Consider the following 144,179-nt stretch of genomic DNA (forward strand, 5'->3'; position numbering starts at 1 on the left):
CAACAATATATTAGAATTACAGTAATAGTCTGATTTAGGGATGCACATGATTAACTGTTAACCATAACAAGAACTTTGACCTATCATTATTTTTTTATTAGCTCCTTATGTCGTCAACTCATGGGGGGTGTCAACACTGGCAGACTTCCACGTGCCTTCATTCATATTTCCCAGCAAAACGTTACACAGGAGGACTGACAGTATGTGCAGCAGCCCCCGTGAAGGAAGATCAGACAATAAATGTAGCCTACACGGGCATAAATGTGCATCACCAGTAACAGCGGCCCAGAGTTATATCTCTATGGCCCTGCAAAAAAAAAAAAGGACGTCGCTGTGCTCTCCAGCCTGTTCACCTGCAGCTCTCCTGCTGTCAGTGGAGCTCTGCTGTCCCTCTCTCTTCAGTCTGGTGTTTGGCTGCACTTTGTATAAAAACAGTTCAACTGTGGAAGATCTAACCTCCATATGAGCGCAACCAGCTGAGACAGCGCTACGGTTATGTGGCGCTGATCAGCTGATCGCTGTGTTGAACGGCAAAAAAAAAAGAAAGAAAAGCCATCGCCCCAGCGGTAATCTTATCGGTTAACGAGCGTCGGTTATAGGTCAGAAAAAAAATCTAAATGTTCATCCCTAGTCTGATTACATGGTGCTAAATAGGTACTGTAGCCATGAGTAACTGTAGCCTACGAATAAGTTACACATACCGGTTTCTCTTTCGCGGCTGTGATTTCCTGCCATGAGCCGCTATAGAGAGCTGTGGAGGCACAGTGTCATCATCATCTTCCTCCTCATCAAAGCTGAGAAAAATAATAAATAATACTGACATTAGCTAACGTTATAGTCAACAACAGTGAAACATATCCTGGAATACAACCAAAGCACCCACGTTTAGCTGATGAGATTTCATCATAAAATACAGCACACAACATTCCGATATACAGGACATTCTAATAAAATATGAATACTATGATGAACTCACTTGTCAATGTCCGGATCGATCCCGTGTTGAAAAAGTTCCTCCTCTAAAGAGATATAATCCTCATCGCTGTCAGATGAATCTTCAAATATCTTTTGTAAAGCTTCTTCTCTCGAGAAACGTTTTCCATTGTCTTTTGCCATTGTGATGTTCGACAAAGCCGCGGTGTTTTCGCGCCCTTACGTTTACTCTTCTTCTTCTTCTTCTTCATTGACATCTTGTAACATATCTAGGCTAAATCTTTATTCACACGGCCCTCCATTATCATAATATCAACACACAGACCCCCCGCCCCCACCTTTCCGGAAGCTGGCAACATCAACATCCGTGTCTTCCTGTAATTTCAAAATAAAACCGAAGGACCGTCTCACTCGGTTGAAACGAAGAAAGAGAGAGAGAGAAAAACGATTTATAACGACGATTATGCGTTTGGACTGTGGATATTTCGTATTTTCTTGTACAAAATAAATGAGAAATAAAATAAATAGATACTTAATTTAAAAAAAATAAACTAATGAAGCTACAGATGCCAAAAACGCCATGTTTAGTGTTGTAGTAAGCCTGGGCAAGCTGAGACTGCAGAAGGGGAGGGGCTTGGGGACGCCGGCGTCCCCCGGGAGTTGAAGAGGTTAAACCACTGGATCATGTTTCACACTTCACACGCTGCTTGACTTCCTGTCTGAGTCCTGACGTGACCTCTGCCAGCTTCTGTTAGCTACTGATGCTGTCACCAGCTACACACATACTGTCATTTATGGGTGTAATGAAATCCAGCTAAGTTGTTGTTTTCATTGATTTATTTTTTTTGCAAGCAACCAAAAGTAATTTTAATAATCTGACGATGTGTGGCTGGTTGCTAGTTTGCTGGTAGGAGGTGAAGCTAGAGGAGGACGCCACAAAATAAATGTGCTGGTAGGATTTATCTGATCTGAAAACTGATCTCAGTCACATTTGGTCTTTACATTGATAAAAGGAAAAGGTTCATCTACCTCTTTATTTTGGCATTCACACATAGGCTGTATGAACATATCACACCATCGCTTGTCACTAATCCAAAGTTAATGATTTTGTTCTCTCCCCCTGACAGAGGCTTTTACAGGTGATTTTAAGATAAAGGTGTGAACTCGACGACATTGAAAATGAGGGCAACCTCAATGTCTCTCGAGAATAAATAAAGGTTATAATAATAATAATAATAATAATAATAATAATAATAATAATAATAATAATAATAATAATAATAATAATAACCTGCAGTCCCTCCACCAAGTTGTGTGTTTTCCCCGTGGATGCTTTATAGGAACTTTTTTTAAGCAATGAAAATGATTTTATTTTGCCCACAACATGCTTTTAGACAAAAACAGGGCACAAGAAAACAGCAGTGACCTTGTACAATATAATCATACCAAAAACATGAGGCAGCTCATTACTGCTGCTGACCCTATAATGCAGCCATCTGGTACAACATAGAAACATGAGTCTGTACTTCAGACTTAACCCTAACCCTGCTGCAGTGGATCAGTGTCGCCCCCTGCTGACGGCCCTGACAACATAACAACAACACACAGGGGAAATACACACATGCTCTTCTGACAAGCGGCGGCCTGAGATCAATAATGTAATTAATATTTTAAACTGGTTCAGTGGTAGAAATAAACAGCAGTAAAAACAGCAGTCTCTCATCATCATGTGACAACCCCCCTCCCCCACTTTCACTTCTGACCCAGTGGTTGTTCCCTGGAATGGGGAACAAACTGCCAGAAAACACAAAAGAAGAAGAAAAAACAGCAGTTGTGTTGCAGTTTATATTCTCCTGTGAAGGTAAGGTGAACAGTCTGAATGTTTTCCTCCTTAACACCTGTCGTTACCTCAGTTCTCTGTCCTTCAACTTGTCATTGTGTTGTTGTGTTGTTATAATGTTACTGTAGCTCAGTCAGAGCTGTAACTGTAAAGTCTGGACCGACAGAACCTGTTGTTGGTAGAAGAGCAGAAGCAGAGTTGGTGGATGGTCAGTAGTTGGTTATTTGTGTGAAGCTGGTTTTTTCATGTGCTTATAGCTGAGCTCTTTTTAAGAACTTTTAAATTTATCTATTTTATTTTACTTTTTTATTCTTCTTTGCTCCTGCTTTTAACTGTGTTTTTATGCTGTTCTTTAAAAAAAAAAAAAAAGTTTTGTCTTTATGTAAAGCACATTGAGTTGCCTTGGTATGAAATGCGCTATATAAATAAAGATGCCTTGCCTTGGAGGCAGCTTTACCGCCTGAATCAGCCTGTGGAGGAGGTGGAGATAAGCCGCTGCTCTCCTGCTGTCTGACAGCCGCTGGAGAACAGCTGGGACTTTGTCTGTGGTGAGTGGTCTGTCATTAGATTTACACTACAGGACTGATGTGGACTCAGTGTGGCGGGCTGGGGGGCTCACAGGGTTTTTAAGGCTCTACATGATGTTCAGAAAGACAGTGAACACCGCAGAGGCTCCTGCTTCAACAGCTACTACAGTCTATTGATCAATACTGTTACTGCCTATCACTGATCAATTCTGAACACCTCATGTTGTTATCACGGTTTTCCTGAGACTTGACTGATTATCGATTTTCCAGTGTTGATCAATGTCCAGTATCAGGTTCTTCACAGTAACTGAGTACATTTAGTGCAGTACAGTTGTGAGGTACTTGTACTTTCCTCCTATTTCCTCATGTAACTTCCTGTCACTGCAGACCAAAGAGGAACCACAGCATGTTTGTCCTGTGACTCTGTAGGTTACATCAGTTCACTGACTCATTAGAATGAATGAGAAGAGGACTGTCAGTGGCAGCTGGAGAGTGTTTTTTCTCTCTTTGAATTTCCAGTGTGAGTGAAATGAGTGAATGTTGTGATAGTGGAGCTGTGAGGTGAAATAAGTCTTGGCCCAGTTGTTGTGTGTGTAATAATCAGCTGTAGCTTGTTTGATCCAGTGGTTTTCTACAGGGACGCTGTCCACACAGAGACTGTGTCACATCAACTCAGTGGATCTCAGTCCTTGTGTGTGTCAGTGGATGGAAACAGTGGTCCATGGATCATGTTGCTGGGCTGCAGCTTCCTCTTCCTCACTGCTGTGTGACTGCATTCAACTGACACTGATATGAAGCAGAGGAGAAGAGCCAATCAGTGGAGGAGCAGCTGGAGACATGATGGACATGTGAGCTGCTGTGCAGATGAATGATGTGTGTGTTTCCTCTGCAGGTGAAGCTACAAAGTGTGTGTGAGCTGATGTGGATGTGAGCTCAGCAGCATGGATCAGTGTGAGGACAGAGAGGAGGGAGCCCCTCCCTCTAAGACCACTCTGTGTGGTCAAAGGTCAGAATATAAAACAGTCAGAAAGACTTTTCTCTATAAAAGTCAGTTGTTGTGTTTATTAAAAGATTGAAGATATTTTTCATCAGTTTTTCTCCAACATGTACATTTATCAGTTGTTGTTGTTGTTGTTTCAGGATCCAGCAGCAGAGACAAGACTCTCCTGAACCCAGCTGTCTGTCTTTAAAGAGCGATGTGTCAAAAGGCTTGATCATGACGTTTAAAGGAGGACGTGGATCAGCTGATCAGATGTAAGAGACAAAACTCTTCCTGTGGAGTCACATTTCAATGATTCTCATTAAAAACTGAGTTATAACCAGTGTTGTTTTTGGCAGGCATTTTAGATTTAGTCTTAGTCTTAGTCTTAGTCTTTTTGACGAAAATACTTATTAGTTTTAGTCAATTTTAGTCATTCCTATATGTGATAGTTTTAGTCTAGTTTTAGTCGACGAAAACTCAACAAGGTTTTCGTCTAGTTTTAGTCAGTTTCAGTAAAAAAAAAAAAAAAAAAAGTCTTTCAACAAATTAATTCAATAAAGGAATGGTTTTACACATAATGTTTCCACCCAATGCCAAATACTTTATGGTCTAAGGATTATCCATTAGCCTACACACAGATAAAGTGGTAACAGTAGTGCATTCAGTTTTTTTTCTGATGGAGTGACGGCAGGTGTGTTGAGCAGAATGTGCGCTGCATGCCAGGTGGTGGACATGACCACACAAGGATGCAGCAGTGTTGCAGACACTTGTTGATTTTAATGGACAGATTACACGCACAATAAGCAGAAATGTCATGCATTTGAACGTCTGACCACCCGTCAGCGCCGCGGAGCGGCTGCACCGCACTGACCGAGGTCACCAGAGCAGCGGATCACTGCCTGCTGCTCTCTGCCGCTCTGATCACAAGCACCGGGCGGCGGCGCACCGCGGCTCGTCTCAGCAGCGTTGTTCTGTTGTTGACGGAGCCGTTGCTAAATCGTATGAAGCTTAGAGTAATGACAATCCATAATATGGAATGTAGAGGCGATCACAGCCCGACCACTAACATTTACGTCCGTTCTCGTCTCGTCAACGAAAACTCACACACGTCTCGTCATGTTTTCGTCATCAGAGAGCCATGTTCGTCTCGTCACCGTCTCGTTATCGTCATGAAAAAAAGGGGCGTCAACGAAAATATTTCGTCATCGTCATCGTTAACGAAAACAACACTGGTTATAACTCAGACACACATTGACTTTGTCCAGCTGCAGTAAAGAGTCCCTGTCTAAACATCCACATGTTATGCTCACAGTGCAGCCCAGTAGCAACAGGAAATATGCCAGCACCATCTACTTAAAGAGGAAGTAACCAATGGACGGGGCAAGTGCACTGGGCACTGGCCCCTACAGCTATGAAATAGCTGCAGTGACCAGTGCCCGATGAAAAACTGCGCAAAAATGTGCATTGAAGTCAATGGGACGGGCTGAAAAAAAAAGTGCGAAAAAGAACAATCACTGGAGTTTTACAAATGTCTACTGCTCAGGTATACTTTCACCTAGAGACTTCATTTGAACTTTAAACAGTAGACACAAGTCTTGTGTATTGGTCAGAGTGCGTGACATCATCGGTTAGAGTGGGAGAAAGCCCAGAAAAATTCCAGATTTTTTTTCTTTCCACACTCGGCCCGGCCACAATTTACACTCTACACTCATCATTTTTTCCTAATTTGTAGACAAACTTGTTCTGTCTCTCACCATGTGCTCAAAATATCAGAGAGACTTACAGAATTTGAATTATTAGCCTCTGAACGCGGCCACATCTGTCTCTGCTCCTCATTGACTCCAATACAAGATTTTATGAGAGAAGCAGAACGGACCGATGTTTTAAAGCAGAACTATGCAGGATTTCGGCTGTAATTATTGTGGCTCAGAGACACTGTGATGGTTGAGTGACCTATTATGAGGTGAATGGGGTCTAGGCCAATGCGCCAACCCCCCCACTGGCTGAAAACCGCACTTGCAAGATCAGTCCTCCGTCTCGGTGTTACAAATCTCGTCAATGGATAGAACTATCGCGAGAAACTGCCTTACGGCAGTACGAGATAAGAACGCAGATGACGTCATGCATGTCAGGAATCGTGATTGGTTTGAGTTGGGAAAGTCGGAGGAAACCATGGAAACACAGAATGCCTACTGTACTGATGAAGTTCGACTTGTGGCTACTCGGAGCTAATGCTAACACAGACACACACACACACACCATGGATCTTTTATAAGATAATGTAATACATCATGACACACACACACACACCTTCGCGTTTTGGAACCTTTATTCCTGTGAGTGTATGTCTGTGTCTTTGTGTCTGTGTGTGGCCGTGTTAACGTTAGCTACGTGTTAGCATAGCTCTGTGTTAGCGTTAGCTCCGTGTTAGCGTTAGCGCCGTGTTAGCATTAGCTCCGTGTTAGCAGGGCTTAGCAAACACCGCTCTCTACCTTCAGCAGCTTCCAATGTAAACATAAGCACGTGTAGGGGGTGGCGGGGGAGGAGGTGGTGGCAGCGAGTTTTTTTTTTTTTTTTTTACGACAGTGACATGTGCCTCCCAGAACTGTGGGGGAGCTCCGGAGAGGGAAAAAAAGAGAAACCAGCGAAGGAGCGAGCTATTTCCGGCCGACTTGCGTAGTTCTGCTTTAAAATTGCCAGTGTCTCCAAAATATTTACTGTAGAAACACCAAATCGTACCAAATTTTTCAGGAAGTCCTTAGAGCAACGTGATCTGTGTTTTGTTCTGATAGGAGTTACCGTTTTGTCACGCTAAGCCTTTTGTGAGACCAGTGCAGAGGCAGAAAATTGCTCTTTTTCTCCACGTTTCTGTCTGCCCCAGCCTGGGGGGGCCCCTATCGCCGTGGTAACCACCTCGAGTTGCCGTGGTAATGTCTGATTCTCAGGCCAGAGCTCGTTAACTTCATGAACAATCCACCTGGCGCTCGTTTAAATGTTTATAAACACAGACACAGCTAAATCAGACTGACACAGGATGCAGCTCATAACATGTGTCAAGTCAGTCACACACACACACACACACACACACACACACACACACACACACACACACAGACTCTAGAACCAGCTTCATGTGATTACAGTTACAGACACACACACACATCAAAACACACAGGTAACATACAAATGCGCGCAGAAGCGCGCACTCCTCTCCCACACTCTAACACACACAGGTAACTTCATGTGATTACACACACACACACACACACACACACACACACACACACACAGTTAACCTAATGTGATTACAGCTCCTCCATATCAGTGCTTATAGAAAGATGATCATGTGTCTGTCTGATCAGCTCTGTCTTGACCTTAAGATCGTGGGTTTGATTCCCATGTTGACAAAGATGGCAAAACCGGCAGTAGCCCCGTGGGCCTTTCAAAATTTCCCCAGAGGAAATTTTTTAGTTATACATACTGTAACAAAACTGTCGAGCCATCAGGAGGGTTGAAATTGAAATATCAATGCAGAATCAGTGTCAACCATGGAGCATAAAAAGACATGACATCACTGAGCCTCCTCCTGTCTATAATATAATTATCTCATGGGTCTTTTCCTTTCTCCTTCTCCTTCTTCTCCTCCTCCTCCTTCTGCTTCTTCTTCTTCTTCTTTTGAATTTCCGGTCCGGCAGGCAAAGTCTGGCTCACTGCTGCCTCCCCTGGGTGACTAAAATGAAACGGCCAACTACACTACACGTCATGTTACGCGGAGTGGTGCGCACGGTGCAGAACAACTTGCTGCTGTGCAGCAACAAAATATGCGACCGCATGTGTGTGTGAACGCGTAACATAATTTGTCAAACAGTGACTGACAGACGTGCACACGCTGCTTCATACGTACGCAGCTTTTGTCACGCGTGAAATACAACCTGCGCGTAACAACGCACGCACGCACACGTAACAAAGTGACCATGCGTGCACACACACGTCGCTGCGCGTCTTTCCGGTTGTTTTGACTTCGATTTCACCACACACACACACACACACACAGACTCTAGAACCAGCTCTGGAAACTGTTCTCAGATCAGATTGAGCCACATTTACACAAACAGGTCTCGTACAGTTCTCAGGTCAGACTTTATTCCTCCTGTTGCTCCCATTTGTACTTAATTGACCTCTCTCTCAAAGCTCTGTGCTTATTATGGGCTCCTTTTTTTTTTTTCTTTTTTTTTTTTAACTTTTATACCATTGCTTCAGGCACCTTAGTTCAAGTCACTGTCAAACAGAACCACACACACCAACACACACAGGTAGCTTCATGTGATTACAGTTACAGACACACACACACACACACACACACACACACACACACACACACACACACACACACACACACACACACACACACACACACACACAAACACACAGGTAACTTCATGTGATTACAGTTACAGACACACACACCTCCCATGACCTTAAGGTTGTGGGTTTGATTCCCATGTTGACAGAGATGGTAAAACCGGCTGTAGCTTCCATGGCCCTCTCAAAATCTCCCAGAGGAAATTTTCTAGTTTACATTGCAACATTTAGGTTCATGGTCTTGTTTCCACCTGGTAGAAGGAACATGGTGATGTTGGCTGCATCAAGTCGCCTCCTGGTGGCAGCTTTGAGGTGTGCAACAGGGCGAGGGGCCGATCAGTGATTTCTAGTGAGTTCAGAGTGATGTCCGGTCCCAGCGTCAAGGGGGGGCATTGCCCCCTCACGAGGCCTGTCCCGCCCCCTCAGTCAGAACGTAGTGGCCTATTTTCTTTTTTATCATTATTGATTTCAATCTATGATGTGTACAAATTAAACAACCCAAAACTCGGAAAAGACTCCACTGTCCTGTTTAACAAAAAAGAACAGTTGTGCAAGTCCAAAGCAGCAGAGCGGCCGCACCGTGACCGCGGTCCGCTCCAACTGCCTGCTGTCCCCATTGCGCACCACGCATCTCTTCAGTCACTTGTCCAAGTTCTCCTTTACTTTTTCTTTCGAGACAACACTCATTCTCTCTCTCTCTCTCTCTCTCTCTCTCTTTTTTTGTCCTGTTGATGTGCAAGTCTGCAGCAACCCAAACAAATGCACGTGTTGACTGGCTCTATTCCAACCACATGATTGGTTCGGCGCGGCAGAAATGTCAGTATCATTGGCTATTTGTATTGTTTGCCAAAACATGGATGAAAGAAACCATGTCGACCACGTCTCATATTTCTATTGAAGAAAAGTTATTTCACAATTTATACAGTTTTATCACCCAGCCCTAGTGGGCTATTGTCCCCCTCCTACCTGGGAAACAGGAGGGAGACACAGCCCTAACTGCACCACACCGACAAGCACTGAGAGCCGTATGTTGCAGTGACTTATAAGATTTAAAAAAAAACCGCAAATAATAAGCCGACCAAAAGGTGCAACTTGCCACTTAACTTCTTGTCAATGTATTATTTGCGGGGACTTTCTGGGGATCTGGTGACGGTGAAGGATCTGGGACTGATTCACTGTGGGCCACCGCCAGTCTGATCAGGTCCATCGCAGCACAGCAGCTGCAGCACTGCCCCGCTGTCTGTCACATTACTCATGCGTATCAGCTCAATCTTGTTTACATTACATTAAAGCAGAAGTAAGTGGTCCGGTCGTTTTCGCTAATGCTGCATTCCAGGCAGGCTTTTGAAATCGTAAATTACAGCTTCAAGTCACAACTTACGACTTTGTAGCGTTTCAGGCAACCCACTCCGACCTGTTTTACCGGTGAAAGTCACTATAACGGCCACTCGTAACTTCCGACCGGTGAACTCGTACCAGATCGAACTGGTACGACTTCACGGTCGGAAAAATACGAGTTTCCTTGAACGCACCATAACAGTCCTCGTCCCTACGTCGCCACATTCACGGCGTTCCTTGGCTGCACACACAGCCCTGCATGCCGTTCTCTCTCCTCATTGGATAAAAACTGTAGGATACGATAAATGTTTTCTCCTCGACTCAGAGCAGAGCAGAGGGACTGAGAGACCCGTGTTTCAGACCAAACACTCTATGTAAGTGATTGCTGTCGGAAGATATAACTATTTAAGACTTATATTAACACAAATATATCACTTACTTCTGCTTTAAGCCAACATCAGGAGAATTATGAGAATTCTGATTTTTAAAAAAATATTTGTTTTGAAAACTTGGGGGCAATTATGGCCCCTGGATCATGATTTTTGGGCGCATTCTTGGTGTAAAAAAAAAAAAAAAATTCTTCTAATGTGCGTCACGTTATCCCACCCCCCCCCCACCCCGCCCCCCCCCCCCACCGCCTCGGTTTTCAGCCGACCCCCCTTCTGTACTGAGCTGGCGCCGGGACTGGTGATGTCAGACACAGAGAGCAGAGACAGAGGATCAGATCAGAATCTCAGCAGTTGCTTTTTACAGGAGCAGACCATACATACATTTTAAAGGGGAACTAAACCCCTCAGTTTTGGATGACGTGCTCTAAGCTTGAAATTCAAAAAATGCCTTGATTATGGGCGGGACTCAGGAGCACTCTCCGATCCCCCCTCCCCCCTGCGCCCCATTCACACCCGCGAAATCACACAAAAGAGAAAAAAAAGTAATAAACACACATCGACACTTCTGCTAGCGCTAACGAGCTACTAACGAGCGACTCTAACAGCACTAGTAGCACGGACACTACTAGGAGCCGTGACACAGCATACAGCTGATCCGCCGGCTCGTTAGCTCGTTAACGGCTCGTTAGCGCCAGCGGCGGCCGCACTAACGATTCCCGTTCAGGCAGCTGTTAGCAGCCGTTAGCCGCAGCAGAGCAGCTAGAGTGCCTAGCAACCGTTAGCCGCAGGCAGCAGCCTGTGCTGATTGGTCGGGGAGCTGGTGGCCGGTGACGAAAGCTGCCTCCAAAACGTCATCTGCCTCCATCTCAGCCAATAGAAAAATTCGATTGTAATAGCCGTGTTTCAACCCATAGAGGGCAGTCACTCTACATTTTTACTACAAAATACACCAAATTGAAATATTTTGACTAAAATGTCAAAAGTTGGACCAGAATCAACTGACAACACTACCTTATACCCAAATATATTTGTTTTCAGCAGAAAAAAGTGGTTTGGGGGTTTAGTTCCTCTTTAAATGAATAAAACAAATTTAAAATGTACATTAATACTGAGAGAGAGAACGAGCAAAACTCTGGTAAAGATAGAAACTTCAACTCATCAACAGTCCAAAACAAACAGATAAACAATGTTTTCTGAGGTGAAAAATCCTTCATTAGGATCAAGGTTATCAAGGTTCGTGTTTTTTTTTTTGAGTATTTTTGAAAACCTCAAACTATTTAACATCAGTTGTTTTGTTGTTTCAGGATCCAGCAGCAGAGACCAGACTCTCCTGAACCCAGCTGTCTATCTTTAAAGAGTGACCGGTCAAAGGGCTTGATCATGACGTTTAAAGGAGGACGTGGATCCGATGATCAGATGTAAGTTGTAACTGACAGTCAGACTCAGGTTATTGTAGAAATTAATCAGTTTGTACGACGTGTTGTTGGACCAGGTCTGAAACCAAAGTGTCTCTGTCTGTTGTGAACGTCCTCAGGGGACATATAAAGTCCATCTTGTATTATCTCTCTGTTCTGATGTTGACTTCACACCACAGAGTGGAGCAGGAGAGCTCAGAGGTTCCCAGTGGTCAGTCTGCCCAGCAGCATCAAACACACCTGGACTCCATATTTATGGTGAGGACATGTCCAACAGCTGCTGTTACATCTGTTGTGTTCACAATCATCTCCATGCTGCACTTTGACACCAGTGAATTGTCAGTCTGTCCAACATGGATCTGATGTTTGGCTCCATGGTTTTAGTTTGATGCTGTCACTTATGGCTGCAAGTTGGGGAGTGTTCAGCTTTTTCGGAACATCTCCCTCCTGACTGCCCCTACTTTAGCTCTCCTCGAACCACTGGTAAAGGTGGTGGAGGTCTGGAAGCTGTTTTTAAATCTGTCTTCCAGTGCAAATGGCTACAACTGTTAATTACTCTAGCTTTAGCTGCTACTCTGCGACTAAATGGCCCGTCCCTTGTCCTCTGTGCAGTGGTGTATCGACCACCAAAATTCAACAAGGATTTTATAAAGGAATTTTCCGAATTTTTATCTGGCATTTCATTAGACTATGGCCATCTTTTAATCTTTGGTGATTTTAATATTCACGTATGCTGTGAGGAGAAACCTATGGTTAAAGATTTAATTGATTTAATTAACTCCTTTAACCTCACTCTATACCCTCACTCCATGACAGGTCCCACCCATGAGAAGGGGCACACGTTGGACCTCGTACTGTCCCTTGGTGTCTCTGTCGTTGAATGAAATTTGTGACACATGTATATCAGATCATCTGTTCACTACAACTGTTGCCTGCTCTGTAAAACCCTCTTCTACGCTTCACCGCCGTGCTATAACCAGTAACACCCCATCTCAATTCTCTGCTGGCTCCTGTTGTCCTCCTGGGTCAAGGACGGAAGGACGAAAGAAGGAAGGAAAAATGAAAGAAAGATAGATGGAGGGAGGGAACAGATTGGGTCAAAAAGGAAGGAAGAAGTAAGGACAAAGGGAAGGAAGGACGGAAGGGGAAAAGGATTGTGGAAAGAAGGAAGGGAAAAGGAAAGAAAGAAAGATGAAGGGAGGGAACAGATCAGGTCAATTGGGTCAAAAAGGAACGAAGAAGTAAGGACGAAGGAAGGAAGGAAAAGGGAAGGGAAAAAGGAAGGAAGGAAAGAAAAATGGAGGGAGGGAACAGATTGGGTCAGGAAGCGGAAAGGGATTGTGGAAAGAAGGAAGGAAGAAAGGATGGAAAGAGGGAAGGCTGGAGAAAGGGAACAGATTAGGTCAATTTGACCGAGAAGGACAAGAGGAGGGTTAAAGACACTGTGCTCCCTAGCCTAGATGCACATGTTACGGAGGTCCGCAGGTTTGCCACAGTCACGCGGTACCAGTAAGGAGAAGTGACCGGTTGTGGCGGAAGTAAAAAGACGTGCTAACCAAGCTGCAAAGCGGTTAGCATCGTCGCCTCTGGAGCGGGAGGTCGCGGGTTCGATCCTCACTCAGGGCAGGTCGCAGGGTCAACATCCACACCGGTTACACACACACTGAAATCTTGTCTGCCGATACTCTTTTGGATCTTTTCATTTGTACCTGCACTAACATTTTAGATTTGGTTGCCCCTGTTGTTGGGATCAGGGTTAGCTCTTGCTCTAAAATGGTTTAACTCCTACCTGACGGACAGGACTTTTTCAATTTGCCTGGGAGATTATCCATCTGGACATGTGGTGTCCCCCAGGGTTCGGTTCTGGGCCCACCCTATTTTCATTATTTATGTTGCCCCTAGGTTCTATATTTGAAAAGCATAATGTCTCGTTCCACTGCTTTGCTGATGATGTTCAGATATACGTGCCCTAAAAAATTAAAAACAAAGGTGCAATGCAACCCCTGCTTGATTGTCTGAATGAAGTTAAGTTGTGGCTGTCATCAAACTTTTTAAAATTAAATGAGAGCAAGACAGAATTTATTATGTTTGGCTCCCCGCTGTCATTGGGGGATGAACCCATCCTCGGGCCAATCTCCTCAAATATGCTCAATTCCGTGAAAAGTCTGGGATGCACCTTGATAATTCTTTTAAATTTGGAAAAAAAAAATTCAGCTGTGGTCAGCTCAAGCTTCTTTCAATTGAGATTAATAAGCAAAATAAAAGCCTACATTCCCCTGGGTGACTTAGAGAAAGTGGTACATGCTTTTATTACAAACCGGCTGGACTACTGCAATGATCATTATGTGGGCCTAGACCAGTCCTCTATCCAATGTCTCCAGCTAGTCCAAAATGTGGCTGCTCGCCTTTTAACAGGCACCAGGAAAACTGAGCACATAACCCCAGTGTTGAGGTCTCTCCGCTGGTTTCCTGTTTGGCAGAGGATAAGTTTTAAAATGTTATTGTTGACTTTCAAGGCCATGAATGGCTTGGCTCCCCCTTATCTAGGTGACCTGCTTGTTGCCCACACTCCATGTAGAACATCACGGTCAGCAAGAGGTGATCGAGCCTTTGCAGTCGCCGCTCCTAAACTTTGGAAGAACTTGCCATTCTCCATTAGAAGAGCTCAAAATTTAGAACATTTTAAATCCCTGCTCAAAACCCACCTGTTCTACAGTGGGTACTAGTTTCATTTGGACGTTTCCCTCACGGAAAACGTGATTCACGCGTTGCGTGAAATTGTAGGTCACATTGTAGCCACTAGGTGGAAGCATCGTACTGAGATGCAGCTCAAAAGATTTTGGGATAATTCCACGTTTGACCACAACGTAGCTGCAATGGAGAGTGGTGCTGTTCATAGGCCATAGGCTACTTCATTTGCAGCTGTGGTCGAGAGAGCTAGAGAGTGAATGGAGAGAGGGACCGCTACGCCGGTCAGTCAGATCAGTGTTGTTGATTTTTATTGTATCACAGTGGTTACAGTAGCCTACGTTCAACAGGATCAGTGGTTCTCAACCTTTTGGGGGTCCTGGACCCCTCCATATTGTTGATCTCTCCTGTAGCCTGGCGGGTCTGGCTCCCAGTTTGAGCAAATTGTCTCATATCTATTTTCTGCAAATTCTGGTGAATGTAACAATACACTCAGCCGACGATCGCTCGTTTAAACAGTTTCTAAGCTGCTTCGTCCGTGCCAGCAGCCTGGACCCGATGCGGCTGGACTCACGAGCGGAGCATTAATACACATCTGTCAGCAGCTGCTCCAAACACACAATTTGAAGGGACAGATTTGATGCTGATTTTGTTAACAGCAGGGATGCAAACAGCACGCCGAAAAGCGAAACTCGCTTTTTTCATGACCAATTAGGTGACTTGTGTGAATCGTTCAGATACGAAGAGTTTTTTGGGGGGGGGTCTCAGCGTGTCAGCTGGGGTCAGTAAAATGTTTTTCTAACAGGCTGACAGTAACAATCACGTGAAACTAAGGCGAACTCATTCATGGTTGCCTCTGATTATACTGGTAACAGCCTACCTCCAATGTAGACGCGCAACATGCGCGCTCATTAAAGCGGCACGTAGCCGCGTGCAGTCGGTGCGACGGCGACGCCGTTTTTTCCCTCGTGCATGTCTGTGGAGCTGTGTGCCGCGGACATGCACGATTCTCTACGTTGCTGTGTCAGGCAGATGTTTCCACGGAGCTCTGCCCCGTTTCAGAGGTGAAGGAAGCCCTAATAAGTGGAAAGACGTCGCCTCCGCGATGTAGAATGTGTTCAATTCAAAGAGTGAAACTAACACATTATATAGGCCTATTTGTCCATTACACACTGAATGAAATATCCCATGCCTTTGTTTATTCAGTTATTTTAATAGTAATAATTATGACTAACATTCAGTGAAGACCTAAAAATCAGTATCTCCAAAATGGAAATATTGCAAAGGATTTTTTTTTTTAAGCATTTTTAATATAGAAATGTTGGCCTTCTGAAAACGGTGCTCTGGTTTTTAGGTGCTCTACAATCTCATAGTTTCAAAGAAAACGGATTGATTTTTACTTAACGAAATAAAACGAAAACAATGTAGGCCAGGCCTATATTATATTGTTGCAACTTTAGAAAAAATAATGCAGGGGGAAAAAGGCTTACAAACATGGACCAAAACGGCTCAGTAATACGCACAAAAATCCAAAAGAAATGAAAATGAACTAAAAAAAAAAGTAAACATCATGAAGTGGTCTCAATCTGTGTTTTACGCATGCCTCTGTGCGTCTGGCACATGTGTCTTGGAGTTCTGAATGGAGGCAGTATGTTCAGCTCCCTTACATGTGAAATTTATTACATGAAACGACGAAATTTCTTCACTTAGGCCCCGTCCAGACGAATCCGTTTTTTTCGAATCGGATTGGCCTCGCGTCCACACGAATCCGGCGTTTTCAGGGGGTGAAAACGGTATTTTTTGAAAACGGGTCCCAGAGTGGGAAAATTTGAAAACGCCGCCCCAGCGTATCCGTCTGGACGGCCAATACAGACTTTTTCAGAAACGATGATGTCATACCCCCCGCCACTCTACCTGTAACCTGAGACACACATGTCACACAGTAGTGTATGATTCTTTTCTACCAGCAAGTAACACCATTGAGAAAGACACAAGACAAGCGAATAGTAGTGTAGTGTTCTTTTACTTTCTGATTCTCTTTTAAAAAAGTAGTAACACAGCTGTTAAAAGGTGAATAAAATAGTTCAGTCTTTTAAAAAGGGAGGAGGGGGGCTACTTAAGTTCAAGGCCTCCCTCTGCCTCCTCTCACACCATTTTCCTTTGTCTGTGTGTCCTCTCCTCTGCTACTCACACCTGTGTTAATCAGTGCAGCTCTCTGCTGTGAGCTCCTCCCAATCCCAAGAGTAGTCTGTCACAGGTGTACCTGATAGTCTGATTGACTTGATCCAGCTATGAATTAGAAAAAGCAAAAAAAGCAAACACAAACCAGGCACCAACACATCATAAGCAATAAATATATGTACTGTAAATATAAAGTAAGGGCACATCAAACTCATAAACAAATAATGGATCAAGCTTAAAAAAACTACTTATTCCCACCTGTGACACACACACACACACCGCTGCAGCAGCAGCAGCACACTGACAGTCTGGACGTAACAACAACAACGGCCGACTGCCGTCGCGTCGCTCAGACGCTGCGGCTGAATCACGTCTGTTTAATCATCACTGATCGTAACTGACACGACTCCCTGTCAACATTTAATCCATGTTTGAGTTTGAATACAGCTGGGGACTTCTTCTATTGAATTACAGCGGGGACTTCCCGTCTTCTTCAGCTGTTTTATGTGGCAGGCAGCGCTGCAGCGCCACACACACACCTGCAGTATGTAGGTACTACAGCGTTTTGGGTCGTTTTCAGGTGATCGTGTGGACGCAGATATTTCTGAAAACGATGCCGTGTTTACGGAGATTTTTTTCAAAACGATTAAGAAAAAGATCGGATTCGGTGAAGCCGCGTATTCGTCTGGACGGGGCCTTAGACTATGAACTGAAAAGTGTGAGGAGAGCTACTGTAGGAACCGGTTTTTCTATTCAAAGCAAACAGCTGTGTGAAGTAGCCTACTGTGGGGGGCAGGACTTCTGTCTGACAATGTACTTGAGTGAAGTATCCACAAACGCACCCATTGGTCAGAGATAAAGAGGATGTTAATGTGTCGCTAATGTGTTACATTGTGTCCAGCTGTCGTCACAGCAATTATTACAAGCACACCTATTGGTCATTGCTAATATGTCTATTAAACTCATTACTTTCAATAGAACCGAGAAGGTGGAACATAGTAAAATATTTTTCATTCTAGTTTTAGAGGCTGCATTTAAAAAATATATATATACAGTACAGTCCAAAAGTCTATTACTAAAAAAGTCTAAGACTATTTACATTGTAGATTCTCTCTGAAATTCCACTAATGAACCCTGACAAGGCACACCTGTGAAGTTGAAAACCATTTTCAGTAGGGCTGGGTAAAAAAATCGATTTAATCGATTCTGGATCGATTTCATTTAAATTTTGTAATATCGATTCACAGCGCGTGAGATCGATTTTTTCCTCCGGTAGTCTCGTGCCTGATGAAGCAGCGGCGCGGTTACGTCTGACGGTCTGACTCAGCGAAGTTTCTTTCTTCCTCTTTGTAGCTGTGCAATGTAGCTATTGCTGCTGTGTTTGATATGAATAAAAACCAAACCAAACTACGAGCGGAGTTCACGTCAGCTGAGGTGATTGTTTCACTTGAGCGCTCCGACGCTGTGTGTGTGTGTGTGCGTGTGGCAGCGGTGCGCTGACACACACACACAGACATCTACAGGAACCGCATGTTCTTCACGCCGTAGGTGAGCCTACATACTGTATGATGCTATTACCGCAGAATAAAGGACACGAGCAGCCCCGTGTCTTCAGTGCGACTTTTCTCCTCCACTTAATGACCGTCGGATCATAACACATGACGCCCGGACTCCGGAGGGAGGCGACCTGACCGGGCCGGACTCGTCACAGGAACCACTCCACACATTCACCGTCACTTTATTTAGCCTACCATGGGCTCCGTTTCTACACATTTCCTCGAAAAGAGGGAGGGAGGGAGCTTTAGCTGCTGCAGACTTGACTTGAGGCAGTTTGAGTTTTTTTTTAACCATTAATATTATTTTTGCACTTAAAGAAACAATGCCTTAATTATAAATTAATTAATTAGGCTAATGCAATTTGCAGTGATGGAATGTTGCAGTTCAAGTTCACTTTCACCTGCAATTCCTTTCTAATTTCATAATTGCCCTTTTGAGACTTGGGACAGTTTTATTTACAGTTCAAGTTTAAACTGTCATATTTACAAGTTTGCACTTAAAAGCTGTTTATGGTGAAAAGAAAAAAATAAAGAACAGTGTATTTTGTAACACAGAGTTGAGCCATTTTCATTTCTCAAGAGGAGATTGAATCGATTCTAATGAAATCGAATCGAATCGAATCGAATCGTGATTAATCGATTTAGAACCTTAGGAATCGAAATCGAATCGATTCAGGAAATTGGCCACAATACCCAGCCCTAATTTTCAGGTCAGGTTCACTTCTTGAAGCTCATCAAGAGAATGCCAAGAGTGTGCAAAGCAGTAATCAGAGCAAAGGGTGGCTACTTTGAAGAAACTAGAATTGGTGGGGGCAGAGATAGAGGAGGAGGAGGAGGAGGAGGAGGAAGAAGGAGAGGAAGAAGAAAGAGAAGACAAAGAAGAAAAGACGTGTTTTCAGTTATTTCACACTTTTTTGTTAATTCCACATGTGTTCATTCATAGTTTTGGTGCCATCAGTGAGAATAAAGGAAACACATTGAATGAGAAGGTGTGTCCAAACTTTTGGCCTGTACTTATAAAATAAAGTTATTACTTTACATCACGTTCATAAAATGTGTAGTGCGTATCTGAGCCGTTTTGGTCCATGTTTGTAAGCCTTTTTTTCCCCTGGATTATATTTTCTAAAGTTACAACAATATATTAATATAATACTGTTTTCGTTTCATTTCGTTAAGTAAAAATCAATCAATCAATTTTCTTTGAGACAGAGATTGCAGAGCACCAGTTCATAGCGATTTTCACAACACTGTCACTCCGGATCAGCGGTACCACGACGCTGGTTATCAACTCGGTAACTCAACCCTGGTTTGTCTTATTGTGAATCTGTGAATGCGCACGTATAAAGGGCGGATTCAAGGCAGCAGACAAATCACAAACAGAGCACCGATGCGTCAGAGAGAAGCGAGTTCAGCGCAGCGCAGCGCACACCTCATTTCTCCTGTGAGGAAGAAGAGAAAAAAAGAAGCTGACCCAGTTATTGAATGTTTACGTTTATTTAGAAGAAGTTTAATTGGTGCTGATTAAACTTGTAAATGAATGCTGCTCTGGATCGATCAGAACTATTTTTAAACAGTGGCCAAACAACAGAACCATTTTATTATATTAGACTATATATTTTCCATTTTTGCTGAGCATAAGGTTTGTTCTAAATTAAATAAAAGCCTGTCCCATACAGACGCGTGTCTCTCTAAACGGGTCCGCTCGGCACACACACACACACACACACACACACACACACACACACACACACACACACACACAGTCAAAACATGGATGAATGAAACCTATCAACTTTGTATCGGCCACGTCTTGTAGCCTATTTCTATCGAGGAAAAGTTATTTCAGGATATCCTATGTTTTATCGCCCAGCCCGAAAGTGACACAGGCTCTTGCCCGTTCATTCACGAGAAATCATCCAGCTACACTCTCAATCAAACAAGGTGGGGAGTGAGAAATCTGCGGCACTACTGTACAGTAGTTGGCTCATTTTAAAAACACAGACGGGTGTGTTTGGAGCTGACGAGACTGAGGATCGATAAAAGGGGAACTGCCCATTGGTCCGACCTCCCATTGGTCCGACCTCCCGTTACTCCGACAAAATCAACCACAAGTCGGACCAATAGGAGGTCGAACCAATGGGTGGTCCCGTTAGTTCGAACTGTCATCGCTACTTTCTGACAAGCTCTTCCATTGATAGGAGCATGTAGCTTTCTCTCTCTCAGAAACACACAGAAACGCACATCACACGCACACACGCGGCCCAGAAAGGAGCCAGATCATGTCAGATCGCGCACAACCATCATAAATGCTGATCAAGATGTGTAAACTGATAATCAAAGCCCCCCCTCCCAGAGTACAGAGTAAAAGAAATACCCCCCCCCCCCCCCCCCCCCCCGCCCCCCCCCCCCCCCCGAACCTGGCCGGCTTGAGCTCACTTCACGGGCGCGAGCCTGCTGCAGCCGTCGCTCCTGCTGACAGCAGACTGAGAGAGAAAAAAAAAGTAAATTTAGCTTTGGTTAGGTTCAGGCAATGAAGAAAGGAGTTGGTTAAGTTTTGTAAAAACACCAGGTAGAGGCTAGACAGGCTGGAAGCATAATGAGCGTTATATGTTATTACTGTAATATGAAGTGCTTGTTTTGCACATGATCCGTTTGATCCCAGAAAGGAAAAAAGGATCAATGTGCAGCCTCCGTTTCCTTTCTGATTGCGTCCGTCTGTCTGTTCGGAGTGGGAGAGAGAGACAGAGAACCCAATCCACCTGTCTGTATACCTGTCTGTAATGTAAGTTTGATTTGATATGAATGTCAAGGTTTAATTATGGACACTAATGAGCGTGCAGCAGTGCGTAAAAGTCGTGCGTAATGACAGCTCCTCGTTGGTGAAACACAATAAACTCCACCTCTTCTTCCACGTGTGTCTTATTGACTGGAGCCTATATGAATAATTATATAAATGCATGGTGAACGGTAAGAATGGAGAGTTGGACTAATGCTAATAACTAGTTCAGTTCGAACTAATGAGGACCTCCCATTAGTTCGAACTCTCATTACTCCGATTGTCGAACCAATGAGAGGTCGGACTAATGGGAGGTCGGACCAGTGCCATGGACCCGATAAAAGAGAGCGAGACGTAGCTGTCGTCGTCACATTTTTCTCATTGAAAAACTATACTGTACCTATTATTATTATATTGCATTCCCCCTTCGTGTTCACTGCTCTGTGCTGCTGTCTTATGGAGGCGTCCTGCTGCTCACAGATGCCACCTGGCGGTTGTTTGGGCACATTGCAGCTTCTTCTGAAATCACAATTACTTGGCCACAAAAAATCCGCGTGAGTCTCCCGTGAGTCACGCGTGAAATTGTCCAAATGAAACTAGTACCCACTGTACCTGGCTTTTAACACCCCTGACTGATTGTTTTATCGTTACAGTTCTTATTGTTTCCTATCTTTTATGTTTATTTTATTGTGCTTTTATCTGATGTATTTAACTGTAATTGTAATTGTTTCAATTGTAAAGGACCTTGACTAAAGGTGCTATGTAAATAAAACTTGATTTGACTCATAGAGTTTCTGTTCCAGCTGCTGGAGGAGAACATGGTCACTTTTGTCAAGAATGAACTGAAGAAGATCCACAAGGCTCTGAGTCCAGATTACCCAGAATGCTCAAGGAGTCAGAGGGAGGATGAGGAGGTGTTGGATGGTGAGGATGAAGAGCAGAGGAGGAGCAGCAGAGAGGCATTAGTGAAGATCACAGTGAACTTCCTGAGGAGGATGAAGCAGGAGGAGCTGGCTGAGCGTCTGCAGAGCAGTAAGAGGATTTCTCTAAAGATTCAACATGATGGACAAATGAGACGTTCACTGACATCAACACATGAAGGGAAACATGTTCATATAATCATTATTTAGAGGAATTAAAGTAGGGCTGGGTATCGATTCAAATTTCAAGAATCGATTCGATTCCGATTCTTAAGATTCAGAATTGATTATTTCAATTCGATCCGATCCGATTCGATATCGATTTGGGTTAGTGTTATTAAAACCCTTTTTTTGAGCTGTTACCTGATTGTCTAGTTATGGAACATATTAATACCTGATTGTCTAGTTATGCAACATATTAATAGTAGTGTTAAACTAGAAAATTTCCTCTGGGAATTTTTGAGAGGGCCACGGGAGCTACGGCCGGTTTTGCCATCTCTGCCAACCCGCATTTGTATGTTACCTGTGTGTTTTGATGTGTGTGTGTGTGTGTGTGTGTGTGTGTCTGTAACTGTAATCACATGAAGCTGGTTCTAGAGTGTGTGTGTGTGTGTGTGTGTGTGTGTGTGTGTGTGTGTGTGTGTGTGTGTGTGTGTGTGTGTGTGTGTGTGTGTGTGTGTGTGTGTGTGTGTGTGGGTGTGACTTGACACATGTTATGAGCTGCATCCTGTATCAGTCTGATTTATCGTGTGTGTGTGTTTACAAACATTTTAATGAGCGCCAGGGTGGATTGTTTATGAACCTTAACGAGCTCTGGCCTGAGAATCAGACGTTACCACGGCAACTTGAGGTGGTTGCCAATGACGATAGGGGCCCCCCAGGCTGAGACAGTCGGAAACGTCGAGAAAAAGAGCGAATTTCTGCATCTGCACTGGTCTTGCAAAAGGCTTACTGTGACAAAACGGTAACTCCTATCAGAAAAAAACACAGATCAACGGTGCTGTAAGGACTTCCTGAAAAATTTGTTATGATTTGGTGTTTCTACAGTAAATATTTTGGAGACACTGGCAATTTTAAAACATCGGTCCGTTCTGCTTCTCTCAGAAAATCTTTGTATTGGAGTCAATGAGGAGCAGAGACAGACGTGGCCGCACTTAGAGGCTGATAATTTAAATTATGTAAGTCTCTCTGATATTTTGAGCACATGGTGAGAGACAGAACAAGCTTGTATACAATTTTCTGAAAAAAATTAAGTGTGTAGATTGTAAATTGTAAATTGAGTTTTTCTGGGCTTTCTTCCACTCTAACTGATGATGTCACGCACTCTGACACGAACATTCCGTGCAATACACACCCATTATAATCTCATAATTTCTCCAAAAATGATCATGGTCATTGATCAGGGATTGATCAAACGCTATATGACCTATCAAAACATGGAGTAATACACCAATACACAAGACTTGTGTCTACTGTTTAAAGTTTAAATGAAGTCTCTAGGTGAAAGTATACCTCAGCAGTAGACACTTGTAAAACTCCAATGATTGTTGTTTTTTGCTCTTTTTTTTTACGCCCGTCCCATTGACTTCAATGCAAAATTTTGCGCAGTAAGTCGCGAAAAATTTGTAAACTGTTGAGAAAAGTAATAGCACACCGATCCTGATCGAACCGCTAGTTTTGATATCTAATTTGCGGGACGAAATTTGACACGGAGGAGGTAGGGCTGGGTATCAATCAAAATTTTTCGATACCGGTACCGATACCGATACCTTCACTTCGATACCGGTTCCTGAACGATACTTTTTTCGATACCAATTTTTATAACATCAGTTCTAAAAAAAATGAAAATTACATTACACATCACGGTACAAATCTTGAGTTGTATTTTTCTATTCCAACCAGCAGCTTTTCTAAGGCTCAACAGGTAGATCACCCTGGCATGTGTTACAACTTCATTGCAGTTAGATGAATTTTGCAACCTGAAAATATTAGGAAACCACTTTCATACATAATTTTTGTAGTTGACACATTAGGTTTTTAAATAGGCTAAGGGTTTCTGATTTGTTAAATGCAAAAAGTGTTACTATTGTCCCTGGTCTCCCCTAATCATGGCGGTCAGGTAGTCCCATTAAATAAAAAAAAATTAAATAAAATTAAAAAAAAGTGACTATGTGGTGGCCGCCGGCCGTGTTGTGACCCTCCAGGACACAGGTTGGTCCGCCCCTGTGAACAGCTACACTACTTGCGCTCCAGCATTTTGCAGGCAGAGGAAACGCTGCTCTGACGTCTGCTCCCTCATGTGCAGTTGCACGTCGCGGAGCCGCACATACACATACAGAGGTGACAGAAAGAGGCAGGAGGGGCTGATAACATGAAATAGCCGTGCGTCGCGGGGCCGCACGGAGAGGCAGTCTCTCGGGAATTACGTCAAACGCAAAACAAAATACCGGAGTTTTCTGTGCAAAGCGCCAGTCAATTTAAGCACATGAAAAACAATCAAAACCGGACGTTTTCATATTAAAAATCCGGACGACCCGAACAGGACGTGAAGAGGAACAGGTCACCCGATGCATGCAGCAACTACGTAATGTTACAGCTGATCACCGGCAGCGTTATCAGATCTTGATCACGTGATTAACCTCCGGGTACCGAAACTTGGCACCGAAAGACGAGGCATGTTTTGATACTCGGTACTACCGAAGCGTTTCGGTCGGTGCCACAAAAGAACCGAAGTTCGGTACGCAGCCCTAGGAGGAGGAATAATAAGAAAAAGAAAAATCCACACAATAACAGTAGTGCCCGGGCTTTGCCACTGGTCCCTGCTGCTATTTCATAGCTGTAGGGGCCAGTGCCCGGTGAGATGGCCCATGGCCCTAATTAATGAAGTAGCCTACTGGTAGTTAATGATGGCTATAAGACTGGTGACCAATCCCAGAATGTTGATAGACTAGAATTATACAAATAGTCAAAGTCAACTTTATTTGTCTCCCGTGGGAGAAATTTGATTAGGATAGAGAGCCGTGCTACTGGTACAAATACAGATATAAGAAACACAAACATAAAAACACATAGCATCAAAATCATCATCATAAAGTGCAGTGTGCCATCAGTTAAAAGTACACACTTGATGTGCACATACAATTATACACATTCATACACAATTGTTATCATCATGCCCTCCCCTTCCCCCCCCCCCCTAGCTGCTCATTAATTAGCCTTATGGATGTCAGTACATTGAGTGTTTAAGGCGGTTGTGCCTGTACAGAGGGACCCTGTACCTCCTACCAGAGTTCAGAAGTACATACTCTGAATAAAGTGCGTGCGTGCTGTCTGATATGATAGAATTAGCCTGCCTAATGGTGGCCAACTCAAACAGGTCTTGAGGAGTAAGTGGTGCGTTGGAACCCATGATTTTGCCAGCTGTCTTCACGAGACTGAGTATTTGAGATTTGGATTTGACAGTGAGGTTTCCGAACCAGGAAGTAATACCATAACTAAGGATGGATTCAATGGCTGCACAGTAGAAGATAGACATTATATTACTGCTAACACCAAACAGGCGTAGACGTCTGTCTATGCTAAACTATACTGCACGCTTCAGTCCGAATAGCAGCATTAGTGTGAAAAGCAGCATGACTGAACGCTCATTAGTCATGCTGCGTGGAGTGGTGCGGGTCTCCAACTGCAGCAGGGACCGTGACACTACTGTGAGACTGACCGCCTGTGAGTGCTTTGGGACGGGGACAGGGCTCATAGCAGCACCCGTGGCTCGTTGAAGACGGTGCTTGAGATGTGCTTTCACATCGGAGTCTACAATCCACGTCTATAATAGCACCGGAAAAAGTCGCTAGATTTGTTAGATTTGCTAGTCACTTGACAAAAAAAAGAAAGTCGTCAAGTTGGTAGGATGAGAGAGTGGGGGGGGGGGATGAGGAGGACCGAGCTTGCGTGTGTGCCTGTGTGTGTGGTGTGCGAGAGGTGCAGACATTTGTTAGCAGAGAAGTTGGTCGTTGTTGTTGTCGTTTTTCTTTTGGTGTGGTTACGGCCGACAGTAAGATGAAGGTTTGTTGAGCAACTCCTCCTCATCCTTTTAACACATCGCTAAAATATATATATTTTTATTTTTTATTTTTTCAAAAATCTATCTTTGGACGTACGAATCGATCTGTAGGAATTAAAATGAGAATCGATTTAAAATCGGTGGATCGATCTTTTCAACCCAGCACTAAATTAAAATGTTATATTTTCTTAATGATCTAATTTCTTGTGTTTTCATTCAGAATCTTTTGCTCCAGTTTGTGGACGTAAACTCAAATCTGTCCTGAAGAAGAAGTTCCAGTGTGTGTTTGAGGGGATCTCTAAAGCAGGAAACCAAACCCTTCTGAACCAGATCTACACAGAGCTCTACATCACAGAGGGAGGGGCTGGAGGGGTCAATGATGAACATGAGGTCAGACAGATTGAAACAGCGTCCAGGAAACCAGACAGACCAGAAACAACCTTCAGACAAGAAGACATCTTTAAAGCCCCACCTGGAAGAGACCGACCAATCAGAACAGTGATGACAAAGGGAGTGGCTGGCATTGGGAAAACAGTCTTAACACAGAAGTTCACTCTGGACTGGGCTGAAGACAAGGACAACCAGGACATACACTTCACATTTCCCTTCACCTTCAGAGAGCTGAATGTGCTGAAAGAGAAAAAGTTCAGCTTGGTGGAACTTGTTCATCACTTCTTCTCTGAAACCAAAGAAGCAGGAATCTGCAGGTTTGATCAGTTCCAGGTCGTCTTCATCTTTGACGGTCTGGACGAGTGTCGACTTCCTCTGGACTTCCACAACACTGAGATCCTGACTGATGTGACAGAGTCCACCTCAGTCAACGTGCTGCTGACCAACCTCATCAGGGGGAACCTGCTTCCCTCTGCTCGCCTCTGGATAACCACACGACCTGCAGCAGCCAATCAGATCCCTCCTCAGTGTGTTGACATGGTGACAGAGGTCAGAGGGTTCACTGACCCACAGAAGGAGGAGTACTTCAGGAAGAGGTTCAGAGATGAGGAACAAGCCAGAGAGATCATCTCCCACATCAAGACATCACGAAGCCTCCACATCATGTGCCACATCCCAGTCTTCTGCTGGATCACTGCTACAGTCCTGGAGGAGCTGTTGAAGACCAGAGAGAGAGGAGAGCTGCCCAAGACCCTGACTGAGATGTACATCCACTTCCTGGTGGTTCATCTAAAACTGAAGAAGGTCAAGTATGATGGAGGAGCCGAGACAGATCCACACTGGAGTCCAAAGAGCAGGAAAATGATTGAGTCTCTGGGAAAACTGGCTTTTGAGCAGCTGCAGAAAGGAAACCTGATCTTCTATGAATCAGACCTGACAGAGTGTGGCATTGATATCAGAGCAGCCTCGGTGTACTCAGGAGTGTTCACACAGATCTTTAAAGAGGAGAGAGGCCTGTACCAGGACCAGGTGTTCTGCTTCGTCCATCTGAGTGTTCAGGAGTTTCTGGCTGCTCTTCATGTCCATCTGACCTTCATCAACTCTGGAATCAACCTGATGTCACAACAACAAACAACCTCCAAAAAGAATGAAACAACAGGAGTCAAATATGCAGAGACAAACTTCTACCAGAGCGCTGTGGACGAGGCCTTACAGAGTCCAAATGGACATCTGGACCTGTTCCTCTGCTTCCTCCTGGGTCTTTCACTGGAGACCAATCAGAATCTCCTAAGAGGTCTGATGACACAGACAGCAAGTGACTCATGGTCCAATCAGGAAACAGTTCAGTACATCAAGGGGAAGATTGAAGAGACTCCGTCTGCAGAGAAAAGCATCAACCTGTTCCACTGTCTGAATGAACTGAATGATCGTTCTCTAGTGGAGGAGATCCAACAGTCCCTGAGGTCAGGACGTCTCTCCACAGATGAACTGTCTCCTGCTCAATGGTCGGCTCTGGTCTTCATCTTACTGTCATCAGAGGAAGATCTGGACGAGTTTGACCTGAAGAAATACTCTACTTCAGAGGAGACTCTTCTGAGGCTGCTGCCAGTGGTCAAAGCCTCTCATAAAGCTCTGTAAGTGTAGAGATAGTTGTATTTATTCATCATTACATAAAAAACCCTTCTGTCTTTTCAACAGTATGGATAATAAACTCCTTTCTTCTTTAATTCCTTATGATCATCTCTTCAGACTGAGCAGCTGTAACCTCTCAGAGAGAAGCTGTGAAGCTCTGTCCTCAGTCCTCAGCTCCCAGTCCTCTAGTCTGAGACACCTGGACCTGAGTAACAACAACCTGCAGGACTCAGGAGTGAAGCTGCTGTCTGGTGGACTGGGGAGTCCACACTGTAGACTGGAGACTCTCAGGTGAGGATCCATTCAGCTGTTTATCTGATGACACTTGAACACAGCAGCAGGTGTTGACAGAGGGTTCCTGTGTGCTGTTGTGTGTGTTCAGTCTGTCAGGATGTCTGATCACAGAGGAATGCTGTGCTTCATTGGACATGTTCATATTTTTAGTGAACGTTGAACTGAATTAATCAGTTTATAAATGATGAACCTGAGCAGCGTTCACTGTCACCAGAGTGAACACTGCTCAGGTTTTTTGACAGTTTTACATCACGTCTCATGACATCTCCATGGAGACGGCCCAGCAACAATAGTATGTCGTTGTGGTAGAGACGGTACAAACACATCTACTCCGGCTGAAGACAGTTTGCTTGAGTGTTTGAAGCAGTCTGATGAATAAACAAGTGGAAAAAAAAGAAAAAAAGCTCCTGGATATTTCCACATACAGTTTACCTTCATTGTAAAATGATCGAGGGTAGGCTTAATCCGTTTATATTTACTTTAATAACAGCGCAAACATCTAAACAAACCGGCATAAGAAGAGCGTCCTCGTAACCAAGGCAACAACACATTAACTGCTCTGCGTAACAATGTTCCAGTTGCTGTGGCAACATTAGTTCCGTTATAACTATAATATGACATCTCCCCCTTTTAAGTTATCATCAATAACAAAGTGCAATAAATACATACAGTAACAGCCAGAAAATATTTCATATTCAAACATGTATCCTTAGCATGTTGTAAATTCTATTTCTATAATAAACACATTTACCCTGAAAACATTCCCCTCTATATAAGGTAATCCCAACACAGTCTCACCCCTTTGCGTCAAACGGTTGACGCTTGGTCAAGGCCCCTTACGTCAATATACTGACGTGGAGGGGGTACCCTCGAGGTCGTTTCTCGACGAATAGGGCCACTCATAGACTTGAATGCAAATCCCTCATCCTCGGATTTTGACGCAGGGGGGCGGGACCGTTCGCGTTGTTTCCAGACGCTCAAGGTACCCCTCAGCGTGGGACCTGAACGCACAGGGATTTCAATTGATTTTAATGCAATCCCCTCCGCGGCGATATGTGACGCTCAGAGCAAGTGCTCCAGCCATCCATTCACTCCTATTCCGATCCGGCCGCGGTGCTGAAAGACGCCGTGAGCGCCCCTCCCATTGGATAACTGATCCTCGTACCATTTGCAGCTGAATTTGTATATTTATACAGCAATTTGGCCGCAAAAATAACATTTCAACATATTTTTATGACATTTCTAACGAGAAATGTGTGTTTTACTTTCAAAATCTATGTTGAACGAATTCAAATTATATTTTGTTTGGCAAATTGAATCTGTCAAAATGTGTACAATATGTTCATTCAGCTTTCTGGCCATAAAAACAACATTTCGGGATATATCTGGCATTGTTTGAGGACATTTCTAGCGAGAAATGTATGTTTTACTCTCTAAATATATGTTGAATGAAAGCAGATTGTGTTTTATTTGTCCTGTAACGATATCACAGCTTGTGCTTGTGACTGTCGAGCCGCTTTGGGCGTCATGTTGCCATAACAACGGCCCGCAGACCTATTTCTCCAGCCGACAGGCGGACATGCAGCTTCCGCGTTGTTGCCGAGGATGTGACGTCATTGCAACGGCGCCACCGGTCGCGACCATAGCCTGCGACACTGCCATCTACGGCGTCTGGACGGAACTACAACACCTTAACAGTGTGGAAATTAAGCCATGTTGATTTAATTCAACAACATGTGAATAAACAGTGAGGAATCAGAACAGTTAGACAGCTCTTTTTCAACAAAGTCCAAATAATTCAAGTAACTCAAGTCATATAGGCCTTTTTTTTTTAAATTCCAGAAAACAACATTTCTCCCCCCTTCTCCCTCCTCCCGCCCAGGAACCTTAGTTTATAATATAGTGTAGAATGAACCCGTCCACTGTAGTAATGTTTATGCACAACTGCACCACTTTAGCCAGCTCCTTTATTTCTGGTTTTACATTGGACAAACTGATTAAGGCTCCATTTTCAGGAGACACAGCTATTCTTTAATAACTTCCACATTCGTTGGGTTACGTTCAGAGGTTTATCAGGGCAGGGCCTAGGGTCATCCAGTGTTAGCAATTACAGACCCATCTGACCTTCACAGGGGTCACAGGTCAACTTTTCATGTGAAATTTGACGATTTTTGCTATCAATTCAGGCATAAAACACCAATACTTTGAGCTGAGAAGCTGAAATGTTAGCTTCTAGTCCAGACCTTTGAGCAGATTGAGCGTGCCAAATATCAGGGCTGTGTTCCACTCAGAAGTGTCCAAAATGGCCAAAAAGCAGTGTTCATTTCTAATCCTTCATTGTGTACAAGACTAAATTCAACAGATATTCTTTAATAACTTCCACATGCTTTGAGCTGGAAGCCTGAAAGTTTCGGGGTTTTATCAGGGGCCTAGGGCCATTCATCATCTGCAATTTCAGACCAATCCCACATTCAGAAGGGGTCAAAGGTCAAGGTTTAATGTGAAATTTGACGATTTTTGCTATTATTTCAGGCATAAAACACCAATACTTTGAGCTGGGAAGCTGAAATCTTTAGATTCTAGTCCAGACCTTGGAGCAGATTGACGGTGCCAAATATCAGAGCTGTGCTCCACTCAGAAGTGTCCAAAATGGCCATGGTAAGTGTCAAAGGTCGCAGGGGTCAAACATCAAAGTGAGTCCTAACAAAACACACACGCTTTAAGTAATCATCATGAAATTTAGATGAGTTGTATATCAGAGAGTCCTCTATCAAAATATTGCGTTCCCGTTGCGCTGGGGGCCCCTGGAGGCCCCTGGGGGCCACTTGGCTTTCCCATGCTCCCATAGAGTTGGGTGTCGGGGTGATGGATAAGGGCCTCACAATGAGTCCACAGGCCAAGTTTCAAGTGATTCGGTTGGTTTCTATGGAAACAGCGGCCTCCTGGAGACAGAGGAATGCGGCTGTTTGAAGCCCCGCCTCTCGAAAAGTAATGGCTCAATCAGGACCGAACGCACATCAACACGTTCGTCTTGGGCCCCCGGAACCACTGATATCAAATTCAGAACTGTACGACTTTTAGAAATATATTTCATCCATTTCAGCTTTTCTGACTCAGAAGGTCTCTCAGGCATTAAGTCTGAGAGGCTCTGAATATGTTGAAATGTTATTTTTGCGGCCAAATTGCTGTATAAATATACAAATTCAGCTGCAAATGGTACGAGGATCAGTTATCCAATGGGAGGGGAGCTCACGGCGTCTTTCAGCACCGCGGCCGGATCGGAATAGGAGTGAATGGATGGCTGGAGCACTTGCTCTGAGCGTCACATATCGCCGCGGAGGGGATTGCATTAAAATCAATTGAAATCCCTGTGCGTTCAGGTCCCACGCTGAGGGGTACCTTGAGCGCCTGGAAACAACGCGAACGGTCCCGCCCCCCTTCGTCAAAATCCGAGGATGAGGGATTCGCATTCAAGTCTATGAGTGGCCCTTTGCGTTCTGGAGCAACGTCGAGGGAGAAACGGTCCCGCCCCCCTGCGTCAAAATCCGAGGATGAGGGATTTGCATTCAAGTCTATGAGTGGCCCTATTCGTCGAGAAACGACCTCGAGGGTACCCCCTCCACGTCAGTATATTGACGTAAGGGGCCTTGACCAAGCGTCAACCGTTTGACGCAAAGGGGTGAGACTGTGTTGATCCACACAAGATGTCATAAATTGTAATAATAATAATAATCTATATCAAACTCAAAATGCTATTTACTTAACTCAACTTTAAATTACTCAATCAAATATTATTACATTAAACTTAACCAAGGCACTTTCACAATCACAAGATGATTTTCAGTTAACATACATATTATTTCATTCTTTTCTCTATCTCTCTCTTTTTTTTCAAAAAAATAATTGTCCTTCTGTTTCCCCAATCCCCCCAAAGGCCATATGGTTGACACATCAGTGTCTGTCTACAGGACTAGCCTGTTGACTGGTCTGCACAGTCGTCCAGCTCTGGTTCGATACTGCCCTGATGTCTGTGCAGGGGTGTGTGTGTGTGTCTTGTGAGTTCCTTCGGACTAGAAGAAACAGTCTCTGGAGTGATAACAGTTCCTGGCTGGGAAATCACTCCTGTACTCTCAGCTGATGAAAGTAGTGTGTCTTGGGCAGGTTGTGAAGAAAGATCTGCCCGGTGATGGTGGCGGTTCCGCCGCAACACTGCTCTTTGTGATGTGTTGATGGTGTATGACCTTGGAGTCACACACTCTTTTGAAACGACTGCCGGTGTCACCCAGGCCTTTTCCTGATCCAGCTTGGTGAGGACTGTGTCTCCAGCTCGTAGTGGTGGAAGAGGTCTGGCTCCATGTCTGCGGTTATAGTAGAAAGCTTGTTTTGCCTTCTCACCAGCATCTTTCTGTTTAATAGTCTTTCTGTTGGGCCATTTAGGTTGAAGATTCTTCTCTAATGTGGGGAGTGTTGTTCTGATCTTTCTCCCCATTAACAGTTCTGCTGGACTGACTCCTGTGGTGGCACAGGGAGTTGATCTGTAGCACATGAGGGCTATTACTGGGTCTTCTTGTCGGAGGATTCTCTTCGCAGTCTGTACTGCTCTCTCCGCATGACTGTTTCCTTGAGGATGGTGAGGACTAGACGTGATGTGTTTGAAGTAGAGGTCTTCACGGGTCCAATTTGACGGACCCGAACCCAAATGGACCCGTGAAAACTGGACCCGGAGCCGACTGGCCCCGAGCTTTTATTGTAAATATGAGCTCCAAGCCGAAATGGACCCGTGAAAATTGAACCCGGACCCGACTGGCCCCAAGCTATTATTGTAAATATGAGTTCCGAACCCGAGCCGAACCCTTAAAAACCCGTGGACCCGAAATGCCCGAGTTGCTTTATGATTTAATACAAGTTGTCTAGCGTTAAATAAGACTTGTTTTCACTTTCTGTTTCTTACCTAAACGTAGTCTTCTTCTACCTGCTCCGGCTGCGGCCGCTGCCAGCCCCCCCTGGCCATAACGTGATGTGAACAGAAATAAATCCACGTCTCCTTTTTCTTGTTTAGATGGTCATGTACTGTAATCCTTCTTCTTAGCCATTGCTAACGCCAATCCACCGGTCATTTCCTCTTGTTTAATTAACGTTATAATTTTGGAGTTTCCATGTGCTTTGCGGAGCATACCGCGGTAACAACACGCTACGGCAACTCGATTGTTTAACTATTTTGAACCATTAACCATAACGTTACGTTAATAAACAAACTTTTTAACTGCCCCGAGTCCTGACCTAGGCTCTAACTTTTGCTTGAACTGTCACCTTTGACGTCATCATAAGAGTCGTGTAGTTGTTTTGATCACGTGACATAAGTCACACAGGCAGCTCGCAGCCTCGCATTGGACGGAAGGGGGAGGGCGGGGGTGATTGACAGCTGTGACAGCCAATCGCCGGGTCCTCTCGGGTACTGTAGGACCCGGCCTTTCACAATAAGAGACCCGAGCCCCGAGACAAACTCTACCGGTTCCGACCCGGCCCCGGCGTCACTTCTTGTGAGTGGACCCAAACCCGAGCCGGGTCGGGTCGGAACCTCGGGTTTTCGTTTTTTTCCGAAGACCTCTAGTTTGAAGTCTAGCTGTCTTGCCAGCTGGAATTCTGCGCTGGAGAATTGAGGACCATTGTCACTCACCACCTCATCCGGGATTCCAAACCTTGCAAAGGTTGCTTTAAGTCTCTGAATGACTTGAATGCTTGTTGTGGAAGATAGGTGCAGCACCTTGAGGAACCACGAGTAATGATCTGATATTACCAGGTAGTTGTTTTTGTTGTGCTCACAGAGGTCAAGAGCAATTCTCTTCCATGGACGATCAGGCAGAGGTGTAGAGATGAGTGGCTCTTTTTGTTGGGCCCGCTTTTGCTCTTGGCATGAGTGGCATGACATCACTGTGTTCTTGAGTTCTGCAGAGAGTCCTGGCCACCAGACCAAAGATTTTGCTCTGTCTCTACACTTTGTTAGCCCCTGATGTCCATCATGTATTTTCTGAATGATGTCGGCTCTCTGTGACTGTGGAATGACGATCCTGCTTCCACGTATGAGCAAACCATCAGCCTCTGATAGCTCATTTTTCACCTTCATGTACGCTCTGATGTTTGGTGGTACATTTCCACTGTATTCTGGCCATCCGCTTCTCACAAATTTGATGACAGACTGCAGCTCGCTGTCAGCTGCAGTGGCCATTTTGATGCTTTCCATCCTGCTTGGAGATGCTGGGATGCCTTGTACCACCGAAGCTACATAACACTCCACCTCGCTGTGTGTGTCAGTCTCTTCTTTTGTGTAAGTCTGTGGGCTTCGGGACAAGGCATCAGCGATGAGGAGAGTTTTTCCTGGCACATATACAGCAACTGGTTTGTACCTCATCAGCCGCATGTAGCCTTGACATCTCAAGGGAACATTATCGATGCTCTGGCTGTTGATGAGTGGCACCAATGGCTTATGATCAGTCTCAAGCCTGAATTCATCTAGGCCACACAGATACTTGTCAAACTTTTCACAAGCCCACACACCAGCCAGACACTCCTTCTCTATCTGGGCATAGCGTGTTTCAGCTTCTGAGAGACATCTGGAGCAGTAGGCTACTGGCTTCCACTCTTCTCCGTGGAGCTGAAGCAGCACAGCTCCCAGTCCATAACTACTGGCGTCTGCAGATACAGCTGTAGGCCTTGTGACGTCATAAAAGGAAAGAACAGGTGCTTTTGTCAGCATTCTTTTAATGTCCTCAAAAGCTGCCTGCTGTGAGTGTCCCCAGGTCCAGATGTTCTTGCTCTTTAGCAGCTCATACAACGGCTGTCCCACCGCTGCAAGGGCTGGAACTAACCTCCCCAGGTAATTCACCATGCCGAGGACTCTTTTTAGCTCGTGCACATTTTCAGGCGGTGGCAGCTGGTGAATGGCCTCCACTTTGTCAGGGTTCGGTCTGACCCCTGACTGGTCGATGAGATGACCCAAGAAGCGTAGCTGGCTCTGTCTGAGGGAGCATTTCTCCTTGTTGAGTTTCAACCCTGCCAACTCAACACGCTGCAGCACCTTCTCAAGTCGGGCATCATGTTGCTCCATCGAGGTCCCATAGATGAGGATGTCATCCATGAAGACTGCCACGCCTTCCAGTCCTTCTAGAGTCTCCAGCATCTTCCGCTGGAAGATCTTCGGTGCACTTGTTATGCCAAAAGGTAGTCTTTTGAAACAGTATCTGCCAAATGGTGTTATAAAAGTTCAGCTTGCAGCTGTCTGGATGCAGAGGGATCTGCCAGAATCCGCTGGCAGCATCAAGGGAAGAAAACACAGTTGCGCCGCTCAGCTTGGCTGTTATCTCGTCTGAAGTTGGTAGAATGTAGCGTTCTCTTTTGACTGACCTGTTTAGTTTTGTCAGGTCAACGCAGATTCGGGCTGTGCCTGTGTTTGTAGAGATAAGTCCTGCTAGGTGACTTTAGAATGTTATAGTTGTCATGGTGACAATAAATCAGACCAATGTTTCCTGGACCTAACAGCTGGTGAGCGAGTGAGTACCACACAGTCAAAGAGAAGTTGGACGCTCACTTCGTCGCCCGCAGGAACGTCATATATGAACGGGCGATGTTTAATCAACGGCAGCAAGAGTCGGGCGAGTCAGCTGACTCGTTCATCACTGCGTTACATTGCCTGGCGGAGCACTGCGGATACGGCGCGTTACATGACGAGATGGTGAGAAACAGACTGGTCGTGGGTCTGAGAGACAAACGTCTATCAGAGAGATTACAGCTGGATCCTGAACTGACACTGCAGAAAGCTGTCACTTTAGTTAAACAGAGTGAACAGGTGAAGAATCAAAACGAACTGCTAAAAGCTAACTGCAAAGGAGACATGATGAACACACAGCTGGACAGCATGTATGCACAGCAGCGCGGTGGTGCAAAAACAAAACAGGCTCAGCCACGGTCCAAACCAGTGTTCAGTAAAGTCCAGAACAGACCATGCAGACGGTGTGGGGACACAAGAGGACACAGCCAAGACCAATGTCCAGCAAAAGATGCAACATGTAACCAGTGCAGAAAAAAAGGACATTATGCTCGAGTCTGCAGGTCAAAAAAGTTACATGAGGTAAACATGGCCACAATGTCACACACACAGGATAGTGATGATGAAGAATATGGAGTTTCTTTCCTGGGCTCAATGTCAACAGAGACAGGGGACAGTGCTGGTCACTGGATGACTGAGGTAAAATGGATGACCACAAAGCAGTGTTTAAAATTGACACTGGCGCAGATGTGACAGCCATACCCAAAAGACTGTACGACGAGGGCCAGTACGGTCAGCTATCAAAAGCTACAATGGTTCTGAAAGGGCCAGGAGGAAACCCTCTGAAAGTGATGGGCAAGTTCAAAGCCACTCTCAAAAAGAGAAATAAAACAAAGAAAGAGACTGTATATGTTGTGGATGGGCTGAGGACACCGCTGCTAAGCCGAGCAGCCGCCACAGAGCTGCAGCTGGTCGTCAGGCTGGACAACGTCAGCCTGGATACAAGCGAGGTGGTGAAGCAATAATTCCCAAAGCTCTTCTCTGGACTCGGAAAAATGGGGGGTGAGCACACCATCATACTCAAGGAAGATGCGGTCTCAACACCTAGGCGAGTCTCACTTCCCCTCCTTCCCAAAGTCAAAATTGAGCTAAATCGCATGGAGCAGCAAGGTGTCATCTCAAAAGTGGAGCAGCCCACAGCATGGTGTGCGCCCATGATGGTTGTTTCTAAACGCGCACGAGAACCTGTGAGGATCTGCACTGACCTCACAGAACTGAATAAGTCAGTAGAGAGAGAGAGACATCAACTTCCCTCGGTGGAGAACACTCTTGGACAGCTCACCGGGGCCAAAGTCTTCTCAAAGCTAGATGCTAAGTCAGGATTTTGGCAAATTCCACTCTCCAAGGAATCTTCTCTGCTGACCACGTTCATCACTCCATTCGGACGGTACTGCTACAATCGTCTATGTTTTGGCATCTCATCAGCACCAGAACATTTTCAGAAACGCATGCAGCAGATCCTAGAGGGCATAGATAGTACTGTGTGCCACATGGATGATGTGCTCATCTGGGGAGCCAGTCAGGCAGAACACGATGAGAGGCTGCGGAAGACACTCTCACGGCTGCGGAGTGACACTGAACGACAAATGTGGTGAGCGCTGTAAAATCCATGAAGGAGCCCAGAAATGTCAGTGAGGTGAGACGCTTCCTGGGGATGACTAATCACCTTGGTAAATTCATGCCTCACCTAGCTGAGAAAACTCACCCACTCAGAGAGCTGATCAAGAAATCAAATATGTGGATTTGGGGGCCGCAACAGCAGCAGGCTTTTGACAGCATAAAAGAGGACCTGACTACTCCTCCAGGTCTAGCTCTGTATAATCCAAACATTGACACGCTTGTCTCAGCAGATGCCTCATCATATGGCATGGGTGCTGTTCTCCTCCAGCGGCAAGACAGCACAGCAAAGTGGAAACCAGTGGCATATGCGTCAAGGGCACTCAGCAGCACTGAACAGAGGTATGCTCAGATCGAGAAGGAGGCTCTTGCTTCCACATGGGCCTGTGAGAGGTTTGCAGAGTTCCTCATCGGGAAAACCTTTCACATTATTTTCCTACACTATATCTCACACAGACAATGGCCCACAGTTTGCATCAGAGACTTTTCAGAAGTTTGCACAGGATTGGAGCTTCAGCCACATCACCTCCAGTCCACACTTCCCACAAAGCAATGGAGAGGCAGAGCGGGCTGTGAGGACGATTAAAAATCTCTTCAAGAAATCCAGTGACCCCTATGGATACAGTCCCACAGAGCTACTCATGGGGAGGAAGATCCGCACAACAGTTCCTGTCCTTCCCTCCCAGCTCAACCCCTCAAGTACAGATATGGAGGACTTGAAAAGAAAGGAGCAAAGCTACAGACAAAAACAGCAGCAGAACTACAACTGTCGCCACGCAGCACGTGACATGCCAGAACTGCAACCCGGCGACCATGTGTGGGTCAAGGACATGCAACAGAGAGGCACCGTGGTGTCCACTGCAGGAACACCCAGATCCTACATCGTGGAGACTTCAAGAGGCAGCCTGCGGAGGAACAGATTCCATCTCTCGCAGACTCCTGTGGCACCTGCCACACCCACCGAGATCCCTGACCTGTCATTGGAAAACAACACTCCAGCGACAGATCCTGCTAGATCTACTGATACACCCGTGACTCCTGAGAGGTGTGACTTAAGTCACAGACACACTTCAGTGAACAAGAGACGCTATCCAGCCAGAATCAGGACAGCTCCAGTTCGCTTGAACTATGAGAAGATGTGAACACCTACCCTGAGTGAATGCTGGGTAACAATAATTCCCTCACTCAGTGGAAGAGCCTGGGCTCTTAAGACAGAAATGTATATATTGTGTGTTTAAAAAAAAAAAGAAAGAAAGAAAAGAAATGAAGTGACTGTGATCGTATAATGTGTAAAATAGTGATAATAATAATACTTGTTTAATATCAGAGAAGACATTATTTAACTTTAGTATTTGTTATTTATTATCTGATGTTTACAGCAGTGATTTTTATGATAGTACTGTGTTTAGAAGAGACTTTAGAGAAGAATCGTTTGAACGACCTAAGTGAAAAGATTTTAGAGTTTGCTTGAATTTAAATATGAACTTTCAGTTATGAATGTATATGCAGTATGACTATTGGTTAATTGTTACAACTAGAAAAGTTGTGTTTATTGGATAGTTTCCTCATGTCTAGTCAGACGCTTTAAAATAAGGTCTCTCGGAAACTAACTGGAAAAGGGAGATGTAGAGATAAGTCCTGCTAGGTGACTTTAGAATGTTATAGTTGTCATGGTGACAATAAATCAGACCAACGTTTCCTGGACCTAACAGCTGGTGTGTCTCTGATATGCTCCTGCCTCCTTACGTCTTGACTTAGCTATAACGCTACAACAGTGTTCTTCTTCAGGACTGGTACTATGGGAGCCCACCATTCAGTAGGTTGTATCACTCGCTCGATGACACCATCCTTCTCCATCCTCTGTATTTCTTCTTTCACTTTCTCTAACATGGGAAAGGGCACACGACGTGCAGTGTGCACAGCATATGGTACAGCATCTTCTCTTAGCTGGATTTTGACTGGTTCAGTTTTTAGAGTAGCATGTGTGACAGTGGTGGTCCTGTCACTATGCCTCCAATTGATAATGTGCCCTGGCTACTTGGCCAAGGGGATGTCCCTTTGGGTGACTGGCAAGCGCGCATGACTATTACCCGGGAGGTGTGGGTTCAATCCCCGCCCGGGCCCTCTTCACCTTGCCACTGTGGGTTAGATGGCTGCTGATGCATTTTAACTCATCTACTCGCCTCACCAGGTTCATCCTCACTGACAGGGCCTGGCTGAGGAGATTGTTGACTCTACATCCACGTACTACGTAGGCTGTGAATAGATAGTCTTTACCTTTGTGGCTGGCTGTTGCATTAAAGCGGCCCAGACACAGCAGCTCACCTCCAGGGCTGTCCAGAGGAATGTCAGGTGGGTTCAGTGTTCTCTCAGGGGTGAGTGTGTGAAATGTGTCCTCACTTATGACAGTGACATCAGCTCCCGTGTCAATCTTGAATTCTACTGGACAGGAATCCACTTGAAGTTGCACAGTCCACTGTTCACTTTTTTCATTAGCATCACACACTGAACCCAGGAAATAAGAGGTCTGCCCAGCTCTCTCAGTCTCTGTGACCTCATTCACTGACCTGCTGCGACATACTCTGGCCCAGTGTCCCATTCTGTGACAGTTGTGGCAGGTAGCTCTTTCTGCAGGACACTTCTCATCTCTATTATGCTGTGTTTTCCCACATTTGCCACATTTCCCCCCATTTTCTGTCCTTTGACTTGCCTTGTTGATGCTGTTGTGGTTTCCTGTTCGTGCTTTTACGTTTAAACTGCACCTCCTATACTGATCCCACAGCGTCTCCTTGCAGACTCACTTGTGTCGCGACCTCCTCCGACTGTCTGATGGTCTGTATTGTGTGCGTCAGCGTCAGGTCCGACATCAGCTGCAGCCTGCGAGAGAGCTCTTCCCCTCCCGACGACGATGCGGTCGCGGATATTTTCCTCTCGAGTTACTCCAAACTCACAGTGCTCAGAGAGTTCATACAGGGCTCTGATGAAACATTCTGCCTTCTCACCCAGCCGTTGGACCCGTTGGTAAAAACATGCCCGTTCGTGGATAACATTCCTCCTCGGAAAAAAGTAGTCGTTAAACTTCCCCATGACGATGACAAAGTCATTACGGTCCTCCTCTTGAGCAAACGTGAATGACTTAAAAATGTTTTCTGCCTCATTGCCCATGGCGTAAATCAGGCAGCTCACTTGTACTTGTCCCTCGTCCTTGTGAAGTTTTGTTGCGACTCTGTATCGCTCGAACCGTTGCTTCCACTCAGGCCACCCCATCGGCTTGTCAAACGTAAAGTTTTTAGGAGGGTTAAACTTCGCCATTTCTTTCTTCTTGCCGTCTGTCTTCTTACTTTATCTCTTAATCATCCGTTTAATTACTTCTGACACCATGTAAAATGATCGAGGGTAGGCTTAATCCGTTTATATTTACTTTAATAACAGTGCAAACATCTAAACAAACCTGCATAAGAAGAGAGTCCTTGTAACCAAGGCAACAACACATTAACTGCTCTACAATGTTCCAGTTGCTGAGGCAACTATAACTATAATATGACATTCACTACACCTGGTTTTTCACTTTCAGCAGAATATGACTCATTGTTTAAGTGGTTAAATATTTTCTCAATCTCAACTTTGTTGTTTTTTTTAGTTCATTAAGTCATATAGTTTGTTAGTGGCAGTGATTAGAGGCTGGTGATGGAGGTAGAAGGAGGTTCTACTGAAAAACAACAACTGATTTTTATATATATATATATATATATATATATATATAACAACAAATGAACATGAATTAGTTAATTTTCATCTGTATGAACTGAGCTTATAAGGAGTTCTTTTTAAGTGTGAACTGACAGAAACACTGACTGAAGAAACTAAATTGCATTTGGTGGTGGTGGGTCACTGTACATCTGAAGTGGTGTGAACACTGATTCCAGGAATCTGTCCCAATATTTTACTGTTATAGAAAACAATATCGATGATGGTTGGTGTAGGTGGTGGATGATTTGTTCTGTACAATGAAATAATAAAGTAACATTACACATTATGACATCAAACAAATAATACAGATAAATTAAGTTATTTTTCTTCAACTTCATTAACACATCCACAGTTTTGGTGATTCACTTTAAGGTCAAACTCAGGTCTCCAGTATGAGATAAAAATCAATATGATAACATTCAAACAACATGAGCAACTTAAATCAATAAATGAAGGAAGTGAGGTCAGTACAGTCACATTGTCTTCAGGCAAATGTTTGGAGGGAAGGAGAGGGTCAAAGGTCGAAGGTCACATTAGGGGGTGTGGTTAGGTGTTACTGTGGTGATGCAGGCAGGGTGGAGTCTGTGATTTTAACACTGACTGTATGTATACAAACAACAAAACAAATATGAATATACAAAGATAAGTGAGAGATCACAGTATATAATCAAATCTATCTATTAATCTATTTATACAAGCTGGAACATGTTGAGTAAGAAACAATGTAAACTCTCAGGTTTGTGTTTAAATGTTGTGTATTTATGATTCTAACCTGTTATTTCCTTCATATTGAGTATGTGAGTGTTTTTCCTTTAATTCCTCTTCAGACTGAGCGGCTGTAACCTCTCAGAGAGAAGCTGTGAAGCTCTGTCCTCAGTCCTCAGCTCCCAGTCCTCTAGTCTGAGACACCTGGACCTGAGTAATAACAACCTGCAGGACTCAGGAGTGAAGCTGCTGTCTGGTGGACTGGAGAGTCCACACTGTGGACTGGAGACTCTCAGGTGAGGATCCATTCAGCTGTTTATCTGATGACACTTGAACACAGCAGCAGGTGTTGACAGAGGGTTCCTGTGTGTTTTTGTGTGTGTTCAGTCTGTCAGGATGTCTGATCACAGAGGAAGGCTGTTCTTCTCTGGCCTCAGCTCTGAGCTCCAACCCCTCCCATCTGAGAGAGCTGGACCTGAGCTACAATCATCCAGGAGCCTCAGGAGTGAAGCTGCTGTCTGCTGGACTGGAGGATCCAGACTGGAGACTGGACTCTCTCAGGTATGGAGAGGCTGCTGCAGCCACACACACTGTCTGATAGAGGAGGAGGAGCTGGAACATTTTCTATGGCCCCGTTCACACCTGGTCACACCTGGTACATCTGTCTCAGGTGATTGATGCATTGATGACATCAGATCCCATCACTCAGACCATATCCAGAGGTGGTGTAGGCCACAGTGAAGCTCCGCCCACTCCACTGACGTCCTCCGTCACAGTCTGACTCGTCCCAACACAGTTTATACTGAAGCCAAAATCTCAGAGTGTTTCAAACATGAGCTGTGCAGCTTTTATCAGGAACAGCGATGAACTACTGGGATCAGAAGTTTCTCCTCATGATGACTTAAGTGTCTCATTCACTGTGTCATATTCAGGAGAAGAGATGTCAGTGATGAAAGCAGCTGTTGGCAGCTGTGCTCTGAGTCTCTCCAGATGTTTGGATCAGACTTTATTTCAGAGTGTATCAGGAAACATTTCAGCTGCAGCTGGTTGAACTGCTCCTGAACCAACAGAGTGTTTGACCTGAACAGTCCCAGAGACTGTAGACACCTGTTGAGTGTGGACACACAGAAATCAGGCGGCACCATCAGGTCTCTGTCTGGTCAGATATTGATGATCAATTATCAGCTCAGTCTCTCTGAGATCCTGATGTTGTCCTGATGAGATGTGTTGTGTTGACAGTAAATCAAGTGTGACATCCAGATGTGAATAGTGAACAGTGTAATAATCAGTGTTTGTGGCTGAATGTGTGTGTGATCAAACAGCTGTTTTCAGACTCTGTGTGTGCTGCTCCAACACGTCTGACTCCAGATCAGATGAAGCCACTGGCTCCTTAAAGGTACATTGTGTAAGTTCTTATCTATTCACGAAAATCGATTATTTCGTTCAAAAGTACGTTTTTCATTCATCAATAATTACCCCCATCAACAAACTTAAGTGTTCCTTTCAGCTCTGAATGAGCCGTTCATATCATTCATATCTACATGGAGCGGGTAAGCTCGGTGCTGGCTGCCATGTCGTGTCGCCATGTTTTTACGTTCAGTGGCAGCGTGACGGTAGGAAACCACGGGAACTCACCGGAGACACCGCAGCTGTCGGCTCAGGTCGAGGTGGCATCTGTGAAAAGTCACCGCGGTGCAGTGAGGACTGCACGTGAATGCTGCATTCAGGTGCAGTCGGAAAAACGGCCGTCAGTAACAAACCAGATGTCATTTTAGTCACAGACGTCCAGAGAAAGCCGGTAAAACGTGGGTCAGGTCAACAATACGACATCGCCATGACAACATATTGTCACGTGTATTGTTTTGCCTCGTGCCGACGGGCCACTTGTTTACATAGAGGCTTGTTTAAAGACCCACTCCCGTGAAAATCGTGTTTTTTGAGCTTTTCACATGTTCCTGTGGCATTTTTCTTGTGTTAGAGCACATATCAGCAGAAAAGGAAGTGCACAATTGCATTTCTGAGTTTTTCTGCCTTCAAACTGCTGTGAACCAATGGCAGACTCAAACTGGCAGTTTCAGGGAGACTGGAGCTGATGTGTCACAGCTCCAAGGGAGGGCACTAGTGCTACAAGCTCCCGCCCCGCTCTGCATCTGGCTCAGAGGTGAAAGCCTTGCCAGCTCGGTGTAGCTGTCAAGGTATAACAGGTATAGCTCACCTGGTAGAGCAGCTTGCACCGTGAGCAAGGACTATGTTCCAGTCTGGGATCGAATCCCAGTGTGGAGTTTTACACTAAACGCGCTGAATCTGTAATTGTACAATGTCCATCTGTCAGCAAGCGGGGGGTGGGGTGTGAGGAGGTGGCTGGGCAGGTGCAGAGCAGCACAGTCTCCGCCCACCCTCCAGAGGTGCATTGCTAATGTGCATGGCTAATGAGCTGGTTTTAAAATGGCCGAAAAGGGTCGCAGGAGTGGGACTTTAAGCCGTTACCTGCAGCGGCTGTCGTCCGTCTGCCATCTAACCGATTTCACGTGAATGCAGCATGAAAAATACAACTGAGTTGCTTGCGATCTACAACAGCACCGCTAGATGGGAGTAATTGTTACACAATGTACCTTTAATGAAAGTCTCCAGCAGGTGGAGCTCCACTTCCTGTCTGAGTCCATGTGCTCTGAGCTGAGCCTGGTTCTCTCTGCTCTACAGTTTCTCTGCTTCCTCTGGACTCTGACTTCAAGTCCAGTAAAAATGTGTCAACAGGTTTGATACCGTTCGGGCGTCCGGGTGTAAGTCACCTCTGTTGAGACACATCGTGTCTCACCGCAGGCAGCTCGTTATGATTTTGAACAACAAAGCGGAGGAGTTCAGTTACTGCTTCATTGTGCGTGTAGACAATTTTGATTACTCACTGTTCGCTACTTCTTCTCTGGCTAAATGTTTCTGCTGTGGTGAGGAGTCACAACTCGTTAAAGCCTGCCTGAACGGTGCCGGTGAGTATGATTTCAGATTTGTCACAGTTCAGTTGAAGGAAGTTAGTTCGCAGCCATGATTTTAGTTCTGTCAGACAGTTGGTGAGGGTGGAGTGGGGGTGGCAGGGGTGATGGATTTTGTAGAAATGTAGATTTGGATGTCGTTGGCGTAGCAGTGGAAGTAGGTAGAGGATGAAGAGGAGAGGACCAAGCACCAAGCCCTGGGGGACGCCTTGAGGGAGGGGGACAGTGGAGGAGGTGCAGTTGTTGATGTGGATGAACTGATGTCTGTCGCTGAGGTATGATATGAGCCAGGAAAGAGCAGAGCCAGTGATGTTGAGTGATGTTTGTAGGCGGGACAGGAGAATGGAGTGGTTGATGGTGTCGAAGGCTGCAGTGAGGTCAAGGAGGATCAGTATGTTGAGGTGCCCAGAGTCTGCAGAGAGGAGGGGATTGTTCGTGATTTTCAGGAGAGCGGTTTCAGTGCTGTGTTGTGGGCGGAATCCAGATTGGAAGGGTTCATACAGTTGATAAGAGCGGAGGTGGGTTTTGATTTGTGCGGCGACAACGCATTCCAGAATTTTGGACAGAAAAGGGAGGTTTGAGATGGGACGAAAGTTTGAGATGGTGTCAGGATCCAGGCCGGGTTTTTTGAGTATGGGGGTGACAGCAGCCAGTTTCAGGGATTGGGGGACATAGGCAGAGGTGAGGGAGGAGTTGATGATGGTAGTGATGAGTGGGGAGATTGCTGAGAGACATTGTTTGATGATGGAGGATGGTATGGGGTCCAGGACGGATGTGGAGCTTTTCATGTTAGTGATGATGGGGAGGAGTTCCAGGGTGGAGACGGGAGTGAACTGTGAAAGGGGTGGAGTGGTTGGGTGGCCGGAGGTTGAGAGTCAGAGGTGGCAGGGGGGTTGCTGAGTTGACTGTAGATGGTGTCGATTTTGGACTGAAAGAATGACAGGAAGGAGTTGCATTTATCAACTGTGATGGAGGAGAGGGTGTTGTCACAGGGTTTGAGGAGTTTGTTGATGGTGGAAAATAGAGTCTTGGGGTTGTTGGAGCCGGAGTGGATGAGCTTTGAGTAGTAGGTGGACCGGGCAGTATTGAGGGCATTTTTGTAGTCTGAAACGGCTGACGTTTATGGGTTTTCATTTGACGGAGTTCGGAAGTGTACCAGGGAGCTGTGTGATGGAATGAGACAGTTTTAGTTTTTAGGGGAGCCAGTTTATCAAGACAGAGGGACAATGTGTTGTTGTAGTATGAGACCAGGACTGAGGACTGAGCGGGAGGGATGGAAATTGTGGAGATTTTTAAGTTTTTCCTAAAAATGGCAGCAGCGCCCCCTTTGTCGATGTAGGCGTAGCCAGTGGGTGTGGTTTGAATCAGGGAGAGATAGTCCAGAGGTCTGTGCCAGGTTTCAGTGAGGCAGAGGAAGTCCAGTTTATTGTCAGTGATGAGTTCATGTATGATGGCACTTTTATTAGTTAGTGAGCGGGTGTTGAATAGGGCAAGTTTCAGGTGTTTAGGGGTTGGAGTAGAGTGGGGAGTGGCAGGCATGCAGAAAATGGGGCACAGGTTTTTGATATTTACAGCCTTGGATGTACAGCGTGGGCGGGGTGGTCTGTGTGATGTGATGGACTGTATGGGGAAAGTCTCAGGTGGGAGGGTTAATGACTGATTGGGTCGGACGGGGGCGCTGGTGAGCGGAGGTGTGCTCTGTGCTGTTGTTTTGGACGGGGTGAAGAAGAGTGGCTGCGGAGGGGCTGTGTGGTGTAGATAGTCAGTCACGTGGGGCAGAATGAACAGTGTGCTGAATATTGGCTGCAAGCATGCGACTTCCAGTGGTGGTTGGGTGAATATTCCATTCACAAAACAGGGGCCTGTGCAGCTGCACCGGTTGCACCGTCGATAGTTACGCCTGTGGTTCTGTCTTGACCGAAGTGCTGCCGTCATGATCTCAGATTTGATTTACCCATCTACGCCAGCCCAAACTTTTCCAACTCTTTCTTAACTACAAATCTTCCTTATTATTAAACATTTTCTTTTACCATTTGTGTTTTTCCTGCTGTCTTTTTAAGGGTTTTTGTAGAGTTTTGTCTGATTTCTGCTCGACGCTCTGTTAAGCGTATTCTCCTGCGTCTGACTTCATTGGAAGTGTGTGTGTCGTGTTGGACCTGTTGTTGTCAAGTAGGGGTTGCACAGACTAATCGACTAGTCGACTTTACTGCTCCACAATGACGTTTTCAGCTTGACGTCGACTAGTCGCTGATCATGTAACAGTAGGCTACAAGAGTAGCGGCTTGAAACAACAGCTGAGTGCGCTGAATGAAAAAAATACGAGCGCAGTCAAGCTGGATGGAACGAGCGCGTACCAGACAGGAAGTCGGGCACAGAAAAGGCGAGAGAATCCGGTCGATTTTCAAAATAAAATAAATGATGATTAAGTTTGTCCGCCTAGATATTTGTCAGTTGCGTCTGCACACAAGACACACATCCATACACACAGCGCTAGAGACAGACCTGTAGCCTACAGACGGGTCGATGTTTGACCGGAGCGGAGAGAGCAGGAGAAGCTGCTGCCTGACACCAGCCAAGCGCCTCTGAGGCGCTGCGCTGCCGCGGCCAGTGTGTCGGGCTGTCGGCAATTAAAAAAAAAAAAAAAAAAAAAAACTCCGCTCATATCGACAGCTTTACGTCGCGCACAACGACAACCAACAACAGCAACAACCAACCAGACAAAAAATGTGAGTGAAACTGTGAGTGAGCAGGACTGTGACGGTGACGAGGCCTGTGTGTCGTTTTCCTCCCTAATTGTTACAGTTGCTACAGTGACTACAGTATTATCTTTTGCACTTGTATAGGAGTGCATGTTACAGAAAAACAAACTGATTTACAGCTTGTTGTTTATAGGCTAAAGCTGCTGTTTTGTGGACTAATTTCTGTGCATGAGCGTCTGTCAGTGAATAATCTACAGATTGTTGCCAAGCATTTCCCTCCTCCTGTAATTTATGATGGGAAAAATATGAATGACGTCATCAGCGACTAGTCGACGTCGACTCGACTTTCATAACATTAGAGTCGACTTTTAAAAATCTGAAGTCGTGCAACCCCTATTGTCAAGTAGTGGATTTCTTTTGTGATGGGTTGCACTGGGCGCCACAGGGGGTGCTGTTTCTACCGAGAGAGGAGGGGGGACAGAGCCATGGCCAGCAAATGGATCATCACTAGATAAAGACTCCAGCTCCTTCTTCTCTGTGCTCAATGTTCATCCATACATACAAGCCTCCCTGTGAACACAGTGATATAAAACAGTGTGTGTGTGTGTGTGTGTGTGTGTGTGTGAGAGCCATGTAATGTCCATGTGTGCATGCTGACAGAGAAGGTGCTGCTCTGACCCCCCTCCTCCTTTCAGGGTGGAGCCTGCTGGAGTCCCATGGTTGACACCAGGTCTGAGGAAGTGTAAGTGTGTTTTTACTTTGATTCATGGAAACAAAGCAGCACATTCAACCATCTTCACACTGTCACATCACTGACCTCATGAGTCTTCATCAAACTATCAATAACTGATCACTAGGGTTGTCACAAGAACATAATCATAGCTACATCATAGAACATTTTCAGAGCTACTTGTCTGACAGGCGTCAATGTGTTAAGCTTGGCCATACAAAATAAGATTTTCTGTCAGTGGAGGTGTACCTCAAGGGTCTGTCTTGGGTCCATTGCTTTTTACTGTTTATATTAATGAAATTATTCCTTCTTTAAATGGCTGTCATGCCCATTTTTATGCGGACAACACAGTTTTATATTGTATATCGGATTCTGTTCAGACAGCCATCAACAACTTGCAAACTGCTTTTAATTCTTTTCAGGAATCATTATACAAACATAAACTATTGCTTAATGCAAATAAGACAAAATACATGTTGTTTACCCGAGCAAAACATTTTGATAACAAAAGTGTGCATCTTTACACCAAAACTGGCTCAGAAATCGAGAGTCACAGAGTACAGATATCTTGGCATCTGGCTAGATGAGGATTTCTCATTCACATATCATATTAATGAACTTATCTTAAAGTTCAGACAGTACTTTGCAGTGCAGCTGTGTCTTGTTCTCTCCATCAGATTCCTGTCAATTCACAATCGACACCAACACAATGAACACAAAGATCAAACTGTCTGACAACAACAGGAAGGCGACACGTGTGGAGGAGGATCAGTCATATCCTGATCATCCAGACAGATTTGACCTTCGACCTCAGCTGCTGTGTTCAACTGGTCTGACTGGTCGCTGCTACTGGGAGGTCGAGTGGAGAGGACACATTGATATATCAGTGAGTTACAGAGGAATCAGAAGGAAAGGAAACAGTAGAGACTGTTGGTTTGGAGGGAACGAACAATCCTGGAGTCTGAGCTGCTATAGTGGTGATTACAGTGTCTGTCACAATTACAGAGTGACACCTATCACCTCCTCCTCCTCCTCCTCTGTCTCTGACAGAGTAGCAGTGTATGTGGACTGTCCTGCTGGCTCTCTGTCCTTCTACAGAGTCTCCTCTGACTCACTGATCCACATCTACACCTGCAACACCACCTTCACTCAACCTCTGTATCCTGGGTTTGGACTCCTCAGGTCTGATTCCTCAGTGAGTCTGTGTTGAGTGAATCTCTTACCCTCTCTCTCTCTTACCCCTTTTACCCCGCGTCTCATATCACGTACCAAAACCAGAGACTGACCAAAACAAAGCTCTGCTCGCATTCGAGACTGGGATTTGATCAAAAAACACTGACCAAAAAAGATTGAAAAAGAAAAAATTAGTGATAGTCTGTTTAACTGACGTGTTGTGTCGCGGACGTCCGACATAAGACGGCCACAGCAGACTCGCTGTCCTCCGCGGTCCTGGTGTTCCACAGGTCAGCCAGACGCCTCGTCTGCCTCGGCCTACGGACCTTACACTCCTGGGGCCTCATTTATCATTGTGGATACACCTTTTTTTACACCCTTTCCCCCCCATTTTGTGCGTACGCACTTTTCTCCGCCAAATTTGGGATCTATCAAGCCAAAACCTGACGGGGAAAAGTGCGGACATTTACACCCATTTTGACCCTGGCGTACCGTGATTTACACCTGTTTTGAGGAACAGGAGGAATTGGCGACACCGTTGCTGAGTCAGAGAACTGCAGTGTGAGAGGGAGAGAGGAGCGGAGTACATTTAGAAGAGCACAGTAGGATTTTTTGAAGTAATTGTGGTAGTGGTGGACCGTTGATGCTGGCAATCCAACCCGCTCTATAATAACACTAGGCTCTGTGTTAATTGATAAACAGAGCGGATTGTGGATTTTGCTTTTTTGATTAGGCTATATGTGACGTCTGACAAGGATCAAACCATCCAAGTTTAAAAACACACCGGCAGCAGCGCACACTGATGCAGCCTAGACTGTTATTAATCTGTCACCTGAGTTAACGAGGTGCACGTGTGTTTGGAGCTGACGAGAGGAGAGAATAAAGAGTGAGACAACGTAATGGAAAATGACCTAAACCGAGTCCAGTAGAGCTGTAACTGTGTAGTGGGAAGGCGTGCAAAGTAATGGTAACTATCGTCCTGCTTCCTACATTGTTTTAACATCTAGGTAAAAAAAAAGAAGAAGATTTTCTGGGATAAACGGGCAGATTACATAAGATTCTTCTTCTTTCTGCTCCCTTTTGTTGAGATTTGGGAGGTTTTTGTTTTTATTGTAGCTTATTAAAGTGCAAGATCATTTTTCTGACTGAGTTATTGCCCGTGTATCTGCTTTCGGAGAAGCGGAGAAGTTTCGCTTCTTTTCCCCGTCCTCCGCCCGTTGTCTCCGTTGTCACTTTGTTGTCACTTGTTGCTGCGCCACAGAGCGCACATGGCTAATTAAATATGCACGTGCTGACCATATATAGTTGTATATAGGCGTTCTGGGGGCGGAGTAAGAGGTGTGTTCACGTGTGCACCATTCTTGGGTCCGGTGTGATTTATTGCGGAGAGTTGTGTGTACGCACAGTTTGATTGATCTGAAAAAGGTGTAAATATTTAGGGTGTACGCCATTTTCGTCTTTTCGCCGTACGCAAATATTTAGTAGCAGTTTTACACCCTCTTTGATAAATGAGGCCCCTGGGCAGGCGGCTGTGGCATGACACGGTGTTTCTCACACCGCAGATGAGAGCGGGGCAGCTGGTTTAATGCTCTGTCTGATCCCCCAGCTCATTTTGGTCAATAGGAAAGGAGCAAAATGCCGATTGTTAGCAGGTCGACCCGCGTTTAAAAAACCAGCTAATTTTAGTGGGAAAGTGGGTAGAGTCTCCTCCTGTCACAGAAACCTTCTCACTGTTGAACAGACAGTTCAGTCTCTACATGTCTGTCTCTGTCTCTGTCTCTCACTCACGTTTTCACATTCATGGATTAAATCAGTTGATTTTTTAAACTCTTCTCAGTGATTCTTATAAACTTCTTCCTCTTCCTTTAAAGATGGAAGCGTCGATTATTACAGGACAAAAACCATGGTGACTTTTACTCAGCTGCCTAATATCACCAAGCTAAAAGTCTCTGAGCCGCCAGCGTCACTGAGGAGAAAAACACATTCATTGTTCATGTTCAACTTTACAGGCTGTTAGTGAGCTGGTCACAGGTAAACAGACACAACAAGAAACACAACTGGAAACAAACATCATGTTGTATGGACGCTGAATAGAATGAATTACATGGGATTTATTTTTCTTTGTGTTTTCACTGAATCAAATAAAACAATGTGAATCAGTTGTATGTGTGATGTGCATTTCCTACTGATGTAGAGCAGCACAAAAACCATCAGCTACTAATCCTACCAGACAATGATTTTTCCTGTTACCATTCAAGATTCAAGATACTTTATTGTCATTGTTCTTATGTGTACAACGAAATTCAAGGTGCACAGTCAGATACGGACTCGTTAAAAAAAAGAAAGGACAATAAAATAAACTAGAAAATTTCCTCTGGGGAAATTTTGAAAGGCCCACGGGGCTACTGCCGGTTTTGCCATCTCTGTCAACATGATTAATCCAGGTGTGTCTGACCATTGTGACTACTCAGACACACCTGGATTAATCAGTTTGTCCAATAATGTAAGACAGGAAATGAAAGACCTGCCTCAAATTCAGGAAGTAGTGGAGCTGTGCATAGAGCTCATCAAACCCACGATCTTAAGGTCAAGACAGAGCTGATCAGACAGACACATGATCATCTTTCTATAAGCACTGATATGGAGGAGCTGTAACCACATTAGGTTAAGTGTGTGTGTGTAATCACATGAAGTTACCTGTGTGGGTTAGAGTGTGGGAGAGGAGTGCGCGCAATTCTCAATAAAATTTCATGAATGAGTCTATTTTTCCACCACAGAATACTAATATCCCTCCCCCTGCGCTATGCTGACCTGACGCGTCTAGAGTGGTTGACAGCTCTCTCTCTCCCTCTCTCTCTCTTCATTTTTAATGATAAAGTCACGTCAAACCAGCCATTCCCATTAGGAGAGCCAAATGCCTGACGCGCGATTCCGCGACGATCTACTGGCACTGACGCACCTGTCTTAATATGGAACTCAACATGAGAGAGAAGGTGCGCTTGTGTAGAAAGTGTATGGCTTGTGAAGACGTACAGCGCGATGGAGAGAGAGAGAGAAGAGGGATCATACAGTAGTAGGCTATACAGCACACACTGTACACCAGCTGATCCGCCGGTCCACGGAGTGAAATATGCAAGTTAGTCAGATAATCAGGGCCGTTGCTAGGAATTCTGGGGCCCCTGAAAGAATACTAAAGTGGGCCCCTGATTTTTCCACTTTTTCTCTTAGACTACTTATTTATTATCATTTTTTATTTAGCCTACTTTGTTTTGATGCTAATGCAGCATTACTATGAGTATTAGTCAGGGTCTTATGCAGAATAATTCAGTCATACAAAGATTAGACTAGGTGCAGCAGGTGTCTTCAACTTTGTGAAGTTGTGATATCAAATCGAAATAGGGGGATTGACAGTATAGGCTAGTGCTGCCTATAACTAGTAAATTATAGTGAAAAATCAATAAATTTAATGAATGAATTTAATTCAGAGGAAGTACAGAGTTAAATCAAATTCCAGCCCTTACTCCATATTCAGACCATCTGCACTCCTGTTTGACTTGACTGTGTGTGTGTGTGTGTGTGTGTGTGTGTGTGTGTGTGTGTGTGTGTGTGTGTGTGTGTGTGTGTGTGTGTGTGTGTCGCGAGAGAGACAGCAGGTAGAGGGGCTGACTGGCAGAGATGAGAGAGTGAAAGCTGTTCTTTTTTTCTGTGAGAGACTGCTGCGGCGGACCCAAACGAAACTGTGGCGGCTGATTAATGTAAAACACTGGTATAGTAACGTTGTGCCGTTTCCAATTCAGCCACAGTGTCACTGTCACAGCATCAGCTGCACTGCTGTGGAGAGTTGATGCGCGCTCCCGCACCAGCTTGGCTGATGGCTGCAGTAACCCTGACGGCCGCTACGGCCGTTGTATCGCTAGTGAGTTTTATTCCTTGATCTTGCCTCAAGCTCCTTTAAAGCAGAAGTAAGCGATCCGGTCGTTTTGGCTAATGCTGCGTTCCAGGCAGGCTTTTGAAACCGTAAATTACAGCTTCAAGTCACAACTTACGACTTTGTAGCGTTCCAGGCAACCCACTCGTGTTTCTCCGACCTGTTTTACCTGTGAAAGTCACTATAACGGCCACTCGTAACTTCTGACCCGTGAACTCGTACCAGATCGAACTGGTACGACTTCACAGGTCGGAAAAACACGAGTTACGAGTTTCCTTGAACGCACCATAACAGTCCTCGTCCCTACGTCACCACATTCACGCGCATCCCTTGGCGGCACACACAGCCCTGCATGCCGTTCTCTCTCCTCATTGGATAAAAACTGTAGGATACGAGAAATGTTTTCTCCTCGGCTCAGAGCAGAGCAGAGTGACTGACAGACCCGTGTTTCGGTCCAAACACTCTATGTAAGTGATTGCTGTCGGAAGATATAACTATTTAAGACTTATATTAACACAAATATATCACTTACTTCTGCTTTAACTTGAATAATTTGGACTTTGTTCAAAAAGATCTTTCTAACTGTTTTGATTCCTCTGTTTATTCACATTTTGTTTAATTAAATCAACATGGCTTAATTTTCACTCCTTGTGATCACACTCAGCAGGCCTGACACACTTTAAGGTGTTGTCATTGCGTTGTAGACACTCAGAGTGGCGCTGTTTTGTCTAGCGCTGGCGCCGAAGGTATTGACGTCATATCCTATCTATGATCGATAAATGAATGATCATAATTTAATATACACAAGTCTACAAGTTTTTACTACGTTTTGTTTGAATAAGCATCAATGAGCCGCGTAATATAAAGATACCAGGGTGAAATTAATGAGTTTATAGTTTCAGTCGGCGGAAGCTGTCCGTCCGTCGGTGAATTAGGTCCGGGCTGTAATATGAATACTGTCAGTTGAGGTCACATTGCATTTTACATTGCTTAGAAGGGTTTAATAGTGTAGCAGTTAACTCATCACGGCCGATCGGCCTAAAGGATTTTGACTCCGGAAAGGAGTATTTGATCATTTTATTTGATTGGACGAAACAAAATTATAGGACAGAGTCCAGGGTTTGTTTACCAATGAAAAGCCGCCATAAAGATTTGGAGAATCTAACCCACTTATTTATTGATTGAGTGATTATTCTGCACCAACAACATGATCACTATATAAATAAATAAATGATAACAGAAATTACGCCCTTGCCGTCAGACACAGCAGCATCAGGTTCAATAAAGCTTTAGGGGGAAAAAGTTATCCAATGGGACTGACGCTCATAGCGTCTTTCAGTGCCGCAGCCGGGTCGGCTGCTGGATCACTTGCTCTGAGCGTCACATATCGCCGCGAAGGGGATTGCATTGGAATCAACTGAAAGCCGAGCGCGTCAAAACCTGACGAAAAACGGGCACCTAATGAGTCAGGCATGTGACTATGAGGGACAGTGACCGTTCGTCAGGCTGTTGACGCACTGGGAGTGAGAACGTGTTGTTTCATCAAACACTGTAAAAGCTACAGGACAGATCATTGCAATACAATGAGCTTTAGCAAACAGTCAAACAGTGGCGGCTGGTGCTAAAATAAATTGGGGGGGGTGTCAGATAAATAAGATAAACAAAGAGCATTGCTAACTTCACATCCAGCAGTAAACAGCAGTCAGCAGCGGATCAGCTGATCTCTCCCTCCGTACAAACGCTCCGTTCTGATCCAGCTCCACTGGACTTTCAAAGTAAAGGTGACGCAGCTGAAAATTAGTTAGGCTGAATAGTGAAACAGCGGCGCCTTTATAGCCGATTTTAGGATGAAACTCTGAACATAACCTGAAACAACTGATTTTTCTTCTGCTGCGGCCGCCATTGTCTCCTGTTTTGTTGTTGTCTGTCTGCTCCGTGTGCACGCGGGTGCGTCTGTAACTGTTTGAGTGACAGGCACGTCTCCGCTGCCAGGGGAGTGACTTTGATTGACAGGTCAGGTATCATGAATCAATCCGATTGGATGAAAAAATGACCCAAACGCGCTGATTGGCCACGGGCGCAGAGAGCTGCGCCCGGACGAGAATCTTGAAGTGACCAATTAGAGACCAGCATGAAGTCACATGGAAGCCAAAAGTTTAAGAGGCCACATACACACTCATTAGGCTGGCGCCCCTCGCTATTGAAATTTATGAAACAACCCAGAATAAACCCAATATGGAATGGAAAGGCTTACACATTTCAAAGTAAAACCCATTGTATGAGTGAACACTGAACAGATATGGTAATTACTTTTTATTATGTTATTTATGTTTACTGTGTCTACACTTTTTTCCTGAAATTTTGATGGGGGCGGCGCCCTAGCGCCCCCTATTGACCGGCCGCCACTGCAGTCAAATATTAATTGTATCAAACATTAACCACTGACTAGGGTTGCAAAGGGGCGGAACATTTCCAGTAAATTTCCAGAAACTTTCCATGGGATATTAAACTGGGGAATTTTGGAAATATTCCAAATTGGAAACCTTCCATGAGAATTATGGGAATTTATGGGAATTAACTGGAAATTGGGGGTAACTTAAACAAACTGTAGAACATAAATGTATATATTTTGTTTTGTCATAAGCAGACATCCATGCAAAATAATACAATTAAAAAACATGACATTTCAACAGATTTATTTGTGAGTAGAACTTTATCAAGTTTTAATTGTATGACCAATCAATTCTTTTACTGAACAACAAAAACATGAATGTTGAGTGACCCGTACTGAGTAGTCCGTGCATGTGACTGAGGAATAGCATATTCAAGTGTACTTGCATTAAATCTGGTTGCTTTAGCTAAGATTATGCTACAATATATTTTCTCCCAACTATATTTAAGTTCCCTGTTAAGGAACTGAAATTTGTAATTTGAACTGGAATTTTGTTAACTGGAATTTTGTAAATTTCGGATTTATTCCAATTTATTCCCATATATTCCTGTTAATTCCCATATATTCCCATTAAGGAAAGTTTCCAACTTTGAAAATTCCTGGAATTTTGCAACCCTACCACTGACACATGACAATCAATACATTTACTGATATGTGACATTTAAAGGGGAACTCTACAAGTCTGGCAGCTTCTCCTCTGTGTTGCTAACCCTCCTCCTCCACCTGGTCATGTGCATTTGTTTTCAATGAAGCTGACCAGAAGACAATCCATGGAGCGGTGGATAACATTATTTATCATATGTGTATATTTGTGTAGTCTTATCTGTTATAAACAAGATATTATGGGTTGTGTGTCGTGGTGCTGCTGGGACCAGAGCTGGGACACCGGGTCGTGCATAGTTCCTGTTTAACATGAGCACATGAGGAGCTAGAGAGTTCACATGACTGTGACACAGCCTGGATAAACACCAGTCTGCTGCTTTTTATGAAGCCCAGGGAGCAACACCAGCTCCTCTAATCACTGAGTCCACATCAGGTCCACCTCACTGTTCCAATCAGGTAGATGATGGTGTTTCTGTAAAGTCTTGTTGAGCCTCAGTTCAAACCTTCTTCAGGTTCAGGAGGTTCTGTCAGAGGCTGGTGAAGAACTCCAGCAGAACCACGGCTCCACAGCACAGTGCTTTTCAACAATGAAGCTAAACGTTGATCTATTAAACACTGATCTGCTAAATCCCAATAAGCACAGAATGACTGATGAGTTTATCAATACAATGTTCAGCATGAGCCTATATCCAAAAAACACTGGTCCCAGCAGAATCACAGCCCATTGTGCCGCCTTAAGAGAAGAGATAAAGTTCTGCTCCTGGTCTACAAATCACTGAATGGTTTAGGTCCAGAATACATGAATGACATGTTAGTAGAGTATAAACCCAGTAGAGCTCTGAGATCTACTGACTCAGGTCAGATAGTGGAGCTCAGAGTTCAGACCAGACATGGTGAAGCAGCTTTTAGCTGTGATGCTGCAACAACTGGAACAAACTACCAGCAGAACTGAGATCAGCCCCACCTTCAGCATTTTGAAATCCAGGTTAAAAACAATTCTCTTTTCATGTGCTTATAGCTGAGCTCTTTTTAAGAACTTCAAACTTTATCTATTTTTATTTTTACTTTTTTATTCTTCTTTGCTCCTGTTTTTAACTCTGTGTTTTCTTGTTTTTTGTTTTTATGTTGTTTTATGAAGTTATCTTTTTTAATGTTTTGTCTTTATGTAAACCACCACATCAATAATCTGTTTATCAAATGGAGAGTATTAAAGTTTGTTGACAGTAAAAATTAAAACTGCACAGATAATATACAAAGCCAAGAAAAATGTACTCCTTAATAACATTCAAAAAATGTTCAAGGAAAGAGAGGGGAGATGTGAGCTAAGAGGGAAACTTAAAGCAGTAGTAAGCAATCCGGTCGTTTTGGCTAATGCTGCGTTCCAGGCAGGCTTTTGAAACCGTAAATTACAGCTTCAAGTCACGATTTACGACTTTGTAGCGTTCCAGGCAACCCACTTGTGTTTTTCCGACCTGTTTTACCTGTGAAAGTCACTATAACGGCCACTCGTAACTTCCGACCCGTGAACTCGTACCAGATCGAACTGGTACGACTTCACAGGTAGGAAAAACACGAGTTACGGGTTGCCTTGAACGCACCATAACTTCTTGTCAGCCGATGGAGTTAGCAGCCCCCGCCCTCGTCATGGATCTATTGGTCCTCGTCCCTACCAGAGTCCTGCACGGGTCCAATTTTGGAAACCCGCGCCCGCCCGACCCGTTGGTTTTTAAGCCCGTGTCCCGACCCGTCACCCGTGATTATTTCTGACTACAACCCGGATCCGACCCGCCCGTCAATATTACCCGTTAGATCGCCGTCATCACCGGCGATAACGGGGGTATCCGTACTAAAGAAAAGAGAGGGGGGGGGGGGGGGGGGGGGCGTACTCTTTCGCGGCTATTTCCGGTACGGAGAATGATAGCGACGTAATTCTTTTTTTAATGAAAGCAGGACACTTCGGCCTTTACATTGATCCCATCAGTGTGTTGTAGCTTACCCAGAAGCCGAGCAGTCAAGCCATGACGGGCTAAACTCCAGGTAAAGCTGTGAGTGGTCACACGAGCGGCCAAAGATCGTTTATTTACATCAAGATGCTGCTCTGTTGTTGCCGTGAGTGATAAAAAAAAAGAAGATTTGCTACGCTGGTTCATGCAGCTGCGCGTGAGTTTTCCTCTGTAGGCCTACACACATACACCCGCGTACCCACCCGCGTTCATTTGAGTTCCGCCCGTGCCCGACCCGTGAATTTTCACAAGACAGCTTATCCACCAGTGTTAATTTCGTCAGACGAGACGAGACGAAAAATATTCGTCAACGATGGTTTTTTTCATGACGAAAACGAGACGAAGACGAGACGAAATCAATGCCCTTAAACACTGACTGTGACGAAATTTACACGCATTTTTTGTTGACGAAAAAAGACGAGACGAAATCTACTTAATCAAATAAAAACTTAATAAAATGTCTCTTTCTTTTTTCGTCACAGACTTTTAAATTAGCTACAATCCAAAAAGTGCCTTCACTGGATGCATGCATGTCATGTTTTTATCCTCCTGCGCTGCTGCCAGGGGTGTGTGTGTGGGTGTGTGCCTGAGTGAGGAACACACACACACATTATGTGCTATGTGCGGCGAGTAGGCTACAAACTGGCTAGGGGGGGCGGGGGGCGCATGGCCATTGCAGGGGGGGTGCGGGCGCTGTAAACCGGCAGCGGAATCGCTGCGAAGCTCCGAGCAACGGAGATCATGTGCAAGCCGGAGCACCTCCCGTTCATATCATTGCATTTGTCAATCGCTGTGTTTTATTTTGAAAATTAACCGGATTCTCTGGCTGTTTCTTTGTGCGACTTCCTGCCCGGCTTGACAGGATCGCACGCGGCTGCGCCGCGGCGCTGCTGCTGTGAACCAGGGCGATATGGCTGGATATGGTGTGAACGACACAATCGTTAACATGAAAGGGCTCCGCTTCTCGGCTACTCGCGGCGCTCTGCGGCCGGTGTGTCCCTGGCGTAGACGCGTCTCCGTGCTGGTCGGTCGCTTCTGCGCTGTGTGTGTGTGTTCATCTCTGTTTAGATACTGGCAAATAGCCTACATAAACGCACACACAAGCTGGAAAGTTGGCTCATCTGACAGCTGCCTGTCAATAATGACATAAATCTTGTGAGATGATTGAGAAAAAGACTAAAATTAATCTATTGGTTTGAGTAGATTAGTTGTGATTAACATTACTGTCAATTTGCTTTCAAAGACTAAAAAAAGACTATTGACTTAAACTAGACTAAAATACTTTGGATTTTCTTTGACTAAAACTAGACTAAAATGCCAAGACTTTTCGTCGACTAAATGTGACTAAACAAAAAAGAATACAAGCTGACTAAATATGACTAAAACTTATAAGGGCATTTGACACAAGACTAAGACTAAAACTAAATTGAAAAATAGCTGACAAAATTAACACTGTTATCCACCCGTTGAACACCGTTTTTGCGGGGTACCCGTCGGATACCCGCGGGGATCCGACCCGAAGCAGGACTCTGGTCCCTACGTCACCACATTCACGCGCATCCCTTGGCTGCACACACAGCCCTTCATGCCGTTCTCTCTCCTCATTGGATAAAACTTGTAGGATACGAGAAAAGTTTTCTCCTCGGCTCAGAGCAGAGCAGATAGAGACCCGTGTTTCTGTCCCAGTGGCGTAGCTGGGCTGTATTCCACATGGGTTTTGAGGTCCAAGTGGCCCGCGTGCGCAGCGGGCCACATTGCACACACAAATAGAGGACAGAACCCCCCCCCCCCAAAAAAAAAATAAAAAAAATAAAATTTAAATCATATTTTAGATGAGTGTCCTTCAGAATGATGCTGCTAAAGCTCAAAACCTCTATCAAATGATTGTACAATGTATGAACATTACACCGCAGAGGTTGATTCTGATAAAGTATGCTGTTACTGTTGTAACGAATGTGAGCTGGAAAGACTGAAATGTTGTTGTTGCTACAACTTTAAATAAAGTTGAAAAAAAAACAACAAAGGTTCGGCCACTCCTAAACACCTGTCAAAGTTCTGTTCAAACTGGAAATATTGTGGATTTACCTTACAGTCTATGGCAGGGGTGCTCACACTTTTTCAGCCTGAGAGCTATACTTTTCAAGTGACCAAGTCAAAATGATCTACCAACATTATTAATGATTCATTTAAGCAATATCACACGAGAGGGAGTGCTGTTGTACTGTATATCAGCACGGCTGTGATTCGGTCGTAGGCACGAGGCCGCAGGCCGAGTGCCGCAGATAATCACACCGACCTCGAGTGTGATATTGCTTTTATACAACAGTGCTACGAGCGCATTTTAGAACAGTAATAAACTACAAGAGATTATGATTTGTTTGTTTATTTAATCATTTATTTGGCTCCGCCAACAGAAATAGTTCTGCAACTGGAAGGGAGACAAGGCTGTTGCCAGGCAACACATAAACATTAAACTAGCTTGCTACTAGCTACGAGCTGCTTCCAGTGCTGGTTCTGGTTCTGAGCCCGTGTCTGATTAGCACCGCAGCAACAGGACCAGCGTGAAGACATACAGAGACGTTATCGATACCGTATTACATTTGTTCATCATCTATGTAATCAATGTAAACACAGTTGAAGCTAAGTAGCTGAGCTACGTGGCTAACAACAGCTAACGCTAATATCAAAACACATCACCGTCAAAACGTAGTTGCCCCCGCGGCGATTTTTTCCCCAGCCGGGTTTAGTAGAGATTTATCGCCAATTAGACGGACCAGGTCAGGTCCAGGTTTTAATGTTCAGGTCCGTTTATAACTGTAGCAGCAGCAGAGAGATGGGGCAGCTCCTGTATGGGGAGCGTAGCTCTGACTTAGCTCATATAATACATCCATGCTTAGCTCCTGTCCAGCTGAACAGCGGAGTGATTATGTCTGTGAAAAGTCCCAGTGCTGTTATACTGTATATCAGCACTATGGAATGTCTCGTTGTCCAATCAAATTGCTCGGTTGGGACCGGTCGGAACTAACTGTTGTATAAGTTTATTTATATAGCCTAGTATATGAACATACATGGGTCATTCCAGAATTGGAGGACAATGTCCCACCCATTCATTTTCAATAAATCATGCATGAAATTCCAAAACTTGCATTTGTGGTGAAAATTATAATTACTCTGAGACAAAATATAAATATAGTTATACAAAAACTGGTTCCAAAATATTATTTAAAATACAAAATAACTCTAAGCACCCCCTAAAATGGCCTTTTTCTCTTGTCCCACCCTCTTAATGGCCAACATGCATGTCAAATAAAGCGGTTAAAATAAGTTTAAAATTTTAATTTTTTTGTATGATTTTGTTGATTTATGTCTTTTGTAAGTGTAAAAACACTTAGTTTAATCATAAACATATTTTAAATAAAAGTAATTTTGCACTAAAGTTGTGTCCCTCAACATCCACGCAACCCTGTTACCAAAACCTTTTTAGCAGAGAAGAAGAAGAAAAAGAAGCATGAGACACATGACACAAAATAATTTGTATTATCAAACTGTTAGATAATAGCATGGGTAGACACAAGGTAAGTCCTCTCTTCTATTTTTCATATTTTTCATATTTCGTCTGCCCTGATTGAGTGCGTCACTCTAACCAATGCAACCCTGTTACTCATATTACCAGAATAAGGCAAAATATTTTCAAAGTTTTCTTTGTTCCTTTAAATAACTAAGTTTGTTCTCAACCTTACAGTAACATTACATTCCATAGCTAGCATCTTTCTTCTGCTAAACAGCTGACATAAGCATTGATTTGCAACCCTGTTACTTCAGAGTAACAGGGTTGAGATTTATGTCATAATCTACAATCAAAAGTAATTAATCTATTCAACCCTGTTACTTTGTTCAACCCTGTTACTCTAATTTCAACCCTGTTACTGTGTAATTTATCTTAAAATTATCTTAAATGACTGTATCAGCTCATGAGGGTTTATCCTATTGTCATTTTTGGTAGTGTGTATGATTATATTCATTATGTATTTTGGCAAATATTTATAGATAAATACTTATATAATACCTTTACACGTTCCTGAGTATTGGTAACAGGGTTGCACCAAGCAGCACACACAATATATAGAATATCTAATAAAAAGTGTCACTTTGAGTCCTGAGCTGGCCAAACATAATTATTTGATGATTAATTACCTGTATTTCTTAAATATATAGCAGAAAATGATCAAATAAATAGTAAAATTTTGAGGTGTTTCAGTCCTTAAATGTCCTCCAATTCTGGAATGACCCACATAACACTTCATATACAATATGTCGGTGTAGCCTACCTTTCATAACTGCATGAATCCATATGGCACAATAAATGTCCATACATTTTTGGTCATCCAGTCGTTTGTCGGACTATGCGGGGGTTAATAGCGCTGCAGCTGCATTTGCCGTGCGCCCCTGTCTGTATGTGAACCTGTGTCTGTCTATGTGCGGGCAGAGATAAGAGATGGTGTTTTTTTTTTATAAACATGCTAGCGTTTCACCATCTCTCATCTCCGCCAGTCAGCCTCTCAACCTGCCGCCTCTCTCGCGTGCGGGCGCACCGCACGTAAACACACGTGAGGAAAAAAAAAAACACTTTTTTTTCTGTGTTAATTAGTGGGAAACACTGATCAAGCTGTGCGTACGCACACCTCTCTGCAATATTCCATTGATAAATCACACTGGACCCAAGAATGGTGCAGACATGAACACACCTCATATTCCACCCCCAGAATGCATCAGCACAACCATATATGGTCAGCACGTGCATAATTAAGTAGCCATGTGCGCTCCGTGGAGCGCCAACAAAGTAACAACAAAGACAACGGGCGGAGAGCTGATTCACCCGGAATGATGCTTCGGCGGACCTGCCCTCGCTTTTGAGGTCGGTTGTGAGAAAAATGCCTGCTGTCCAGACAACTGTGTTTTTTTAAATATCCTTTTTTTTGTTCTTCATCGACCCAATCGTAATGAGCACCCCTGGTCTATGGGATTTACCCATGAAACAAACTTTTCACGGCAAAACAGCAAAGGTAAGAGGAAATGTACAACCATGTTTTGGTCAAGCAGTGTCTGTGTGTGCTGGACTTTGCTGGTTGTTGTCTTCTCTCTCTGCCGTGCTGCTGTGCAGCCGCATTGCTATGTAACGTTCCAATCTTTGTAGCCCTTTCATATGAGCGGTAACTGTGTACTGTTGCATAATGCACAGTAGTAGGCTATACGAGCCAGAAATGTGGCGACTGGGTCCACACAGAGCTGCTTCATGAAGTTTGATGTTTAGTTGTTTATTTGAGTAGTGTTTGGGCTGTGTTTGGATCATAGAAACATGGTTTTTACACGTTGTAGACCAGCTTCTGTTGTTTAATTTGATGTAATAGACGCATGGATCAGCTCAAATTGGGAGGGGCCGCGCCCGCTCGTATCCCCCCTTAACAAGCAACATAATGCAGTGACCCAGTCTGATGTTACACTCTGTGCTACCTGTCACTGCGACGGAAGGCAGCCGCGGTCGTACCGAACCTCCCTATGACCAGCCCGCCCCTGATTTAAACCAAAAAAATAAAAATCCTCGGCAGTGTGTGGGGGGGCTGCAGGATTTCACCACAAGAGGGCCCATGGGTTTACAAAACCCTCTAACCCTACGTCATCTACGCCACTGTTCTGTCCAAACACTCTATGTAAGTGATTGCTGTCGGAAGATCAGGGTGGACTGGGACAAAAATTTGGCCCTGGACTTTTTGGTCCAGACCGGCCCACTATCTGCGCGCGGATATTGTGCAAACTAGCACCGTTGATGTACACACAAGCTCTTAATAACACCACTATACTAAACAATATACAATATCCAACAAAGTAGAGGAATAGTGTGGAATAGGTTAAGTTTGAACAAGATTACATGCACATGAGTCTGCATGCAATCAGAACTTTGGCTAGTTGGCTAAAGTATGGAAAACAATAGTACAATGATCTGAAAAATTGACAAACACTAATTTTATTTTAGAATGTACAGATGTTACTGGTTCAAATTTGCGGGGTTTGTCCTGCACTGCAGGATCGCGTGATCGCGTGACTTTTCACCACAACTGTTTTCCTCTAGGTGGCAGCACCGTACTAATTACTGCTCAGACGTTTTGGGGACAATGCTGACAGCCTGATAGCCGCGATTAGGAGTGGCGCTGTTCATGATACAGAATACAAGAGGATGAAAGGAGAACTAGCTGCAGACAGTAAATAATATAGTAGCCTCGTTTTTCAATGACAAAATGTAACGACGGCAGCTACAGTAGACTATAGCCCACGTCTCACTCTCTTTTTTCGGTCATCTGTCTCGTCATCTCCAAAATGTGTTTTTAAAATGAGCCAACTACAGTACTGTGCAGTAGTGCCGCAGATTTCTCACTCCGCACCTTGTTTGAGAGTGCAGCTGGATGATTTCTTGTGAATGAACGGGTCTGTGTCACTTTGGGGCTGGGCGATAAAACATAGGATAAATAACTTTCCCTCGATAGAAGACGCGGCCGATACAAAGTGACACCGTCAGCCATGCAGCCGGCCTGGACTTTTTATTTTTAATTATGAAGGATCATCTGCGCAAGGCAAAGATGATAGCATCAACAAAACACGGCGTAACACACGCGGCTGTATGGGACAGGCTTTTATTTAATTCAGAACAAACCGCTTAGCAAAAATGGAAAATATAGTCTATAATAATTGATTGATCTGTTGTTTGGCCACTGTTTGAAAATAACCCGAATTATGAGCAAATAATCTGATCCAGAACAGCAGTCATAATCAGACTTCTTCTAAATAAACCTAAACATTAAATAACTGGGTCAGGTCGGACCATGGGGTTATTTTTTCTCTTCTTCTTCACAGGAGAAGAGGAGGCTATGTGCAAAGTACCACATTAACATCTCTATTCATATAACGCCCATCGAAACAGCTGATTTACATGTCGGCCGTTAAGGCAAGGCAAGGCAAGGCAATTTTATTTGTATAGCCCGTTTTTTCAAACAGTTTGTCTCAAAGGGCTTCACATGGCATCGTAGCAACATCCTCTGTCCTTAGACCCTCACATCGACTGAGGAAAAACTCCATGGAAACCCTTTTAACAGGGAAAAACAGGAGAAACCTCAGGGTGAGCAACAGAGGAGGGATCCCTCACCCAGGACGGACAGACGTGCAATAGATGTTGTTACAGACAAGAAAACAGTTTACAGTTTGTCACAGAATGTGCGGAATATGGAAATGTTAACACATGGCGATTGGCCATTCACGCGGCTTTGTTCTTGGTTTCGGCCAATCAGCTTATAAGCACATGGCTAATTATCAGCTTTCAACCAATCGCACTGTTTTAATGTGTGTGTGTGAAAGTTATTTTCTTTAGTTCATTTTCGTTTCTTTTGGATTTTTTTACAACAATGTATCAATATAATATTGTTTTTGTTTCATTTCGTTATAAAAATCAATCCCTTTTCTTTGAAACAATGAGATTGAGCAGCTAAAACTCAATAAACTCAACCATGGCTTGTCTTATTGTTAATCTGAACGCACATGTATAAAGGGCAGAGTCAAGGCAGCAGATAAATCACAAAACATCAACGCGTCCGTGAGCGCAGCGCACCTCCTCTTCTCCTGTGAAGAAGAAGAGAAAAAATAACCCCATGGTCCGACCTGACCCAGTTATTTAATGTTTAGGTTTATTTAGAAGAAGTCTGATTATGACTGCTGTTCTGGATCAGATTATTTGCTCATAATTCGGGTTATTTTCAAACAGTGGCCAAACAACAGATCAATTAATTATTATAGACTATATTTTCCATTTTTGCTAAGCGGTTTGTTCTGAATTAAATAAAAGCCTGTCCCATACAGCCGCGTGTGTTACGCCGTGTTTTGTTGATGCTATCATCTTTGCCTTGCGCAGATGATCCTTCATAATTAAAAATAAAAAGTCCAGGCCGGCTGCATGGCTGACGGTGTCACTTTGTATCGGCCGCGTCTTCTATCGAGGGAAAGTTATTTATCCTATGTTTTATCGCCCAGCCCCAAAGTGACACAGACCCGTTCATTCACAAGAAATCATCCAGCTGCACTCTCAAACAAGGTGCGGAGTGAGAAATCTGCGGCACTACTGCACAGTACTGTAGTTGGCTCATTTTAAAAACACATTTTGGAGATGACGAGACAGATGACCGAAAAAAGAGAGTGAGACGTGGGCTATAGTCTACTGTAGCTGCCGTCGTTACATTTTGTCATTGAAAAACTAGGCTACTATATTATTTACTGTCTGCAGCTAGTTCTCCTTTCATCCTCTTGTATTCTGTATCATGAACAGCGCCACTCCTAATCGCGGCGATATGTGATACATAATCATCAAGTCATAAAGCAAGACAGGCTTTATCATATTACAATAGTTTCTGTGATTTAGGCAGTGTATACAGTAGTTAGTTCTAGTTTAATAGCCTAGAGTTTAAGCTGTGGATTACTGCACAGATCACCGAGTCATCCGCCTGTCGTCCTCCGTTCTCACAGATGCCACCTGGCGGTTGTTTTGGCACATTGAGGCTTTTCATTAAAACCTCTTGTCTCGCCAAAGAAAAAAAATGCATGAGTCTTGTGCCGTCTCGCGTGGACCACGCGTGAAGTCCGCAAATTTGAACCAGTAACATCTGTACAGTACAGTACAGCTCAACATAATGTATAGACAATGAAGCATGACAGGAAATACTAATTTGTGTACTGCATCATGAGTAATATGTATGCATTTGTTTTACTGTAACAGTAGTTAATTGGTGTTTTATTAATTTTAACTGTATAATGTTAAACTGTTGAAAGGACAATAAACCATAAACACTGACTGAAAAAAATATGTAGGCTAAAGCTACATATTTGTTAAGTTGTTAGCTCAATGTCCTTCATGACCAAATTGGAGTGGGCACAAAGAAAGGTGCATGTTAGCACTTTAATAAAAGCAACTAATCAATTAATCAGGATAGTATATGAATATGGTTATTATTTTCCAATACTTTAGATAACTAGATTTAGTTGTAAATCACCACACCATCCAGAGTTTGCTATTTATTATGTCAAGTTAAGTTCATAGACAGTTAAGCAACCGTTCTGGACAGTATTTTAAAGAATGTTTTCCACACCATTCTGGAAAGCACATACCTGCTTAACACGGTATCACTGCTGTACCTCCTTCACATGGTGGAGAGTTTTCCTCAACACTTATTTCAGCCTCCTCCTGCACCATAAGGGCACTGGTAACGGGAGCTTCACTCTCTTCAGACTCACGTGAAGGACCTGCTGCTGAAGCTGCAGCATCGGTGCTTCTAGCCCCGGCCGGGCCAGGCGGCCCCTGCAGCAAACATCTGCATAATTGTTGTACTTTTAGCAGTCTGTGCTGCTAGAGCTTTTCTTTTTCTGTTACTTTCCTCCATTTTTCCGCGCTGCCTTTGCGGTTTTTTTTCCCCTTTACTTTTCCGTTTTCGTGCGCTGGTGTTTTTTTTTTCTCTCTCTCTCGCTCTCTCTCTCTCTCATCATGACTCCTCATCATTAAAAGTGATTGGACGAGGGGGGGTGTAGAACATGCGTGGGTGGGACTCCTGGGCCTCTGTAGCCTCTCATAGGGCCATTGGGCCAGGTAGACAAGCCACTGAGCCAATCGTCACCTCTCTGCTGTGTCTGCAGCTGAGCACTGTGGGCCGAGCCGATGCATGTCTCTCCCCCCGGGCCGGGAGAGTTAGGCAAGGCGAGTCATGGCAAAAAAAAAAAAAAAAAAAAAAGTTAAATAAATAAAAATAAAATAAAAACCGGCCGTCTATCGGCCCATTAGTGACCGGCCCACCGGGAAAACTCCCAGTACTCCCTATGGCCAATCCGCCCCTGCGGAAGATAGAACTATTTAAGACTTATATTAACACAAAAATATCGCTTACTTCTGCTTTAACTTAAAACAACCAAGAATAAATACTACATTGAAAATGCAAAAACATACCACAATTTAAAAATAGATTAAAACATAGTATGATAGAAAGCTATAAACAGGACTGAATAATTGGGTGTTGATTGCAACTGTAATGATGTTAAATAATTTCTTTTTTGGATACACTTGTTAATTATTGGATAATTATTTCTTTCTATGAGTCTGATTGCAACTGTAATACTGTTTAATGATCTATTTATTTTATTTTTGGCTACATATGTTAATTATTGGGTATTTGTTTCTTTCTATGACTCTGAAATCATGAAGAGCTCTAATGGATATAATGGAAAATTGAATGAAAGGGTAGACATCTATAAGCTAGATAGCTTCAGCCTACACCTTTTCCATCTATTTATGAACTAGTTGAACGAATGATGGTATTATGGAAGGTCGACTGACTGGGATTGATGCTCAACTGTAAATAATTTTGTGTAAAAAAATAAACTACTACTACTACTACTAAAGCACATTGAGTTGCCTTGGGATGAAATGTGCTATATAAATAAAGATGCCTTGCTTTAAAGGAGCTTGAGGCAAGATCAAGGAATAAAACTCATTAGCGATACAACGGCTGATGATGTGACAGTGACACTGTGGCTGAATTGGAAACGGCGTAACGTTACTATACCAGTGTTTTCCATTAATCAGCCGCCACAGTTTCGTTTGGGTCCGCCGCAGCAGTCTCTCACAGAAAGAAAGAACAGCTTTCACTCTCTCATCTCTGCCAGTCAGCCCCTCTACCTGCTGTCTCTCTCACGACACACACACACACACACGTCGCGCTTGGCTGATAATAAACAGTAAATGCGCCATGCCGCGCTCATTGTACAGTGCTCAATTTACCGCGACACCGGGAGGTTGACCGCCCAGACATCAGGTCAGCACCGGCCGCCGCCGCCGCCTCTGTGAGCCGCTGGTGCCGCTCGGCTGCTGTAGTGGCTCTGCTCCTCCGAACACGTCGGAGAATTTCCTTACAGGCGTTGTTTGGATAAACTGACCACGGATGAATCAATCGGCTCATTGTAAAACTATTTATTTATTTATTGAAGCAGCCTAAATATGGTGATTTTTGTACGTACAGAGCCCCAAGCCTGCGCTGCTCACACACACCTGAAGCTTCACTTTTCATTCAAATGAACTAATCCGACTGCCACAGTGCCACTGTTAGATTTCATCAATGAGACCAGCATTTATCTCCTAATAACAATTCAACCAGCCGGCAGAAAACCTCTAAAAACCTGTGGGGAAGTTACTCGGCTCGTTTTCTTCCCTGGGAGGACAGCTGCTGCCCAGCCGATGAGCTCAGCACAAGTCAACCTACCATGATACTCCGACAGCAGACTGTTGCCTAGAAACGGGGCCCACCCGCGAGGTCGACAGGGGCTCGTTAGTGTGGCGTTTCAAAATAAGAGCTTCTAACTCATAGATTATAATAAATAAATAAATGAATAAATACAGGAGTAAATGACTTCATATTGTAACAGGCAGGTGAATAATAATAAATGTAGTGCACTTCCATAATAACTGAATTACAGTTAGTGGAATTACTAACTCATTAACTCCACATTCAATTCAATTCAAAAAACTTTATTGTCTATCGCAAGGATAGAAAATTGTCATTAGTTTTCCCACCTGTTTGAACTGTTTACTTATTTTGTTAAATAAATTATCCTTATTTTATCCACAGTCCCTTTTGTTGCAATCTTTTAGCGGGGTTGTAATGTGATGACAGCCTGGGAAGTTCACCCAGAGCATTTTTAGGAATAAAACTGATGTCATAGCCTACAGCTGAGGCAGAGACAGAGGTTGAAATGACTAATTGCTCACATCAAAATGTTAAAATGTGCTATAAGTATCAGTGACAGGGGCAAAGGGAAAGCAGTCAGGGCTGAGGTGAAGCTCTCTCCAAGGCAAAGCAGCAGTGATTCTAGGGGACGGTGCAGCCACCACAGCCCTGCTATTAGCCACTGGAACAGTGCTGTGTTGCCCCACCTCACCCCATCCACTTCCTCTTACTTTCACTACGGCCACGCAGTCATGTTGCTGCTTATTTTCTCATAAGGTGACCAGTTTGAATGTTTTCCTTGTTAACACCAGTCGTTACCAATTAAACTTCTTCTAAATCTGTGCTCCGGTCACAGACTGTATAGGCCCCATACACATGCCCAGAAGGAAGCAGCTTAGAAACTGCTCAAACAGGCGATCGTGGACTTTGAGAGATTGTACATTCAAGAACTTGCAACAAATACAAATATACCTTGCTTGTTATTGAGACTGGCTTTTATTTGCTCAAACCTGCTGTATTTATAACTACTTTATAACTTTAGCTGATTCCTCACTTGTGTATTTATAATGCTTATTTTATTTTTAATCAGGAGTTTTATGTTGTTACCATTTGCAATTGGTTATATGGAAATTAGCCACTTGGCTACAATCCCACATATTTCATTTTCATTTCATTTCATTTTGATTTATTTCATTCATGGTATTCTCACATAGTTGCACATATACATTGGGCCCTAGTTTCTTAGACCAGGTGAAGTCTAAGTTCAGCGCAGCTTCGTCACGCCAACTAGGCGTGTCCAGGTCCATTTCGCAAGTTTGCTGGACAGCGCAGTCCGACTTAGACCAGCGCAAGCCCGCCCCTCGTCCCTCCCACCGGCGCAAACGGCAAAGGGGGAGGAGAGAGGGCGGGAGGGAGACAGGAGGAGGAGAAGTGGGATTAACACAGCCGATTCGGATCTTCACCAATCAAAGGAGCTCCTCTCCTCACCTTTAACTGCGCGGCGGGCGCTGCGCGCTGCAAGTTTGTCATTTTATACTTTGACATGGACGGAGGAGACAGCGACGCCAGAGGCCGAACCTCTCCCCGGAGGAAACAGCTGTTTCCCCGGAGGTCCGAGCTCAGAGTGGCCGAATAATGAGTTTACTAATAATAATACAAATATCCTTAATCAGGTTTGATCTGATACACTGAGAACTGGTGCTCAGTGTAGCCTAAGAAACAACAACTAATAAACTAATGAATAAACTCACATTTATTCATTTCAATTTATTATTCCCTGTGTAAGACAGATGAGAGGTGTACACTAATCACAACATAAACAAACATGCGGGATGAAATCAGCGTAAAGGACGCTCTCTCTCTCTCTCTCTCTCTCTCTCTCTCTGTCCGTCTCTTTTTTTCTCTTTTTTTTCTGTGATAGAGATGCTGAGTATAGGCTATATACTGACTATCTGATAGCGAGGCTGTTGTGGTGGACTAAGAGAGATGATGATTTGTGTTTTGTTTTTCAATACGGCTGCGTGATGCGGTAAATAAATAAATAAAGCGATCATCACAACGACACAGTGCGTATCTCAACACGGCAGCGACATGCAGTCATCCACCCTCAGCCCTGCTTGGGACATCCACAGCTGCTTTTCAGTGCCAGTTCGTCCCTGCTGTGTTAATTCAGGTGGAGTTTCCTTTACGCGCCGACAGCCTTTGATCTCTGCTTTGATCTGACGTCAGATGTGATGGGACAATCTATATAGATATAAATCCACGTGTTGATTCCGTTAGTTGCATTAAATAGTGGTTATTGTGGATATTTATTGCATTGAAATGTGTCTGGAACTGTGGAGATCTGCCTGTGAGGTCTTGGTGACGTGTGTGCACTGCAGGTCAGTCAGCCAAACTTCCACTGCACCTGCTGCGCTTCGCCCTGCGCTGAGAGTAGACCTGGTTGGAGGTGGCGAGCTTTCAGCGCAACCTCGGCGGGACATTTTCCCACGAAACTTCCACTGCACCAAGCTGAATCTGTGACGCCTCCCCCTGCTGCGCGGCCACGCCTATCTCAGCGCAGCGCGATCTGCCAATCTTCCAATCTGACTTTGCGCTAGGCTGCGCTGGTCGAAACTTGCATTAGACCAGCTGCGTTACCTTGCGCCACCTGCGCTGCGCCAAGAAACTAGGGCCCATTGTGTACACATTTTCACCATGAACGAAAAGGAGCAGGATGAAGAAAAAACTTATAATACCTGCCCCTCTCTGTTGTTACAAATTTCATTGGCTTGCTTCAACACCAGTATTATTCTCTGTTTCAAAATATTAAAGATGATGAAACATAGTAATGACAAAAAAACAAACAAAATAACGGTAAACACCACTCGTCTATCTATCTTTTTCTTTTTTCCCTTCTTCTTTGTAGATGCTTATCTTTTCTTTTTTAAACATTTTCTTAAACTGAGACATACTTGTACAACTTTTCAGTTCCTTGCTTTGTGAATGCCATACTTTTACACCTGCAACAGAAATACACATTTGTTTTAAAGGGATAGTTCACCCTAGAATGATATTTCGCTCATTATCTACTCACCCTCATGTTGACTAAGGGCTGGAAGAATTATCAGAGTCCACCGTCCCTTCTCTGAGTTACAGGGGGTCTTGGCGTAGCAGTGCATTTCAATGCAACGGTTGCAAAGGGACACCAGAGCTCTTCGTAAAAAAACACACACAAAAAAACATCCAAATACCTCCATGATGCTCGTATGTAATGTCCGTCTTGTGCTGAAGCCCCAAATTGCGTAATTGTCCCGAAAAAAATTAAATAAGTCTATATTTTAAGCTTGTTTGTAGCGGAAGCTTCTCGAAGCTCCTCTTCCTGGTCCGTCAAAATCTCGCGTGATTCGCAGTAACCGCACTGACGCCGGCGCAAATCACGCGAGATTTGGACGGACCAGGAAGAGGAGCTTCGAGAAGCTTCCGCTACAAACAAGCTTAAAATATAGACTTATTTAATTTTTTTCGGGACAATTACGCAATTTGGGGCTTCAGCACAAGACGGACATTACATACGAGCATCATGGAGGTATTTGGATGTTTTTTTGTGTGTATTTTTTTACGAAGAGCTCCGGTGTCCCTTTGCAACCGTTGCATTGAAATGCACTGCTACGCCGAGACCCCCTGTAACTCAGAGAAGGGATGGTGGACTCTGATAATTCTTCCAGCCCTTAGTCAACATGAGGGTGAGTAGATAATGAGCGAAATATCATTCTAGGGTGAACTATCCCTTTAAGCTTAACCTTCCAAATTAATGTTTAAAATCAAGCTTCAGTCTGTTGTCCCTTTCCTCCAATTTAAACAAGCTTTGTAAATGTTCAGGTAATGATCTGTTCTTTGCTTTAAACATTATTTTTAGGGTCTGTAATTCTATTATATCAGCCATTTTCAACAAACCTGCAGAAATAAAAAATCTATTTGAGGGATCTCTATTACCTGCCTTGTGGATTACTCTTACTGCTCTTTTTTGTAGCAGAATCAGGCATGACACATATTGACATATTCACACACTCACATATTGACATGACAGTGTTCATCAATATACTGTTCCCATTTTAAAAAGAAATAAGTCTGAATCTGAATAGTGATAGCCTACTGTTTATATATTCTGTGTTTAAATTGTGCAATATTATAAAGGTTTTGAATTTAATTTGTAATATATAAAATTACTTACTAGTATTTTTTTTGTATCGGATGTTTTGTGGTGCATTGTTTGAAATGTTTGGTTATCACTTTTGGTTCAGCCTGCCCTTGTGTTTGGGACAGGTTTTTTTTTTTTTTTTTTTAAATCTGTGAATTAATGGTCTCACTGTTCTGTCTTTTTTTTTTTTTTATGAAGAAAGAACCTTTAACCCGCAACATGCTCATGGAGCAGGGTTACGCTTGTTTAGATTATCAACTGAGAGACAGAAAGAGAGAAATGGAGCAAAGAGCAGCAGAGCAGGTTTGTCCAGGTAAGACCACACCCTCATGTCAAACAGGTGAGGTGTTCATAGTTTCACTTTGACCCAGCGGCTGTGTCGTAGTTTATCTCCTCGTGTGAAGGTAAGGTGAACAGTCTGAATGTTTTCCTCTTTAACACCTGTTGACACCTGAGTTCTCTGCCCTTCAACTTGTCGTTGTGTTGTTGTTGTGTTATTATATTGTTACTGTAGCTGAGTCAGAGCTGTAACTGTAAAGTCTGGACCGACAGAACCGTGTCCGCCATGTTGTCTGGTCGTGGATGTTTATTTATTTGATTATTGGTCTGACAGTATTGATCAATGTTTAGCATCAGGTTCTTCATAGTAACTGATTACATTTGGTGTAGTACAGTTATGAGGTACTTTTACTTTCCTTGAGTCTTTTTACATTCACAAACTAAATCATCAATATTGTTGTGAATCTTTTAGAGCCACGACAGTTGTTCAATCAACATTTTTCAAAAAGAAAATTTCAACTGCAAAAACTGAAGATTTCCTTGTTTTCTCTTTTTGATTTGACTGTAAACTGAATATTCTTGTCTCTTTGATTGTTGCTGTGACAAAACGAGACATTTGAAGACGTGGCCTCAGACTGAGAGGAACTTGAACGCATCATTTGTCTGTATTTTGTGACATTTGATGGAGCAGACGATGAATGGATGGACAGAGACAATAAGTGTGAAGTGTGAATTTCCAGTGTGAGTGAAATGAGTGAATGTTGTGATAGTGGAGCTGTGAGGTGAAATAAGTCTTGGCCCAGTTGTTGTGTGTGTAATAATCAGCTGTAGCTTGTTTGATCCAGTGGTTTTCTACAGGGACGCTGTCCACACAGAGACTGTGTCACATCAACTCAGTGGATGTGACCTCAGCAGCATGGATCAGTGTGAGGACAGAGAGGAGGGAGCCCCTCCCTCTAAAACCACTCTGTGTGGGGGACATCAGAACCAGACCACAGGTCAAAGGTCAGAATTAAAACTGTCAGACTTTTCTCTCTAAAAGTTGTTGTGTTTATTAAAGCAGAAGTAAGCAGAATGTTTGTGTTATATAAGTCTTAAATAGTTCTATCTTCCGACAGCAATCACTTACATAGAGTGTTTGGTCTGAAACACGGGTCTGTCAGTCACTCTGCTCTGCTGTAAGCCGAGGAGAAAACTTTCCTTGTATCCTACAACCTTTATCCAATGAGTTGAGAGAACGGCATAAAGGGGCAGTCCTCTCTGTGTGTGCAGCCAAGGGATGTGCGTGCATGTGGTGACATAGGGACGAGGGCGGGGACTGCTAACTCCATCGGCTGACAAGAAGTTAGCCAAAACGACCGGATCGCTTACTTCTGCTTTAAAAGACTGAAGATATTTTTCATCAGTTTTTCTCCGACATGCACATTTATCAGTTGTGTTGTTGTTTCAGGATCCAGCAGCAGAGACCAGACTCTCCTGAACCCAGCTGTCTGTCTTTAAAGAGCGACGACTCAAAGGAATTGACCATTGACTTTAAAGGAGGAAGTGGATCAGCTGATCAGATGTAAGTGTGATGCCCACTGATGTGTGCCCATATTTGTGGAAAATTCCTTTTGTTTCTACAAAACATATCTTTGAGAACTTCTCCACCTGAGTTTTCAGTCTATATGAGAACTCAACTGAAGCGGCTGTGTCCTGCTAACTCTTTACCCTTTTTGCTCAGGTTAGTCTGGTTTCCGACTTACATATGATAACTATTTTGTTATTGTCAATCTAATGTAAATGAATATGATGTGTAGACGATATGAACAAACTGTTGTTTTGGCTACTGTTTTGAATATGTGATGATGATGTTTGTGTCGGTAGCGATGCAGTATAGCATGAGCTAAGCTAAGCTAATTCTTATATCGGTGGCTGCTCACGTGTTGCTGTTTGGTATTGATATGGCTTCGTAATTCATTTTAGATGAATGTGTAATAAAACAGTCTATATGAGAACTCAACAGAAGCGGCCGTGTCCTGCTAACTCTGTTCCCTTTTTTGCACGCAAATACAACTGCCAACGGGCATCGGCAGCTCGGTACCTGTTACATAAACTGTAACTGACAGTCTGACTCAGGTTATTGTCGATGTAGGTGCCATATGCTGAGATATTGTTGTTTATTTTGACCTCGGCTGTCAGTTTGGCACCTTTCAAGCACGTCACGGGGGGTGTGGTCAAAGAGCAGTGATTGAGTGATTGAATGAGTAGGGAGTGCATATTTTTTGTTGACCGCTCAATCTAACAGCAAATTAAGTATTTGAACATCTTTCCGTGCCGTGCCTTGTTTTGTCTGTTTGTTCGGCGTTGGAAATAAATACGGACTTAGTTGGAAAACATGAAAATGGCCCAACGGTGATTTCACCCAAGACTTGGTGGACTTCAGAAAATTGGTACATCTTTTTGGTGCGACATCCTCACCAAGTTTTGCTAACTTTGCATTGAGGACAATGAAGAACAGTTCTGTCGAGAGACCAGTGAGAGGCTTCTGCACTGCTTCTATGTGGACGACTGTCTGGTATCGACAGCCAGTGAGGAAGAAGCGGTGGTGCTTTATCATGACCTGGGGTCTCATTTATAAAACTGTGCGTGGGATCGTTACTAAAAGTGTGCGTACGCCCAAAAGCCAAGTTTTGCGTGCGCCAAAAAATATTCAGACTTATAAAACCCTGCGTACGCACACTTGCAAGCAAACTTCCCTTTATAGATCACAGAGTTCCTACAATTGTGCGCAGCTGAATCCGCTTCACGTTCCGCCCTGTACACGCCCTGTTTTAACCCTAGATGGTCAATGCAAACCACCACATGAATGCGGTCTGCATGTCAATGAGCCTGACGTGCTCTTGTTCTGTCGGTGTTGTGAATTAGCTGCAGGTGTGAAAGTGACAACGTGACGTGTTGCTGCAGCTGTTAACGGCGTCAGCGGCTCAGAGCGCACGCGGTGTTGTTGCTGCCCTCTCACATGCTGGACCCGGTTCGGCACTAGTTACAACAATGACAACAGTTCTAATCTGAAACGAGTTATTAAACATTCGTCATGGTCTCCCTCTCCCTCCTTTCTCCTCCAGCGGTGCCGTGGTGCAGAATTACGCACGGGGCTCACCGCTGTATTTATATATTTACAGTAATTGGACTGATAGATAAAACCTTGGATAATTAGCAGAATCAGTTACATTCTGAGGAATGATCAAACATGACACTTCTCTTGATAACAAGAAAACAGAATGTAACAATTGTGCGAACGATTACTGGATTTTTTTTCCAGGGTTTGAGATTTAATTGACTCTCGATCCTATGTTATTTACATGTATTTATCCCATGCAGCCGCGGCCTCCTCTCCTCCTCCTGCGCTCCGGGAGTGGACAATATGACGGAGAGACGGTGGTGATTAAATATAGAGAAGGAATTTTGATTTTGAATTTTCAGTTAGATTCTAAGAAGATGTTTCTGAAACACCAGTCCGATGCAAAATAACGCTGTTGAATTAAATCACCGTGGCAACATGGATCTAACGCATACGGGTTTAAATTAAATGTGTGACGGCCGATAATAAAAACATAATTGTTCTTCTCAATCATCATTTCCTGAGTCTGACTTCAGTTCACCACCACACCGTCTGTGTCGCCAATTCCCCTTTTCCTCCAAACCATGCGTACGCATGGCTCAGAGTTTGCTTAGGGCTGCGCACATTCTCCCGTCAAGTTTGTTTTTTATAGATCACAACCTTGGCGTGAAAAGTCATGTACGCCACTTTCAGCCCCGTTTTGTGTGTACACAACGGTTATAAATGAGACCCCAGGTCTCTGTATGTGCCAAAGGAGGCTTCAAGCTGACAAAATGGATGAGCAACAGGCGTGCAGTGATGGCAGAAATTCCAGGAGACCAAAGAGCAAAGGGCATAAAGGATTTGGATCTGGACCTTGACCTACTACCTGTGGAGAGGATGCTTGGGGTGCAAAGCTAAAGCTGCATTCAGTCTGATGCCTTCAAGTTTAAAATCCTGGTGCAGGACAGGCCTTTGATGAGAAGGGGGATCCTCTATGTCATCAGTTTGATATACGATCCTTTAGGAATCCTGACTCCCATTGTCTTCTCTGCTAAGATCATCTTGCAGGAGCTGTGCAGGCAGCAAATCGGCTGGGATTGTTTATTGTTTTATTGTTTATTGAGGATCCCCATTACCCGACGCACAAACGCCAGGCTAGTCTTCCTGGGGTCTTTTTCAAAAAGTTCAAAATAAAACAACAATACACAGATCCAGATACAAAACATACACAGATCCAGTTACAATAAAAAAGAAAGGAAAGAAAAGTTCAGATAAATGGTGGTCTTCTTCAGAAGGAGATGAAGTGGGTTTTCAACCCTCCAACTGGATCGCCCCATGGTGGCGCCTGGGAAAGGTTGATCAGATCTGTACGGAAGGTCTTGAGTGCCATCTTTAAACTGCAAAATCTTGATGAGGAGGGACTGCACACCGTCCTCTGTGAGGTGGAAGCCATCATTAATGGTCATCCAATCACCAAGGCCTCAAATGACCCTAATCATCTTTTGCTGTTGAAACCCCCCCCCCCTTCCCTGCCACCAGGGTAATTTCAAAGAAATGACATCTACGCTCATCAAATCAACGCCGGAAACAAGTCCAGAATGTGTCCAATCTATTTAGGAAGCGATGGACCAAGTTCTATTTACCACAGTTGCAGGAACGTCAGAAGTACATACAAGCCTCCATGTGAACACAGTGATAAAACAGTGTGTGTGTGTGTGAGAGCCATGTAATGTCCATGTGTGCATGCTGACAGAGAAGGTGCTGCTCTGACCCCCCCCCTCCTTTCAGGGTGGAGCCTGCTGGAGTCCCATGGTTGACACCAGGTCTGAGGAAGTGTAAGTGTGTTTTGACTTTGAGCAGCACATTCAACCATCTTCACACTGTCACATCACTGACCTCATGAGCAGGGTGCAGATCAGATGTCAGGATTGGGGGGACACACAAAAGTTGGTAGAGGCTCACCATATCATTCAAAAAGTAGGGAATCATTTGTGACCCGCTCTGGCGAAATGAGTCGGAAGTCGCAACGTTCTATTTTTAGATAATCAGCTGATAACGTGGAAAATCAATAAAAACTCAAAAAAAATTTTTTTTGCCAATTTCAAAGAAATGACATTCAAAAACAATCTCCCAAAGTTTCATAGTCCAGATAATTGAGGAAAGACACGTAAATGACGATTAAAGTTGACTTACAACTTTTAACCCTCTAGAGAGGAGCACAACATTAGGCTAAATAACTTCTGAACCTGATAGGGACGAGCTGTAAACTGCATCTGAATCGTCAGATTCTCCGCTTTCCGAGGGTCCCTGAATGGTGCATTTATGACAACAAGGGTAGCCACGTGAAATCACGTAGTACGGGGCCAGATGCTCAGCTGAGCGGTAGCAGCGATGCTAAACCGAGCGTTAGCATCGATGCTAAACCGAACGTAGCATCGATGCTAAACCGAACGTAGCATGCTAACGCTTGCAGATGTTTTACTAAACATGAAATATCTTCTGAACCGTTTATGATAGAGACGAGCTGTAAACAGCATCTGAATAGATACATTCTGCTTTCCGAGGGTCATTGAACGGTGCCTCTACAAGGTACGTGTAATCACATGGTAAGGAACAGACGCCAGATTCACAGAAGGCTTTAAACCAGAGACGTTCTAAATTGTTTGAACGCATTTTTCTCAGGTTTTCAATCGAAAGCAGTGAGTGGAAGACCATCATTAAAATCGCCATATCTTAAAAACTATCCAATGTATGACTTTGACTAGGGTATCATTTTAAAGCTTATTTTCTCCTCTTTCCATTGATACCAAAATCTCAATTTTGAAATTTGGGTCACTGCGACTCATTTTGCTGGATCAGGTCACATTTAATGTGCTTACATTTCTTGTTTATTTGTCCTAAACAGCCAACAGCACCTATCACTGCTGTTATATTAGTAAATTATAATTTTAAGGGTCTCGGACATGTAATATACGTTCTTATCTTTCGCCTCCCTCCGACCTTCCCTGATCCCCAATTCTTCTCACCATCTTCCTGTTCTCCCAGTGTATGGGACTACTTTATACATGATTAATTGATATGGATGAAAATCTTAATATGAAGCCCTAAGATTGAGGGGGTCGTTTTTTTTTTTAAAGCCTGCTGATTTCATCAGCGTCTGTGTAGAAACTACCCATTCATTTGCTTCGTAGTGGAGGAGACCAGAGATGGAATGTGGAGTCAGAAATACATTTGTCAAACATTATGTTACACCATTTCAATCATTTCTTTTTAGATGTGAATCTAACAATTAATGTTTTTCAGAATTTGGGGGTCCCCCCCCGTGGGATCTGCATCCATGGTCATGAGTCTTCATCAAACTGTCAAAAACTGATCACATGAGCAATAGCTGCAGCTGTGTCTTGTTCTTTCCATCAGATTCCTGTCCACTCACAATCGACACAAACACAGTGAACACAGAGATCAAACTGTCTGACAACAACAGGAAGGCGACACATGTGGAGGAGGATCAGCCATATCCTGATCATCCAGACAGATTTGACTACTGGGATCAGCTGCTGTGTTCAACTGGTCTGACTGGTCGCTGTTATTGGGAGGTCGAGTGGAGAGGAGATGTTTTTATATCAATGAGTTACAGAGGAATCAGCAGGAAAGGAAACAGTAGAGACTGTTTGTTTGGAGGGAACGATCAGTCCTGGAGTCTGGTCTGCTCTGATGGTGGTTACAGAGTCTATCATAATAACAGAGAGACACGTACCTCCTCCTCTGTCTCTGACAGAGTAGCAATGTATGTGGACTGTCCTGCTGGCTCTCTGTCCTTCTACAGTGTCTCCTCTGACTCACTGATCCACCTCTACACCTTCAACACCACCTTCACTCAACCTCTGTATCCAGGGTTTGGATTCTTCAGTTCTGGTTCCTCAGTGAGTCTGTGTTGAGTGAATCTTATACCCCTTTCCCACTGGCCAAAAAACCCGTTTAAACCCGCTAACAATCGGCTTTTGGTGGCAGTGGGAAAGGCACACCGACGCGGGTCAAACGACTCGGCAAGCGACGCGGGTTAAAATCGCCTTTAATCGGCTCGGCTCCGAACGGCTTGCAGTGGGAACGCCAGACCCGCGTCAACCCGCTAATTTACGTGATGACACTGAACGTTACGTGACGCTACGTCATCGCGCCGGTCGCGTCTCATATCACGTACCAAAACAAAGCTCCGCTCCGCTCTGCTCTCATCCGAGACTGGGATCAAAAGATCAGAGAACACTGACCAAAAACGATAGAAAAAAAGAAAAGAAAAGAAGCGACAGTCTGTTTAACTGACGTGTTGTGTTGTCATGGCGACAGTCTGTTTAACTGACGTGTTGCCGCGGACGTCCGTCATCCGGCCGCAGCAGACTCTCTGTCCTCCGCGGTCCTGGTGCTCCAGGTCAGCCAGCCAGAGAGTCTGCCTCGGCGGACGGACACTCCGCGGCGGGCGGCTGTGGCATGACTGTGTGTGTCTCTTGCACCGCGGATGAGAGCGGGGCGACTGGTTTATGCTCTGTCTGATCCCTCAGCGGGGGGTCAGACTCGGCTCATTTTGGTCAATGGGAAAGGGGCCAAATGCCGATTGCTAGCGGGTCGACCCGCGTTTAAAAAACCCGCGTCGACCCGCTAATTTTAGTGGGAAAACGGCTAGAGTCTCCTCCTGTCACAGAAACCTTCTCACTGTTGAACAGACAGTTCAGTCTCTACATGTCTGCAGGGCCGGTTGTAGGCATGCATATATGAGGGGGCAGTCAGAAATGTGACTTCATTGAATTGGGTTGTTGACTATGTGTCCAACCCCAACCTGGAGAAGCGGATTGCACTTTGTCAGGCCTCTACCTTCAGACCTGTCCAACTCGGGGCTGGGGTGGCCAACCAGGGTCTTAGAGCTCAAATTTTTTTTACTGTCGTAATGCAAAGAGCCACATTATATGGGGGGTTAGGGGTGCATATACATATACATTATATATTTTTTTTTGTGATTTTAAAATGTGAGTGAAGCATTCTGGTGTACTCTGAGAAGAGGGGGGGGGGGTTCAAAACTGAAAGGTAGTCTTAAGAATACAAAAAAAAGAAAAGAAAAAAGAACAGAATATTTTAGAAAAGAACAGTGTCCCTTTTTTTTGGCAGATTTTTGTGCTACTACAGATAATTTTGTCAACTTGTAATATACACATTTTTTGAGTATATTAAAATGTGCTTTCTCAACTTCTAAAATTTGGATTTGAGGGGGCAAGACATTTATTTGAGGGGGCGCTGCCCCCTCTTGCCCCTGTGTAGAGCCGGCCCTGCATGTCTGTCTCTGTCTCTCAGAGAGGGGAGAAAAGCTAGCACACTCTAAATATTCCTTTGATGTTTCTTTATTGTAGGCCAGGCAAGCACAGACTTCGGTTCGAAACGTCGAAACGTCTTTAAAGTGCAACATGCCTGCTTTAAGTATAACAAAGCAAAAACATACTTTAAATGTGCAGAAAATAAAAATTGTAAATTGCTTTGAGAACAATAAAGGGTAAATCACGCACTTTGTGAACTCGCAGCAAACACATGGTTTGTGCATGGTCAAAAGATGACTTCAAAGACGAGTTTTTATCTCAAAAAGCTTAACAGTCTTATGTGTACAGGCAATTCGTAAGTGCAACTTCATATCTATTTTATATGGCTGCAGGTGTACACTGTGACGGTAGTTGTGAGGGCAATGTATGCACTAGGTAATGTGGTTGAGGATATGGCTAGACTGTACTGTATATTACTGTACTTAAATGACAAGAAGCAAGTCATCATCAGTAACATCAGTTACTCTACAGTCAAATAGTGGCGGTTGTAACGCAGCAAGAGAGTCTGTTCAAAGTGTTCATCAGTCATGTGGTTGCGATGTGGGGTGAAAAGAAGCCCTCCCTGACTAAAAAGTCTCTCGACAGGGGCACTTGAAGGCAGGGTGGCGTTGTACTTCAAGAAAAGGTCTTTGACCATTGTGTAGACAATAAATTAAATAAACATAACTTAGTTGTGTCATCATACATCTGCTTTGAAAAACAAACTACTATAATACATTTAATTTGACTAGACGTTGACAATGCAAAAAGGTAAACATGTTCAGCCTACCTGTGAAGCTCTTCTCCATCTACATCATAGTTGTTCAAAGCAGAAAGAGACTTCTGTGGAATCCTGGCAAGACGATGGACTTCTGTTGTGGTCTGACCTCGTCTGTATATTACCATGACCACTGCATGAGTGGTCTGCTTTCCATCCAGAGTCTCCTCATTTTGGTCAAAATTATCAATTGCAGCGTCAATCATTCCATGGTCTGCATCTCCACTGAGGCCACTTGGTGCCTTCATTCCTTGTGATTTGATCAGCAGAGACAGATGTGAGAAACTGCCTGACTTCATTGTATGAAACACAGTGACCCATAGCATTTAACTCATTAATTAGTGCCTTGCTTCCAAATTCATGATGTATCATAACGGCAAGCCCTAATGTTATGGGCGGGTGCATCTTTTTCTTTGCAATAACATGGAGATTTTCCTTTGATGAAGACTTTTCACATGTTTTGGCTGAGTTTTATCCACACACAAGGTTACAAAGTCATAGAGAATGTTGGGTACATAATCTTGACGTGAACTAAAAGACAAATGTTCACTGCTCTCATAAAATCCCGGGTCTTGCGTTACCTCTGCCATGGTTTTCCTCAATAACCCTGCTGCCATGTGATTTTCAGACATTGTTGGATGCCATTCCAAATTTGCTGTATTGCACACCTTAGTTTCCTTTTCGTTGAGTACGGCAGCCTTCCTCATAACAAGGCCAATGGGTAGATTGCTTGAGCAAGAACAAAGACACGCACATCCCAAAAATGTGAGGCTAGGTGCAGGTCCACAAAAGGAGATATAGGTAGAGAAAGAAAAAGACCGCACACTAGTTTTTGCTCCCTTGCACACACCAAGTGGTAACGTTTCGGGCATCTCAGCCCTTCATCAAACAGTCAGTCTGATGTCAGTCCCCCTGTGTGCCTTTTCTCAATTATCTGGACTGTGAAACTTTGGGAGATTGTTTTTGAATGTCATTGCTTTGAAATTAGGGTAAACATTTTTTTTTTCTATGGGTTTTCCATGTTATCAGCTGATTATCTAAAAATAGAACGTTGCGACTTCCGACTCATTTTGATGGAACGGGTCACAATTACACACACGCACACATCCACATAAATGAAAAGAGTGCTCTCTATTTTTTGCTGGCCAGCCTTTTTTTTTTCTTGGACAATTGAAGGACTCTTTTATTAAACACCGGAGCGGTGATTTTTCTTTTCTTTTGTTTATGGAGTTGTCGCAACCTATGTCACCCTGGTAATTCAAGTTTTACAGTTAAGGCTCTAACAAGTCTAGGCTTCAGGGATGACACAGGTGCGCATATTTCTATTGCTGAAAACCTGGAGTCCGGTGGGATTCGCTGCCATATCGCCCAATGTTTGACTCACCGGCTGCTTCTCGCTCATCACCTATAGCTTGATTTTTCCTGGAACATTGCGAATTCCTGGAGGGCAAGTGTTCGAGGAACAAAGACAAACAGACATTGAATAAAGTTAAGTAGAAGCTTCAACAGAGTGAAGAAGCAGCTGATGATCCAGTGAACTCTTATCAAACTCATTTCATCAAGCTCAGGTTTTATTCAGGATTCACAGAAAACTGCATCAATCAGGACACGACTTCATGTTCAATAACACAACAGAGTCAATTCACTTCAATATGGCTGCTTCACTGATACAACATCACAATAAATCAACATAAATCAACAATCAATAAAACAACCACCACAGAGGAGACTAACATCAGGAAGGGAGGGGCTGCTGTACTCAGCATCAAACACCAGGGGGCATCACCACCACATTCACAACATCAGTTATTAGATTCTAATGAACTTGTTTTGTTTTTTTTAGTATATTTCTGGGGCTTTTATTGCCTTTATTGATAGTGCAGTTGAGAGAGAGACGGGAAATGGGGAGGCAGAGAGTGGGGGAATGACACGCAGGAAAGGGCTGTCCGACACGGGACTCGAACCGGGGCCGCCTGCACAGAGGACTGAGCCTCAACATGGGGCGGCAGCTCTACCCAGTGAGCTAAATGCCGACCCGAACTTGTTTTATATAATAACTGCACTTTTACCAAGCAGACACAGAAACAAGTCGATTACACTGGTCCAGTTAAACATCTCATCACACATAATTATTACATATACATTATTACTTGTGTTCCATTTAGTCCTTTGGATCATTCTTGTTTTTTTTGTTTTAATTTCTAATTTGACAGTACATGCCAACAGCGTGGTTCAGCTCCTCTTGGAACTAATGTTAGGTTCCCAACATGATGACTAAGGAGTCTAACACCTCAGTGCTGTTCTTTTCACTGTTAGTTTCTTTTAAACAGTTTAAATACTTTCAATAGAAAAAGACGGCCACCGCACACTGATAAGACTCTGCTGATATACTTTATTAATGAACAACGCGTTTCGCTTTCAGCGTCGTCAGGTTCGCCTCTGGCGTTGCTGGGTGTGTTCATATACCTTCGGTCACATGACCCAAACCATCAACAGATGGCAAAAAAGTTTAAAAAAAAAAAAAAAAAAAAAAACACTTGTGGTTATCATATGATATGTACAATATAGCAACACTCAAATAAATCAAAAAGGGAAGCAATACACCCATCACATACAATACAATATAATAGAAAGCCAAGTTATGAGTAGCGCAACGTAATCACAATCACCCAGCGGGTACAATGTATCACACAACAACAATAAATGTAACAATCCAGTTCAAAGAAAACAGCTCAAGTCCTGAGAGTCATTCATACCATAAGGCTCGACAGTGGAGAGTTCGTTTATCCAAAAAGCCTCTCTTCTCAGTAGTTGTTTTATAATGTTACCTCCTCTTGGGTTAGGTTTTATTTTTTCAATGCCAATGAACCTGAGGGAGGCAGCAGAGCCGTGATTTTTATCTTGGTAGTGTTTGGCGATAGCGTAATCCAGGTTGTTATTTCTGATGGCCGCTTTATGTTCTGCTATGCGCAATTTTAAGTTACGTTTAGTTTGGCCAACATACATAAGACCACAGGGGCAGATCAACACATAAACAACATGGGTGGAAAGGCAATTAATAAATTCTTTTATTTTGTATTTCTTTCCTGAGTGGGGGTGATTAAATGATTTAGTATCACATGTGTTGGCGCAATGCGCACATTTGCCACATCTATAGTTGCCATACACTTGCTGGGACAGCCAATTGGTTTGTGTTGGTTCCATGTACATAGAACTGACCACCATGTCCCTTATGTTTCTACCTCTCTTATAGCAGAAGCGAGGTCTGGACGAGGATAGATGATTCAAGCTGGGGTCACATTCAAGTACTTTCCAATGTTTAGTGATGATCTGTTTGACTTGTCTCGATACTGTGGAATACTCAGAAACATAAGTCGTGGTATTTACATTTACATTTTCATTTTCATACTGTTTCGTGGGAGGATTTAATAATTCTTCTCTATCTCTTCTGTTGGCTTTTGCCATAGCACTGTAAATCATAGATTTATCATATCCCCTCTGTAGAAATCGTTCAGCCATTTCTTGTGCCTTAGCGTGATAGTCCCCTTCGTTGTTACAGATTCTTCTCAACCTGATAAATTGTGCGCATGGAGGCGCACCGAGACGACAGGATGGCAGCCGGCGGGGGCAACATCTGGACCTTCTCCTGACCAGCGAGGAGGGGACGAGCGACCAGGGCCACACCAGTGCATCCTCCGGAGATGAGCCTTTTTTAGGAGGGGATCGGGCCCCCAGAAGAAAACCAGGAGGGGGCAGAGGACGAGGCGCACGCCTGGCACCAAATGTGGAGTGGAACGTGGAGACGCGGAACAGCCGGGCCCGGAGACAGAACTTTCGGTAATCAATATATCTGATTATCCTCTCTCCACCCTACATACTAATGTTTTGAGTCGGGGCTTATCTTTTGTTCCCACGAATAAAGTTAATGCATTCAATTTGAAAGTTGATTCATATAAATTCTTTAGACAACTTCATTTGAAACACTTTTTTCATAACAAAACGAATGCCACTGTGGGAGCCCCCCCTGACCCTTTGAATAAATTTAAGAAAAAATCCACTTTCCTCCCTCCGGGTGCACCTAACCCCACTCTAGCCACATTCAGTAAATTAGTGGAAAGAGATATTGAAACTGTTGTAAAATCGAAAAACAATGTCAAGAATTACAACATCAGTTTTGTGGAAAGAAAGGCCTTAAATGAACTACAAAATGATTCGAAAATTGTGATTAAACCAGCCGATAAGGGAGGGGCTGTGGTTGTACAAAACACCAAGGACTATATAACCGAGGCCTTTAGGCAACTTGGAGATGTTTCGTTTTACAGACAGTTACCACATAATCCAGTGGAAACCCTCATAGAGGAGAGAGACTCTATCTTGAATAGAGCTCTGGAGGACCAGTGGATTACTAAAAAACAATTTGAGTTTTTGCAAATACAACACCCTATGACTCCTGTCTTCTATCTATTGCCCAAAATACACAAGCGACTGTTGAATCCACCGGGCAGACCTATTGTAGCAAGTAAGAACTCGCTGTCTGAACCTCTAAGCCAATTTGTGGATTTCTTTATTAAAGACATTGTAAAGACTTTACCATCATATGTGGCAGATACCAGGGATGTCCTAAACCTTTTGACTAACATCTCTATGCCTCACAACTCATTCTTGGTCTCCTTTGATGTTGAAGCCCTATACACCAACATCCCACATGAAGGTGGATTAGAGGCCATGGACTTCTATTTGGAACCTAAAAAAGATGTTCTCCCTTTTGAATTGCTCATGATGTTGACGAAGTTTATACTGAAATCAAATTATTTTATGTTCGATAAAAAATATTTTGTGCAGTCTCAAGGAACCAGCATGGGGTCTCCCTTCGCTCCCAACTATGCAAATTTGTACATGGGATTGTGGGAGGAAAGGCACATATTCAATGATAACCCGTTTGCGGATAAAATGTTGTTCTTTCGCAGATTTATTGATGACATCATTATGGTATTCACAGGTAGTGAGGATGAGCTGGAGGCATTTAATGTTTTTGTGAATGAAACTTATCCTAACTTAAAATTTACCATGGAATACAGTCGTGAAACTATTCATTTCTTGGATCTTCTCATCTCAGTGAATGAGAACAGGGGTTTGGATACATCGATCTATCGTAAAAGCACTGACAGAAATACAGTTTTACATGCTGAAAGTTTCCACCCTGATCACCTCATCAACAACATCCCTTATGGACAATTTATCAGGTTGAGAAGAATCTGTAACAACGAAGGGGACTATCACGCTAAGGCACAAGAAATGGCTGAACGATTTCTACAGAGGGGATATGATAAATCTATGATTTACAGTGCTATGGCAAAAGCCAACAGAAGAGATAGAGAAGAATTATTAAATCCTCCCACGAAACAGTATGAAAATGAAAATGTAAATGTAAATACCACGACTTATGTTTCTGAGTATTCCACAGTATCGAGACAAGTCAAACAGATCATCACTAAACATTGGAAAGTACTTGAATGTGACCCCAGCTTGAATCATCTATCCTCGTCCAGACCTCGCTTCTGCTATAAGAGAGGTAGAAACATAAGGGACATGGTGGTCAGTTCTATGTACATGGAACCAACACAAACCAATTGGCTGTCCCAGCAAGTGTATGGCAACTATAGATGTGGCAAATGTGCGCATTGCGCCAACACATGTGATACTAAATCATTTAATCACCCCCACTCAGGAAAGAAATACAAAATAAAAGAATTTATTAATTGCCTTTCCACCCATGTTGTTTATGTGTTGATCTGCCCCTGTGGTCTTATGTATGTTGGCCAAACTAAACGTAACTTAAAATTGCGCATAGCAGAACATAAAGCGGCCATCAGAAATAACAACCTGGATTACGCTATCGCCAAACACTACCAAGATAAAAATCACGGCTCTGCTGCCTCCCTCAGGTTCATTGGCATTGAAAAAATAAAACCTAACCCAAGAGGAGGTAACATTATAAAACAACTACTGAGAAGAGAGGCTTTTTGGATAAACGAACTCTCCACTGTCGAGCCTTATGGTATGAATGACTCTCAGGACTTGAGCTGTTTTCTTTGAACTGGATTGTTACATTTATTGTTGTTGTGTGATACATTGTACCCGCTGGGTGATTGTGATTACGTTGCGCTACTCATAACTTGGCTTTCTATTATATTGTATTGTATGTGATGGGTGTATTGCTTCCCTTTTTGATTTATTTGAGTGTTGCTATATTGTACATATCATATGATAACCACAAGTGTTTTTTTTTTTTTTTTTTAAACTTTTTTGCCATCTGTTGATGGTTTGGGTCATGTGACCGAAGGTATATGAACACACCCAGCAACGCCAGAGGCGAACCTGACGACGCTGAAAGCGAAACGCGTTGTTCATTAATAAAGTATATCAGCAGAGTCTTATCAGTGTGCGGTGGCCGTCTTTTTCTATTGATTTTACGCACTCCTGCTACCCACCTGCACCTGAGGAACTGTGGCTGTGCAGGGAGATTTGCTTTTCTTCAGTTTAAATACTTTATCGGCGGCGTACTCTATCCCCCTGTGGCCTCTTTCGTCCACTCGGCCTTTCATCTCCTCCAGTTTCTCGACCTTCTCTTCGTCCTCCATCTTCTCAATCAGGAAGTCCAAGTGGACATGAGTGGACACTGAATCCACATTCAGGGCGATCTCATCCAGCTTGACGACATGTTGGTAGGCCTCTTCGAGCCGCTGAGTCTTCTCTGCTGTCAGATCGTTCATCTGCTTCTCTAGATCTTCCAGGAGAGCGGTTTTGAACTTCTTCACTTTTCTTGTCTTGCTGACATAGATCCACTTGTCTTTCACATGATCTGATACAGGACACTTGTTGGTACAAACAGTGCAGTGTCCTCGTTTCATCACCTCACAGTGTCTGGGATAACGGGTTATTGTACATGGATGGTGACAGTTCTCTTGACAGATGTTACAGGTAATAGCTCCACTGTAGCCACCGAACCACCGCCAACCCCCGAAGATCTCCTGCTTCTCTTTGTAAACCTCATCAACCACTTCAGTGAACTTCTCATTCTTCTTTATCTTGTCTCCATATTTCTTCTTAGCATCTTCCATCTGTCTGATCTGTATCTGTTTCTTTTCAATAAACTCAACTCTCTCCTGCAGGTTCTGGATACTGGCTTTCAGTCTGACCTGTTCATTCAACACCTCCATAGTTTTCTTCAGTCTCACAGATGCAATTATTTCCAGGAAGTCCATAAACTGACTAATTCCTCTCAGTGTTGCTTTAACAGCATGTTCCAGATCTTCTATGTCCTCTTTCCGGTCTTCATGTTGGCAGTTATCAAACAGGAAGTGAACAGGTTCATTCTTCTCATCTCTTGCACATTTAATTTCTGCAGCATTGAGAGCTTCAAGAACATTTTTTGGTTTCCTTCCATTTGAGTGTGTGATCAGAGCGACGATGTTCTCCTCCATGTTGTTTCCAAACAGAGACATCACTGAATTGAGGATGTACATCAGTCGGTCACTCAGTCGATTATCTGACGCCTTCATCACCAGACCCACTGCGCTGAGTTCATAAACTCCCTCTTCTGAGCGGAACAGGTCCAATAATCTGTGACTGATGAGGTCGTCATGTTCGATCCCTCTGGTGTCTCCAAATCCAGGAGTATCAATGATGGTCAGAGAGAAGGGCAGAGTTTGACCTTCAAAACCAAAGATCTCGTACACGACCACATCTGATGTCTGACTCTCACACTGACTTGTCTCCTCGCCCTGTACGATCTCAAACCAGATGTCATCTTCAAACTTCACTCCCATGGTGTAGTTGACCAGAGTGTTGATCAGAGTAGATTTTCCTGTTCCCGTTTCACCGACCAATAAGATGGTTTTGTTTATCTTATTATAATTTCTTTCACCAACAGTCTTTCTGGTCACAGTTCCAATCTTCCCTTCCTTTGGTCTCAGCTGGTAAAGAGCAGGAGATCCTGGATGGATCAGAGAACTCTTGGAGATGATGCCTGAGACATTACTGTTTCTGTGGAAAAAGCAGCGTAATGGTCACACCACAGAAACAACGAGAAAGACAGAAACTCTCCCTTATGATGGTTGAGTATCCTACAAAAGTCTTTTTCCTACCTGGAGAGTTTTTTTTTAATTATTATTTCTCTAGTGCTTCAATATAATACAGCTTGTCCTTACATAAGAGAATCATTACTGACAACACACTGCAGTTTTTAAGAAGGGACTTGGGAAACTGAGGCCTTTTGGTCCTTAAGACCTTATGAATGAATAATGGTTTCTGTATGCACTTTAGGTATCGGGTATCGTTAGAAAAGTGCTATATAAATGTAAACCATTATATTATTAGTAGTAGTAGTATTATGACATATGGCATTACACCGCGTCCTGACATACAGCGAGTGAGTGAAACAGCGACGAAAACTCGCGCAAAGGTGTCCTGATATGCAGCGTGACGATTTTGTCGCGAGTATATTCTATTGGTTCAGAATCCAAACCAATCAAATTATCGAAGGACGTACACAAACCTGCGGCGCTATTTTAAGATTCCTGGCATTTCCTGGTTGCCGTTTTTCACATCTTGGAGTGTTTTTTTAATTTTATTCCTCTCATATCCTCCTCTCTCTGATAACTTGCTTGTCCACAGAAAGCAGCATGTACTTTTCAACCAATAAGAAGTGTTTAGGGGGACTTCCGGTGGCGCAAGCTCGAGGATGGACGTGTAAAAAGTTGCTCTCTGCCGGTTAGGTAAACCCCCCAAATTCAAACGTTTTCTTAAACTAAGACTGACCTAAACACACCCGAAGATGGAAGGGGGGAAGGAAAGGGGCTGTGGTAGGTCCCAAAGAAGAACTAAGAAAGACGACTTTGATCGGGAGGACGACGCCATGGAAAGCACAAACACAGAAGAAGATGGCGGCAAGGAGGCACCAGCTACGAAGCTAACGCTAGGTGAAGAGTCCGCAATATTGTCTACCATAAGAGAGCTGATGACGGACATCAAAACCGATATTGCAAATCGACTAACTGACTTTCAAAATAGTTTCCAGTCAGATATTAAGAAACAGCTGAACGAAATGAGAGCTGACATTAATCAAGAGATCGAGGAGGCAACAGGGAAAATTGTCCTCACAAACCAAAGACTCGAGGAAGCCGAGCAACGCATCGGGGATATGGAGACATGGAGTACAGGTGCAAAAGATGCGGTGAATTCTCTGCTGAAAACACAACACGCTCTACAAGCTAAAGTCACGGAGCTAGAAGGACACTCGCGCAGGAATAACATCAGGTTGTACGGCGTGAGAGAAACAGCAGAGGGCACCTCCGTGATTAACTTTGTGGAGAAACTCATCAAGACCGAACTAGGTGAGGACATCCCCCCCGACACGAATCTGGGCATTGAGCGGGCGCATAGAGCCCTGGGCGCGGGGCCCCCGGACAATGCTACTCCAAGATCCATAGTCATAAAATTCCTGAAATTCACAACTAAGGAAAACGTTATTCGTGCCGCCTGGAAGAAGCCTATCACTTTTGAAGGCAAACGGCTGTCCTTTGACCACGACTACACAACTGAAGTGCTGTTAAAACGAAAGGAATACACGATAATAAAGAAGACACTTAAAGAAAAAGGAATCCGCTTTCAGACTCCGTTAACAAGGATGCGAGTATTCCTTAAAGATGGGCCTATTACATATCACAGTGCTGAACAAGCAGCGGAGGGTTTACGTGCCAGAGGGATTGCAGTGCCCCACACCCGATTGACCAAGAAGACGCTGGACAACCCTCAACTACTGTGGGAGAACGTGAAGGATCCCCGCCACGACCCGGCAAAATTGCGGGGATTTCAGCGGCGCACCGGAGAGGAGGATACTACACCCGCTGGCGACTGAGAGAGAGAGCTTGGCTGCTTTATTCCCTCTCTGGCCCGCATCGGTCCTTTGATTTTGTTTTTGTTTTTTGACTGCAAAACGGGGATACGCAAGTTAACGCCTCAAAATTAATGATTGATTAGGTTGGTAATACACAGGCTCGGTTCCGTTGAGACTTATACGTTTTGAATACTCCTACTCGAACCATAGCGTTTGTGCTGCTCAACTGCAGCTGGAATATACTTCATTACGTTTTGATCTTTGGGACATAATAACGGACCCTAATGTTACAAACTCTGTCTAATAAAACACCGGTAAATACGGAGCAAGCCACCAGTGAACTACTAGTTGTACTAGTCAGGGGCCCCACCTAGTGGTTGGAACACACCCCCACCTCAGAGGTTGGATTAGTCTGAACCTCCAAGTTGGAAGCCCACTCATTTTACCTGTATTATAGTTATGTTTGTTCATACTTTTCTGTTGTGTTACATTGTTATGTTCTGACTGAGGTCCAAGAGGTTATTGCCACAGGAACTGAGATGCTTCACAATTGCAGATTATGGGTGAAAGAGAATTTCATGTTGTCACACTCAATGTAAATGGACTCACTAGCCCTATTAAGAGGGCAAAGATGATAGCTAAGGCTAAGAAGGAGAAATCACAAATTGTATTCTGGCAAGAAACACACTTACAGTCTTCTGAACATGAAAAGCTAAAAAAGATGGGATTCAGAAATACATTTTATTCCTCTTACAAAAGAGGTCGCAAACGTGGGGTTGCAATTTTGATTTCAAACTCAGTTAACTTTGAATTTATATCAGAGATCAAGGATAAGGAGGGAAGATTTATATTGGTCAAGGGTAAATTGGACCACAAAGAGGTGACCCTACTTAATATATATGCCCCTCCTGGTAGCAATAAGGCTTTCTTCAAGAAAATCTTTGATTTAATTACATGTGAAACTTTTGGTGTTCTCATTTGTGCAGGGGATTTAAATATGATACTTAACCCAAAACTAGACACAACTAACCAAAAAAGAAAAAAAATAACTTAGAAACATGGGTAAAGAAAAGACTACAGGATTTAGGATTGATAGATATACAGTGTTGGGAGGGTTACATTTAAAATGTATTCCCCTACAGATTACTGATTACATGTCCCAAAATGTAATCTGTAATGTAATTAGATTACTCAAGTAAAGTAATGTAACTTCATTACTTTCTGGATTACTTTTAGATTACTTTAAAATCGCCTGCCTAAGCGCCTTTGACTGGGACACTGAATTTGCTTTGAATGATCTTACACATGATCTTACTGTAGGCTACCGTGGCTTTCAACAAAAGCATTAACTCTTTCGCGACCATTGACGAGTAAACTCGTCACAGCCTGCCGAACGTTCACGACCATTGACGAGTAAACTCGTCAAAACCGTTTTTTTACAGATTAGGATAATAGACACTCTGAGGTACCCTGTGTGTGAATATGGTAGTCCTCTGATATGTAAAACTGTTTTAAACTAAAATCAAAACATGATGTTTTTTATAAACTGTGTGACCTTGGTTTTGTTTGAGTAATCGTTCTCCTTGAATGCTGCTGTGGGGACAGCGTGCAGCGCTGTGCGGCTGTCGGCTACAGTGTTGCCACTTTCTCGGTGAATCTGGCGACTTTCCAAACCCTCGTTTGACAAAAGCGACCGACGACAAATGTGGCGACTTTTACCGGTGCTGTTACAAACGTTTATGGTTTGGAGACTCGGATCTGAAAGCCCGTTATCACGGCTGTTTTCACGGCGCTGTGCAGCAGAGCGGGCGCTGAGCAGCGGGTGCTGTGACCGGCCGCCCCCGCCACAGAGCACTCATCGCCGGCCAGTCACACAGCAGTGTCCCGGAGCTGCTGCGCTGCAGCCAGAGACCCACACCGCTGCACCGCTACTCTCCAAGCTGCCACACCCCCCAGATTTGCCTACAAATATATTTATTTAGCCGTAGAAATGATTTGGGAGACAAGCCACACTGCAGAGTACCGGTAAAATGAGCCGATTGCCACTTCTCTTCTCTGAAACTAGAGCGGGAGCTCCGTTTTTGGAGAAACCCAGCTCTCTTCTTCTACTTCTTACTCACGAACGAAACGGCGGAAAAACTCGCCGTTTTTTCGTGGAGCACGTTGTAAAGTCACTCTTCAACCGAGTGAAGACCGTTTGTTTCTAGGTGATGTACAGAGTTCGGTTCGACGTGAGATAAAAGGTAAACAAATAGCCAAAAACATGTGGTCCTGAGCGGATGTGCTGAGGAATTAGTGTGGTCGCGAAAGAGTTAATAGGCTACATGTGTTTGAATTTGTCAAACCACAGTTTAATTTGTTATTGATCATCCAGCCACATTTAAATGTTTTTTTTTATCGCCAAACACATTGAATTAGTGGGCTTAGTATGGAGCTATTATTGTTGCAATATTATTTGCAAATGCGTATCTCAATCTGTGTGTGCGTATTCAGATCTGTGTGTGTGTGTAATATGATCTGTGTGTGCGTATTCAGATCTGTGTGTGTGTAATATGATCTGTGTGTGTGTATTCAGATCTGTGTGTGCGTATTCAGATCTGTGTGTGTGTGTTCAGACCTGTGTGTGTGTAAAAAAAATCTGTGTCCGTATTCAGATTTGCAAGTGAAGACAAATCTGCAAGTGCATGCAAAGATCTGTGAATGTGAACACAGATCTGTAAGTGTACATAGATCTGTAAATGTGTAAACCGATCTGTAAATGCGTACTTAGATCTGTAAATGTCTGTCATCACTTACAACTCAGGCAGGAGCTCTCAATTGGCTGTGTTTTTACACGTGACTTTTGCAACACTTCTGCCGCGGCAGATCTGTGATCTGAAAATGTGTAGAAATGAGATTTGTCTGTGACCTCAGTGTTCCTTTGCCCTGAGCTCAGGCTCACAGGCTCATGCTGCCTGGCTGCAGTACTAGCAGTACCGACCCGGTCCGTGTACGGTCCGTGTACGAAGTATAATTCAATTGCGTTGTTCACTTCGAACCATGAGAAATGTCATTTTTAGGGGTATTTCCTATTTCATTGACGTAAGACGTACAACGCAATTCAGCGCACCGAAGTGCCCGCTTGTTCCTTTCTCCAACTTGTACAATGAAAATTGAAAAAGGAAGTCGAGAGCCGGAACCAGCCTTCAAAATAAAAGCTCCGCGTTTTGAAGCATGTTGGCTACAGCGCCGGACAATTTAAAAGAAAAAAAAAACCCCGAAACGAATTAAATACAAACTCACAACAAATCGCCTAAACGATTATCATTTCATAAATGTTATAAAGTGATATTTCGGCTACTTTCCCCACAACTGTCAGGATCCCTGGGGATTTTCACAATAAGGGCACTGGATCGCACTGAGATGCTGTCAACGACGTGAGGTGAGTGAGTCAAACTTTGTTGTGGTTGACGACTTCATCACTGCTTCACTCATGAAGTAGGTCACACGTTATGTTGTTTTTAATTTTTTCGACCTAACTTCTCCAACCAGTGTTTAAATTGTTGACCTGTAGCTGGTTAGCTCCAGAAGATAATCAATACTAGCAATGCTAATTGTTTACAGGTAAACTAGCTAGCGGTTGTAGCTAATAAACAGCTGTTGGATGCTAAAGTTACGTCTTTTGTTATTATCAGCTCTTTAACGCCACCTCATTTGAATATTTTCTTCTCTAAGTCTGTGAGAAATGTCCTCATTTATGGTAGAAGTGAATAAATACGCGTTTTTGATTTATTAAATGCTAGTTGTGTTCACAACTGTGTAACATAATTTATTACCAGCATCATGTTTGTCCACGCAGACTACAAAGCAGTCTAAACTACGTCTAAATGAAATATGAAATGTCATGTGTGTCTCTATTTGGCAGATGTGGGTCCACCGTGAGCTGATGCATGAACTCATCCTATGACAGCACCAGGATCAGCTTGAAAACAGCTGGTAAGTTGAGAGTAACCAGTGAGTAGAGTCCATCATTTAGACACATTTTTAGGGCATTTTGATCATCACATTTCCACGGACACGACTCCCTGTCATCATTTCATCAATTTATAATGTTTAAAGTTTGAATTCAGTGGGGAAGCTTTTAGTCTTCTTCTTTGATGTGGTGCATTTGTGTGGCAGCGTTATAGCGCCACGCCAGCTCCACACAGGCCTGGCACAATACTACAGTGTTTTGAGTCGTGTATACACAGTCTGAAAGACCTCATCATTCCTTACTGTCCTACCAGAGTACTCTGCTCCCAGAATGCAGGTCTGTTAGTGACTCCCAGTATCTCTAAAACAGACTGGGAGGTAGAGCCTTCAGTGACCAGGCTCCTTTACTGTGGAACCAGCTCTCTCCATGGGTCAAAGAGGCAGAGAGACACTCTAGCTACATTTAAGTCTAGGCTTAAGACCTTCCTTTATGACAGAGCTTGTAGTTAGAGCTGGTTCAGGTAGCTCTGAACCATTTTATAGCTACACAGTTACAGTATAGGCTTAGACTGCTGGGGGACACATCTGGTTACACAGAGCCCTCTCCTCTCCTCTCTTTTTGTGTTGTCATTATCTGTTGTACTTTGGCCTTGGTCTTACACCATCTCTGTGTTTTCCACAGATTTCTCTAGAGCTCCACCTGCAGCGCCTGCTTTCCTCTGCCCCTACACCAACCAGCCTGCCCATCAGTACTCCTGCTCTCCTGTGGATGGAGTGTCACTCACCTCATATGCTTTTGAAGGAGCTTCAACATGTCTGCTTTCTGAGTCCCAAACTGTACCTACTAAGAATGGCTTTCACAGCAAAACACAGCCTGCTTTCTAGTGCAAAGGATAGTACTAAGACACAGACATGCTGGGTGCTAGGATTTTACAAATGTTGAACAATTAATAAATTAATTTGGAATTTATATTACCTCCAGAACTTCCATTGGCTCACAATTCCTTATCACATTCAGTTCAAAGTCCTTCTCCTCACCTTCAAAGCCCTCCAGAACCAGGCCCCATCCTACCTCACTGACCTTTTTGGACCATCACACCCCTCCCACTGCCTCCGCTCCTCCTCCCAGTACCAAGCACAAAACCTGGGGTTAAGCCTTCTCCATCGCTGCCCCCTCCCTTTTGAACTCTCCCCAACACATCTGTGACTGTACGGGCTGAAATGCTCTCAAATATTTGCTCAAAACCCACCTTTTCAAACTTGCTTTTTATTTTTAAGTGTAATAAGCTTCTGTGTTTCATTGTTCATGTGTTGATCATCTTCTTTGTTGTATTTATTTCATGTATTCTTTTATCTTGTTTGTTTTACTATGTAAAGGTGACTTTGAGTAAATAAATAAATATAATGTTTTTATTATTTTTATTAATCAGTGATTGACACAGTGCTTCAGACAAGAGGCTCATGAGGTCAGCAGAAACAATCATAGGGTCACACTACCCATCTACTTGGGTAGAGTTGGCACAACAATGCTGTTTGTCAAGTGCAGAAGCATCATTAGAGACTCCTCTGACGTTTTGAACAGCCTCTCCCAACTCCTTCCATCGGATCAGAGATATTGCAGTTGGAGACGCAGTACTGTAAGACTCAAGTCACAGTATGTAAAGTGTCTGATGACAATAAAGAGAACCTTCACTTTAACCATAACACATCATAACTTAATTCTTCTGTAGCAAAATAGTTCAAGACAGGCACCACACAGTTTAAAGCATGACAAGATATCTCATATGTGTGAACAATTGTAAAAAAAAAAAAAAAAAAAAAAAGAAGTAAGAAATCCAATGCATTTTGAGTGTACAGCAATATGAACAAAGGCTCCCGCACACTGTCTTCACTTGCATAGGTTTATTAAACAACGTTTTGGTCCTGAGACCTTCGTCAGGTTCACAAGGACGGTCTCAGGACCAAATGTTGTTTAATTAATCTATGTAAGTGAAGACAGTGTGCGGGAGCCTTTGTTCATGTTTCTCAACCACACAGGTCTTCTCCGACGCACCTGTCCGTCTGTGCCGGTGTGCATGAGTTTCAGCTCAGCTTTGAGTGTACAGCAATAGAAGTTATAGTTGTAGTAGGGTAGACCTACATTGATTCACTTTCATATGTAAAAAACACTGCCTTTTAATTTACTGGATGATGAGAAGAGAAGAGACTGTTATTCTTTGTCCAGTGCCCAGATGAAACATGCACAGTAGCTCATACGGGTCACAAAAATCAAAGTCATCATAAATCATTGTGGTATTTTTATTGTTTGTATTCATCAGTGATGGTGTACACAACATGGCCTAATTCTGTCAAGTAAAGCAATGCAACAGTTCTTGAAGATGAGATCATTTTACTTGTGCAATTGCCACACTCAAAAGCCTATCATAATGCTAAATGTCTCCAATAATTGGAGGGTGCTATAAAATATCCACTAACCTAAAGAAATGGTGTGTTGTAGGATGGGTACATACTGCTATGAATCATGGGTGGTAATTAAATGAAATACATTTACAGTAAATTGATGTATAAATGTATTACAATAAGTGACAAGATGCTAAGAAATTTGAATAATAAGTCTGTTATACAGCCTCTCCAGTGCAGGTCAGTGAGGTTAGGACTGAGCAAAGTTTCATGCTTCATACTGTAGTTGTAAAAAATAAAATGTCAGTACAGTGCAGTTAACAAACACATCAGAGTCAGGTTCTGAGTTCCAACTTACAACATTTAATTCATGAACACAATGCATCAAAACAATAGAAAGTAACTCATTTCCAAAAACAAGAAGAAGAAGAAGAAAAAAAAGTTTGGGACTCAGAAAGCAGACATGTTGAAGCTCCTTCAAAAGCATCTGAGGTGAGTGACACTCCATCCACAGGAGAGCAGGAGTACTGATGGGCAGGCTGGTTGGTGTAGGGGCAGAGGAAAGCAGGCGCTGCAGGTGGAGCTCTAGAGAAATCTGTGGAAAACACAGAGAGGGTGTAAGACCAAGGCCAAAGTACAACAGATAATGACAACACAAAAAGAGAGGAGAGGAGAGGGCTCTGTGTAACCAGATGTGTCCCCCAGCAGTCTAAGCCTATACTGTAACTGTGTAGCTATAAAATGGTTCAGAGCTACCTGAACCAGCTCTAACTACAAGCTCTGTCATAAAGGAAGGTCTTAAGCCTAGACTTAAATGTAGCTAGAGTGTCTCTCTGCCTCTTTGACCCATGGAGAGAGCTGGTTCCACAGTAAAGGAGCCTGGTCACTGAAGGCTCTACCTCCCAGTCTGTTTTAGAGATACTGGGAGTCACTAACAGACCTGTATTCTGGGAGCAGAGTACTCTGGTAGGACAGTAAGGAATGATGAGGTCTTTCAGACTGTGTATACACGACTCAAAACACTGTAGTATTGTGCCAGGCCTGTGTGGAGCTGGCGTGGCGCTATAACGCTGCCACACAAATGCACCACATCAAAGAAGAAGACTAAAAGCTTCCCCACTGAATTCAAACTTTAAACATTATAAATTGATGAAATGATGACAGGGAGTCGTGTCCGTGGAAATGTGATGATCAAAATGCCCTAAAAATGTGTCTAAATGATGGACTCTACTCACTGGTTACTCTCAACTTACCAGCTGTTTTCAAGCTGATCCTGGTGCTGTCATAGGATGAGTTCATGCATCAGCTCACGGTGGACCCACATCTGCCAAATAGAGACACACATGACATTTCATATTTCATTTAGACGTAGTTTAGACTGCTTTGTAGTCTGCGTGGACAAACATGATGCTGGTAATAAATTATGTTACACAGTTGTGAACACAACTAGCATTTAATAAATCAAAAACGCGTATTTATTCACTTCTACCATAAATGAGGACATTTCTCACAGACTTAGAGAAGAAAATATTCAAATGAGGTGGCGTTAAAGAGCTGATAATAACAAAAGACGTAACTTTAGCATCCAACAGCTGTTTATTAGCTACAACCGCTAGCTAGTTTACCTGTAAACAATTAGCATTGCTAGTATTGATTATCTTCTGGAGCTAACCAGCTACAGGTCAACAATTTAAACACTGGTTGGAGAAGTTAGGTCGAAAAAATTAAAAACAACATAACGTGTGACCTACTTCATGAGTGAAGCAGTGATGAAGTCGTCAACCACAACAAAGTTTGACTCACTCACCTCACGTCGTTGACAGCATCTCAGTGCGATCCAGTGCCCTTATTGTGAAAATCCCCAGGGATCCTGACAGTTGTGGGGAAAGTAGCCGAAATATCACTTTATAACATTTATGAAATGATAATCGTTTAGGCGATTTGTTGTGAGTTTGTATTTAATTCGTTTCGGGGTTTTTTTTTTCTTTTAAATTGTCCGGCGCTGTAGCCAACATGCTTCAAAACGCGGAGCTTTTATTTTGAAGGCTGGTTCCGGCTCTCGACTTCCTTTTTCAATTTTCATTGTACAAGTTGGAGAAAGGAACAAGCGGGCACTTCGGTGCGCTGAATTGCGTTGTACGTCTTACGTCAATGAAATAGGAAATACCCCTAAAAATGACATTTCTCATGGTTCGAAGTGAACAACGCAATTGAATTATACTTCGTACACGGACCGTACACGGACCGGGTCGGTACTGCTAGTACTGCAGCCAGGCAGCGTGAGCCTGTGAGCCTGAGCTCAGGGCAAAGGAACACTGAGGTCACAGACAAATCTCATTTCTACACATTTTCAGATCACAGATCTGCCGCGGCAGAAGTGTTGCAAAAGTCACGTGTAAAAACACAGCCAATTGAGAGCTCCTGCCTGAGTTGTAAGTGATGACAGACATTTACAGATCTAAGTACGCATTTACAGATCGGTTTACACATTTACAGATCTATGTACACTTACAGATCTGTGTTCACATTCACAGATCTTTGCATGCACTTGCAGATTTGTCTTCACTTGCAAATCTGAATACAGACACAGATTTTTTTTACACACACACAGATCTGAATACACACACACAGATCTGAATACGCACACACAGATCTGAATACACACACACAGATCATATTACACACACACAGATCTGAATACGCACACACAGATTGAGATACGCATTTGCAAATAATATTGCAACAATAATAGCTCCATAGCTTAGGCTATATTAAAACTGAGCAGCTTTCTCTGCTCTACAGTTCAGACTACAGCCTCTGAACCTCCTACTCATGCAGAATACCCTAAAAAAACAAACATGTTTTTTAAATAGGTTTTGTTTGTGAGTGTAGAAGCACGGGCGATTTTAGAAAATTTTGGGGGGCCCGTACAGCGGGGGGCCCCTGTCGTGCCAAGGTGGTCTAGCTTGCAAGCAAAAAGACATACAATGTCTAGACATCCAGAGGTCATACAGACTGCAAAATAAACCCCAATTACACAAAGTACTTGTGTAGTGTGTGTGTAGTTGTATTCTTTGCCACTTACATAAGTGCATATCAAACTGACATCTGACACCACAGCACCTCTGCTCTGCCAATCTTGCTTAACATTTAATTTTTATAAGATTAGAAAACCCTCATATAGAAATAACAATCAAGCTACATTAGTAGAGCAGAATCAAAATGTACTTATTATCTTTTAAAACCTACAATAAAAACAAGCAAATAGAAGGGATATGCCTCTGTTTTGGACATATAGCCACATTTCTCACAACCGGAGCATGTATCTGAAGCATACAGACCATAATTTCACCGATCCATGAAGTATCAACTATCCATCCTCTGCTTCACCATGTGTCTCTTTCAGGCCACACTGTCTTCTTCCACCACATCTGCCCTATTCTCATCTGTCTGTCAGATATTACTTGAGCTTCACAGAGCTGATGTGTCCTGAGATTTTCAGCCTAGAATTAACCTATCTTTCACACCAGGCAGACGCACACACACACACACACACACACACACACACACACACACACACACACACACACACACACACACACACACACACACACACACACACACACACACACACACACACCTGTTACTCTGCTGTCTCTCTCCTCTGCTCTCCGGTCTGGGCTGCCTGGTTCTTTTGGGCTAGGTGATGGACGGTCCAACCCGACCGGACGCGCTGGTTTGACCCTGGTTCGTTCCGAAAATCTGACTCGTCAGGCCGGGCTGGGCCTCGGGCGTCATCTCCTTTTTTATTTTTTTATTTTGGCCGGCCTCGCCTCGTAATAATTAATGCTAGTGTGTCGGTCCGTGTCGGGTCCGGGCTTCAACAACTGCGGGTCGGATCTGTTACAGCTTGATGAGCAGGGCGAATGTGACACAAAAACTCTAACTCTGATTTAGGCCAACTGTAAACTTGCGTCTCTGCTGAAGTCGGTGTGGTTTTGGAAACAGCGTGACTGACGTTGCTGTTAAACATGCAGCTCATCATAAACACATGACAGTCCAGGATCCTTTTAAAAACGTCATCCTGTCGCAGTTCATTCATGTTGTTTACCAGAGACCGGACATTGAAGAGGAATATGCTGGGCATCCCGATAGCGCCACTACCAAAATGAAGCCAACTTCACCAGTGACGGCCGACGAGTTTGTTTTGTCCGTCCCTCTCCCTTATAACTTCGCCACAGTGCAACAAGCGTCCGTCAGTGCAACCTGCGTGTGCGGTAGGCTAAAGTAATCCAAGTAATCCTTTTTAAAAAAAGAAAGTAACTGTAATCAGAATACATCAATTTAAACTGTAACTATAACGGAATACAGTTACTCATATTTTGTATTTTAATTACGTAACGCCGTTACATGTAATCCGTTACTCCCCAACCCTGCCTGTCACCAAGGTGACCAAAATCAGCGAGGCGGCCGCGTTTGGCTCAGATAGGCGGAGAAACTGTAGGGTCAGCTGCAGCAGTCTCTTTCATTAATAAGGGACCTGAATATGAGACTCAAATACATTGGTTCAAGGTACAATATAGAAATATACTGTATATTTTCAAAATAATAGCTCATCAAATAATTCCTCTCACCTGGTTAATGTGATAACTGCCTCTGAACTTCACTGTACGGGTTGTAAGACGTCATTTTCACAAGCTCTCATCTTGGAGACACGAGCGATGTTTACTTTATGGAAAAAAACCTAGGCTACGTGATGCATATTTTGATGGACAAAATATTGAAAAAAGTTTTATTTTAATATCACATGAGCACCTCAATCTCCAAAGAAATAACTGTTACAATGAACAAGTGAATGGCCATCATTTAGCCTATCCTTTTTTGTTTTGGTTTTTTTCTCCCCAAAATGAGCTCGCCCTCTCTAAATCACGAGAGCCACACAGCAGAGTGACGAAAAAGCCGCATGCGGCTCCGGAGCCGCAGGTTGCCGACCTCTGGGGTAGTCCAAAGGAAGCCTGTGGAAGCTGAACTTTGACTAACTAGTCATTTTTACATAGGTACCCCCATTGACTGTGGTGAGGGGAACAATGAAGATCCACCAGGTGATCAGTAGCTGCAAAGGGAAAATCCACTACAGGGACATCACCTGTTTTTGCCAAAGACAGCAAGGACTAATAGACTGTCCATGCTTCCATTTAAAAGAGGCAATTCTGCAACCTGAATCTGAATCTGGTGAGGAAACTCAAAAGAAAGGTGCCACAACAGCATGGCGACCAGAGGTACTTTGCCTGATGGAGGAGCCAGACGCCCTAACAAAAGGTACCTGCAGCTCCATCCTGCAATATGGAAACTCATTGAAGAGCTGATGTACTGTAGTGTTTCTCTTTGCCCACATCCTCAGTCTGATCCAGCTTTTGAGTGAACTCAGCTAGCTCCCAACAGCACTGAAGCAAGAATACAAAGAAAAGATGCATCACTTTTTCCTATAATGCAAAATAAAATATTTGCTGTTAGCTGCTACCTCAAACTGAAAATTGTCACTCGCACGGACTCTCTAACCCTTATTTGTGTCCCATAAGGGAGTCATTTGGCGAAAGCATCAGACAGCAGTTTAGGATCAAAAGAGAAATAGAGGAATTATGGGAGACACATACCTCTACAACCGGCTAATTAACTGAAGAGCTGATGTAGTGTTCAAAATGTTATGTTTAATGTGAAATGTTATGATGTTTGATGTGAAAGTGTTATGTTTGATTTTAGCGCTAAGGTAGTCTGTAATACTCTATTACATGAATTTCCAGTCATTCCAAATTGGCAAAAATGCAGGACTATGGGGAAAATCATCAGATTTTAGAATCGGAAACAAAGATTTTCCACCCCGTTATTGTCTGTTCCACCCTGTTATGATCCATTCCACCCTGTTAGTTAAGATAAAAAATAAATAAATAAATAAAAAATTAACAAAGGCATTAAGTATTGTGAATATTTTTGTGCCATGTTGGGAAGTGAGGAACATTAAATGCACATATAAGTTTATAAAACTACCAATGTTTTTGATGCTTTCTGTTATTATGGGTTTAAAAAAAATTGTCTTTTTTATAATAGACATATGTTCGTAACCAAATCATCTGTTACAGTTTCAAGAATAAAGCATATTGTGATAGCAAAAGGGACATACTCTTTCTGAGAAAAAGTAATTATTGATCAATATTTACATGTTTAACTATTGGTGGTCCACGTGGAAAACATTCAGAGACGATGTTTAAGAAAACAACCTGTAATTATAATTGTATCCATCCCTGAGCTTGACCATTATGCATTTCTTATTGTTAAACATATTAGTGTTGTAATAAAATAATAAAAACATGAAACATAGGTTGTTGTTTTTTCAAAAGTCATGACACCAAAATGTTGCTGCAAACAAAGAATCACCCAATAACGGGCGATACGGCTCTATCTCCCTCGTTACTGCACGCACAGTGGAAAGGATGGTGTCTATCTGCTTGTCATGGACTCGGGAGTGAGGCAGGACACAAAAAAAAAAAAAAAATGTTGGCGTATCCCTTTAAGTACCTTGGTGTGCTCGTTGACAGTAAGACGTCTTTTAATGACAACATGGACATTGTGTACAAAAAAATCACAGCAGCGACTGCACTTCCTCCGATTGCTCAACTGGTTTTGGAGTGTGCAGCAAACTGATGTCAATGTTTTACCACGTCCTGACCTTTGCCATCATCTCCTGGTTTGGCAGCCTCAAACTAGGAGATAAAAAGAGAGGCTGGAACACATGGTTAATGTTGCCAGCAAAATAATAGGTGTCACATTACCTGATCTGCCTACAGTCTTTCGCAGGAGGATAAACTCTAAGGCTCAGGACATCAGACAGTGTCCTGATCACCCTCTCCATGCTCCTACCCTCTGGCAGGAGATTCAGATTCCCAAAGGCTAAATCAAACAGAATACACAATAAAGTCAAAGTTGAATTTGATCTATTGGTCAGATTTCAAAACTACAAGACCTCATCACAGAAAGAGAACTGGCCACAATGAAAGCATGATTTTGTATTATTCTAAACATATGAAGTAACAGAAACCAGTTGGCAATACCAGTTTAAACATTTTATTGTGCAGTGGTGGCAATAATTGAATCTGCACATGTTTGTATATTGTGAAATATTTGTGCAGTTAAAGCATTTTCTTTTTTTTGGTAGTAACTTATGACCATTCATGGTTTGTGACAAACATTACATTTTACGTTACATTAATGTAATAACATGGTAGTTATGTAGGTATAGTTGTAATTTAGTTATACAGATGTAATATGGTATTATTTTGTAGTGGTTCCTCCACTACCCTAGCCCTCTCTATTTGAGCTCTAAACTCAATTCAGTCAATTAAGTTTATTTTTTTCACTAAGCGTTTTTATTAATCTCTAGAGATGTAAAAACAAGGTTACAAAATAAATATTTATTCTCTCTGAACTGAGTGTAGATCCTCACAGTATCTTGACTAGCTGGTGTTTATCATATTCCTGTCAAGTCTCTGAACTGAGCATCTTCTCTCCTCATAGTATCTTATAGCAGTCGTTATATTTCCTGTCAAAGCATCATTCTGGATCGTGGGTATCTGACATATGATAATACCATATTCATCCCAAGAAATGTTTTGAACTCCTCTGAGGTCAATGCCAGCTTGTTTACAATATCATCGATTATATCCTGGGTGAAAAGATGCATGAAGAAATCTATTGGATCTGTTCCCTCAACATTCGTAAGCATAGTGAAAAAACACTTTAAAACAGCTGTACACTGTAGTGATCTCCATGCATGAAAGGGTTAAACTACATCAGAATCTTTTCACTCCTAAACTATTTGTCATATGTGTGGTGGCCTGGGAAAACCCTTCACATGGTGGGCTTTTGACATTTTCATTTTCTTATATTTCCATAAACTAGAAGTTTTCAGCCATTCATAACTGTTTGAATAACTGAGATAGCCCTTTCAGATCAAAAGTTATGGGCATTTTAATCTATTATGACCAAAAAACTGAAAAGTGAGAGAAATGGCTTTAAAGGGATAGTTCAATCAAAATTCAAATTGCAAACTCACTATCTACTCCCCCTCATGTGGACTAAGGGCTGGGAGAAGTTGCAAATGGATACCAACTGTCTTCGTAACAAAAAGATGCTGCTCGTATGTGATGTCCGTCTTGTATTGAAGCCCCCGGGCTTCAATACAGCATGGAGGTATTTGGATGTTTTTTGGTGTGTCTTTTTGTTACGAAGACAGTTGGTATCCATTTGCAACCGTTATATGGACATGCACTGCTACGCCGAGACCCCCTGTAACTCAGAGAAGCCACGGAGGACTCTGAAACTTCTCCCAGCCCTTAGTCCACATGAGGGTGAGTAGATGAGTGCAATTTGTATTTTGGGGGAACTATCCCTTTAACTAGAACGTTGCTGTTTTAACCCTCTAAAGATGAGTGTTTTACAAAACATTAAAAAGCTTCTGAACCATTTATGATACAGATGAGCTGTAAACTGTATCTTTCGTGTGATTTTCTGCTTTCCGAGGGTCTTTGAATGGTGCCTCTATGACAAGAAGGGACCGTATAGGGTGCCTGTAATCACGTGGTACAGGAACAGACGCTAAACCGAGTGTAACATTAATGCTAAACCGAACGTAGCATCAATGCTAAACAGAACGTAGCATTGGCGCTAAACCAAGCTTATCATCGGCACTTACACATGTTTTACAAACATCAACAACACATAATTTCCGAGTTCAAAGTACCAGAATCACACAAAATATCAAAATCTTGGAAATAGTACTTTTCCACCTATTTTAGCTATTTGCCACAATAGCACGTCAGTGACTTCCGACGGGTTTTCCCAGGCCACCACACATATCACAGCAGTGCAGTTGCTGTCAGTTGAATCAATGTACATGTCTATTAGGGGGGGGGGGGGGGGGGGGGGATCTGAGGTAACAACAAACACAAACAGCGAACTATGTTGAAGCAAAGATGGAGAGGGATTTGTAATCATATGTAATCATTAATATCTGCACTGTTATTGGTGTCAGCAAGTTCTTTGAGTTTTCTTTGGTTCCTCTTCATGTCCTCCATGAGGCTCGGTATACCCAGCTCATTTCCACTGATCTGAGCCAGTACTGTTGTCATCTGCTCCATCACCTTCATCACAGGCTCCAGCAGGATCAGGTGTTGGGTCTGCAGCTCGGCCACACTCCCCACCCCGCTCAGCTGCCCCAGCTGAGTGACCACTCGTCTCATTTCATCCTGAATATCGGCAACGACCCTCCGCTTCTCGGACATGTCACGAAGTTTGGCTTCTGTCTCGTGAATCTTATTGTCAGCTGCTGTGATGTCACGATCAGCTTGACTGATCAAGGAATTGTAGCGCTGCACATCGTTAGAAGATGAGTTCACTTGAGATTCACAGCTATTTACCTCCCGACGAGCTGTGTCCACAGCATAAGAGGCCTGGTTCATGTCCGCTTGACCAACACCAATCATAATTGGTCCTGAAATGAAAATAATTAATAATTAATGTAAAAAAAAAAAAACACTTGTAATGTTCATTGTGGGGAAAAAACCTACACTACTAAGTCCCCTTTGTCATTTCATTTAAAGGTAGGGTCTGGAGTTTTGTTCGTTGCAGTTTATAAGCAAAACATTGAAACTGGGCCCCTCCTCTCGGGCTAAAGGCCCATTTATGCTCAACGTTAAATACGCATATGGATACGGACAGAGCCTTTCGTCCATACTCTGCGTTCATTTCGTCCGTTTTTCGTCCGTTTCCACAAAGCTTATGGATACGGACCAAACGGAGCAGTACCACCGGAAACTGTGGGGGCGCTGTTGCCGTCACTACCCGATACGGAGCCTAGATCCAGTGTGAGACAGAAGAAGAAGAAGACGACACACGATGGCTGAACTTTTTGAAGAGAGACTATGTGAGTTGGTAAGGAATCACTGCCACATTTTTGATGTGAGTTCGCCGGGACACAGGGACAAACATTTGGTTCAAAACAGCTGGGAGGAGATCGGTAGAGAACTTAATGTCCCGTGGATCGTGGCGAAAGAGAAGTGGCGACAGGTGAGGGACAGATTTGTTCGCGCCCACAACAAGTCAGCCAGCAAGCAGAGTGGGGATGCTGCTGACGGGTCGCAGGATCACCCGATCCTCCGGCGCCTTGGATGGCTTAAACCCTTTATCAACCATCGAGCAACGGCGACCAACTACCCAAAAAATGACTTGGTACGGATTTCTCTTTTTTAAATGTGTTTTATTTGTTAAGTAGCTGGACTCTTGACTGCAACTGCAATCGCTGAATACATACATTGTAGATCTACAGTAACTACATATAACGTTATATTTAAAATTGAAACAGATTAATTATTTAAAGCAGTACTAAAGAACTTTCAGTTTTGGTTGAGTTTGGCGGCGCCTGTGGACCAAAGCGGTAGTGTTTTGCCTGAAGGAAGACTCCATTTCCCATGAACACTAGTGTGAAGCCCTGTAAATATCCTGCATTAAAATTAACAGAAGACATCAAAACTGAGTTTCTGTTTCCAGTGGATCATTTCAAAGTGAAAACACAAACATAATACATTGCTAAAGTGCCGTTTTGCCTGTTCCCTCCTTGTTGTGACTCGCAAAAGTGAAAGTGAAGGAAGACTCCATTTCCCATGAACACTAGCGTGAGAGCAGGGTTCCTACCATGCTCCTCAAAGCTGCTTAGTGCCAGAGAAAGAGATACAGACCCCCTCAGGCCATGACAGAGGTGTCATTCAACTTGTTGTAAGTCGATGTATCATCACAAAAGTTATGAAAATATTTTATGAAGGTTGAAAAGTTCCTTAGTGTTGTAGTCCAGTAATTTTAGGCCAAAAAAGGGGTCAACGTTAAACAAATTGCAACAGAAGCAAACTCAACTGGTTTTGTATCCTCAACATGTCCTGAGTGAGGGAAAAAAAGCCCCGAAGAATCCCATTAGGGGAAAGTTTCGAAAAACACCCAAACATATCCCATTTATACGCATATAAAAATTTTTTTTCACATGAATAGGGTAAAATTTTTAACCTTTAGATATCTCCATGAAAATTACTGAGTTGATTACTTACATTAAGACAAACAAAAAATGTATTACAAGTTTTTTGAAATTATTTGTTAACATGAGCAAATTTGCATAAATCTGCATAAATCTGCATAAAATGCACCGTTTTGACGGCACATGTATGAAGTTGCTGTGGTGGTACCGGCATGGAAATTGGAATGAGTTGACTCCATCGGCCAACCGACAAGTTGACCACTTTAAATTTCAAGATGACTGCAATTTTTCAAGACAGCCACATCCTTAGTAGAGCAGGTATGACATGCTCCGTCTCTATTAATGCTCATGGGCCTAAATTGGTTCCATTCCTTAAGTTTTTTAACTGTAATATGTTAAAGCAGATATCAGCTTCACGGCCGTTTCGGCTAATGCTGCGTTCAAGGCAGGCTTTTGAAACCGTAAGTTACAGCTTCAAGTCACAACTACGACTTGGTAGCGTTCCAGGTAACCCGTAGCTCGTGTTTTTACCATCCTGTTGTCTGTGAAAGTTCCCTATAACGGCCACTCGTAACTTCCGACCCGTGAACTCGTACCAGATCGAACTGGTATGACTTCACAGGAAGGAAAAACACAAAGTACGAGTTTCTTTGAACGCACCATGAGTTAGCAGCCCCCGCCCTTGTCAGGCATCAATTGGTCCTCGTGCTACGTCACCACATTCACGCGCATCCCTTGGCTGCACACACAGCCCTTCATGCCGTTCTCTCTCCTCATTGGATAACACTTGTATCCCACAAGGAAAATTTTCTCCTCGGGTTACAGCAGAGCAGAGTGACGGAGAGACTCGTGTTTAGGCTGAAATACTTCATGTAAGTGATTGCTGACGGAAAATAGGACTATTTAGGACTTATATTAACAAAAACATTCCACTGATATCTGCTTTAACAAGATTGAACAAGACATTTTCACCTGCTCTACCCAATGTTTAGATCAAGTGCTGTATGTATGCAAATTAGCCATACATAATTGGATTATGCACTATTGGCTCATGTCATACCTGCTCTACTAAGGATGTGGCTGTCTTGAAAAATCAACCAAAACCCGGCCATAGCAGCGTATTTCAGTTTGTGCGATCAGGGGATTTTACAGTCATCTTGAAATTTAAAGTGGTCAACTTGTCGGTTGACCGATGGAGTCAACTCACTCCAATTTCCATGCCGGTACCACCACAGCAACTTCATATACATGTGCCATCAAAACGGTGCAATTTATGCAGATTTATGCAAATGTATGCACATTTGCTCATGTTAACAAAGAATTTCAAAAAACTTGTAATACATTTTTTGTTTGTCTTAATGTAAGTAATCAACTCAGTAATTTTCATGGAGATATCTAAAGGTTAAAAATGTTACCCTATTCATGTGAAAAAAATGTTTTATATGCGTATAAATGGGATATGTTTGGGTGTTTTTCGAAACTTTCCCCTAATGGGATTCTTCGGGGCTTTTTTTCTCTCACTCAGGACATGCTGAGGATACAAAATCAGTTGAGTTTGCTTCTGTTGCAATTTGTTTAACCTTTTCTCATAAAATGACTGGACTATTGGTTTAAAACAGACGATTAGGTTTTTGCCATTTTAAAGTTCATTAATGTATTATTTCCACAGATTTACCAAAATAGATTTGCCTACATCTTTAAAAACATGAAAGTAGGGAAGTGCAAAAATGAACAAATGTGGTGGTAGCTGAGGGCTAGAGGAGGAGAAATTGTTACTGTACACCTTTACTGTACACTCTTTACATGTGGCTTCTCTGTTCTAGCCATCAGAAGATGACGGAGAGGCCAGTACTTCAAGTGTGCACACTGTAAATCATCCTCCTTCACCTGCATCAAGTTCTGGTACACAATCCTCCTCTGATGTGACAAGCCCCTCTTCAGCTCCTAGTCCAACTGGGACATCACATGAGAAAAAAAAGAGGCAGCGAAGTGAGGAACTAACTCCAGTTGATGCTGCACTACTCCAGAGGCTGGAAGAAATTCGCAGCGAGACTCAGGAAAACAAAAACATGTTCACAACTTTCACAACCTACCTAAACAGCTTTTTGCTACAACAAAACAATATAGAAATGCAGTTTTTGTGTCTGTGACTAGGTTGGACACAGACTTCACAGTGGTTAAAATAAAACCCATATGTTCCAGATGATGGACTGTCTGTTTCCTGAATGATAATTCATTTGCACTTCATCTTTTGTTTACATGAGGAAACACTGTTAACACTTTTTGCAGTATTGAATTTTTGTGGGGCTCACATTCTGTTATGAATTTTTTACATGAGCTCACACTGAGCTCACACTGTTTTATGTAAGTTTCATGTCACAGTAGATTACTACACTGTTATCTTTTGTAATTTGCCAGTGAATAAAAGTTTTTTACTGGGCTCTTTCTGTGTATGTCATTGCCTTTTAATGTAATCTTTCTCGTTGGACGACAGCATCCTGCCAAGTAACCCTTCCCTCATCAGTAAGGAAGTAGTCTTTGAGTAGATCACGCACAGCCATGCCATCCCGTGTTGCTCTGGCTTGAGTTAAGCGCCGAGTGTCCAGAAGGTTAGTGTCTCCTTGAGTCGCCTGTCGCCATTCTCCAGGTGCCCCCTCTGTGTCCATCAGTACAGGAGCAATGTACCTTTCGGTTTCTGGCTGGAACTGATCTGCATCACAAAGATAATTATGCAGAGCAACGCATGCCTTTGTGACATCCTGTTCAACTGAACACTCCAGAGCCCTTCCAAAGACTCGCCATCTTGCTGCAAGTATGCCGAAAGCGTTCTCTATAACTCTCCTGGCCCTGGAGTGCCGGTAATTGTAGGTTCGCTGATCAGCTGTGAGGTGCAACCCTGTAAAAAGAATATTGCTGTTACAAGATGCATGATCATTTGTTTTCTGGGACAAATACTTAAGAGGGGGGGAAAAAATCACAAATGATCAATAAATGCCAAAAACTAAAACCTAAATTAAACCATAATCAATGATATATTATGCTGGATACATTTCTGCAGACAATAGCACAAATATAACAGTGAAGTAAAAGAGTAGCATGCCACAATACACTATGCCATAAACCTGGTTTAATTCATAAATATTGTAAATTAATAAATATTTAAAAAGACAATATTGTGTCTCTCTGTACTGTAGTGTTGTGATGTGTAGGGTGTACTGACCTGGATAGGGTCGCATCAGGTTTACTTTCTGCGGAAATGCTTCATCCCCAACAAACACAGCTGGAGTGATGATCTCAGTCCCAGGCAGAGGAGCCGGGGGTGGGAGAGGAAGCCTGCCTTTGATGAGCTGGGATCCAAAGTGGCTCCTCGAGAAGACCCCCGCATCACTGTCTCTCCCGTAAGCTCCGATGTCAATGTATCTAAATTTGTATCTTGCATCACAGCCTGCCATTAAGATGAAGCTGAAGAAACCCTTGTAGTTAAAAAAAAACTACTCCCACTGTTGGCTGGTGCTCTCACTCTGACCTGTTTGCCGTCTATCGCCCCGATACAGTTTGGATAGTTCCACAGCTCCCAAAACTCTCTCCTGATCCCTTCCTACTGTTCCCCCTGTGGAAAAGCCACAAACTCGTCTTTGAGCGCAGTCCATATTGCAGCACACACCTCCCTGACTATGCAGCTCACAGTTGCGGTACCCAGCTTGAAGCTTGCTGGCTCATTCCTGTGGCAAGGAAGCGCAGGGTGACAGCGAGCCTCTCTGCCACACTCACAGGCGCGCTGTGTGATGTTTTGTGCTGGATGTGAGGAGTAAGCAGTAACTGTGCGTTCACACCAAAAGCTTCCAAAGCGTCAAAAACGCCGGAAGTCAATTCATTTTCAATGAGAGCCCGGCGACACTGAGCGTCCAAAGCGTCAACAGGCGTCGCCACGCTTCCAAAGCGTCACCAGATGAGAAGTTGAGCCAGGTTTAACTTTAGTGTAATTAGCTATGACGCGGTTCAGCGGCAACCGGCGGCAACCAGTCAGAATAGAGATGTCCGTCGGCTGCCTTTTTTTCTTTTTTTTGTATTTCGGCTCCCCAATGACCAGCGCGATCGAACTTTGACGTCAGTCACGTGACGAGCGACCAAAGCGGCTGAAAATATTTGCCGTTTTGGGAGCTGTCTTGTCTGACGCCCACCCTCGAGCGTTTTTGACGTTTTGGAAGCTTTTGGTGTGAACGCACAGTAAGCAGTTCAAAGGCAGAGTGTAGATTGTGCAAGGTGGAAATCTCCATATGGAGCAGGCTCGACGACGACCTGCACAAGCACATGAGAACTGTTCATCCACAAGTGCAAATGAAAAGTTAGTCTGGAGCCCTGGATGGGTCTTTGTTTTTTATAGGCCTACTTTATAATTTATTTTTGTAGCACTCTGTTCAAGGTTGAGTGTGTTCAGTAAATAAAGGCATATAAATGATAAATATTTGATATAATGTTTGATTTTTACATTAGTAATTCATTTTACACATAGTTTTGCATTATTTTTGGTGATAAATATACTTTAAGCAACAGAAAATCTGAGGAGCCACTTGGGAGCCGAAAGAGCGGGCTCTTTTTAGTGAGCCGAGCCAAAAGAACCGGCTCTCCAAAAAGAGCCGTAATTCCCATCATTAGTAGCCTCCTGCTCCAGACAGCAGCTGTTGTCAGGACCGCAAAGGAAAGGAAATACAGTCTGAAAGAACCGCTGGAGCCGTGGGCCGATTAGCCGACCTTTCGCCAACACCGGGAGCTGCAGACACAGCCCCCACCACACAGGACTAGAAGCCCATAGGTGATGATTAAGACTGATTTCATTTGTACAAGTCTAATGTTTATTTTTGGGCACAAAACTCCAGACTCAACCTTTAAAGATATATCTGTAAATGAAATGAACATACAGTAATCATTTGATTATGTTTAAAATAACCAGTATACTAATAACCTGCTGTATTTACTTACCTGCAATCCACCCCGCAAATGGGATAAACGAGAGACCAATCCCGACGTCTCGCACTGTCTGTGCACTGTCCCTCTTTGCTCTCATGTCCCTCAGGGTGCTTTCTGCTGAGCGCAGGTTTCTCTTCTCTCTCTCTAGATCTTCTTTGCGACGGTTTAGAGTGGACTGGAGTGACGACAGCTTTATATTCAAATTATTCAACTCATCAGTTTTCTGTTTTTTCTGCTGTGCTAAGCGACCCTGCTCTACAGTGAGGGTCTCAGTTTCCCTATCCACCTGCTGAAGCTCTGTTTTGGCCAAGCGCTCTGACTCTTCCATCGTCTGCTTCATGTTCTCAATCTGTCGTCTGATATCATCAAAGGTCTGGCATCCAGGAATGACTATGTCTGCTTTAATACTGAGGAGGAGCTCTGAGACAGTGATGAAGGAAGAGAGTCCATGCTTCAGTGGTACAATCAGCGCCTGGGCCAGACGCCTCAACTCCACATGCTGCCCTGTAGACCTGTGATGTTGATAGGTAAAAGTTCAAGCTTAGTTTCTTAACAGGAAGAGCTGAGGAGAGTCCACTGCTAAATTATAGTGTGATGCTTAATTCACCAAAGATGTACTTAAAATTCCAGTTTAATTCAATGTCTCATTAAAAGAAATGAGAACTGACCATGATAAAATTAAAGTGTAAAACCAAACTCTCTCTGACGTACAGCAGGCATAGCAGGTTTAAAGGGATAGTTCACCCAAAATCTAAATTTTCTTGGATTGAAGCTCCAACATGAGAAATTGTTCTGAAAAAAGTCTATATTTTAAGCTTGTTTGTAGCGGAAGCTCCCAGTGTCCGGGTGTCAGTGCAAATCCCGCAAGATACCAGTACATACAATACAATACAAGAGGGACATTACAGACGAGCTGTGTGGAGGTATTTGGATGTTTTTTGTTTGTCTTTTTGGACAAAGAAAAGTGAGCCCCGTTCGCCACCGTCATATGGACATGCAGTGCTGCACGGAGCCCCGCTGTAACTCAGAGAAGGCACGGAGGACTCTGAAACTTCTCCCAGCCCTTAGTCCACATGAGGGTGAGTAGATAATGAGTGTAATTTGAATTTTGGGTGAACTATCCCTTTAATTTAGCACCAGACGGTGTGAAATTCCAGTACAGTAATTTCTAACGCATACCCATCAGCTAAATTATAATCTGATGCAAAATTGTTACATTGTTTGTTAGCCAGATGTACTTAAAATTCCAGTTCAATTCAATAGTTCTAATTAATAAAAATGAGAAATAATCATGATAAAATGCAAGTGTGGAGCCAAACCCTCTATGATGCACTGCAGAAATGGTTTCATTTAGTAGCAGACAGTGTGAAATTTCAGTACAGTAAAGTCAGTAAATACGTACCCATAACAAACAACACGATCCATGACTACCTCAAAGTTACAGCTGGATACTTGATCTCTGCAAAATGAAAACAAATATTTTGATCATCTTATACAGAAGACAGCTTGACTTACTGTAACATTGTTGGAGGATGACTATGGAAGTTTTTCTGTGCCATCTGAGTTTGAATATGAATTTCTAAGACTGAATTTTTTAAGCATCAAAATCAGACTTTGAATTTTAAAAACCATCAAATTTCTAGCACTGAATTTTTTTTTGCCTCTTGATTTTTTTTAAATGTTGAAATAAATTCAGTGTAAAGAAAATCAATGTCTCAAAATATTCTGTTTTTCAAAATTCGACATGTAAAAAAAATTCAACATAAAAAAATCTGTATTAAAAAAAATCAGTTTCTAAAAAAAATTCAACATCTCAAAAAATTCAGTGTCCAAAAATTCAACTGCAAAAATTCAACATCTCAAAAAATTCAGTGTCCAAAAATTCAACTGCAAAAATTCAGTGTCAAAAGAGTCAACATCCGGGTCACCAGGGAGAAGCAATCGATCCCTGTCTCAATAATACATCCATGGTCTCAATAAGGACTGCTTCTGTGTGACACAGGTCACACACACACACACACAGGTAGGCCAGACCGGTCCGGCCATGGCCACAAACTCAGGTGACGGTGCTTCGGTGAGTCTGTTTACTTTATTTGCCATTTGTGTTCGTTAAATTGAGTATTAGATATTAGCCGGATTTATTTAACAATATCTACAATGAACTTTTAATGAGGTGGCGTTCGTGCTAAACTACGTTAGTAACTAGCTAACGGTATGTGAGCATAGGTTGAGGCTAACTTACTTTCAGTTCTGAGGCAGCGAGTATGACGACTGACAGTAACTTACAGTAACTTACAGTACTAAGTTACATTAAACAGTGATAGTGTTAACTGGTGACACAGGATGTGGGGGGGTAATTAGCGGCCAAGCGCGACCTGCCCGTGCGTGCGTGTGTGTCTGTGTGTGGGTGTACGTGCGTGTACGATGGTGAAACGCTTTTTTTTTTCTGAAACACTGGGTGACAGCATATCGTGGTTGCGCTAAGTTAGTGATGGCAGCTGTTGACAAACGGCTACAAACAACAAACCAGTCTAAACCCACCAGTCCTCCCATTAGCTGGACTACTCTCCTTGCTTTACCTGTATTTGGCCCAGCCTGCTCACCAGAAGCTGCATTCATCAGCTCCTCTTTGACTGAACGATCCCATTTCCCATATTTTTCCATATTTTTCCATACTCCTTACTAAAATGAAACGTAGTTAATTTCTGAGTATTTATTCCTCGGACTGCGCTCCTTAAATAACTGTTATAGACCACTGTGGCCAGCTGCGTCCCAGAATTTCCATTTGCGCGTCTATTTTTTCTCATTAGTTAATGTTTTCATATAGCCTGGGGTTGTCACCCTATAACAGTTATTTAAGGAGCGCAGTCCGAGGAATAAATACTCAGAAATTAACTACGTTTCATTTTAGTAAGGAGTATGGAAAAATATGGGAAATGGGATCGTTCAGTCAAAGAGGAGCTGATGAATGCAGCTTCTGGTGAGCAGGCTGGGCCAAATACAGGTAAAGCAAGGAGAGTAGTCCAGCTAATGGGAGGACTGGTGGGTTTAGACTGGTTTGTTGTTTGTAGCCGTTTGTCAACAGCTGCCATCACTAACTTAGCGCAACCACGATATGCTGTCACCCAGTGTTTCAGAAAAAAAAAGCGTTTCACCATCGTACACGCACGTACACCCACACACAGACACACACGCACGCACGGGCAGGTCGCGCTTGGCCGCTAATTACCCCCCCCCCCACATCCTGTGTCACCAGTTAACACTATCACTGTTTAATGTAACTTAGTACTGTAAGTTACTGTAAGTTACTGTCAGTTGTCATACTCGCTGCCTCAGAACTGAAAGTAAGTTAGCCTCAACCTATGCTCACATACCGTTAGCTAGTTACTAACGTAGTTTAGCACGAACGCCACCTCATTAAAAGTTCATTGTAGATATTGTTAAATAAATCCGGCTAATATCTAATACTCAATTTAACGAACACAAATGGCAAATAAAGTAAACAGACTCACCGAAGCACCGTCACCTGAGTTTGTGGCCATGGCCGGACCGGTCTGGCCTACCTGTGTGTGTGTGTGACCTGTGTCACACAGAAGCAGTCCTTATTGAGACCATGGATGTATTATTGAGACAGGGATCGATTGCTTCTCCCTGGTGACCCGGATGTTGACTCTTTTGACACTGAATTTTTGCAGTTGAATTTTTGGACACTGAAGTTTTGAGATGTTGAATTTTTGCAGTTGAATTTTTGGACACTGAATTTTTTGAGATGTTGAATTTTTGTAGTTGAAGTTTTTTTAGAAACTGATTTTTTTTAATTCAGATTTTTTTATGTTGAATTTTTTTTACATGTCGAATTTTGAAAAACAGAATATTTTGAGACATTGATTTTCTTTACACTGAATTTATTTCAACATTTTAAAAAAATCAAGAGGCAAAAAAAAATTCAGTGCTACAAATTTGATGGTTTTTAAAATTCAAAGTCTGATTTTGATGCTTAAAAAATTCAGTCTTAGAAATTCATATTCAAACTCAGATGGCACAGAAAAACTTCCATAGATGACCTACTGAAGAATAAACACTAAAGACCGAAGGAAATGTGTCTGTCTCTGCCACCATTAACAACATCTGCATAACAACATGATGGATGCTAGTTGACTTTAATATACTGTAAAATGACTCTAAAGAACTCACTCATTCATAATGAATTTTAGTGTAGACTACACTGACTTCATACTCACAATAAAAAAATATTAAAATAAAATAAAAAATACAAATGCCTTTGATCTGTCTGTACACTTACCTGTTTAGGGAGCCTCTCTGCTCTGCTGTCCTGTTGCTGTATGCTGATGCATACAAGGTTACACCCAGCTCTGATGTCTCAGCAGTGAGTAGGAGAGGGGGGGGCTGTGGTCATGTGGTTTCAGGGAAAGTGTGTGATTTCCAGCTATTGATGTTGCAAAATGAAAGTGAAAGAACAAGAGTTTCCAGTTGATTCGAGGTGCTTTTTTGTTAGAAATACTGCAGTAGTAGATAGATAGATATACTTTATTGATCCCAAGTTTGGAAATTACAGTGCAGCAGCAGCATTACACAGACACACAGTGACAATAACAACATATAGCATAAGAATATAAAAAATAAGATTAAAAAAAAAAAACTATACATAATAAAATAGCAAAATATAAAGAACAAACTATATATAATAAAATAGCAATAGTAAACTAGAAAATTTCCTCTGGGGAAATTTTGAATGGGCCACTGGGCTACTGCCGGTTTTGCCATCTCTGTCAACATGGGAATCAAACCCACGATCTTAAGATCAAGACAGAGCTGATCAGACACATGATCATCTTTCTATAAGCACTGATATGGAGGAGCTGTAACCACATTAGGTTACGTGTGTGTGTGTGTGTGTGTGTGTGTGTGTGTGTGTGTGTGTGTGTGTGTGTGTGTGTGTGTGTGTGTGTGTGTGTGTGTGTGTGAGTGAGGGAGACTGCTGTCTGCTGAACAGAGGATCACAGGAAGAACGATCTGAAGTGCCGTTTCGGATACAAAAACCCGCCGAACTGATCCGAAACCAGCCCAATTTTTATCCACCCGTCCAAACCCATTTCTTCCCACACAATAGATTATAAAAACGCCCAATTGGGTGCAAACCCGCCCGATCTGGCAACACTGGCTGAGCAGCCAGGTACTGGAGGGAGGAATAAGGGAAGGGAGCGCACCGAGGGCGCTGCACGCGGTCTGCGTAACGGCGCTTCAGACAACACTGCAGTGACCCAGACGTGAGGAAAGGCAGAGATGAAAGAACTTTTGCCACGGCGAACTCATTCGTGCCAGTGGATCCAAATCGACCTGTCTTGTGATTCATTTTTTCCTTTTTTATGTGTTATTTTTGTAAACGCGAGAAACGTTCTATCATTACTTTTGTAACGGTCACACTGGGCAAGGGTTTTCAGTCTATCAGCGCAAACCCGATTACTTACCTCCTCTTAGACTTAGGCCGTCTGGTGTCGCTGTAGGGCTGGGTATCGTTTAAAAATTTCGATACCAGTACCAATACCAGTACCCTTAACACGATACCAATACCAATTGAGTACTTCATTCGATACTTTTTTCAACTTCATTAGATACTAATCATGTGAAAAAAAAAAGCAATCGGTTACATGAATGTCACCACTCCTCCCCATTCAAATTTTTTTTTTTACTAGGGATGGGCAATGAATAGTCATTCAATAAAATAAAATTAAAAAAAAATCAAATAGTTTATGAGACAATCATCTTGAATGAAAAAATGTAACTGTCTCCTTTTCACTGGCGCAGAAAGAAACATGGAAAGACTCCACCAGAAAGTTCTGTGTGAAACTGTCAAATAAAAAACAAATGAGAGAAGAGAAAAAAAAGAGAAGGTGTGTGTGTGTGGGCGGCGGCGGCTTCAGGTGCCGAGAGAGAGAGAGAGAGACCCGCTTCACCGCCGTACAAACTGTTGTTGTTGCGGTGGTGGACCAATCACACCGTGCATTGAATCGAAGAACATTTGCAGCGATTGGCTGCGAGCAAAACCATAGAAACAGTCATTTTTTTTCTTGATCTGGGTACACAAAGTATCGATTGCAGGTATCGATTGACAGGCGCAGTTTCGATACTACTTGGTACTGGGTTGTTTCGGTCGGTACCTGAAAAGTATCGAGTACCGATACCCAGCCCTACGCTGTCTCCTTTGTCCATGTCGAAATATACCACGACAAAATTGCAGTGCGCCTCGCCTTGTGTTGTTTGGTTGACTATCAGTAGGCTTATGGCAGACAAATTGTGTTACACTGACTCATCTCCTCCCCTTCCCTCTCAACTCCTCTCCACTCATGTACAATTCTTATTCTTTTGTCTTTTTCTGTTGGGCCATGTCTAGCCCTTGTGTGTTTTTCTTAACCTTAGGCTATTTGACTGCAGAGTTCCAGGGCTCTGTACCAACTGCTGGCTGAAACACCTCTAACCCTAACCCTTTCCATAGCCCCTAAACTAGCTTCTAGCCCCATCAATCTAGCCTGCTTTTCCTCTTTATGATGCAGCCTTTAATTCCTACCTTTAATTCCTGCTTTCATCAACTCCCCTTGACTGCACTGTGCCATATCACGTAAATGTTTTACTCAATATTCCAAGCAGCCTATACAACATAATACCTGCTGTGTCCCCAGTTTTACTTCCTCCAGTTAATGTGAGGCTTTAAGGGCAGGATATGTTGTTATGATGCTGTGTAAAGCTCTGAGACAATGGACTACGCAAATAGACTTGATCTGTCCACTCAACTACTCAGTAATCAATATCAACAATTTTCAACATTCAAAATAATTTTTATTTACATTTGTGTGTGTGTGTGTGTGTGTGTGTGTGTGTGTCTGCCTGTCTGTCTGTGTGTGTGTGTGTGTGTGTGTGTGTGTGTGTGTGTGTGTGTGTGTGTGTGTGTGTGTGTGTGTCATAACGCAAACATGCTGGGCCCCTCGGCCGACGACGACACAGCAGAGCAATAGTGCCTACTGCGTCGGTAATGACGTAGTAGCTAACTGTCCATGGTTGCATAAGCAAAAGTTTCTTGACATATAGGACTTGTAACGCCCGCCAATGTAATAATGCCCACAAACGTAATAAACCACAAACGTAATAAAAATATGCAGCTTTTAATGTAATAATCCTGCAAACGTAATACATTTTCCACAAACGTAACACGCGATTTCCCACAAATGTAATACCTAACTATTACGTTTGCGGATATTTATTACGTTTGTTTCCCATGGGGAAGTGAAAATCTTCAATTTTCAATGTAATAAAATGTAATAACGCAATGAATAATGGTCGCTGTGTTAGTTGTTGTTAGATTGTTGTTGTTTATATCTACTAATAGCCTACTGACCATGCTAAATCCAGCTGCTGACTCTCCACTCCACGATCACAGAGAGCCCACCCCACCCCCAAGCAGCAGTTCTCTCTCTCTCTCTCTCTCGCCGCTGTCTGCGGGAAAATTGAATTAATAAACCTTTAGATGCCTATTTAGACTGATAAGTGTTGTGTTTACAAATGGGCAATCAATCAAACAATTAAAAAAGCACAGAAAACAATTAAAGGAGCACAGAAAAGAGAAAATATGCAGGATATTTACCTTATGTTTCATTTTTTTAAACTGCTTGGGACTAATTGTAATGACAAATGACTTGTAGCTTGTCACAGGGAGAGTGGAGGCCCTGGCTAAAAACCAAACCTGCTGATCAGAGGACCCGGTGTCACTCTCCTCTCATCTCGGTGGCACCGTGAGTCCGCGGCTCAAACGCGCCCCGTTGTTTATATGACGTAGCCTATGATGTTTTAAAACTAATAAACACAAAGTCTCGGCATCCGAAGGAGGCGATACGTGAACGGGGAGCAGACCGTGGTGGTTTGCAATCACACACTCCGACCCCGCTTGTTGCATCTTTAGAAAATATAATCCAGGGAAAAAAAAGACTTGTGACACGTGCTGTCCCCTAGCAGCTGACATGAGAACCTAATGCATATGGTTTACTATTGCGCACTTCCTTTTGCTTCTATAATAAACATTTGCTTAGGATTGATTGTGATAGGTACAGGGTGGGGAGAGAGAGAGAGAGAGAGAACTGTTGCTCGGGGGTGGGGTGGGCTCTCTGTGATCGTGGAGTGGAGAGTCAGCAGCTGGATTTAGCACGGTCAGTAGGCTATTAGTAGATATAAACAACAACAATCTAACAACAACCAACACAGCGACCATTATTCATTGCGTTATTACATTTTATTACATTGAAAATTGAAGATTTTCACTTCCCCACAAACGTAATAAATCTCCGCGTAATAGTTGAATTGAATTGAAAACTTTATTGAACAACATTAAACAAGTGTTCAAAAGGATTAAAACACAATAAAGCCCAAAGGCTTATTTCCATTGTGGTCCTGATAGATGGTAGACAACATGGATTTAGGTAGGTATTACATTCGTGGGAAATCGCGTGTTACGTTTGCAGGATTATTACATTAAAAGCTGCATATTTTTATTACGTTTGTGGGCATTATTACATTGGCGGGCGTTACAGGCCTAATAAACAAAGAACTGTGGACTAGGCTATGTAAGTTTATATATAAATTTATATATATAAATAAATTTAGATAGATAGATAAATAGGCTGAATAAATAAATAAAAAACAGGCTTTACAGGAGGGGCCTACCTATGCGGTATGCTGTGTGTGTGTGTGTGTGTGTGTGTGTGTGTGTGTGAGTGTGAGAGAGAGAGAGAGAGAGAGAGAGAGAGAGAGGTGCATAATGGCATAGCCAAAATATTTCACAAATAGGTTTATAGTCTGTGACTCGTCTGTGTCAGCCAGATAGCTATATGATCTCTTGACCTTTTCTGTGTTTGTGTTATCATTTCAGAATGGCATTACAGAGCCTACTTAAAACACGACAGACTGGCCCTTATGAGCGGATGCCACTGCTCAAAGTAAAGGTCTTGGCCACCAGGACAAGGCCTGTTGTGCTGGCTTGGGCGTTTGAGGGCCAGGACGTCAGGCCCATAACTACAAAGACAAATACAGTAGTAGCGGTAACTGATGGCCACACAACAACGAAAATCACACTTTTTGAGCAATTTAGCAATGCTGTTGAGGAAGGGGGGACGTACGCATTGAAAGGATACACCCTCCGTGGAGAATGCCCACCTTACATTCTCAATGTACCGAAACAAGCACAGATCTACCACGCATCAGCCCTCCACAGCCCCAATGAGGCAGCACTCAAAGAAGAGGCCATCCGGCTGCTGGAACCTCCCTCAACACCCTTATCCATTGGCGATGTAAACAAAAGCAGTCCCACACTGGTAACAGTTGTGGGCAAAGTGGTGGAGGTATATTTTTGGACTTCTGTCTGGTGAAATAAAGGTTAAATAAATAATGTGCTGATATTAACACATTTATTGTGTTCAGATCTCCCCGATCCAGCCCATAAAGGCAGGGAAGGATGCATATCCTTTAAGGAAGATTACCCTGGAAAAGGTATGTTAGAAAAAAAAAAGAACACATAAATATTAAACTGTCACTGTGTAGAGTGGTGTGTGTGTGTGTGTGTGTGTGTGTGTGTGTGCATTAAAGTTCTTTTGGAGGGGCAACGTGGCAGACCTTGCCCTCCTCATATCTTATAATGAGCTTAGGTGCCACGTTGCCGTCCTGCAGGACACCTGCAGGGATCACGATGCGGGTGTCATCCTGACCCAGGATTTCAATCCCGTTCTCCACCTCCCTGAATCCCTGGACCTCCACCTCAACCTCCAGTGGCATCACCTTTGAAACACGAATACATACATGAGACAACGAGTGAGTTGCAGTCAGTCTTTGCTCATATGAACTCTTCGCTTTTGTGCACATCTCTGTTTGTAACTGCAGTCTGTCTAAATTGTCACCATTACTTTTTTTTTTATTACACTGCCTCTTCTACGTAACTGGCTTTTGAGACGAAAGCAATGTCCCTGCTGGGAGTATTGATTTATTTTTCTGAACCATTCTTTTATATTCCGAACAACTTAGTATTGTTTAATCATCATGATAAATTAAGCCATTTTGCTGATGCATTACTTACATGAACCTCGGTGTACTGCGTGGTGTGGAGGCTGAAACAGAAGGTTGACGAATTTGACACCTTCAGATGTGTGAAGCGCACTGGAGAGCCCGTTGTAAGTTTGATCAGATTCGTCTCTCTCCAGCATCACCCTTAAAGCCTCTGGAAACCCAAATCCACCAAAGCCTCCTAACTATGTATTTTAGGGTCTTATGTACATATTATTAAAGGGATAGTTCAACATTTTGGCAAATTGGCCCATTGCCATAATCGCTATAGTCATAGCAGTAGGTTCGTTACCTTTATTTGTCGGTGTAAGCTATTTTTAGAACGGAGGAGCGGAGCGGCAGGCTGTTCAGAGCTACACTATGGAAGCTAATGGAATTTCTTGGTTTCCCTCATCAAACTCATCAAATACAAAATCCCAAAACTCCAAAACGCTTTCGTGGACAAGTTGTGACCTGCACAATCACCACGCTATGAGATAATAATGGAACGTTACGAAACGGAGCCGTTTTCGAGGTAAATACAGAGTCTGCTTGCTGAAAAACTGTCCCTGAACGCAACGCGCATCAGCGGTTTTGCATGAATTTACCTCTAAAACAACTCTGTCTGGTAACGTTCTATTATTATCTCATAGCGTGGTGAATGTGCAGCTCACAACTTGTCCACGAAAGCGTTTTGGAGTTTTGGGATTTTGTATTTGATGAGTTTGATGAGGAAAACCAAGAAATTCCATTAGCCTCCATAGTGTAGCTCTGAACAGCCTGCCGCTCCGCTCCTCCGTTCTAAAAATAGCTTACACCGACAAATAAAGGTAACGAACCTACTGCTATGACTATAGGGATTATGGCAATGGGCCAATTTGCCAAAATGTTGAACTATCCCTTTAAACATGTAAAAATAATAAAAAAAAAAATTCCATCCAAATTGAAAATATTTGTCTTTTAAGGTTTAATCCGCGATCAGCATTTAGCATTTATTAGCTTTCCAGCGCAACCTACCTCGCCTGTGTCTGTGTGTCTGTGCCCGCAACTCCTCACAACTCCTCTCTACATACAGCCGTTTATTGGGCGGGGCGGGGGGGGGGGTTGTTGTGTGTGTGTGTGTGTGTGTGTGTGTGTAAATTGGCGATTAGCTTTTAGCATTTATTAGCTTTCCAGTGCGACCTGCCTTGTCTCTGTGTGTGTGTCAGTCAGCCCCTCCTGGCGCTCACACAGACATGAGTGACGGTTAAAAGCTTCTTTTTTTTCTGTGAGACCATGACCAAAGACGGTTTTCTAGTTTTTAACGGTCGCCATTGACGTGTTGCTATGACATTGTTTGAAGTGGGCGGGGCCAGAGAGCTGTCAATCATAACGAGGGAGCTGTCAATCATAGCATTACCTGCCACGCCCACACTGTCCTGAATAGTGCCTCAATAGCAAAATGAGCTGTTTTTAAACAAGGTTTTCTAATAGTTATGAATACTTATTGTCACTCAGACCTTTGTGGATGCTTAATGAGGCACTTGACTTTTATATAATATAAGCATTTTTACTATTTAAAGCAGAAGTAAGTGATATATTTGTGTTAATATAAGTCTTAAATAGTTATATCTTCCGACAGCAATCACTTACATAGAGTGTTTGGACTGAAACACGGGTCTGTCAGTCCCTCTGCTCTGCTCTGAGCCGAGGAGAAAACATTTCTCGTATCCTACAGTTTTTATCCAATGAGGAGAGAGAACGGCATGCAGGGCTGTGTGTGCAGCCAAGGGACGCCGTGAATGTGGTGACGTAGGGACGAGGACTGTTATGGTGCGTTCAAGGCAACCCATAACTCGTGTTTTTCCGACCTGTGAAGTTGTACCAGTTCGATCCGGTACGACTTCACGGGTCGGAAGTTACGAGTGGCCGTTATAGTGACTTTCACCGGTAAAACAGGTCGGAAAAACACGAGTGGGTTGCCTGGAACGCTACAAAGTCGTAAGTTGTGACTTGAAGCTGTAATTTACGGTTTCAAAAGCCTGCCTCGAACGCAGCATTACCCAAAACGACCGGACCACTTACTTCTGCTTTAAAGTCAGGTTTCCAAAGGCTTTAAAAAAATAAAACAGAGAAATACATGAGGGGGTTTTAGCAGTGCGCACCTACTAATAAAAAATGCTTAAGATATAATACCTGAGGACTTGACTGTGAATACAAAACATGATTCGGGTGCTGCTGACTTTAATTTAGTTTTTTACCTCCTTGATCCGAGCCTTCCTCATGACTCCCTGCTGGCCCTGGCTTCCCACCACCTCAATGGCTGGCTGCAGCTAAAGGTGGTAGAACACAAAGTCACATGAAACATATTAAACCACATCTTGCAACGTCACACATTATAGCATTTATATGAGAGAGGTCTCTATGGTGCTATGTGTAAATGCAGAGCAGCAAGGGGTCATGGACTTGTGCAGTACAAGTATAACTTGTCATGGTGTTGTGAGATTAGATCTTTTAATATCTCAGTTACTTAATTTCTTAAGATCATGTCAAGAGCTAGAGTAAATTGGGATTCTCTGTGTCAGGATGAAGTAAAGCGATAAAGTGTTAAGAGTCACACGATTATGTGGCAGATTTAATTTACTCTCTTAAACAAAGACTAACTGCTTAGTGAATATACTGTATGTGAAATCGAATGTGAATTAATAGAAAGTTGAAATGTTCATAACTGTAGTGGTAGTGGGAACAATTCCCCCAGAAACTCAGGGAGGAAATGAAGCCCTGCACAGTGAGCAGGCCTGCTGTGTCTGCAACAATGGTCTTTAATGTGGTGGGGGTGGAGACCGGAGCCACCAGGTTGCAGGCCTGCTCTTCCATCTCCGGCGTTGTCTGCATTTGCCTCAAAGACTTAAAAAATATTGTGTTGTGGCGGGACAAAAGGGTTTGCCCGCCGTAACGGCCGCACCCGTAATTCTTTACGATATAGGTTGACCCCTCTTTGACCTGGGAGGCTGGTTCTCAAACAGGGTGAATCTCGTCACTGAGGTGCCATCAGTGACGGCAGCCGTCACGTTTTGATGGCACCTCAGTGGCTCGGCCTCCCCACTTTTAATGTCCCACCCAGTGACCCTGGTGGTGTACCGAATTTTTTACCACTTTTATTGTCAGTGGTGGGCATGAGTAGGGGGACAGGCTTTTTTTTTATGTCTACAAGCTGTGCCATTCTGAAAAAGAAAAAGAAAACAAATGACTTCAGGATTTACTTACTAACATCACAATTAGTCCCAAGCTGTTTAATGAAAGTAGAAATGAAACACAAGGTAAATGTCCTGCATAGTTTCTCTTTAACCTCTTCTCCTCTGTGCTCCTCTGATCAGAGCGGCTTCCCATAGCAACGGTCATGACAACGGTTTGTTATACTTGACAACGGTCTGTTATCTACTACTTCGACGCAGCGATTGAGCAGTCAGAGAGCAGCATTCAATAGAGCCGTGTATGGGATAATGAATCGAAAGGAATCACTTTCTTAAGTAGGCTAGTTGTAGGCTATAATGTATTGTTTTCCACAAGTTTGCTTCCTTTGGTTCCGTTAGCAAGATGACAGACGCTGTTAACGTAAACAGTCCGTAAAGTGTAGCTAACGTTAAATCAGCAATCAGCTAATCAATTGGATATTCAGACGTTAGGCTACATCAGCGGATGTACGGGCACAAAACAGCAGCTCCTGTTCATTTCACCCAGACAGACACGCTTTCTGCCGGTGACATTACATTTTATTCAGTAAAAAACAAACAAACAAAAAGTTTGTGGCCAGCTTTTTTTCTTTGTTAGTTATTAACGGACGTTAGGCTATAGCAGGTTCATTATGACCATTATCATAGCTGGCTCATAACGGCCGTCAGCTGCTCAGCTCAACCGTTACAAGTTAATGATCTGGACAAGAAGTTTCTGATAAAATCAATAAAAGTCGTATTTTCATCAACAATTGCCTATATTTCACATTAATTATTTAACTCGTAAGTCGTGTAATAAACGGGATGAATACATAGCCACGGGGCTCAAACTCGTCTAGGGTGTAAAAGATACAAGTTGGCCAAGTGTAGCTAACGTTAAATCAGCAATCAGCTAATCAATTGGATATTCAGACGTTAGGCTACATCAGAGGATGTGGGCACAAAACAGCAGCTCCTGTTCATTTCACCCAGACAGACGCTTTCTGCCGGTGACATTACATTTTATTCTGTAAAAAACGAACAAACAAAAGCTTGTGGCCAGCTTTTTTTCTTTCTTTGTTATTAACGAACATTAGGCTATCAGGTTCAGTTATCATCTAGCTGGCTCATAACGGCCGTTACTTAGCACTGCTTTTCATTATGTGCCCATGATATTAAAACATTATCTTGTTAAGATCTTCTCCATTCAAAAAATTGATAAGGGCAGAAAGAATGATCTTCCTATAAGGAAAATCACACTGGAAAAGGTATGTTAGAAAACTATTGTGTAAGGTTAAACTATCACTGTGTGTATAAGGGTGCTGTGTGTGAGCCATTTTATTGTTCTGGCTTCCACAGGATGCGAAACGGATGGTACTGTGCTTTTGGAGGGAGGCAGTACTGGAGGTATGTACCATTGGCGCAAACCTGAAGGTTACTCACCTGCTCCATTCAACGGACTTCACAAAAGTGGAGGTACAAAACACTTACAAAACACTTCCTGCCTAATTAAGAAGGCAAACCTGCGCCTCTACTTCCTCGGAGGTTGAGGCGTCCCTCTATTAATATGAAAGGAGGCTGGACATGTGTGTTCTTCTGATGATACAAATCAGCAGTCCTGAAATGTGTGTTTCTGGGCAGAGCTCCATTGGAAACAGTAGGAAAGACACAGCCAGAGGGAACCGGGACACAATGGGAGCTGTGCGACGCAGACATGCACGGAAAAAAACAAACGCGTCGCGTAAAAGAGGCTACAGCCCCCCCCCCCCCCCATGCACGTATGCTGTCACTCTCTCTCTCTCACACACACACACACACACACACACACACACACACACACACACACACACACACACACACACAGGAGCATTATATTAACACAAAAATTCCGCTTTAAATTACATGCTGTCATTCCAACATCCCACCATTTAGACACGTGAAGGTCCCACCATTCCGACAAGGCTCAACAGGTGACTCCCTGCTGATAGAGGAATACCCACATGGTTGTGCGTAATTACGCAGCAGAGCGCAGACAGGGACTAGTCTGCCTGTCTAGCCTCTACATGCTCTTTTTTACTAAACTTAACCAACTCCTTTCTTCATTGCCTAAACCCAACCAGTGCAAAATATTTTTTGGGAAAAAAAACACGCTATTGAAGTAATTGTTGGAAAGGCAGGATGTTTAAAAAAAGAAAAAAATACCATCACACCCTCCCTGCTGCATGCGTTGGCATGGCAACGGTAAACAGAACAGGAACGCGAGTGAAACGGGAACAACACAAACAAACACAACACCGGAGTTTTAAACCGTATAAACGGACTCAGTGATGATGACTGATGAGTTTTATAATAAACTGTTGTTAGCCTACTGCTAATGGAGACGCAGGGGAAGTGATTGTTACAGATTACAGTTCTCAACGAGCCGGGCTGGCGGCCGGACCAGCGCCACCTGATGTGCTGGTTCAGGGCCAAAATAAATCCAGACCGAGCCGAGTCGAGCCGCGCCGGTCCGGAGTTCAACCGGGTCCGGACCGCTGAGAACTCACAGAGCTAACAGTAGCCTAGCCGTTAGCACAGAGCTAACAGTAGCCTAGCCGTTAGCACTGGATGCTTTATAGACACATGTGACTTCCTGTGTTTACGTATCACTCGGGGCTGCTCACTATCAACGTTACAATATCAGACATGAAACTCCGCGACCAGCTGCGGCTGCAGTTATTGGTCTTTTAAAAAACTATTTATTTCCAAAAACCTTCTTTCTTGTGTGTTGTGACTCTAGTCTCCTCTGCTCATGTCCTGCTACTGCTCTGTCAATAAGCGTTCTTCCTGGTCGGGAGGGGGGAGAGGAGGAGAGGGGTGCACAAAGTGAAGTAGGTTCGGTCGCTCGTCAAATCTTATTAATCGGACCGAATAATATTATTGGTCAGACTTTTCTCAGAATTATATGAGAATGAAAAAATGATGAGTTTTTAACCCTGTTGGGTTTCTCTTACATTTTAATGTATCATCAGATTATTAATAGCATTTTAACTTAGACAAAGAAATGTGCAAAAGTTCCAGAAAGGTAAGTATTGCTTTAATCCAGGTGTGCCTGACCATTAGGGATGGGTATCGAAAACCGGTTCCTCTTCGGAACCGGTTCCAACTTGGATCAATTCTTGGAATCGTGTGCGTGTCTGCTTTAACGATTCCCTTATCGATTCCGTTTGGTTCAGAAACTCGCGCATTAATTGATTAATTACGTGACGTTACGTTAAAATCAATCTTCATTATAAATGAGGATGCTTAGTGTTTATATCCACATGTCACCGTTTGTTCTCACAAAATAAAGTTAGTGGCGTGTCTGCGTGGAGCAGCTGCTGACAGATGCAGCTGACGGTGACGTTTCCTCATCACTAACCGGTGAGCCACCCTCCGGTCCTCCCTCCCTCACGTCGTGAGGACAGGTCTCCTGAACAGGCTACATGTCTATTCTTTCTGTTTTTCTCTCTTTATTCTAACCTCTTCCTTTCAGGTTTTGCTCGTAGCCACGTGAAACGGTGCGCCGTGTCTATTCTCTTGCGCGCTCTCTCTCTTTCGCTCGCTCGCTCGCTCCGCATAAAAACGAACGTCATGAAAACAATAACTAGTGAGAAGATACAGATGCATAAAAACCATGTAATGGAAACATTGTTAAATTCCTCCTGTGAGCACAGCTGGCCCACAGCCACAGTGGTCTAGTGTTAACCTGTCCAGGCAGGTCGGTCCCGTCTACTTTTTTAATGTTAGAGCCATTAATGCAGTGTTTTCAACCTTGGGGTTGGGACCCCATGTGGGGTCGCCTGGAATTCAAATGGGATCGCCTTAAATGTCTAGTAATTGATTTAAAAAAATATATATATAAACTAATTATTTTTCACAATCTTAAACAACTATATTCTTTATACATTCACTTTCTTGAATATAAATCAAGATCAAATAAAATGCAGCATATACAAATATCTGAGCTTGCTCATCTTGAATGAGGGTCACCAGAAATTTGTGATGTCAAAAGGTTGGGAACCACTGCATTAATGCAAACAAACCCATTTCTCTTTTATTCCCTCACCCAATGAGAATCGATAAGGAATCGAATCGATAAGCAATATCGATAATGGAATCGGAATCGCTAAATTCTTATCAATACCCATCCCTACTGACCATTGTTGTGAGGTCAGACACACCTGGATTAATCAGTTTGTCCAATAATGTAAGACAGGAAATAAACGAGCTGGCTTATTTCAGGAAGTTGTGGAGCTGTGCATAGAGCCTATTAGTCAAGGACAAGTAAATTGACTTTCCCTACTCGGGGTCAGCCCTATGTTCCCACAGTCCTATGTTCCCTCAGCCCTATGTTCCCACAGCCCTATGTTCCCTCAGGTTTATGTTACCTCATTTCTAAGATTTTTCTAATTTCTAAGAATTTTCTCAAAATGAAACAAAGTCAAGTCATTTTTATTTTAAAGGGATGATCCAGGGTCTAAACTATCTTAAATTACCCCACTAATAATGTCCGGAATTCCTGGTGTACTTACTGTACAAACTTTCTAATGCTTTGTTTACTACTACTAACACTATTTGTACTACTGTAGAAGTTTGTTGTTTGTAAATTGCACTAACTCATGGAGGTGAGTTTAATTTTGACAAAAAGTGAAAAGTGACACTGGATTCGTTTTCTGAGTTAATCACATCCTAGACATATGTCCTATTAACCATCCTGCCATGCCTGCAATTTTGGATGCTAGAAAAATTCATTTAGTAGGTGAAATTAGGTTTTAAAATCATGACTAAATGAGGCAGTTCTCGCAGCTCTGGATGTCTGCTGCAGGCACAGAAGCCCCGCCCACTTGCTGAGCTCCGTCAAGTTTCAACTGTCAATCAAATGGCCTACCGGCCGGCCAAGTATGCTGATGCTAACTGTCACATCGTACCCGAGCAACTACGGGCTTGAGCCTGAGTCTTCAGCTCTTATCTGAATGTCTCGGATACACACTGAGCAGTGAGGGAAATATGCTGGGGGCACACGAATCTCCGCTACCCTGATAGCGTTAGCTCGGCGGCTAATAGCCCGGCGCTAACGCGTTAGCTCGACTAGCCCGGCGCTAACCGTTAGCTCGGCGGCTAGCCCCGTTCGCCCCGGCCGCCGCCGGCCCTCAGTTTGTTGCCGGTGTAGCCGTTGCTGTGGCGGTCAGCTGTGGGATGGACGCTGCAGAGGTTCACCTGGACTGTGGCTGTTTTGGCTTGTAGAGTTTTGCCGCCGAGCGCCGGCTGGTCCCACGGTGGCTGTCTCATTAGTTTGTTTGAATTAAAAGTGGAGCTTCATGTTTCACATAAGAGCAGTGCTGCCTCTGGGATCTGTATAGACTATGTTCAAATAACACCACATTTACATCAATAAATAAATGTTTTACAATGACCTGATAAGTCTGCATTACATTTTATTAAGACAGAGACCAAGCTAGTGGACTGGTAGCTCCGGCGGCGCTGGTAGCTCCAGGGGTAGCGGCAGCAGACGCTCGTTGGCATTCTTGAAGTATTTATAATATTACTGTGCACATGGGAGGAGTTATGAAAGTAGGGACGGTGTAGGTACCAGATCGGCTCGGCTGCCAGATCGGCTCGGGGTCCTGCGCTCGCAGATGACGTCACGCGCAGGATTTTTAAAAAAACTTTATTGTACATTCAAATACTTATATAGGCTAGAAAATGCGTGTTAGAAAGGCTAGATTGGCTCGGTTTTCGGGAGCATTACATAACTTACATAAGTATATATATATGTGTGTGTGTGTGTGTGTTTGTGCACGCATGTTAAAACTTTATTGTACATTCAAATATTCAAATACTTATATAGGCTAGAAAATGCGTGTTAGAAAGGCTAGATTGGCTCGGTTTTCGGGAGTATATATGTGTGTGTGTGTGTGTGTGTGTGTTATCATATAAAAAAAAAATACCACATAGATATGACGTTATGACCAGATAAATGGGGAGCTAATTTATTTATTAACACTTAACACTAATACATCACAGTCATTTGTAAGGGCTTTATAAGATCAAAATAATACGATGTAGGCTTTTCACCAATGCTGCAGCCCTTAAAAAGGCAACATTTATACATCCAGCACATTAAAAAGGCCATTAAAAAGGCAACATTTATACATTCAGCACATTAAAAAGGCAACATTTTATACATTCAGCATACAACATTTTAAAACAAATACACAAGTAAAAAATCAGGCATTCAGTGCAAACAACAGAGGGCATATCAGTGTCAAGTGTGCAGAGATCATAGGATACTCCCTATGGCTACTGTTTAGGAGCCTTGTATGGAATGAAATGATTTTTAAACCTGTTTTTATTTATTAACAGCTATTTATACATCACAGTCATTATTAAGGGCTTTAGAAGATCAAAAATAATTTGGGGCTCTTCACCAATGCTGCAGCCATTAAAAAGGCAACATTTATACATTCAGCATATAATATTCTAAAACAAATACATGGGTAAAAAAATCAGGCAATCAGTGCAAAAAACAGATGGCATATCAGTGTCAAATGTGCAGAGAAATCATAGCGTAGTCCCTATGGCTACTGTTTAGGAGCCTTGTATGGAATCAAATGATTTTTGAACCTGTTTTGTTACATCGTTTTTGTAATCTTCCACATGGACTTGCTCCAGGAGAGCGCATCAACATTAATTAATTATGCCCAATTATCAGCTCCTCTCGGTGGAAAGTGAAGATGGGGGAGAGGGGCACTGACGTCCAGTGTCCGCTCCTCTCGGTGGAAAGTGAAGATGGGGGGAGGAAGATGGGGGGAGAGGGGCACTGACATCCAGTGTCCGCTCCTCTCGGTGGAAAGTGAAGATGGGGGGAGGAAGATGGGGGGAGAGGGGCACTGATGTCCAGTGTCCGCTCCTCTCGGTGGGAAGAGAAGATGGGGGGAGAGGGGCACTGACGTCCAGTGTCCGCTCCTCTCGGTGGGAAGAGAAGATGGGGGGGAGAAGATGGGGGGAGAGGGGCACTGATGTCCTGTGTCCGCTCCTCTTGCACAGCACGGCACCTGCAACAAATAGTGTGCAAAAAAATTGACTGGTCCATATTGTCTGCTTTGATGACAGATGTAACAGATGTTAGATAAACAAAATGTTAGATAATGAAATCAACATTAAAATAAATTCACGTTACCGAACATTGTAAGTTGCATCAGTAACTAATGTGTAGTTGAACTACATTTTTCTATTTCCATGACAATTTAGAAACCTCTGATATCTGTGTCTATGCATTTTATATTTACCTAGGACATTTGGCTGCAGAAGTGACTGCAAAAGCCCGGGTGGGGGTTTTCGGAATACATTCCATCGACTTCTCCCCTTTTTCCTTTTCCTACGTACCCTGTAAATAGAGGAAGGAATTATCTTAACTAAATCATAAGGTCAACACTGCACAACTCATGAGTTTCAAGATTTTCAAGATTATAAGATGTATACCTGGTGTGCAGTTTTTGTAGGACTTCTGGCACTGGAGGCATGTTTCTATTGTGAACATGGTCTTGTATTGTCTTCTGTATGTTGCAGAGAACTTGCTCCATGTAACAACACCTAAATAAGAAACATTTCCATAGAGTTGGTAAACATGTGCACTGGACCTGTATATTGTGCTATAGCTATTATACTGTATTTACTATAGCACTTACTTTTAAGCCACCGAAAATGGGCCATTCTCCGAAAGTTCTCTGTTGAGACAATGTCCCTAAACATCTGACACACCAAAGCCAGTGTTGTGTAGGATGTGTCTCCTTCTTGGAGAATTACTTCAATGAGGATATCATGAAGGATAGAGTTTGGTAACTGTGAAACATTTGTCAGAGAAGATCAAAAAGAAGTTTTTGACACACAAACCAAACTGTTTCCAGCACAATAGAACTGGAGAAATTGGAGAATACAGAAGCAAATAATTGAACTTAGAATATTAATAGTAAAACCATCCACGACACCATAACTAAAATTAAAAAAAGAAAAGAAAAAAATACCTCCAGTAGAGAGCACCTGTCAGACTTCTGACACAGAACCTTTACAGGAAAAAATAAAGTGCATGTCATGGTTATGTTCTGTTATGTAGACATGGAATCGATTGCAAAGTGCAATCATGTACAAGCGCTCACATATTAACAGTGTTGTGCTAGTTAATGAAAAATAGCAACAATTTACAGTTACTATTTACTTCATTAAAAAGTAACTCAGTTACTTAAACCAAAAAGTAATCGGTTACTGAGAAAGTAACCTTTTCATTATTTTAAAACGTTTTTCCAATGCTCCCATTAAATAAAGGTTGATTGCACACAACTGCTCGTCAACCATATAACACCCCAAGATTTCTTTTTATATTGGTGCTTTGCTTAACCCATCCAACCCATTCCATAGATCCACATGAAATACACCTACTCCTCCTTTTTGAACGAACACAATATTTTTTAAATTGAATTTTCCTCTTGTTACAACTCTCCGTCACAAAACATATTGCCCACAAGTGAAGAGGTTCTTGGTTTAAACATTCCCTTTTTTTAGTTTAATTTCCCTACCTTTTATCATGTATTTCTTTGCGGCCTTCCGAATGACAGCCTTTCGGCTATCAGGATGTGCGTGGCTGATGGTGAGGTTGTGGTAACCTCCATTCACCAAGTAGTATTTGATTTCTTCGTAGAAATTCTCCATTTCTGTAAAAGTAAAAAACACAGGCAAGAACTGAGCACAACACATGAATTTGGGAGAACGAAAAGAGGAGAAATACGGACAAAATTATTCAAAGTTATTAGTGTATTGGGCGTGAAAATAACATTCATTCATTTTCTATACGGCCACGCGTGAACTGGAGCTGGAGAATATCTCAGCTGACTTCGGGCGAGAATTATAATTATGTTGTTTTTCATATCACAGAAATAAAACGACAGGTCATTTTTAATTTCCCATTTAAAAATTGTAATTTATTTGGCGGGAAAATACAATTTTTTTAAAAGACCAAAAATATTCAAAGTATACCAACGAAAAAATAACTAATAAATCAAATTTAATGTATCTACTCTTACTCAGAATGTGAAAATGGCTCTATCTTCGTCAATTCTATCTTTGTTTCTCTTCGTTATGTCTCCGCTCACTTCTTCTCCGTCTCCTTCTCCTTCTTCACCCTCGACCACTCCTGCGTCTTTCCCTCTTTTTTATATGGCTGTTACTACAGTTTCCATGGTTACTACCGAATACTGCCGTTCAGCCAATCACAGTGCGTGACGTCATCTGCGAGCGCAGGACCCCGAGCCGATCTGGTACCCACAACGGCAGTGCGTCACGGCGCCCCCTCTGTAAGCCTGCCCTTAAAAACAAAGACCACTGAAGCAGAGTGAAACTGTGAAACCCTAACCTCTAAAATTAAGCACTGCACAGAAATGAGTCTTTTTGCATGTTTTTATCATTAAATTTCGAACACTTTTAATATATTTTGAAACAAAACTCCAATTTCACTTTCCAGGGACTTTAATTTCCTTTAATTGTAAGGGTTCATCACTCAACGCTATGTTGGAGTAGCGGTGTTGGAAGGGGTCAGCCCTATGTTCCCATGGGCTCTATGTTCCCAGATTTAGCTAAAAGCTACATTACATCTGTAGTCAACTTCTACTGGATAATAGGTTGGGTGTAATTGACTACCAAATTGGGAGAAATGGGGATAAAATCTGATGCAAATTGATCATAAAGGAAATGTGGGAACATAGGGCCTAATTTTGGAAAGAAAAAAAAAACCTTAGAAATGAGGGAACATAGGGCTGTGGGAACATAGGCACGCTCCCACTTACTCAACATGAAATCCTGAAATTAAAAACACCTATACATTCCAGACATTTACAGTAAAGGACGTTTACTTGAGTGACAGTTACTGGCAGGGCTGTGTCTCCATTCTCCACAATGTTCGCAATGTGCCTGTAACACGCAGCCTTTTTCTGGACTGAAAATTAACTCTCCAAGGGGTTCATGGAAAAATAGATTTCATATAAAACAACCATTAAACAAACGAAACGCTGATAAACGTAAAGATTCACATCTCTTTTAATTCAGAAGTAATCCGATACAGCGTCTCGGTGCGCCGGAGGAAAAAACAAAACAAAAGGAGTCAGTCTCACCCCGTTTACCCGCGGCCCTTTGTGTCAGTCCACCGGGAACAGAGTCAACCCGGAGGGAAACTCAACTGGCCTCCGCCGGACCAGGAGGGAAACTCAACTGGCGGCTCGGTTTGCTTAGTCCGCGTATCGGCTCCGGCCGATACAACGCAGTCTAAGTTTTTCACCGCTCTCCCCCGCCTACCGCCAGCCGTCCACCATCTCCTCCGACCCTAACCAGGTGTCCTCCCTCCCCCCGGTCCACGTCACATCCTCCCTTTATCCCCTCGGCCCGTCAATATTTCTATTAATATTACAGTACCGCTAACCGCCACGCGCTGTCACTTCTCCTTACTGGTACCTCCTGACTGCTTCTCTCTGATATCTCCCAACAGTTTATCCAGAAATCTGCTGATATTTCCTTTCAAATCGATGCTAATATCTCTGAACACTCTGGGCCCTAGTTTGCTGGCGCAGCGCAGGTGGCGCAAGGTAGCGCAGCTGGTCTAATGCAAGTTTCGACCAGCGCAGCCTAGCGCAAAGTCAGATTGGGAGATTTGTAGATCGCGCTGCGCTGAGATAGGCGTGGCCGCGCAGCAGGGGGAGGCGTCACAGATTCAGCTTGGTGCAGTGGAAGTTTTGTGCGAAAATGTCTCGCCGAGGTTGCGCTGAAAGCTCGCCACCTCCAACCAGGTCTACTCTCAGCGCAGGGCGAAGCGCAGCAGGTGCAGTGGAAGTTTGACTGACTGACCTGCAGTGCACACACGTCACCAAGACCTCACAGGCAGATCTCCACAGTTCCTGACACATTTCAATGCAATAAATATCCACAATAACCACTATTTAATGCAACTAATGGAATCAACACGTGAATTTATATCTATATAGATTGTCCCGTCACATCTGACGTCAGATCAAAGCAGAGATCAAAGGCTGTGGCACGTAATGGAAACTCCACCTGAATTAACACAGCAGGGACGAACTGGCACTGAAAAGCAGCTGTGGATGTCCCAAAAGCAGGACTGAGGGTGGATGACTGCATGTCGCTGCCGTGTTGAGATACCACTCTGCCCTTGTGATGATCGCTTTATTTATTTATTTACTTATTAATTCATTAGAGCGAGCGACCGCATCAGGCAGCCGTAATGAAAAACAAAACACAAATCTTCATCTCTCTTAGTCCACCACAGCCTCTGTATCAGATAGTCAGTATATAGCCTACTACAGTATACTATCTCTATCACAGAAAAAAAAGAGAAAAAAAGAGACGGACAGAGAGAGAGAGAGAGAGAACGTCCTTTACGCTGATTTCATCCGTTACGCATGGTGTTTGTTTATGTTGTGATTACACCTCTCATCATCTTGCACAGGGTTTGAATAAATATGAGTTTCTTTATTAGTTTATTAGTTGTTGTTTCTTACATTGGGCAGGGGTTCTCAGTGTATCAGATCAAACCTGATTAAGGATATTTGTATTATTATTAGTAAACTCATTATTGGTCACTCTGAGCTCGGACCTCCGGACCAAAACAGCTGTTTCCTCCGGGGAGAGGTTCGGCCTCTGGCGTCGCTGTCTCCTCCGTCCATGTCCAAGTATAAAATGACAAACTTGCAGCGCGCATCGCCCTCCGCGCAGTTAAAGGTGAGGAGAGGAGCTCATTTGATTGGTGAAGATCTGACTCGGCTGTGTCAAACCCACTCCACGCCTTTCTCTCCTCCTCCTGTCTCCCTCCCGCCCTCTCTCCTCCCTCTTCGCCGTTTGCACCGGTGGGAGGGACGAGGGGAGGGCTTGCGCTGGTCTAAGTCTGACTGCGCGGCCCACCAATCTTGCGAAATGGACCTGGTCCACGCCCCGTTGACGTGGCGAAGCTGCGCTGAGGTTAGACTTTGCGCGGTCTACGAGACTAGGGCCCTCTGTATTTCTTGTGCTAGGAGGAGCATGAGCAGCACAGCTGGGAGTGAAAGTTTGGCGAGAACTGTCATTGGACCAACCTGATGTCAATCTTGAGTTCTGGTTGCTGATTGGTATGGGAGGACGTCTCTAGTCCTCCCTTGGAGCGTTATTTTACGTGTCTTAGCCAATCATAGATCAGCATAAATTAATGATTAAAAAAATACACATTAACCCAGGCTGATCTATCTATCTATCTATCTATCTATCTATCTATCTATCTATCTATCTATCTATCTATCTATCTATCTATCTATCTATCTATCTATCTATCTCTTTCTCCCTCTGTGTCACCCTCTCTATCTTTTATTTATTTACTGTATTACATTTATTGTATTTTATTAGTATTTTTCTACTCTAAAAAATATGTGTGTGAGTTAAGTATTAGTGAAATAATACAGTAATACAAACCCACTGAATGAATCAAATTTCAGAAAATGTATTTACAGTAACACAAGAAGAACAAGAATTTAACAGAACAAAGAAAAAAAAACAGAACAATGAACTACTGTAAAACCTTTTGGAAAAAAAATTAAAAAAAAAAAAAAATTAAATACGAACAATAGAAGTGATCATCTCTCCCTCTTTAGTGATGGCCACATCAAGTATATCCTCTTCAAGTGCAGCCTCGAAAGGCTGCCACATTTCTGCTGATATCAGAGCGTGTTTGCCATCTTGGAAGCAAACCTTCAGCGTTCACCTTCCACGTCAGTCACACCGATGATGGTTACCTCAACCCTAGCATATGTTTTTTTGCTTAAGGTCACAGACATAGGAGATTAATGTCATAGATACATCATCTATTTTACAGTAAAATGGTCAATCTAAGCATTGCTCTTATTATGTCCCCATTTTTTAACTCCGGCATTGCCGCCTCGCGCCAGAGTGTGATTCGGCACATACTTCCCTCCTGGTGTCAAGGTTTTCCTCAGTCTGGGGTCAGTTACTGAACTCAGGTAATCTGCCATGGAGTATTCTCTGTTTAGGGCCAAATAGCATTGCAGTTTGCTTTGGGTTTTGGTTGTAGATGTCCAATAGTTGATGTAGTTGTCTTTTTGTTTTTCTACAGTATAATTTGGTGGGGCCGGATTGTGTGAGGGTGGTCTTGGAGCTGAGCCTGTGGACCAGCTGGCTGAGGGGACTCCTGTCTTTGCTCTCCTCTTGGCACTGCAGGGCTTTATAGTGGTAGGAGTTGGGGTCGCTGGCTTTGAGGTGTTGGTAGAATTTTATTGCTCTTTTTTGGATCCGAATTAAAAGGGGAAATTGGCCTAATTCAGCTCTGCATCCGTTATTGGGGGTGTTCCTATGGACTTTGAGAATGCTTTTGCAAATCTCGGTATGCAGGCTTTCGATCGGGTGTTTGTCCCATTTCTCAAAGTCCTCTTGGTTTACAAGAGGACCCCACACTTCACTACCATATAATATAATGGGTTCAATTACAGATTTAGATATTTTGATCCAGATTCTAACAGGGATATCAATGTTTGATTTTTTGATGGACCAGGAAGCTCTTCTGCCTTTGTCTCTCAGGTCACTGGTGGCCAGATTAAAATTTCCTGTGGATGTGATATTTAGTCCGAGGTGTGTGTAGCTGTGTGTAGCTGTGTGTGTGTTGTATGTCTGTAGAGTCCAGGAAGTTCCAGGTTTTTAGCCAATTCATGTATATAAATGTTGAATAGAGCAGGATACAGACTACATCCTTGTTTGACACCACATTTCTGAGGGAAGAAAGTTGTTTGTTGGTTGCCAATTTTCACTGAACATTTGTTGTTTGTATACAGTGGGTACTAGTTTCATTTGGACGTTTCCCTCACGGAAAGCGTGATTCACGCGTTGCGTGAAATTGTAGGTCACATTGTAGCCACTAGGTGGAAGCATCGTACTGAGATGCAGCTCAAAAGATTTTGGGGTAATTCCACGTTTGACCACAACGTAGCTGCAATGGAGAGTGGCGCTGTTCATAGGCCATAGGCTACTTCATTTGCAGCTGTGGTCGAGAGAGCTAGAGAGTGGATGGAGAGAGGGACCGCTACGCCGGTCAATCAGATCAATGTTGTTTTTTATTGTTTCACAGTGGTTACAGTAGCCTACGTTCAACAGGATCAGTGGTTCTCAGCCTTTTGGGGGTCCCCTGCATATTTTTGATCTCTCCTGTAGCCTGGCTGGGTCGGGCTCCAAGTTTGAGTAGTTTGAGTTCTGCAAGTTCTGGTGAATGTAACAATCCACTCATAGCCCACGACCGCTACGTCGTGCCAGCAGCCTGGACCCGATGCTGCTGGACTCACGAGCGGAGCAATAATGCACATCTGTCAGCAGCTGCTCTTGAAGGGACAGATTAGATGCTGATTTTGTTAACAGTGACTTTGTTGCATCCAAACATTTAGCATATCTGTCGGGTGCTGTTATCCGGTACAAAGTGGGAGATGACAGAACTACTTTAATCGAGGGAAAGCTACATTGTTGCGAGTGACTCCGGCCGGCGTGTGCACATGCACTAAGCCTGTGAATATTCTCGTTTGTCCCGGACTCCCGGTCATAGTTATCACAAGGAAATTTAAATCGAATGCAACTGGACTTGGTTATTTGTCTAGGAAGATGTTTCAGCCTCTTGGATTACAAGTTACAGTTGCATTCGATTTAAATTTCCTTGAGATAAGTGCACACTGTTTCTGCTGTCAATCCGGTCATAGTTCATTTGTAACGTGTTTTCTTCATTCTTCATTAGGCTAATGTTAACACTAGAACCACCCAGATGGTCTCACACAGGCGTTTGTGTTTTTCTTACGTAAATGACTTTGTTTACATTAAAACTACAGGTCTCTCAGTCCGTGACTTTTCCATGTCTGATGGTTACACAAATGAAACATTCGATTTATGGGCATTTATACCTCGGGCCGACAATAGCTTATTTTTTTCTTCAATTATTGTTTTTATCTACAGTATATTTATCATAATATGCCCAATTCGGGAGGGAGAGAGGAGGGGGGGGGGGGG

At 43.3% G+C, this 144,179-nt stretch overlaps 2 protein-coding genes across 2 annotated transcripts; one reads left to right on the forward strand and one right to left on the reverse strand.

Moving 5' to 3' along the window:
• Positions 1 to 21,917: 21,917 nt before the first annotated feature.
• Positions 21,918 to 87,338, forward strand: LOC310995680 (protein NLRC3-like; the record flags this gene model as incomplete). The annotated part of the gene is made up of 8 exons (XM_083984797.1): positions 21,918 to 22,019; positions 26,188 to 27,991; positions 28,107 to 28,280; positions 42,081 to 42,254; positions 42,346 to 42,519; positions 48,340 to 48,386; positions 49,052 to 49,260; positions 87,057 to 87,338. Exons 1-8 carry the CDS (start codon positions 21,983 to 21,985, stop codon positions 87,336 to 87,338), a joined length of 2,901 nt encoding a protein of 966 aa, XP_083840923.1. The 5' UTR covers positions 21,918 to 21,982.
• Positions 87,339 to 89,028: 1,690 nt separating this feature from the next.
• On the reverse strand, positions 89,029 to 91,720 carry LOC310995681 (uncharacterized protein; the record flags this gene model as incomplete). The annotated part of the gene is made up of 3 exons (XM_083984798.1): positions 89,029 to 89,058; positions 89,989 to 91,543; positions 91,695 to 91,720. The coding sequence occupies 3 exons, from the start codon at positions 91,718 to 91,720 to the stop codon at positions 89,029 to 89,031; spliced, it is 1,611 nt and encodes a 536-aa protein (XP_083840924.1).
• Between the last annotated feature and the right edge of the window lie 52,459 nt (positions 91,721 to 144,179).

Source organism: Trachurus trachurus (genome assembly GCF_905171665.1).
Source record: "Trachurus trachurus genome assembly, chromosome: 13".
In the NCBI taxonomy this organism is placed as follows: Eukaryota; Metazoa; Chordata; class Actinopteri; order Carangiformes; family Carangidae; genus Trachurus; species Trachurus trachurus.